The sequence below is a fragment of the Bufo gargarizans genome, chromosome 4, assembly GCF_014858855.1.
Source record: "Bufo gargarizans isolate SCDJY-AF-19 chromosome 4, ASM1485885v1, whole genome shotgun sequence".
NCBI lineage: Eukaryota > Metazoa > Chordata > Amphibia > Anura > Bufonidae > Bufo > Bufo gargarizans.
In genome coordinates, this window is record NC_058083.1 from 108,983,012 (window position 1) to 109,127,190 (window position 144,179).

At 43.5% G+C, this 144,179-nt stretch overlaps 1 protein-coding gene across 1 annotated transcript; it reads left to right on the top strand.

The window, feature by feature from the left end:
* Positions 1–2,910: 2,910 nt before the first annotated feature.
* On the top strand, positions 2,911–118,089 carry LOC122935258 (cadherin-9-like). Its single transcript, XM_044291019.1, has 9 exons — positions 2,911–3,051; positions 36,322–36,616; positions 53,930–54,049; positions 77,681–77,848; positions 115,875–115,970; positions 117,493–117,557; positions 117,645–117,706; positions 117,787–117,872; positions 117,986–118,089. The coding sequence occupies exons 1-9, from the start codon at positions 2,911–2,913 to the stop codon at positions 118,087–118,089; spliced, it is 1,137 nt and encodes a 378-aa protein (XP_044146954.1).
* Positions 118,090–144,179: the final 26,090 nt, after the last annotated feature.

Sequence of the window (144,179 nt, forward strand, 5' to 3'; positions counted from 1 at the left end):
AAAATAAAAAATTCTAGGAACTCGCCGTGCCCCTCACGGAATACCTTGGGGTGTCTTCTTTCCAAAATGGGGTCACTTGTGGCGTAGTCATACTGCCCTGGCAATTTAGGGGCCCAAATGTGTGAGAAGTACTTTGCAATCAAAATCTGTAAAAAATGGCCTGCGAAATCCGAAAGGTGCACTTTGGAATATGTGCCCCTTTGCCCACCTTGGCTGCAAAAAAGTGTCACACATGTGGTATCGCCGTACTCAGGAGAAGTTGGGGAATGTGTTTTGGGGTGTCATTTTACATATACCCATGCTGGGTGAGAGAAATATCTTGGTCAAATGCCAACTTTGTATAAAAAAATTGGAAAAGTTGTCTTTTGCCAGGATATTTCTCTCACCCAGCATGGGTGTATGTAAAATGACACCCCAAAATACATTCCCCAACTTCTCATGAGTACGGAGATACCAGATGTGTGACACTTTTTTGCAGCCTAGGTGGGCAAAGGGACCCACATTCCAAAGTGCACCTTTCGGATTTCACCGGTCATCAATAGAGATGAACTAATTTATTGAAAATTTGATTCGGCTGCTTCACCGAAAAAAATATATAAAATCGTCACACAGCGCACATTTTTGTAAGTACTCTAGTTTGTGCAATGACAGGGAACTGTGATAGCCCCGTCATTGTACCCCTCAGATACCACGTTCATACTTGATTGCAGCATATGAGTGTAAAATTAACAATAATTCAAACTTAATTTGGCTTCTAGGCAAATCAAATTTATCCTGAAATTCGGATCAAATTCCACTTTATGAGTTTCGATTCACTCAACTCTAGTCCTTAATGTAAAACTCCTGCACAACCCCTTTAATTAATACATTTGAGCAGAACATGCCAAAGGCTAGAATCCATTATAGTGGCTGTTTTATGAATTAAAGCCAGGAGTGGGTCCAAAATGAAGGATGAAGTATTAAGGAAAGACTGATAATTCTATTCTCTTTGGTATACATTCTTGCCATTAGCTTTAAATCAAAAAGTTCCTGGAAAATTGTTTATATGAATCCAGCCTAAGGGCTTATGCACATGACCGTATGTATTTTACTGTCCGCAAAAAGCGGATCCGCAAAAAATATGGATCACGCAGCATGCATATACAACTGTTTGTTCCAGTTCCTGACAATATTCTGCAACTTCGCACAGCTATTGAAGAGGAGGGGACCAACATTCCACAGGCCACAATCAACAACCTGATCAACTCTATACGATGGAGATCTGTTACACTGCGTGAGGCAAATGGTAGGCCACACCAGATACTGACTGATTTTCTGACCCTCGCCCAGTAAGGCAAAACTGTGCACATTTCAGAGTAGCCTTTTATTGTGGGCAGTCTAAGGCACACCTGTGCAATATTCATGCTGTCTAATCAGCATCTTGATATGCCACACCTGTGAGGTGGGATGGATTATCTCGGCAAAGGAGAAGTGCTCACTAACACAGATTTAGACAGATTTGTGAACAATATTTGAGAGTAACGGGTCTTTTGTGTATATAGAAAATGTTTCAGATCTTTGAGTTCAGCTCATGCAAAAAGTGTTACGTTTATATTTTTGTTCATTGTATTTAGCAACATATCATCGCTGGCCCATTGTGTGCTGACATGTTATACAGGGTTCAAGGAACAAATGAAATAAATGAGATAGCCTGTGGTACATGTTCCCCACAAATAGGAATCATGTTTCTCGGGGCACTCAGTGTTCCTACGTTGTGTTTTTAATGTGTCGTGTAGTTTATGATCATAGCCTTGAAGGAACTTAGATCTATTTTATTCTCAACAATATGTTATGTATTCTTTGTAGCTACAATGATTTATATATATATTGCAACCTTATTTCTGAGACATTTTCCATATTTTACTGTCTATTACTTTAAGTGTAACTGTTCTCTTAAGTTGTTTTAAGTTTGTGAAGGTGCATCCCTCTAGAAACAATTAACTAATGTGCCTACAGATTAACATGGCTGCACACCTTGCGTGGCATGATAATCGTGCGCATGTGCTGCTATAGCAATTATTGGCAAATGCACAAATGATATGACTAGTTAAATGAATTGGCAATTTGCTTACCCTAATATAAACAAAGAAAAAAGTAATAATAAAAATAATTTTGTTTGGATAAAACAATATGTTTTATGTTCAGGATTAATGAACATTTCCAAATTAATTTTAATATCTACACATTGTAGCATATTACAATTATAAATTTTAAAACTCTATACCATAATCTAAAAAAAAATATTTAAAGGGAACCTCTCACTATAAAAATGCAATGCAAGCTTCAGGCAGTATGTTATAGAGCAGGAGGAGCTGACCAGACTAATATGTAGTTTAATGGGAAAAGATTCAGAGTAACTTATATTATATTCATTTAAAGTCCTGTTTATTGAGGGCTTCGAAGTGAAGGAAGCTGTCCAATCAGTTCCTGACAGGCTTCTCTCTATGACTGTGTATACAGAGATAGCTGTCACTGATAGGACCACCTCCTTGACTTCAAAGCCTAGAATAAGCAGGACTTTAAACAAATATAATACAAGTTATACAGGATATTTTCCGATAAAACTATATATCAATCTGCTCAGCTTCTCCTGCTCTATAGCACGTTGCCTCCAGCTCATACACCATATTCAACATGACAGGTTCCCTTTAAAGTTTTTTTTTGTTTCTAATTCATGCACAAATTTACTTAATTTTGCTTTTTATTTTTTTTTATTTTTACAGAAGCCCAAGCCAATTCTTGAAGAATAATTTTAAGAAAGGATTTTAAAGTGTTTGCTGGCAAATCATGAAGGCCTGTTGCAATTTGTTTTTGATAATGTGTACAAATTTGATATTTATGGCACATACAACACCTGTGGATAAAACAACTATGGAATATACTCACCGAAACAGACTCAGTTCATCTCAAGATGGCATAAAAGTATTGCAACGTAGAAAGCGAGGATGGCTGTGGAATCAATTTTTTTTACTTGAAGAGTACACGGGTTCAGATACCCAGTATGTTGGTAAGGTAAGTTTTCCACGAAAATGCATATAGTGATAAATCTTCATATTATTATTATTATTATTACTATTACTTCTGAAGATTATTGGGGAAAACTCTCCGATATATAATAAGGGAAAATGGAGAGGAGAATTATTTTCATTTGCTATACAATATAGAATTTGGACAACAATATAAGAAGATTGTGGTTGTGCTCACCTGGTGGAGGTCTGAAAATGCCTATAGTGAAAATTGTCACCTGGTACAATTACTGAGGCTGTTTTCACACATAGGTATTTACTGGCATTTCTCTGCACTTCTCTAGTTTTTTGGGGCATTTTTGCACCTTTTGCAGATTTTTGCACTAAAACACCAGCTCCAGATGTTAGTTTAAGGTCTATGGTAAAAATTAAACGCAGGACCCTAAGGGCTCATGCACACAAACATTTTGCGGAAGCATTCACTTCTATGGGTCCGCAAAAACAAATGAAGGTAGTCTGTGTGCATTCCGTTTCCGTATTTCCATATTTACTTTCCGCAAAAAAGTAGTGCATGTCCTATTATTGTCTGCAAATCACGGTCCGAGGCCTTATTCAAGTCAATGGGTCTGCAAAATATACAGAACGCACACAGAACACATCCGTATGTCATCAGTATTCCATCCTTATTTTGCGGATCCATATTGTAGAAATGCTATGCCCAGCCCATATTGCTCATGTGTTTGGTGATTAATAAGTTACTGTTTCTGTTTCCGATCCACATAAAACGGATCGCATATGGAAACCATACGAATATATTTTGTGGTATAATGGAACGGAAGAGGACTTGAATCAGAGAAAAAAAACTCAGATACGGAACAACGGATCCGTGAAAAACAGACCGTAAGACAACAACGGTCTTGTGCATGAGCCCTAATGCCCTGATTTATCAAGACCAGTTTGTGCTAGATCAGTCTTGACAGCCCTGTGCTACCGTGGCATCTGTGGCTATGCAACCCTTTAGTTAGTAAGCAGTAATATACCATAGCTCATATCTAGCAACATGTTTTCACTTTTAACCTTCTGGTGCATTATACTTCAATATAGCGTCTAATCAGCTATCTGATAAAGTACTAAAGCATAGAGCTACTAAATAACTAGTATCTCTTGCTCATGAGCAATAAGAGATTCTTGCTGATCAGTAGGTAAAGCATTTAAACAAAAATGCTGAGATTTATCAAACTGGTGTACATTAGAGCTGGCTTAGTTGCCCATAGCAACCAATCAGATTCCACATTTTATTTCCCAATGGAGCTTTGAAAAATGAAAGGTGGAATCTGATTGGTTGCTATGGGTATCTAAGCCAGTTCTACTTTACACCATTTTGATAAATCTCCCCCTAAGTTTATTTCTCAGTACTATTGACACTGAGTATATGAATATTCAAGCAAATAGATTTTAAAGGTTTTTTTACCACCAGAAATACTGTTATGTAGCTGACTGACATTAGTGATGTGCCCATGTCAGCACTACATAACAGTATGTTTCTAACGTTAGTCCCTGCAGCCGTTTTTGTTACAAAAAGCACTTTTATTATATGCTAATGAGCCTCTAGGTGCTATGTGGGCGTAAAATCAGCACCTAGAGGCTCCGTCTACTCACCCTGTATTCAGCCCAGGTCCAGTGTTGTGCCCACCCAGCTCCTCTTGATTGATGCCACTGTTCCCTGCATCGTTGGTGAAATCCCTTGCCTGCGCCGTTAACTTCGGTCTTCGGCGCAGGCGCAGTGAGTGAATGATGCAATCCTGGTGCCGGCTTCCTCACTGCGCCTGCGCTGACTACGTCACAGTGAGGAAGCCGGCATCAGGAGAGCGGCCTTCACTCACTGCGCCTGCGCTGAAGACAGAAGTGAACTGCGGAGGCGCGGGATTTCGCCAACGATGCCGGGAACAGTGGCATCAATCAAGAGGAGCGGGGCAGGCACAAGACTGGACCTGGGCGGAATACAGGGTGAGTGGACGGAGCCTCTAGGTGCTGATTTTTTGCCCACATAGCACCTAGAGGCTCATTAGCATATAATAAAAGTGCTTTTTTTTAACAAAAACGGCTACAGGGACTAACGTTAGAAACATACTGTTATGTAGTGCTGACATGGGCGCATTGCTAATGTCAGTCAGCTACATAACAGTATTTCTGGTGGTAGAAACCCTTTAACTAGAAGGTGTAGCATTACAAAGGTTTGCATTCCCATGGTCCCAGAAGGTGGTACCTTTCAAGTGTAATGCAGGCATCTGGAAAGATCTGAAAGGTGCTCCATATAGTGAGTACATGCAGTGCAGGGAAGGGGAAGTGAGTGATTCCCAAAGTTTTACGAGACCTCCGTTAATAACTTTGGTATTTGATTTTTAAACTAAGGCCTCTTTCACACTTGCGTTGTCCGGATCCGGCGTGTATTCCACTTGCCGGAATTACACACCGGATCCGGAAAAACGCAAGTGTACTGAAAGCATTTGAAGACGGATCCGTCTTCAAAATGCGTTCAGTGTTACTATGGCAGCCAGGACGCTATTAAAGTCCTGGTTGCCATAGTAGGAGCAGGGAGCGGGGGAGCGGTATACTTACAGTCCGTGCGGCTCCCAGAGCGCCCCATGCGCATGGATGACGTGCCATGTGATCACGTGATCCATGCGCTTGGGGCGCCCTGACGTCACTCTGGAGCGCCCTGGGAGCCGCACGAACGCACGGAAGTATGCTGCTCCCCCGCTCCCCACTACACTTTACCATGGCTGCCAGGACTTTAGCGTCCCGGCAGCCATGGTAACCATTCAGAAAAAGCTAAACGTCGGATCCGGCAATGCGCCAAAACGACGTTTAGCTTAAGGCCGGATCCGGATTAATGCCTTTCAATGGGCATTAATTCCGGATCCGGCCTTGCGGCAAGTGTTCAGGATTTTTGGCCGGAGCAAAAAGCGCAGCATGCTGCGGTATTTTCTCCGGCCAAAAAATGTTCCGTTCCGGAACTGAAGACATCCTGATGCATCCTGAACAGATTTCTCTCCATTCAGAATGCATTAGGATAAAACTACAGGTTCGTATTCTGACCCGCTGGATTCATCAGATGAGGGTTCCCACTCCTCATCCGACTGGGTCAGAAGCCTGTAGGCCTCTTCAGAAGAATACCCCCTGTTAGACATGTGGGCAACTAAATTTAGGGGTATTCCCTGAGACTACCCAAGAAAAAAAAAGCAAGCCTGTCTTACAAAGGGGAGGCTAGCGAAGTACCGGAGGCCGCTGCAGTTGATAAAAAATATCAAAACTGATTTTTTTATCGCCGCAGTGCGTGTAAAGTGATTGTGCAGTGAAGCAATAAAAAAAAAATTTTTGTCACTGCGGTGGGGCGGGTGTGGGCGAACGCACGTGTGGGCGACCGATCAGGCCTGATCGGGCAAACACTGCGTTTTGGGTGGAGGGCGAACTAAAGTGACACTAGTACTATTATAGATCTGACCGTGATCAGCTTTGATCACTTCCAGATACTATAAAAGTACAAATGCTGATTAGCGATACGCTAATCAGCGAATAACGGACTGCGGTGCGGTGGGCTGGGCGCTAACTGATCGCTAACTACCTAACCAAGGGGCCTAAACTATACCTAAAACCTAACGGTCAATACCAGTGAAAAAAAAAAGTGACAGTTTACACTGATCACTTTTTTCCTTTCACTAGTGATTGACAAAGGGGTGATCAAAGGGTTAATTGGGGTTCAGGGGGGTGATCTGGGGCTAAAGTGTGCTGTTTGGTGTACTCACTGTGAAGCCTGCTCCTCTGCTGGATCCAACCGACGAAAAGAACCAGCAGAGGAGCAGGCAGCCATATATCAGATCATATTTACTAATATGATCTGATATCTGGCCTTTGATTGGTTTTTTTAAAAATCGCCAGCCTGCCAGCCGCGATCATTGGCTGACAGGCTGGTAACCCGACCCCCCTCTACGAAATGCCGGCGCGAACTGCGCATGCGCGCGCGCATATTCGCGTCATCTCGCGTCTCGCGAGATGACGCGTATATGCGTGACTGTGCGCAGCGCTGCCGCCTCCGGACCTCACTTCTGCGTTAGGCGGTCCGGAGGCGGTTAAGGTGTTTGATATACCTGTTTCCACTAAATATTGATTGAGGCCTGCGATATACCAGATTCCACAAAATACTGATTATGGGGTTTGATATACCTGCTTCCACAAAATACTGAATAAGGCCTGCGACATACCTGCTTCCACAAAATACTGATTAAGGGTTTTGATATACCTATTAGCAATACTGATGGATAACTGACCAAATGCTGACCGAGTGAAGGCAGATGCTCAACAAACAGGATCCGTTTTTGGGGGGTTATTGTTCTGATGGATAAGAGGAAGGGCAAAATAATCAGTGACGTCAACGCATACTTATTGCTGACACTCTCTCCACTCTGTCGGGGGGCTCTACTTTTGTGGCAGGTGCAGCACTATGAAGTGCCTTTTGCGCTGTGGCATTAGAAGAATTTTGATATCTCTAAGGCCCCTTTTACACGGGCGAGTTTTCCGTGCGGGTGCGATGCGTGCGGTGAACGCATTGCACCCGCACTGAATCCTGACCCATTCATTTCTATGAGACTGTGCACACGAGCGGTGATTTTCACGCATCACTTGTGCGTTGCGTGAAAATCGCAGCATGCTCCTCTTTGTGCGTTTTTCACGTAACGCAGGCCCTATAGAAATGAATGGGGTTGCGTGAAAATCGCATGCATCCGCAAGCAAGTGCGGATGCGGTGCGATTTTCACGCATGGGTTCTAGGTGACAGTCTATTCACTGTATTATTTTCCCTTATAACATGGTTATAAGGGAAAATAATAGCATTCTGAATACAGAATGCTTTGTATAATAGTGCTGGAGGGGTTAAAAATAATAAAAAAGTTAACTCACCTTCTCCTCTTGTTAGCGCAGATGCCGGTCTGTTCTTTATCTGTGGGCTAAAGGACCTTTGATGACGTCAGATCACATGCTCCATCACCATGGTGATGGACCATGTGATTGGAGCATGTGATCTGACGTCACCTCAGGTCATTCAGTCCACAGCTAAAGAACAGACCGGCATCTGCGCGAACAAGAGGAGAAGGTGAGTTAACTTTTTTATTATTTTTAACCCTTCCAGCACTATTATACAAAGCATTCTGTAGTCAGAATGCTATTATTTTCCCTTATAACCATGTTATAAGGGAAAATAATACAATCTTCAGAACATCAATCCCAAGCCCGAACTTCTGTGAAGAAGTTCGGGTCTGGGTACCAAACATGCGCGATTTTTCTCACGCAAGTGCAAAACGCATGACAATGTTTTGCACTCGCGCGGAAAAATCGCGCATTTTCCCGCAACGCACCCGCCTCTTATCCGGGCAAAAAACATGACGCCCGTGTGAAAGAGGCCTAACTTATTAGTCTAACCAGACTGTCTATTACTCTGTAATTCCTCTAGCAACGTTATATGGAAGCAGTAGGTTTAACCCCTTAAGGACACAGCCTTATTACACCTTAGGACCAGGCCATTTTTTGCAAATCTGACCAGTGTCACTTTAAGTGCTGATAACTTTAAAACGCTTTAACTTATCCAGGCCGTTCTGAGATTTTTTTTTCGGCACATATTGTACTTCATGACACTGGTAAAATGAAGTAAAAAATAAATATTTTTTTTGCACCAAAGAATACCTAATTTAACAAAAAGTTGGAAAAATTTACAAATTTCTAAGTTTCAGTTTCTCTACTTCTGTAATACATAGTAATACCCCGAAAAATTGTCTTTACATTCCCCATATGTCTACTTCATTTTTGAATTATTTTGGGAATGATATTTTATTTTTTGGGGATGTTATAAGGCTTAGAAGTTTAGAAGCAAATTTTGAAATTTTTCTGAAATTTACAAAAACTCAATTTTTAGGGACCAGTTCAGGTCTGAAGTCACTTTGCAAGGCTTACATAATAGAAACCACCCAAAAATGACCCCATCTAAAAAACTACACCCCTCAATGTATTCAAAACGGATTTTACATACGTTGTTAACTCTTTAGGTGTTGCACAAGAGTTATTGGCAAATGGGGATGAAATTTGAGAATTTCATTTTTTTGTCTAATATTTCATTTTAACCCATTTTTTCCACTAACAAATCAAGGGTTAACAGCCAAACAAGACTGTGTCTTTATTGCCCTGACTCTGCCGTTTACAGAAACACCCAATATGTGGCGGTAAACTACTGTACGGCCACACAGCGGGGCGTAGAGTGAAAGGTGCGCCGTTTGGTTTTTGGAAGGCTGATTTTTATGGACTGGTTTATTTACACCATGTCCCATTTGAAGCCCCCTGATGCACCCCTAGAGTAGAAACTCCCTAAAACTGACTCCATCTAAGAAACTACACCCCTCAAGGTATTCAAAACTGATTTTACATACGTCGTTTACCCTTTAGGTGTTGCACAACAATTATTGGCAAATGGGGATGAAATTTGAGAATTTCATTTTTTGGTATAATATTTCATTTAAACCCATTTTTTCCACTAACAAAGCAAGGGTTAACAGCCAAACAAGACTGTATCTTTATTGCCCTGACTCTGCCGTTTACAGAAACACCCAAGTAAACTACTGTACGGCCACACAGCGGGGCGTAGAGTGAAAGGTGCGCCGTTTGGTTTTTGGAGGGGTGATTTTTATGGACCGGTTTATTTATACCGTGTCCTGCTTCAACCCCCCTGATGCACCCCTGGAGTAGAAACTCCCTAAAAGTGACCCCATTTTGGAAACTACGGGATAAGGTGGCATTTTTTTTGGGACTATTTTTTGGGTAAATATGATTTTTGGTTGCTCTATATTACATTTTTGTGAGGCAAGGTTACCAAAAATTGAAATTCTGATATTTCATCTCCTTTTGCCATTAACTGTTGAGGAACAACCAAAGGGTTAATAAGGTTTGTATAATCAGTTTTGAATACCTTGAGGGGTGTAGTTTCTTAGATGGGGTCACTTTTAGGGAGTTTTTACTCTAGGGGGCATCAGGGGGGCTTCAAAAGGGATATGGTGTCAATAAAAAAGGCCATCAAAATTGGCCTTCCAGAAACCATGTCGGTCCTTTCCTTTTGCGGCCTCCCTTTTACTGATACAGCAGTTTACGACCACAAATGTGGCTTTTCTGTAAACTGCAGTATCAGGGTAATACATTTTAACTTTTGTAAAAACACAAAATGCAATCGCACACTGCAACCAGCACTCTGCCCTGCCTTTATGCTGGATGTTGAATAAGGCATTGGTGTACATTTTGGCCAAAGCGTAATAAGCCACTCACCACGTCAAGGTCGCCTTCATGAGTGGTCCCTAACACTAGTTCCTACCTTTTATGGGCCATGACAGCCACATAAAGTCCAGGGAGCGCAGGTACAGCATGCACGCCAAGCACACTTGGCTGTGCTTGGCGTGCATGCTGTACCTGTGCTCCCTGGACTTTATGTAGCTGTCATGGCCCATAAAAGGTAGGAACTAGTGTTAGGGACCACTCATGAAGGCGACCTTGACGTGGTGAGTGGCTTATTACGCTTTGGCCAAAATGTACACCAATGCCTTATTCAACTTCCAGCATAAAGGCAGGGCAGAGTGCTGGTTGCAGTGTGCGATTGCATTTTGTGTTTTTACATTTATATCTCTATTTTGCCATAGCAATCTGCACCTGCTAGGGGTAGTGCGGGCTGAATTTTCCACATTTTAACTTTTGTTTGGTTGTTAACTCTTGTTTTGTTACCGGAAAAAAAACTGATTGAAATGGAAAAGTGCCAAAAATAGCGGTTTTGGCACCGTTTCTTTTTTTATTTTTTTAACTGTGTTAATCTGGGGGGTTAGGTCATGGGATATTTTTATAGAGGAGATTCTTATGGATGCGGCAATACCTAATACCTAATTATTTAGATTTTTGACTATATTATCTTTTCTGATACAAACATTTTTTTGGGGTATCTCTAAAGTCTAAGTGTCATTTTTTTTTATCCAATTATCTTATGTGGGGGCTCATGTTTTGCAGGATGAGCGGACGGTTTTATTGGCACTATTTGGGGGGCTATATGACTTTTTGATCGCTTGCTATTAAACTTTTTGTTATGTAAGGTGACAAAAATAATCTTTTTTTGCACCTATTTTATTTTATTTTTTTGACCGTGTTAATCTGGGGGGTTGAGTCATGGGGTATTTTGATAGAGGATATTCTTACAGGACGCGGCAATACCTAAGTCTACTTTTTTAACAATTATTTAGGTTTTAGACTATATTATCCTTTTTGATACCACAATTTTTTTTTGGTATCTCTAAAGTCTAAGAGTCATTTTTATTTTTTGATTTTATCCGATTATCTTATGTGGGGGCTCATTTTTTGCGAGATGAGACAACGGTTTTATTGACACTATTTTGGGGGCTATATGACTTTTTGATCACTTGCTATTAAACTTTTTATTATGTAAGGTGACCAAAAACTTTTTTTGCACTTTTTTTTTTTTTCTGGACCGTGTTAATCTGGGGGGTTAGGTCATGGGGCATTTTTATAGAGGAGATTATTACCGACGTGGCGATACCTAATATGTCTACTTTTAATAAATAATTTTAGTTTTTTTGGGTGTCTCAAGTTTGAGAACCATTTTTTTTAATCCGATGTCAGTGCTAAACTGGGATATAAATTTAGTACTCCATGGAAGTGTAATACTTCCTGAAGCAACCGTCAATGCAGAGGCCCGAATGATCGGGGCATGTGTCGCACTGAGTAGTCGTGTCCTTCCGTATCCCCCTCCTGCGACACACTCTGCACTTTTTTGGGGTTCGTCCCTTCTTTCCACTATGGGGGACCACACTTGGAAAGTGTTGGCCAGGGACGATCCAGGCGCCTACAGTTCCCGAGGTACTCCGGCCTGCTCTTTCCCGGTCCGAAAAGATCAGGGCCTTGAGGACTGCCTCATAGAACTGGAGGAATGTCCCTGTGCTGCCAGCGCTTCGGGATAGTACAAAAGAGTTGTACATGGCAACCTGTACCAAGTAGACCGCAACTTTTTTGTACCATGCCTGGGTTTTGCGCAGTCGATGATACAATCGGGCTTGAGGACCGTTGCCGCAGTACCTCGCACAGGGACAGGGGTGATGCCGTTACCATGAATTGTGGACAGCATAAGGACATCCCTCTTGTCCTTATACCTAACCAGCAACAGGTTTCCAGTGGTAAGGGCACGGGTCTCACCCCTGGGGATAGGTACCCGGAGGGGGTGGGCAGGGAGGCCATTTTGATTTTTCCGCACGTTCCCACAAGCGGACGTGGATCTGGCGGCAAGGGACTGGAACAAGGGGATACTGGTATAAAAGTTAACCCTTATCCAGCAGTGGGTGCATAAGGCTCCACACAAGTTTCCCGGTAATACCCAGAGTGGGGGGACATTCTGGGGGTTGAATCCGGGAATCTCGACCCTCGTATACACGCAATTTGTAAGTGTACCCTGAGGTACTCTCACAAATTTTATATAGCTTCACGCCATACCTCGCCCGCTTGGAGGGCACATACTGGTGGAAAATGAGTCTCCCCTTGAACGCAATGATAGACTCATCAACCACGACCTCCCTTCCAGGTACATAGGCCTCCATGAATTTGGCCCCAAAGTGATCGATGACCGGCCGTATCTTATACAGACGGTCATGGGCAGGATCACCTCGGGGAGGACATGCTGCATTATCGGAATAATGCAGACATTTCCGGATGGCCTCAAACCGGGAGCGTGTCATGGCCGTACTGTAAAGTGGGGCCTGGTATAGGACGTCCCCACTCCAGTACAGCCTGGCACTGGGTTTCTTGACCAGGCCCATATGCAGCACGAGGCCCCAAAATGTCCTCATTTTGGCTGCACTGACCGGCGTCCAGCCACCGGGCCTGGCCATAAAGGAGCCTGGGTGCTGAGCAACGAACTGTTGGGCGTACAGATTTATCTGCTCCACCATCAGATTGTCACAACCAGACAGCTGAGAAGCTCTGACAGAAGCCTTTCAGAACCTCCTCTTGAGTTTTCTTTGTTTTGAATTTCAGTTCCTCATCTCGTTAGCCTCTCTCAGCTGTCATGTAGTTGGACTGATTGCATCCCTTTAAATTCCTCCCCATAATGCATTAGTGTGCGGCTTATACAACTTCCTGGAGTGTGTGTGCATGCTGATCCTATCTTCCAGCCTTCTACAAGATAAGTGCTGTACATTTATTTGTGATTTTCTGTTTGCTGGATCCCAGGTGACCCTGACTCCCTCCGTGTCTAATGTAGGGAGCCGGTGGTCGTGTCCCCTCACTATTGTAGGGTGTTCAGGTGGTATATAGTCGAGGTACGTGGATATGCGATCATCCACCATTGGGATTTTCGCATAGGCTGAGCAGACAGGGAGAGAGCCAGGTCTGATGCAGGGGTCTCCCTTTTGTTCCTTAGTTTTGGATCCACTGAGTCATATATTCATTTTGCATGGTCTTGTTATCTGTACACCTTCCGTGACACAGATTTACTAGTGGGTCACTGAAAAAATGACAAAAAAAGTCATATTCAGTGTAGCCCACTGTGGAAATCTGGATTCCTGATTGGCCTACAAAAACAGGAATCACAGGCTCATATCGCTCTGGGCTACACCAGACTAGTTCACCGGCAGGGTGCTCCGGTGGATTTAACTGGTGGGCCGGGAAACCAGTACGAGCCCCAGAGCTGCTCGTACTAGTGTGGGCCACTGGGTCCCTAACATGGCGGTCCCCTTGCTCCGCCTGGCGGTGTCTCCGCCGCCTTGGGGGCTCATCATCATCGCTAGATGAGGAGGAGGACGCGGATGACAACAGGAATGTGGGGTCATCCTCATCCTCACTGGGACTCTCGGAGTCGGAGGCAAGCTGGGTGTATGCCTCCTCGGCCGAGAAGGTCCGGCGGGCCATAGGGGAGTGTGTGTCTGTGTGTATATGTGCGTGTGTGTAACTCTTTATTTGGTGTGCGTGTGTGTTGGGGCACGGGTGTTCACGAACTCACCCTAAAACGAACAGAAAATAAATAAATAAACTAACTAAAAAAAGGGCAAAAAATGTGGGGGAAAAAATTCAAAACCGCTGATCAATCGTCCGAAGTTGATCAGCGGTGGGGTGTGCGATGCGCTAACAGTGGCCACAGTCAGCGTACACCAAAGAATAAATAAAAAATGCATCCCAAAAAAGGTGGGGGGGGGGCAGGGGGTGGGGGGGCAAGTGGCAGCACCCCTGGGTGGGTCTGGGGTCACTGTTTATTTCCAGGATGACAGCCGTTTTAACCCCTTCCATGCCGCAGTCCATAGGGACCACTGTATGAAAGTGGTTAACAGGGGGGGAGCTCCTTCCCTCTCCCATCGGGGGGCTGCTGTGCCTTTGCAGTCCCCAGACAGGATGGGGTCACAGAGGGAGGGAGCGCCCCTCCTTCCCCTTCCCCGTCTGCTCAGTTGTGGCAGACGGGGAAGGTTCCCATGGCAACAGGATGCCTTCTCAGGCATCCTGCTGTCCATGGTACTGAACAGATCTGTGCTAAAGGCAGAGATCTGTTCAAACAATGTGTAAGTAAAATACAGTACAGTACACTATATAGTGTAGTTTACTGTATTATACAGACATCAAACCCACTGGATCTTCAAGAACCAAGTGGGTCTGGATAAAAACTTTTTTTTTTTTTAAGTGAAAAAAGTTTAAATGAAATAAACACATTTATCCTTGATAAAAAAATAAAAAAAATAATAATAATTCCCTACACATGTTATATATCACCGCATCCATACCGACCTGATCCATAAAACGGGTATGTTACATTCCCCGCACGGTGAACGCCATAAAAAAATAAAAAATGATGAAATTGAAATTTTTCCCACCTTCCTAAAAAAGGTGATAAAGGTGATCAAAAAAGTTGTATCTACGCCAAAATAGTACCATTCAAACCGTCGCCTCATCCCACATTTGGTAAATGAGCCCCTACATGAGAACTGGCCCAAAAAATACAAAACTATGGCTCTTCAAAAATGCTTTTTTATGTTAAACATAAAAAAAAAAGAAGTAGACATATTAGGTATTGTCGCGTCCGGAATACCCTTCTCTATAAAAATACCACATGACCTAAACCTAAAAAAAAAAAAAAAAAAAAAAACGGTGTCAAAAAAGCAATTTTTTGTCACCTTACATCACAAGGTGTGGCCATACAGCAGTTTGCAACCACATATGGGGCGTTTCTGCAAACTACAGAATCAGGGCAATAAATATTGAGTTTTGTTTAGCTGTTAACCCTTGCTTTGTTACTGGAAAAAAAATATTTAAATGGAAAATCTTCCAAAAAAGTGCAATTCTGAAATTTTTTCTCCATTTTCCAATAAATCTTATGGAACACCTAAAGGGTTAATAAAGCTTGTAAAATCAGTTTTGAATAACTATAACTTGAGGGGTGTAGAGTTTCTTACATGGGGTCACTTTTTGGGAGTTTTTACTGTAGGGGTGCATCAGGGGGGCTTCAAATAGGACATGGTGTAAATAAACCAGTCCAGCAAAATCTGCCATCCAAAAACCACACGGCGCTCCTTTCCCTTTGACGTGGGGCCGTACAGTGGGGTACGACCACATATAGGGTGTTTGTGTAAACCGCAGAGTCAGAGCAATAAATATAGAGTTTTGTTTGGCTGTTAACCCTTGCTTTGTTAGTGGGAAAAAATTTATTAAAATGGAAAATTTGGCAAAAAATTGAAATTCTGAAATTTTATCTCCATTTGCCATCAACTCTTGTGGAACACCTAAAGGGTTAATGATGTGTGTAAAATCAGTTTTGAATACCTTGAGGGGTGTAGTTTCTAGTATTGGGTCACTTTTGGGTGGTTTTTATTATGTAAGCCTCACAAAGTGACTTCAGACCTGAACTGGTACCTAAAAAGTGGGTTTTTGAAAATTTCTGAAAATTTTCAAGATTTTGCATCTAAACTTCTAAGCCTTGTAACGTCCCCAAAAAATAAAATGGCATTACCAATATGATCCAAACATGAAGAAGACATATGGGGAATGTAAACTAATAACTATTTTAGAGGTATTACTATGTATTATACAAGTAGAGAAATTGAAACTTGGAAATTTGCTAATTTTTCCCAAATTTTTGTAAATTTGGTATTTTTTTATAAATAAAAATTATTTTTTGGACTCATTTTACCAGTGTTATAAAGTACAATATGTGACGAAAAAACAAGTAAAAGTGTTTTAAAATTATCACCACATAAATTAACACTGGTCAGATTTGCAAAAAATGGCCTGGTCCTTAACCACTCCAGGACCGCCGTACGCAGGATTGCGTCCTGCCGGCGGCCCTGCTCTTCTGGGTGGACGCATATACGCGTTCTCCCGCGAGAGCCGAGATTTCTTGTGAACGCGCGCACACAGGCGCACGCGCTCACAGGAACGGAAGGTAAGCGAGTGGATCTCCAGCATGCCAGCGGCGATCGCTCGCTGGCAGGCTGGAGATCCGAATTTTTTAACCCCTAACAGGTATATTAGACGCTGTTTTGATAACAGCGTCTAATATACCTCCTACCTGGTCCTCTGGTGGTCCCTTTTGTTAGGATCGACCACCAAAGGACACAGGTAGGTCAGTAAAGTCGCACCAAACACTACACTACACCCCCCCGTCACGTATTAACCCTTTATGAACCCATGATCACCCCATATAAACTCCCTGATCACCCCCCTGTCATTGATCACCCCCCTGTCATTGATCACCCCCCTGTCAGGCTCCGTTCAGACGTCCGTATGATTTTTGCGGATCCACGGATACATGGATCGGATCCGCAAAACACATGCGGACGTCTGAATGGAGCCTTACAGGGGGGTGATCAATGACAGGGGGGGATCAATGACAGGGGGTGATCAGGGAATCTATATGGGTGATCACCCGCCTGTCATTGATCACCCCCTGTCATTGATCACCCCCCTGTAAGGATCCATTCAGAAGTCCGCATGTGTTTTGCGGATCCGATCCATGGATCCGTAAAAATCATACGGACGTCTGAATGGAGCCTTACAGGGGGGGTGATCAGTGACAGGGGGGTGATCATCCTGATCACCCCCTGTCATTGATCACCCCCCTGTAAGGCTCCATTCAGACGTCCGCATGTGTTTTGCGGATCCGATCCATGTATCCATGGATCCGTAAAAATCATGCGGACGTCTGAATGGAGCCTTACAGGGGGTGATCAATGACAGAGGGGTGATCACCCATATACACTCCCTGATCACCCCCTGTCATTGATCACCCCCCTGTAAGGCTCCATTCAGACGTCCGCATGTGTTTTGAGGATCCGATCCATGGATCCGTAAAAATCATACGGACGTCTGAATGGAGCCTTACCAGGGGGGTGATCAATGACAGGGGGGTGATCAGGGAGTCTATATGGGTGATCACCCCCCTGTCATTGATCACCCCCCTGTCATTGATCACCCCCCCCCCTGTAAGGCTCCATTCAGACATTTTTTTGGCCCAAGTTAGCGGAAATTTTTTGTTTGTTTTTGTTTTAGTTTTTTCTTACAAAGTCTCATATTCCACTAACTTGTGTCAAAAAATAAAATCTCACATGAACTCACCATACCCCTCACGGAATCCAAATGCGTAAACATTTTTAGACATTTATATTCCAGACTTCTTCTCACGCTTTAGGGCCCCTAAAAAGCCAGAGCAGTATAAATACCCCACATGTGACCCCATTTCGGAAAGAAGACACCCCAAGGTATTCCGTGAGGGGCATATTGAGTCCATGAAAGATTGAAATTTTTGTCCTAAGTTAGCGGAAAGGGAGACTTTGTGAGAAAAAAAACAATTTCCGCTAACTTATGCAAAAAAAAAAAAATTCTAGGAACTCGCCAGGCCCCTCATTGAATACCTTGGGGAATTTGGGCACCTTTGCGCATCTAGGCTGCAAAAAAGTGTCACACATCTGGTATCGCCGTACTCAGGAGAAGTTGGAGAATGTGTTTTGGGGTGTCATTTTACATATACCCATGCTGGGTGAGATAAATATCTTGGTCAAATGCCAACTTTGTATAAAAAAATGGGAAAATTTATCTTTTGCCAAGATATTTCTCTCACCCAGCATGGTTATATGTGAAATGACACCCCAAAACACATTCCCCAACTTCTCCTGAGTACGGCGATACCAGATGTGTCACACTTTTTTGCAGCCAAGGTGGGCAAAGGGGCACATATTCCAAAGTGCACCTTTCGGATTTCGCAGGCCATTTTTTTACACATTTTGATTGCAAAGTACTTCTCACACATTTGGGCCCCTAAATTGCCAGGGCAGTATAACTACGCCACAAGTGACCCCATTTTGGAAAGAAGACACCCCAAGGTATTCCGTGAGGGGCACGGCGAGTTCCTAGAATTTTTTATTTTTTGTCACAAGTTAGCGGAAAATGATGATTTTTCTTTTTTTTTCTTTTTTCCTTACAAAGTCTCATATTCCACTAACTTGTGACAAAAAATAAAAAATTCTAGGAACTCGCCATGCCCCTTACGGAATACCTTGGGGTGTCTTCTTTCCAAAATGGGGTCACTTGTGGCGTAGTTATACTGCCCTGGCAATTTAGGGGCCCAAATGTGTGTGAAGTACTTTGCAATCAAAATGTGTAAAAAAATGGCCTGCGAAATCCGAAAGGTGCACTTTGGAATATGTGCCCCTTTGCCCACCTTGGCTGCAAAAAAGTGTGACACATCTGGTATCGCCGTACTCAGGAGAAGTTGGGGAATGTGTTTTGGGGTGTCATTTTACATATACCCATGCTGGGTGAGAAAAATATCTTGGTCAAATGCCAACTTTGTATATAAAAAAATTGGAAAAGTTGTCTTTTGCCAAGATATTTCTCTCACCCAGCATGGGTATATGTAAAATGACACCCCAAAACACATTCCCCAACTTCTCCTGAGTACGGCGATACCAGATGTGTCACACTTTTTTGCAGCCTAGGTGGGCAAAGGGGCACATATTCCAAAGTGCACCTTTCGGATTTCACCGGTCATTTTTTACACATTTTGATTGCAAAGTTCTTCTCACACATTTGGGCCCCTAAATTGCCAGGGCAGTATAACTACCCCACAAGTGACCCCATTTTGGAAAGAAGACACCCCAAGGTATACCGTGAGGGGCATGGCGAGTTCCTAGAATTTTTAATTTTTTGTCGCAAGTTAGTGGAATATGAGACTTTGTAAGAAAAAAATAAAAATAAAAAATCATCATCATTTTCGCTTCCGCTAACTTGTGACAAAAAATAAAAGTTCTATGAACTCACTATGCCCATCAGCGAATACCTTAGGGTGTCTACTTTCCGAAATGGGGTCATTTGTGGGGTGGGGTTTTTCTACTGTCTGGGCATTGTAGAACCTCAGGAATCATGACAGGTGCTCAGAAAGTCAGAGCTGCTTCAAAAAGCGGAAATTCACATTTTTGTACCATAGTTTGTAAACGCTATAACTTTTACCCAAACCATTTTTTTTTTTTTGCCCAAACATTTTTTTTTTATCAAAGACATGTAGAACTATAAATTTAGCGAAAAATTTATATATGGATGTCGTTTTTTTTGTAAAATTTTACAGCTGAAAGTGAAAAATGTCATTTTTTTGCAAAAAAATCGTTACATTTCGATTAATAACAAAAAAAGTAAAAATGTCAGCAGCAATAAAATACCACCCAATGAAAGCTCTATTAGTGAGAAGAAAAGGAGGTAAAATTCATTTGGGTGGTAAGTTGCATGACCGAGCGATAAACGGTGAAAGTAGTGTTGTGCAGAAGTGTAAAAAGTGCTCTGGTCATGAAGGGGGTTTCAGCTAGCGGGGCTGAAGTGGTTAAGGTGAAATAAGGCGGTGTCCTTAAGGGGTTAAAGTTGTTAATGGCAGTTAAAATTTTTATTGGCATTTTAAATTATAGAATTTTCAAGCAGATTTTATATTGATATCTTTTGACTGCTTTCCCATGGAGTCAGTTCAGGGTGGAGTTTGAGATTGAAAAGAAACTTACCAGTTCCAACTCCAAGTTTAACATAAAAATATTAAATGTCATACGCTATTGTATAATTAATTAATTAATTAATTATAAAATGCACAGCTTGTTGCATATAAACTTTCATAGGAATCTAGGAATGTTCAAAAATTTTAATCACCTTAATTTAGTTGATCCAAAGTTCCTATTAACCCCTTCAGTACGGAGGCTTGTTTTTTTGCGGAAATAATTCACCTGAGGGGTAGATAATGTGATTATTTTCATAGAGCAGGTTGTTGCAGATGCAGTAATACCTAAAATGTTTAGTTTTTTTTTTTCATTATGTTTTACAAAGTAAAAACATTTTTGAAAAGCCATAATTTTATTTTATTTTTTCTGTCGATCATCTTGTGTAGGGGGTCGTTTTTGCGGGATGAGGTGGCTTTTTAATTGGTACAATTTTGAGGTACATATGACTTTTTTGTCGCTTTGTATTACACATTATTTGAGGCAAGGTGACCCAAAAAGTTGCTGTTTTAGCACAGTTTTTATTTTATTTTGTTTTTGTGCTGATAATCTTTTTAAATTTTTCTGCCGATCATCTTGTGTAGGGACTCTTTTTTTGTGGGATGAGTGGACAGTTTGATTAGTGCAATTTTTGGGTAAATATGACTTTTTGATCAGTTGGTATTTCACTTTTTGTGAGGGAAGGTGGCGGATCTCCATACAGCATTAGGCCTCATGCACACGACCGTTGTGTGCACCCGTGGCCGTTGTTCAGTTTTCCATGATTTTCTGCAGACCCATTGACTTTCAATGGGTCCGTTGAAAACTCGGAAAATGCACCGTTTGTCATCCGCCTCCGTGATCCGTGTATCCTGTCTGTCAAAAAAATATGACCAGTCCTATTTTTGGGACGGACAACGGTTCACGGACCCATTCAAGTCAATGGGTCCGTGAAAAAACACGGATGCACACAAGATTGGCATCCATGTCCGTGATCCGTGGCCGTAGGTTACTTTCATACAGACGGATCCGAAGATCCGTCTGCATAAAAGCTTTTTCAGAGCTGTTTTCACTTCGTGAAAACTCAGATCCGACAGTATATTCTAACACAGAGGCGTTCCCATAATGATGGGGATGCTTCAAGTTAGAATATACTGCGAACTGCACCTGATCTCTTACAGGGGGCTGTGATCCACACAATTAACCTCCCAGGTGCCGCACCTGAAGGGGTTAATTGTGCGTATCATAGCCCCCTGTAATAGATCCGGGGCTGCCAGGCAGCAGGGGGCAAACCCCCCTCCCTCCCCAGTTTTAATTTCATTGGTGGCCAGTGCGGCCCCCCCGGCCCGCCCTCCCTCCCTTTATTGTATTATCATTAGTGGCCAGTGCGGCCCCCCCAGCCCCCCCTCCCTCTATTGTATTATCATTGGTGGCGAGTGTGTGCCCCCCCGGCCCCCCCTCCCTGCCTCTATTATATTATCATTGGTGGCCAGTGCGCCCCCCCGGCCCCCTCCCTCCCTCTATTGTATTATCATTGGTGGCGAGTGTGTGGCCCCCCCCTTCCTCCCTCTATTGTATTAATATCATTGGTGGCAAGTGTGCGGCCCCCCCGGCCCCCCCTCACTCCCTCTATTGTATTAATATAATTGGTGGCCAGTGTGCGGCCCCCTCCCTCCCTCTATTGTATTAATATCATTGGTGGCACAGTGTGCGGCCTCCCCTCTCCCCCCCCCCCCGATCATTGGTGGCAGTGAAGAGTTCCGTTCGGAGTCCCAGTTTAATCGCTGGGGCTCCGATCGGTAACCATGGCAACCAGGACGCTACTGCAGTCCTGGTTGCCATGGTTACTTAGCAATATTAGAAGCATCATACTTACCTGCTGCACTGTCTGTAACCGGCTGGGAGCTCCTCCTACTGGTAAGTGACAGATCATTAAGCAATGAGCCGCACAGACCTGTCACTTACCAGTAGGAGGAGCGCCCGGCCGGTCACAGACAGTGCAGCAGGTAAGTATGATGATTCTAATATTGCTAAGTAACCATGGCAACCATGACTGCAGTAGCGTCCTGGTTGCCATGGTTACCGATCGGATCCCAAGCGATTAAACTGGGACTCCGATCAGAACTCTTCACTGCCACCAATGATTGGGGGTGGGGAGAGGGGAGGCCGCACACTGTGCCACCAATGATATTAATACAATAGAGGGGGGGCCGGGGGGGGCACACACTGGCCACCAATGATAATACAATAGAGGTATGGGGGCTGGGGGAGGCGCACACTGGCCACCAATGATAATACAATAGAGGGAGGGAGGGGGGGCCAGGGGGGCCGCACACTGGCCACCAATGATAATACAGTAGAGGGAGGGAGGGGGGCCATGGGGGGCCGCACCCTGGCCACCTATGATAATACAATAGAGGGAGGGAGGGTGGGCGGGAGAGGCCGCACACTGGCCACCAATGATAATACAATAGAGGGAGGGGGGCCGCACACTGGCCACCAATGATAATACAATAGAGGGAGGGGGGGGCGGTGGCCAATGATATTCAAACTGGGGAGGGAGGGGGGTCTGGTTGGTGCCACTTAGCCTCAAGCCCAGCCCGGTGGTGTGCGATAATGGGCGAAATCTCATAGCACTTTGGGCCTAGCCGGTTTTATGCACATGCCTTGCCTGGCGCATGTGCTGACTTTGGTGGTGCAGGTGTTCCTGAAAAATTACCACGATATGTCAGATCTGCTGCAGAAAGTGCGGTCCATATGTGCGCACTTTTTGCGTTCTCACACTGCCGCTGATCGCCTATCTGCACTGCAGTATAACTTTGGCCTTCCCGCTTACCGCCTCATATGGGACATGCCCACAAGTTGGAACTCCACCTTGCACATGCTAGAGAGACCATGCGAGCAGCAGCAGACAATAGTGGAGTTTCAGCTGCAGAACACACAGGTGAGTTGCTCAGCGGAACAGCACCACTTCACCACCAAAGAGTGTGCCTCCATGCGGGACGTGTGCGCCGTGTTGCGCTGTTTCGAGTACTCCACCAACATGGCCAGTGCCGGTGACGCTGTCCTCAGTGTTACGATCCCACTTGTATGTCTATTTGAAAATAAACGCTTCGGGCGATTATAGAATACAATGTGCCAGAGGAGGAATAGGGATCATTTACACGGTTATCAGGTCAGTCATTCATAAGTGGCTCGGATGGTGGGTTCCTGCAACAGGGGAGGCCAGGTACACCATTGTAGCACAGTCCTGGACGATGAGGAGGAGGAGGATGATGAGAAGGAGAAACCGTGATCACAGCAGGGTGGCACACAAAGCAGCTCATGTGCATCACTGGAGCATGGCTGGGGGGATACAGAGGAAACAGACGATACACCTCCCGCAGAGGACAGCATGTCATTGCCTCTGGGCAGCCTGGCACACATGAGCGACTACATGCTGCAGTGCCTCCGCAACAACTGCCGAGTTGCCCACATTCTAACCAGTGCTGATTACTGGGTGACCACCCTGCTGGATCCCCGCTACAAGGACAACGTGCTGTCCTTAATTCCATCACTGGAGCATGATCGGAAAATGTGCGAGTACAAGCGCATGCTGGTAGACACGCTGCTGATGGCAATCCCACCTGACACCGGGGGTTCAGTGGAAGCACAAGGCGAAGACAGAGGAGGAAGCAGCTGGGGCACTGCCAGCACCTCAGAAGGGAGGGTTAGCATGGTCGAAATGTGGAAAAGCTTTGTCAGCACGCCACAACAACCAGCACCACCAGGTGATATGGAACATCTTAGCAGGAGGCAGCATTTCAGCAACATGGTGGAACAGTACATGTGCACACACCTACACGTACTGACTGATGGGTCTGTCCCATTCAACTTCTGGGTCTCCATATTGGGCATATTGCCTGAGCTTGCCCTTTACGCCTTGGAGGTGCTGGCCTACCCTGTGTCCAGTTTATTGTCTGATCGTGTTTTCAGCATGGCAGGGGGAGTGATCACAGAGAAGCACAGCCGCCAGTCCACAGAAATGTGAACAATCTCACGTTCATTAAAATGAACCAGGCATGGATCGCACAGGACATGTCCGTACCTTGTGCAAAATAGACAAGTATACCGCCGCACCCAGCCATTGTTATACTCCAGCTCACTTTATCTTTGCTTTTGTTTTTTTTTTATATTTCCCAATGTTTTGTGGTCTTCCCAAATAAAAAAATAAATTAAAAAAAATACAAATGTAATGTTGGCTACCTCCTCCTCCTCCACCACTGCTTCCACCTACGCCACCACATCCACTGCCTCCTCAACCTCCTATTCCACTTTGACCTCCACCTCCTAGTTCAAGATCATTATTTTTAACTTTTTTTTTATTCTATGTTATTTAAATTCATTTCCCTATCCACATTTGTTTGCAGGGCAATTGTCAGGCTAATAACCCTGTTTTGCTTCCTTTTGCAGCCCTCTAGCCCTTTCTATGACTTTTTTAGAGCCATTTTAGTACCCCAAAGTTTGGGTCCCCATTGACTTCAATAGGGTTCAGGGTCAAGTTCGGCCCCCGAACCCGAACGTTGTGGCGAAGTTCGGCCGAACCCTGCAAACCCGAACATACAGGTGTTCGCTCAACCCTAATTCAATATATAGAAGACGATTTAGGGTAAGAGTGTGGGATAAAGGTCATAAGAGCCGCCATTTTGTGTCAATACATGTGTGAGCTCATGTGAGCACATGTGAATACACCAAAAAAAGGGACCAAGACTGTGAGTATTATTATTTTTTTGATTTTATTATATATGTATTTTAAAACTTTATTAAATGCAATGATGTTACTGTGAGACAGATATATATATATATACAGTATATATATATTGTAACGGGGCAGCAGGTAAAGTGTTAAATGGCGTATATATTCCACCTAGGTTTCTCACCTATACATGGTGAGGGGCTCTGTTCCTAGCTCTGGAACAACTTACTCTGCAGCCACTTGAAAATGCAGCTGGGATGAGGCATACTTAAAAAGAGCCAGGCTGCATTATGTGGGAGAGAGACAAACAGGGTGGTTGCTCTGTGTGAGCAGAGGGTACAGGTGGCTGTTACTTTGTGTTATTTGGGACAGTCAGGTACTTTACTGTCTAGTTAGTTATTTTATTGTGAAGCAAAAAACAAATAGGACAAAATAACAGAAAAAGTCAATGTGTATAACTATTCTCCCCCTAAAGTCAATACTTTGTAGAGCCACCTTTTGCGGCAATCACAGCTCCAAGTCGCTTTGGATAAGTCTCTATGAGCTTGCCACATTTTACCACTGGGATTTTTGCCCATTCCTCCTTGCAAAATTGCTCCAGTTCCTTTAAGGTGGATGGTTTGCGCTTGTGAACATCAATCTTTAAGTCTGACCACAGATTTTCTATTGGTTTGAGATCTGGGCTTTGACTTGGCCATTTCAAAACATTTATATGTTTCCCCTTAAACCACTCAAGAGTTGTTTTAGCAGTGTGTTTGGGGTCATTGTCCTGCTGAAAGGTGAACCTCCGTCCTAGCCTCAAATCACACACAGAGTGTTACAGGTTTTACCCAAGAATATCCCTGTATTTAGCACCATCCATCTTTAACTCAACTCTGTCCAGTTTCCCAGTCCTGGCTGCTGAAAAAGATCCCCATAGTGCTGCCACCACTATGTTTCACTGTGGGGATGGTGTTCTTTGGGTGATGTGATGTGTTGGGTTTGCGCCACACCTAGCGTTTTCTTTGATGGCCGAAAAGTTCAATTTTAGTCTCATCAGACCAGATTATCTTTCTCCATACATTTTGGGAGTCTCCCACATGAATTTTTGCAAACTCACAACGTGCCTTATTGTTTTTAGCTGAAAGTAATGGCTTTCTTCTGGATACTCTGCTATAAAGCCCAACTCTATGGAGCGTACGGCTTATTGTCGTCCTATGTAAAGATACTCTAGTCCCTTCTGTGGAACTCTGCAGCTCCTCCAGGGTTACCTTAGGTCTCTGTGCTGCCTCTCTGATTAATGCCCTCCTTGCCCGGTCAGTGAGTTTTGGTGGGCGGCCGTCTCTTGGCAGGTTTGCTGTTGTGCCATGTTCTTCCCTTGGTTTTGATAGATTTGATGGTGCTCCTGGGGATCATAAAAGATTTAGATATTTTTTTATAACCTAACCCTGACTTATACGTCTCAACAACATTGTCCCTTACTTGTTTGGAGAGTTCCTTGGTCTTCATGGCAGTGTTTGGTTAGTGATGCCTCTTGCTTAGGTGTTGCAACCTCTGGGGCCTTTCAAAAAAGGTGTGTATATGTAATGACAGATCATGTGACACTTAGGCCCCTTTCACACGGGCGTCTTATTTTTGGCCCGGATAAAAGGCGGGTGCGTTGCGGGAAAATGCGCGAATTTTCCACGCGAGTGCAAAACATTGTAATGCGTTTTGCACTCGCGTGAGAAAAATCGCACATGTTTGGTACCCAAACCCAAACTTCTTCACAGAAGTTCGGGCTTGGGATTGATGTTCTGAAGATTGTATTATTTTCCCTTATAACATGGTTATAAGGGAAAATAATAGCATTCTGAATACAGAATGCATAGTATAATAGTGCTGGAGGGGTTAAAAAAAAATAAAAAAAATTAACTCACCTTCTCCTCTTGATCGCGTAGTTCCCGGTCTCTTTACTTCTTGAATGATGAGCTGTGGGCTAAATGATCTGTGGTGACGTCAGATCACATGCTCCAATCACATGGTCCATCACCGTGGTGATGGAGCATGTGATCTGACGTCACCACAGGTCCTTTAGCCCACAGCTCATCATTAAAGAAGTAAAGAGACCGGGAACTACGCGATCAAGAGGAGAAGGTGAGTTAACTTTTTACAATTTTTTTAACCCCTCCAGCACTATTAGACTAAGCATTCTGTATTCTGAATGCTATTATTTTCCCTTATGACCATGTTATAAGGGAAAATAATACAGTGAATAGACTGTCACCTAGAAACCGTGCGTGAAAATCTCACCGCATCTGCACTTGCTTGCGGATGCTATGCAATTTTCACGCACCCCATTCACTTCTATGAAGCCTGCGTCGCGTGAAAATCGCACAATATAGAGCATGCTGCGATTTTCACTCAACGCACATGTGATGCGTGAAAATCACCGCTCATGTGCACAGCCCCATAGTTTGGACACACCTTCTCATTCAAAGAGTTTTCTTTATTTTCATGACTCTGAAAATTGTAGATTCACACTGAAGGCATCAAAACTATGAATTAACCACTTCAGCCCCGCTAGCTAAAACCCCCTTAAAGGGGTTGTCCCACTTCATAAAATAGGTTTTATCTAATCTATTTACCCCCACACAACATATCTTCCTATCCATGTTATTATCCAAAAGCTACCTTTCATTCAAAAAATCATGTAAAGCGATTCCTTTGTTGTTTTCTGTATCCCATGGATACGGCCTCTTTCGTCCGGCCGCATCGCTGTGCCGCGCCTGCGCACAACAGCTGAACCAGTACTCGGGCCGCCTCTCCATTCTTACAAGTACGCGCACGCCCGCGCATGCGCAAATACAGCAGGCGGGTGCCGGAATCAAATAGCCGGCACCCGACCTCTATGACAGGGAGCGGGACCTTAGGGGTTAACTGCCGCTGATCGCAGCCCCCTATCATAGAGGTCGGGTGCCGGCTATTTCACTCCGGCACCCACCTCCTGCATTTGTATTAACATTGGTGGCGCAGTGCGCCCCCCCCCAGTATAATATACATTCAGTGCGGCCACCCCCCCCCAGTATAATATACATTCAGTGCGGCCACCCCCCCCCCCCAGTATAATATACATTCAGTGCGGCCACCCCCCCCCCCAGTATAATATACATTCAGTGCGGCCACCCCCCCCCCAGTATAATATACATTCAGTGCGCCCCCCCCCAGTATAATATACATTGGTGGCGCAGTGGGAAGTGCCAATGAGGGTTAAAAAAATAAATAAAAAATTAACTCACCTCCACCAATTGATCGCACAGCTGCCGGTCTCCTGTTCTATCTTCAGTACCTGTGGTGACGTCACTGAGCTAATCACATGGTCCATTACCATGGTGATGGATCATATGATGTACCATGTGATGACCACAGTGATGTCACCAAAGGTCCTTTCACAGGTCCTAAAGATAGAACAGGAGACCGGCAGCTGCGCAATCAATTGGAGGAGGTGAGTTAATTTTTTATTTATTTTTTTAACCCTCATTGGCACTTCCCACTGCGCCACCAATGTTTATTATACTGGGGGGGTCCGCACTGAATGTATATTATACTGGGGGGGGGGTGGCCGCACTGAATGTATATTATACTGGGGGGGGGGTGGCCGCACTGAATGTATATTATACTGGGGGGGGGGGTGGCCGCACTGAATGTATATTATACTGGGGGGGGGTGGCCGCACTGAATGTATATTATACTGGGGGGGGGGTGGCCGCACTGAATGTATATTATACTGGGGGGGGGTGGCCGCACTGAATGTATATTATACTGGGGGGGCGCACTAAATGTATATTATACTGGGGGGGGCCGCACTCAATGTTTATTATACTGGGGGGGGGCGGGACCTCACATACGGCTCCATGTGGATGACTCATACACATGAACGAGCACGCAGGGTGAGTCATGAGGAGGCGTGGCCTTCACTCAACTGCCTGAGAACCAGGAAGTTATCAGGACATCTACTGCTGATAAGATTAAAAAAGCAAAGTGGGACAACCCCTTTAATGACCAGGCCACTTTTTACACTTCTGCACTACACTACTTTCACCGTTTATCGCTCGGTCATGCAACTTACCACCCAAATGAATTTTACCTCCTTTTCTTCTCACTAATAGAGCTTTCATTTGGTGGTACCTTTATTGCTGCTGACATTTTTACTTTTTTTGTTATTAATCAAAATTTAACGATTTTTTTGGAAAAAAATGACATTTTTCACTTTCAGCTGTAAAATTTAGCAAAAAAAACGACATCCATATATAAATTTTTCACAAAATTTATTGTTCTACATGTCTTTGATAAAAGAAATATGTTTGGGCAAAAAAAAAATGGTTTGGGTAAAAGTTATAGCGTTTACAAACTATGGTACAAAAATGTGAATTTCCGCTTTTTGAAGCATCTCTGACTTTCTGAGCACCTGTCATGTTTCCTGAGGTTCTACAGTGCCCAGACAGTAGAAAAACCCCACAAATGACCCCATTTCGGAAAGTAGACACCCTAAGGTATTCGCTGATGGGCATAGTGAGTTCATAGAACTTTTTATTTTTTGTCACAAGTTAGCGGAAAATGATGATTTTATTTTAATTTATTTTTTTCTTACAAAGTCTCATATTCCACTAACTTGCGACAAAAAATAAAAAATTCTAGGAACTCGCCATGCCCCTCACGGAATACCTTGGGGTGTCTTCTTTCCAAAATGGGGTCACTTGTGGGGTAGTTATACTGCCCTGGCAATTTAGGGGCCCAAATGTGTGAGAAGTACTTTGCAATCAAAATGTGTAAAAAATGGCCTGCGAAATCCGAAAGGTGCACTTTGGAATATGTGCCCCTTTGCCCACCTTGGCTGCAAAAAAGTGTCACACATCTGGTATCGCCGTACTCAGGAGAAGTTGGGGAATGTGTTTTGGGGTGTCATTTTACATATACCCATGCTGGGTGAGATAAATATCTTGGTCAAATGCCAACTTTGTATAAAAAAATGGGAAAAGTTATCTTTTGCCAAGATATTTCTCTCACCCAGCATGGTTATATGTAAAATGACACCCCAAAACACATTCCCCAACTTCTCCTGAGTACGGCGATACCAGATGTGTGACACTTTTTTGCAGCCAAGGTGGGCAAAGGGGCACATATTCCAAAGTGCACCTTTCGGATTTCGCAGGCCATTTTTTACACATTTTGATTGCAAAGTACTTCTCACACATTTGGGCCCCTAAATTGCCAGGGCAGTATAACTACGCCACAAGTGACCCCATTTTGGAAAGGAGACACCCCAAGGTATTCCGTGAGAGGCATGGCGAGTTCCTAGAATTTTTTATTTTTTGTCGCAAGTTAGTGGAATATGAGACTTTGTAAGGTAAAAGAAAAAAAAAAGAAAAATCATCATTTTCCGCTAACTCGTGACAAAAAAGAAAAAATTCTAGGAACTCGCCGTGCCCCTCACGGAATACCTTGGGGTGTCTTCTTTCCAAAATGGGGTCACTTGTGGCGTAGTTATACTGCCCTGGCAATTTAGGGGCCCAAATGTGTGAGAAGTACCTTGCAATCAAAATCTGTAAAAAATGGCCTGTGAAATCCGAAACGTGCACTTTGGAATATGTGCCCCTTTGCCCACCTTGGCTGCAAAAAAGTGTCACACATCTGGTATCGCCGTACTCAGGAGAAGTTGGGGAATGTGTTTTGGGGTGTCATTTTACATATAACCATGCTGGGTGAGAGAAATATCTTGGCAAAAGATAACTTTTCCCATTTTTTTATACAAAGTTGGCATTTGACCAAGATATTTATCTCACCCAGCATGGGTATATGTAAAATGACACCCCAAAACACATTCCCCAACTTCTCCTGAGTACGGCGATACCAGATGTGTGACACTTTTTTGCAGCCTAGATGCGCAAAGGTGCCCAAATTCCTTTTAGGAGGGCATTTTTAGACATTTGGATCCCAGACTTCTTCTCACACTTTCGGGCCCCTAAAAAGCCAGGGCAGTATAAATACCCCACATGTGACCCCACTTTGGAAAGAAGACACCCCAAGGTATTCAATGAGGGGCATGGCGAGTTCATAGAATTTTTTTATTTTTTTTGCATAAGTTAGCGGAAATTGATTTTTTTAGTTTTTTTTCTCACAAAGTCTCACTTTCCACTAACTTAGGACAAAAATTTCAATCTTTCATGGACTCAATATGCCACTCACGGAATACCTTGGGGTGTCTGCTTTCCGAAATGGGGTCACATGTGGGGTATTTATACTGCCCTGGCTTTTTAGGGGCCCTAAAGCGTGAGAAGAAGTCTGGAATATAAATGTCTAAAAATGTTTACGCATTTGGATTCCGTGAGGGGTATGGTGAGTTCATGTGAGATTGTATTTTTGGACACAAGTTAGTGAAATATGAGACTTTGTAAGAAAAAACAAACAAAAAAATATATATATTTCCGCTAACTTGGGCCAAAAAAATGTCTGAATGGAGCCTTACAGGGGGTGATCAATGACAGGGGGGTGATCAATGACAGGAAGGTGATCACCCATATAGACTCCCTGATCACCCCCCCTGTCATTGATCACCCCCCTGGTAAGGCTCCATTCAGACGTCCGTATGATTTTTACGGATCCATGGATCGGATCCGCAAAACACATGCGGACGTCTGAATGGAGCCTTACAGGGGTGTGATCAATGACAGGGGGTGATCAGGGAGTGTATATGGGTGATAACCCCCCTGTCATTGATCACCCCCCTGTAAGGCTCCATTCAGACGTCCGTATGATTCTTACGGATCCATGGATACATGGATTGGATCCGCAAAACACATGCGGACGTCTGAATGGAGCCTTACAGGGGGGTGATCAATGACAGGGGGTGATCAGGGTGATCACCCCCCTGTCAATGATCACCCCCCCTGTAAGGCTCCATTCAGACGTCCGTATGATTTTTACGGATCCATGGATACATGGATCGGATCCGCAAAACACATGCGGACGTCTGAATGGATCCTTACAGGGGGGTGATCAATGACAGGGGGTTATCAGGGTGATCACCCCCCTGTCATTGATCACCCCCCCTGTAAGGCTCCATTCAGACGTCCGTATGATTTTTACGGATCCATGAATACATGGATCGGATCCGCGAAACACATGCGGACATCTGAATGTAGCCTTACAGGGGGGTGATCAGGGTGATCACCCCCCTGTCATTGATCACCCCCCCTGTAAGGCTCCATTCAGACGTCCGTATGATTTTTACGGATCCATGGATACATGGATCGGATCCGCAAAACACATGCGGACGTCTGAATGGAGCCTTACAGGGGGGTGATCAATGACAGGGGGTGATCAGGGAGTGTATATGGGTGATCACCCCCCTGTCATTGATCACCCCCCTGTAAGGCTCCATTCAGACGTCCGTATGATTTTTACGGATCCATGGATACATGGATCGGATCCGCAAAACACATGCGGACGTCTGAATGGAGCATTACAGGGGGGTGATCAATGACAGGGGGTGATCAATGACAGGGGGTGATCAGGGAGTGTATATGGGTGATCACCCGCCTGTCATTGATCACCCCCTTGTAAGGCTCCATTCAGACGTCCGCATGTGTTTTGCGGATCCGATCCATGTGTCCATGGATCCGTAAAAATCATACGGACGTCTGAATGGAGCCTTACAGGGGGGTGATCAATGACAGGGGGTGATCAGGGAGTGTATATGGGTGATCACCCCCCTGTCATTGATCACCCCCCTGTAAGGCTCCATTCAGACGTCCGTATGATTTTTACCGATACATGGATACATGGATCAGACCTGCAAAACACATGCGGACGTCTGAATGGAGCCTTACAGGGGGGTGATCAGGGAGTGTATATGGGTGATCACCCGCCTGTCATTGATCACCCCCCTGTAAGGCTCCATTCAGACGTCCGCATGTGTTTTGCGGATCTGATCCATGTATCCATGGATCCGTAAAAATCATACGGACGTCTGAACGGAGCCTGACAGGGGGGTGATCAATGACAGGGGGGTGATCAATGACAGGGGGGTGATCAGGGAGTTTATATGGGGTGATCATGGATGATCAGGAGTTAATAAGGGGTTAATAAGTGACGGGGGGGTGTAGTGTAGTGTGGTGTTTGGTGTGACTTTACTGACCTACCTGTGTCCTCTGGTGGTCGATCCTAACAAAAGGGACCACCAGAGGACCAGGTAGCAGGTATATTAGACGCTGTTATCAAAACAGCGTCTAATATACCTGTTAGGGGTTAAAAAAATCAGATCTCCAGCCTGCCAGCGAGCGATCGCCGCTGGCAGGCTGGAGATCCACTCGCTTACCTTCCGTTCCTGTGAGCGCGCGCGCCTGTGTGCGCGCGTTCACAGGAAATCCCCCCCCTCGCGAGATGACGCATATATGCGTGACTCTGCGCAGGGCCGCCGCCTCCGGACCGCACATCTGCGTTAGGCGGTCCGGAGGCGGTTAACACATGTGGAATTATATACATAACAAAAAAAGTGTAAAACAACTGAAAATATGTCATATTCTAGGTTCTTCAAAGTAGCCACCTTTTGCTTTGATTACTGCTTTGCAGCACTCTTGGCATTCTCTTGATGAGCTTCAAGAGGTAGTCACCTAAAATGGTCTTCCAACAGTCTTGAAGGAGTTCCGAGAGTTGCTTAGCACTTGTTGGCCCTTTTGCCTTCACTCTGCGGTCCAGCTCACCCCAAACCATCTCGATTGGGTTCAGGTCTGGTGACTGTGGAGGCTGGGTCATCTGGCGAAGCACCCCATCACTCTCCTTCATGGTCAAATAGCCCTTACACAGCCTGGAGGTGTGTTTAGGGTCATTGTCCTGTTGAAAAATAAATGATGGTCCAACTAAACGCAAACCGGATAAAATAGCATGCCGCTGCAAGATGCTGTGGTAGCCATGCTGGTTCAGTATGCCTTCACTTTTGAATAAATCCCCAACAGTGTCACCAGCAAAGTACCCCCACACCATCACACCTCCTCTTCCGTGCTTCAGGGTGGGAACCAGGCATGTAGAATCCATCCGTTCACCTTTTCTGCGTCGCACAAAGACGCGGTGGTTGGTTTTTGTGACTGCACTTGGGGACACTTTCAAAGTTTTCCCAATTTTTCGGTCTGACTGACCTTCATTTCTTAAAGTAATGATGGCCACTCGTTTTTCCTTACTTAGCTGCTTTTTTCTTGCCATAATACAAATTCTAACAGTCTATTCAGTAGGACTATCAGCTGTGTATCCACCTGACTTCTCCACAACGCAACTGATGATCTCAACCCCATTTATAAGGCAAGAAATCCCACTTATTAAACCTGACAGGGCACACCTGTGAAGTGAAAACCATTTCAGGTGACTACCTCTTGAAGTTCATCAAGAGAATGCCAAGAGTGTGCAAAGCAGTAATCAAAGCAAAAAGTGGCTACTTTGAAGAACCTAGAATATGACATATTTTCAGTTGTTTCACACTTTTTTGTTATGTATATAATTCCACATGTGTTAATTCATAGTTTTGATGTCTTCTGTGTTAATCTACAATTTTCATAGTCATGAAAATAAAGAAAACTCATTGAATGAGAAGGTGTGTCCAAACTTTTGGTCTGTACTGTATATATATATATATATATATATATATATATATATATATTTGAAAAAAGGTTTACCCCTTTAACCACTTCCCGACCGGCCATTTACTATAAATGTCCTTGGGCAGTCGTTTTATCTCTGAATGGACGTTCTGGAAAAATGACACCTAACAGCTTTTTTGTGACTTCACCTCCCAAAAATGAGATAAAAAGCAACCAGAAAGCCAAATGTACCCCAAAATGGTGCCAATAAAAACTTTAACTTGTTTGACACAAAATAAGTCCTCCCGCAGCTCATTCAACAAAAAATTAAAGAGTTATTGCTCTTAAAAACCATGACAGAAAATTCCATGTAAGAAAATCCATATGCCGATCCTTCCCTTCTGAGCCCTGGCGTATCCCCAAATAACAGTTTACTACCACAATTCCGGTGTTACTGTATTCAGGAGAAAGTGGGTATCAAATTGGCGGGGGGTATTCTATTGTTATCTTTTGTGAAAAAGAAAGTTCGGGTCTAAAGCACAATTTTGTAAAAGAATAAATACATTTATTTTTTATTTTCACACCCAAGTATTAAAAATTCTATAAAACACATGTTGAGTGAAGTGCTCGCTACACCCCTTAAAAATTCCTTGAGTTGTGTAGTTTACAAAATATGGTCACTTTTTGTTTGGTTACCTCAGGGCCTCTTGAAATGCAACATGATGCCCAAAGACCATTCCAGCAAAATCTGCCCTTCAAAAACTATATGGCAAGCCTTGCCTTCTGTGCCCTGTTGTGTGCCCAAACAGCAGTATACAACCACATATGGGGTGTTTCTGCAAACTGCAGAATCAAGGCAATACATATTGAGGTTTGTTTTTTTGTTAACCCATGATGTGTTCCAGGAAAAAAAAATATTAAAACGGAAAATCTACCCAAAAAGTGACATTTAGAAATTTCACCTCTATTTTGCTTTAATTCCTATGAAATACCTAAACATTTCTAAAACCAGTTTTGAATAGTTTGAGGGGTGTCATTTCTAAAATGGGGTCATTTATGGGTTGGTTCTTTTATGTAAGCCCCACAAAGTGAGTTCAGAACTGAACTGGTCCTTAAAAAGTGGGTTTTGAAAATGTTCTTAAAAATTTTAAGAATTGCTTCTAAAATTCTAAGCCTTCTAACATCCTAAAAAAAATGACATTTACAAAATGATGTCAACATAAAGTAGACATATGGGGAATGTTAATTAATAAATATTGTATGAGATATCACTTTATGTTTTGAAAGCAGAGAAATAAAAATTTAGAAAAATGTGAATTTTTCAAAATTTGGGTAAATTTGTGATTTTTTAATAAATAAAGGTGAATATATTGACTCAAATGTATGACTATCATGCAGTACAATATGTCATGAGAAAACAGTTTCAGAATGGCTTGGATAAGTAAAAGTGTTCCAAAGTTATTACCACGTAAAGTGACACATGTCAGATTTGCAAATTTAGGCCTGGTCAGGAAGGGGGTAAATGGCCCGGTCTGGAAGTGGTTAAGGAAAGAATGGCAAGACATTTTAAATTGTCTTTTTCAATGACCTTCCATTGTGTTTGTGATGATATCACACTGTGACATGGCATCACATTTCAAATTTAGAACTGTAGATTGTACTTAGCTCTTTAAAGTGAGCAAAATAAGTGTTGGTGAGAACCAAAGGGACCAAACACCCAGCACACAGAATGCAATCCTTTAATCTAGGAACTGGTGAGAATTTTTGTCAACTTGACACCACTGAAGAAGGCATTTTACATTTCTCATAAAGGTGTTTTCTTTAATGTTCCTTTCAGTATCTTAAAGCTATTTTTCAGCAGAGCAAAATGAGCTAATTATTAAATTACAGTCATTTTAATCATTTTTTTTCTATTTCCCTTCAGTTGTACACAGATCATGATAACGGAGAAGGAAATTTAAAGTATATTTTATCTGGAGATGGAGCTGGGAGTGTTTTTATCATAGATGAAAATACTGGGGACATCCAAGCTGCAAAGAGATTGGATAGAGAAGAAAAATCAACTTATGTTCTTCGAGCAAAAGCAATAGACAAAAGAACAGGAAGACAAGTTGAACCAGAATCTGAGTTTATAATTAAGATTCATGATATCAATGATAATGAACCAAAGTTTAACCAAGATGTTTATATTGCAACTGTTCCTGAAATGTCAGAAGTTGGTAAGTAAAATTAAGATTTTATTTATCCTATATTACACTTAATGGATAGGTTGAGAATAAATATTATCAGGCTGATAATTCAGAAATTTACATTAGCGGGATGTACAGCACGTAATAGCATCACATACTATGTAACTATATGCAACATTTTGATACATATGCTGCAAGTGAGTTGGGATGTGACAAAATCAAACATTTCTTGATCAAGAGGGCAAAGAAACAAGGTTTGGATTTATTTCCTTTTGACACCCTCCCTGTAATCGGACAAATACTGTACTTGAATCATTGTACACTGATAATACCTGCAACCTTGTATATTGTTTCTCTACCCATGCTTTCTTCCATTTCCTTTTCTACTGGCAACACATTTCATAAATACGAGCCATATGTGATTACCCTTAAACACTGCATTTAGTGAACTTTTGTATCCAACACAAGTGAACAAAGCCAGAGGCAAAATTTGGGTAAAATGTTGTTTGTTTAAGATGTTTAGCAAACATCAAATGATCACAGTTTTACCCATAGTGGATTGTGAATGAAATTGCCCAATATGCACTTTGCTTTAACAATGTATAGCCTAAATTCTTGGTTTATCAGTAAATGTCTTGTGAAAAGTGTAAGTTCCACAAGGCAGCCAGGGCAGCTGGTGAGGTTGTCCTTGGGAAAACAAAACAAGTTACCTACACATTATGCACCCATATGAGTGCTATTGGGATTTCCTGAGATAAAACATGTACTTGTAGGATGGATGAAAAAATTAGAGGTTCATACATGTTCATCCCCATACAGATTCATTGCTCGCCAGCAGCCCTTCTCTGTTTACACAGATTAATTTTGCCAGGGGATGTTGATTTTATGTGCCTCGTAAAAGATGCGATCAACTGATGAAAGAACCCTTGCTCATTTGTTGAGTGATAGTTAGTGGTGCTTGTTCCCAAAAATTGCCTGATCTTTGGCCCATGTAAAAGATCCTTAATGTAGAGGAGTTTACAGCATTAAACAAACAAAAAAAGCTAACTTTTTTCTATTTGGGTTGCTATGACAACATGGTGGACGACTTGATGTACAGATAGGCAAGGGCACTGAAGTGGTGGGTGTTGCAAATCCCTCTAAATTGCTTTACTGCTGTGAACAGACTGTACTGTTGTTGATGAGCACCCCTAAATACCTGGATTACTACACATATATGTGCAGTTGTTATTTCTTTCTACATGTGAATAAAGGATGTAAATTCTACAAGGAAAGTTAGTTCTTCTTAAAATATAAATGACCTGTAAGTGGGCTCACACAATGCTTTTCAGTCTTGCCATTCTACAACTCTATAAACACCACATTAAGTCATCTTAGTTTCCCAGGGTACTGGCATAGTCATTGTGTTATTGGTGCTCAACTTGCTTTGGCTGGTGTAATTGCAGATACTGCTCAGGAATGTATGTGCTGGAAACAGCCACACCACTTTAGACACCCCCTACTAAGCTAAATTAAATATCATCTAGCTAGGTTTTTGGTTGTGGAGAAGCAAAAATAAGGGGAAATCAGCTATGTGGGTTCTGCTTTCATGGGTGCAGCACTATAAAACAGTATAGATACCTGTACAAATAAACCTGGTGTCCACTGTCTCCGCTTTTCTGGTCTGAAGACTGTATGGTACTTTCACAAGTCAGAAATATAATTTTATGATAGATAGATAGATATCCAATTCAGTGAATTTTAAAAAATATCTGAATTAATTCTACGTGACCTGAAAATTGGTATGTGACACTCCTGGGACTTTTATTTTACATCTTTCTGTTATCTCTTTTTTATACTTATATCTTATTATTTTTTTTACTCTTTCTCTCCTCCCCTTTAAACTCAAGGAATGCATTGACAGCAATAGAAAATAATGTCACAGTGACACTGACATACATAGCTATGGGTAAACGCATGGTTGATGGTGTTAAAAAAATGTGTGTTTAAAAACACATTGCACCGTCACATGTGTTTTGCTTTTTCATATTAGAAATCTTCCAAATATTGTCACTTATTGGGGGAACACACACTGTGTTATAGGAGAAGAATGGCAGCAGTACAGTGTGATGTGCAGAGGGTTGGGTTATAGTGGCATGTGGTTGCAATAGTAGCGGCAGCAGTAGCAGCACAGCATGGAACATACAAGGCAGTAGATGTGTGTGTGGCTGTCTTTGGGTCATAGTAATAGTAGTGGCAGCAGTATAGAAGTAATTGTAGTGGCAGTAAAGATAATGGAAGTACCAGAAGCCAGGAGTAGTAGTAGCGGCAGCAGCAGCCATACTGCATGGAACATGATAGTAGACAGTAGTGTTGAGCGAATTGAAGTATCTAAAGTGTACTTCTATCCAAATTTTCTCATGCTTTATAGTAACAAACCATTGTCCCCAATAATGGCAGTAAAAAAAAAAATATAAATCAGTTTGAAGAGGCAGTTGCAACCATCTTGCTTGAAGATCCTGCATAAAGTATCTTGTGCTGTGACTTATGACATCACCACACTGGCCAACGTGATGACGTCTTCACTCACCACATGAGATTTTGAGCTGGATCTTCAGGCAGGATGGCCTCTACACACTAAAATGGATTAGGTAAGTATGAATTATATTTTTTTATATTATTATTACTATTGACCCCTGAAAAGCCTTGGCGGTGTAATTGGTCATGAAGCAAACATTTTTGTAAAAGTTAGTGAAACAGTCAAATCAAATTTTTAAGAGCTTCTCTCATCTCTATTAGACAGATAGATAGAGGCAGTGGCATGATCGGTCACCATCATGGCAAATCTATTTATTGGCCTCAGGCGGAGGTGTGTAGTAATCTTCACAGATCCATGCCTGATTCATTTTCATTTTGACAAAAAGGATGTTTTGTACACTGGAAGAGGAGGATAATTTTGCCCATATCTGTGTGACAACACCTGCTGTACAAGACAGTTGAAAGAAAACAAACTGGGCCAGTTCTGGCCACTGTTCTAATGCCTCCTGAGAAGTCCATGGGGTCAGGGAACAGGGTACGTGCTGGGGAAAGGCCATAGTCTTTTAGAAAATGAGACAATTTGAAGCATTTAAAATGAATACAATTTTGATGAAAGAGTGAAACTGTGCCACTCTGGATACCTGGCCAAAAGTCCAATAGGGTGGAATATGGAAAAAACTGCAAGTGACGACATTGGGGAGAATTTAGTTTTAGAAAGGATGTGCTGCCCATTGCCGTATTGCGGACCGCATTTGCAGATCTGCAAAACACGTGCACTGTTCAGTGGCCATTCCGCATCACGGATGCGGACCCATTCATTTCAGTGGGTCCACAAACCTGGAGAAGCAGAACGGTGTTGAACGGAACAACAAAACGGAACACTATGGAAGCACTACGGAGTGCTTTCTGGGGTTCCGTTCCGTGCTTCTGCACTGCAAAAATATAGAACTTGCTCTATCTTTTTGCGGAACAGAAGGATAGTGCACCTATTCAGGTGAATGGGTCTGCGATCCCCAAAGCATGGGCACGGGCTTCACCCATTTGTGTGAACAAGCCGTTAGATTGTCTAGCCTAGATTTATTCCACCTAAAAGTTGGCTCAGTTTTATATAAAAATGTTCAAAAATTTTGGTACAGGTTTGGAGCACGCACATGCACATTTAGGCCATGCGTTTTTTTTCCTGCTAAGCCATGCAGTTGCCTTGTGAGGTATAAAAAGTCTAGAAAAATACCTGAATGCAGTGTAAAGCGTTTTGGCACAAATTGCACAATTTTCAATAGTAAATCTGCCGCATTACCTCACAGCAAAAAATGGCAGCATGAAATTGACATATTTCCCACTTTAGCATCTTAGTTTTTTTTTTATGAATTATCGCTTTTTTGTTGTCATATGCAACTGTTTTATATGTGTAATATAATACATTGTAAAATGGTAGAATAAAAACAAAATAAATAAATGTAATGCATTTAATAAGGCAGTGCACTACAGTGTTGGCAAATGTTTAAACATTTACAATCATTGCTTACATTCTGCATGAATTCTTCTTACTTTGACAACTGCAGAAAGATTCATTTCACAACTGCCCCAAAACTAAATGAAGTATTACACAGTTCTGGCATCCATTGTCACATTGATCTATGTTGCATATCTTATTATGTCAATGCATTAAATTGTGCTGGGAAAAAAAAATGCCTAATGTAATTGCTTGAAGAAAATATGGCTCATAAATTAATACAGCAGAAATAAATTAAACAATTCAATTTAACTAGAGATAGTGTTTAAGCTGATAAACATGATATTTTGTTATATGTCATATGCACATTTTACTGCTTTCGTTAATGATTAACTTTCCTTCAACAGTCTTTGGTAAAGTAACAGTGACTATAAATTACTTTTGAAGTTTTTAGAATTGACAACAAGGCTGTAAAAGTACCTGTGAAATATGTGATAATATTCTTCTTTTTTTTTATTTTTTATTATAGCTATATTACCTATACAGACAATTATAAAACTGCCCACATTAAAGTAGTGGAAAAAAGTTTCATGAAAATATATTTCAAGTTGTAGTTTCTTTCCTTTATCATCAATAATACCAGTACCTTCATTCTTTGTAATAAGCTGGACACAAACACATTCATAAAAAGGTCACTACAATGTAAAAATTGCTGCCTAAGTCCACCTTTATATGGTTTTACAGATTTGGCTTGTATTTAGCATCATCATTTGTAAAAAAAAAAAAAAATTGGAATGGGCCAAAAACACAAAAATAAAAATAAATTTCCTTAAGGATCCTCCAAATTTTCACTTGCCAAAATAACCATATGTTGTTTTCTCTTTGGCCACATGATTTTTTCCCCATGTTTTTTGTGGCATGTTTTGGGTGGTTTGTTTTGTTTTTTCAAACAGTGTGTTTCCCCACTAATGTGTTTTTTTTATGATTCTTTTTTTCCATGTTTGAAGGTGTAAAAAAAAAAAAAAATCAAGAACTACAGCATGCTGCTTCTTTTTATAAAGAAAGACAAAAACACTACCTAATCAACAAAAACGTAATTAGCAAAAAAAGCATTTGTGTGATGTTTCACATTTTCCACAGACCTTCAGCTAACATGGAGCAGGCAGTTTTTTACAGCAAAAAAAATAAAAAATGTAAAAAGAAAAACTAAATGGAACAAAGCCCCCCAAAAAAGCTTTTCAGGACCCCTCTATTACCAAATATGTCTCTGATTTCACATGTAAGTATACTGAGGTATTTTTCCATGAAAAAGAGAAGTGCCCAGTTCCATTGGTCACCATTAGAGATGAGCAAATTTTTCAAAAATTCGATTTGCCGGTTCACCTAATTTTTCAGGAAAAATTTGGTTTGATCCAAATAAATTTTGGGCGAATTACATTATAAAACGGCTATTTCCTGGCTGCTGAGAGCCTTTATAGTGGTGTAAAACCCTGTGCTTTGTAGTAACGTGCATAGGGAGCCTGCTTTGGTAGTAAAATATTACAGTCAGTATGACATGGAGATGACAGGCGTTGCTTCACTTATTTTGGCGGTCACTGGGCCAAAACTGACCAAATAAATCAAGTATCAATTACAGGTAGATGTTAGAGTCAAGAAGAAGCGGACTCCTTTTACACCCTCATCAGCTGATTCCACATAGATGTCTACAGAACCTGTTCTATTAAATGCTTATACAAGAAGAGCCCCCAACAGAGTGGAGAGGGTGTCAGCAGTAAGTTAGTGTTGACTCGCTGATTAATTTTCCCCATTCTCTGATCCGTCAGAACATTTACCCATAAAAAATATATCCTGTCTGTGGAGCCTTCACTCGGTCAGCATTTGCTCAATAATCCATCAGTATTGATAAAGGCAAAAAACAAACAAAAACGGAGTGAATCTAAAACAGAGATGACACGTGAATGGAATATTTGCATGTCTTCCGTGTTTTCTACCCACTCCTGCTTTTGGCTACCAAATCATAAGCCAATTCTGATAGAACCATACAGGCCTTACAGCTGCTACACAGACAGTATCTGTTGTGTGTCTAATTTTTCCCTTCCTTCTGACAGATCAGTCATGAAGTGGGGAGGGTGGAAATAGCATGAGAAGTCCACAAAGTGGACCTATGATATAGTGGTGAGTTGAAAGCTGTTTTCGCTAATATTTTTCCCAATATCTGGGCCTGACACACAGACGCTATTGCGGCACAGATGTGACAATTCACTGCAGAGACCGTTTATAGGAAAATTATGGAAAAAATATATTTGTTGTCAGTAATATTTTTCCCAACATCTAGCCCTGACACACAGAAGCTATTACATCACAGATGTGACAATTCACTGCAGGAACCGTTTATAGGAAAAATGTGGATAAATGATGGAAACAAATAAAAAAATTTCACTAATATTTTTCCCAATATCTGGGCCTGACACAAACACACGCTATTGCAGCACAGATGTGACAATTCACTGCAGTGACCGTTTATAAGTAAAAATTATGGATAAATTATGGAAAAAATATATTTGTTGTCAGTAATATTTTTCCCAATATCTGGCCCTGATACACAGACGCTATTGCAGCACAGATGTGACAATTCACTGCAGAGACCGTTTATAGGAAAAATGTGAATAAATTATGGAAAATATAATTATTTTCAAAAAATATTCTTCCTATCTCTGCCCCTGACACACAGAATGTATTGCTGAACAGAAGTCACAAGTCACTGCAGACACTATAAAAAAAGAATCACAAAGTATGGAGAAAAAAAATTGAAGACTACTTTGCAAGATTAAATTGCTGCCACCACGCACAATAGTCCTTAAAAGGACTTTTGGGTCTTTAAAACATTTTAAAATTGAATAAATTGCGATAACAATCTCCCTACACTATCTGTACCTTCATAAGTTCTCCTTAATTCGCAATGACCGAACCTGCGTCATCGGGTGCTATAGAGTACCGCCATGTGCTGATCATAGAGATGCTCGAGCCGTACAGGTATTCGGCCAAGTATGCTTGCTCAACACTACTACTGGTGTGATATACCAGTTGCCCCCCAAAAAAGTGATTGAAGCAGGGGTGTTATATAGAGATGGCCTTGCGGTTCGCCCGGCAGTCGTTTCGCTGCAAACTTTGCGTGTTCGCGATTTGCTGAACATGCGAACATATGGAGAAATTTGCGCACACCATATTCTTTTACATTGTGAAGAACTTTGACCCATGACACATCCATCAGGTGGTACAGGACAGCCAATTGAGACATTTCAGAACATGGACATACCCCCTACCTTATAAATAAACCTAATCTGGCCGCCATTTTACATTCAGTGCTTTGGCAGTGTAGGGAGTGGTTGCTGTGTGGAGCAGGGACAGGCTGTTAGAGACACCAAACACTAGCTAATAGGGCCACAAAAGTAATTTTAAGCACTAGTATAGGTGTGCCATCGATATGTGTGATACACAGAGGGGTGCAATATACTTATAATATACTTTTATAATGAGTCAAAAACAGATAGACCTATATAGTGATTACCTGGAAGTCAGGGGCCTAGGGGCTAGGGGGTTACTAGGGCCATTTTTATATAGGGTAAGGTTTCGGGCGAGGTCGCTTTTATCAGGGCGGGTGGTCTGTGGTTAGGCTATCAGGGCCAGAATAGCACCCCCCTGTAGGGCAATATCAGGGACAGTTCTTTGCCCACCCTGTCCTTCAATACCACATCATCATCTAGCCCAGGGATGGATGTTTTTTTGCTTTTCCTCCTGGATTTATCGATGTGCACTGGAACCCCCCGGATTGTGGTAGGACATATGGTTTCTGATTTGGAGCCACCGAGCACTTGTTATTGCCTACCACATCTATGCTTTTTGGTTAACTTTAATAATTTAATATATTTTCATTTTGAGAAATATCTTTTCCATTCACACGTCAGCAAAATGGGTCCGCATCTGTTCCGCAATTTTGCGGAACGGGTGCAGACCCATTCATTTTCAATGGGGCCGGAATGTGCTGTCCGCATTTGCGGATCCACATCTGCATTTGTGGATCCACATCCGCATTTGCGGATCCACACTTCCGCATCTCTGCTTCTGTTTTCCGCCAAAATATAGAACATATCGTATTCTTGTCCGCAATTGCAGACAAGATTAGGCATTTTCCATTATAGTGCAGCGAACTTGCGGTTTGCAAGCATTTGATCGTGTGCGTGCGATCGCGGCAGATGTTCGTCCATCACTAGTGTTATATACAAATAATATACTTTCTAAATAGTGCATTTGGGTAGTGCAGCATTTGTTTGCGATTTTGCTGAGTTACCGCAGCTACACAAAGTGACAAACGCTATTGGAAAAGATCATTTCTATTGGTGTGATATACCAGTTGCCCCCCAAAAAAGTGATTGAAGCAGGGATGCTATATACCAATTATATACTTTCGATATAGTTCATTTAGGTAGTGCAGCATTTGTTTGCTGTATTGCTGCGCTATTTCAGCTACAGAGAGTGACAAGCGCTATTGGAACAAATAATTTCTACTGGTGTGATATACCAGTTGCCCCCCAAAAAAAGTGATTGAAGCAGGGGTGTGATATACCAATAATATACTTTTATATAGTTCATTTAGGTAGTAAAGCATTTTTTGCGGTTTTGCTGCGTTACTTCAGCTACAGAGAGTGACAAATGCTATTGGAGCAAATAATTTCTACTGGTGTGATATACCAGTTGCCTACCCAAAAAACTGATTGAGGCAGGGGTGTGATATACCTTCTTCCACAAATACTGCTCTTCTATAGGGACTTTTTTCACAGGTTCATTTTGAAAATGACAGGCAGAGGAAGAGGCAAGCTATTCCGCAGGGGTGGTAGGGGTCGGGCAGGTGCACCAGGCCGGAGCCTAAGTGGGAAGTTGCAGAAGGTGCGTGCAATTACGTCAAAGGACGCACCAGACTTGGTTGAGTGGCTTACTCAGCCTTCTGCTTCTGCACCCCAAAGACACCACCACACCATATCCCCTCCACTCGAGTCAGAGGAATTATTTTCCCATCCTTTCCAAGACTTAACCGATGCGCAGCCATTCTTGGCATTGGATCAGGAAGATGAGGTATCAACGGTCGCCATTCAGCAGTCTGACGACAATACCCAGAACAGCTCAAGGAGGGTGGTCCCCGCTATTGCTGATGTTGCTGCATTACGCTTTTGCGGCCGCTGGCAGAGGAATTTCCACTGACAGAGAAACAGTTGTGGGTACCAATTCTACAGCACATGCAAGTAGAAGGCGGTTTGAAGATGTGATGGTCACTTCAGATATGATATCATTCTTGCAGCCAACCCATCAACAGCCGCCCTCCGGATCCAGCCTCAGGGAACACCTAGACCGACAGGTGTCCGACTACATTGTGTTAACGTCCGATGTGGATGCTCTGAGAAGCAAGGAACCCCTGGACTACTGGGTGTGCAGGCTTTACCTGTGGCCAGAAATGCACAATTTGCTATGGAACTCTTGGCTTGCCCCTCGTCCAGTGTCCTGGCCGAAAAGACATTCAGCGCAGGAGGGGGGATCGTGACCGATAAGTGCACTCACCTAGCTCACGACAGTGTTGACTACCTCACATTTCTAAAAATGAATAAGGCATGGATCTTGGAGGAATTCAACACATGTGACTAGTCGACCACGTTTAATTGAATTTCCTCATGACAGCCAACAAATATCCACCACCACCCAGAACAAATAATGGTCCCTGTCTTAGGTAAATACAGAGGCATAAAAGGACTTTTCTGTCCGGTGCCTAATGTTTTGGGCCTCTGAGGAATTCAACACCTGTGGCGACCACGTGTTTCAACTGTTATCATTAGGGGGATTTTGTTTTTAATCCAATTTTATATTTTTAGTTCTTTTAACCATATGTATTTGACCTATATTTGTACTGGTCTTTAGTCAAATTGATATCCATTGACTGTCTAATTGACCTCCAGCCACATAATCACTTGATCTTTTCTGTACGGTGAAAGCATCATTTTTGGGGCCTGTTATACACTGGCCTACAGTAAAATTGATATCCAATGACCGTGAAATCTACCTCCAGCTGCATACTTACTTGTTATTTTATGTATGCGGAATGCATTTGGTTCTAAGAGACCCATCCTGACATGTCAGTTTGAAGATTCCCTGGATGAATCAGAACTTTGTGCTATTTTTACACCATTGGATAGTTATTTTATTGGATCCACTTTCTTCATACTCAATTGAGATATCAGGATCACCATGACCACGTGATACATCACATGACCAGCCAGTACTTCCTGCCGACACATCACGTGACAAGCCAGCATTCTCTACCTTCGTTTGGTGTGGCTTTTGTTTTGGCCCGAAACAGCAGGACGTACTGCTTACTTATTATGAGGACGGTATTTCAATCTGAAGACCTCGGGACAGGTAACAAGTGGTGCTGGACTTACACAGCTGTGGGACGCCTCGGCGTGTGGGTTATCAGTACCTCATCACATTTACCAAACTTTATTTGGATTTAACTATTGCTGTGGGTCCCTTTGACTGGCAGTTTTTTTCAGTATCTACAGTATCTGTGCATATTCATGGTGTTTCATATGCATCAGCCCGTTTGAAGTTGTATTAACTTTATTCATCGTTCCCAAGGCGTTTATTCTTTTAGGAAATACGCTCACAAGCACTTTATATAGAGTACATCCCCAACTGGAGTCTCGTTATCCGGGTTTTTATTTTTGTTTTCAGTTTTTTATTGAATTGCATTCTGATGTTTATTAAATGTTTTTTATTAATGATTTTGGTTTCATATGCCCGTATGCGAGTGCTCGGACTATACTATACTTTTTATACTTGCTCTTTTATGTACACTGAATGCATAATTTCTGGGGCCTGTAGCGCACTGGCCTGCTTTAAAATTGATATCCAATGACCGTGTAATCTACCTCTAGCCATATACTTACTTGTTCTTTTATGTATGTTGAATGCATCATTTTTGGGGCCTGTAGTCCACTGGCCTGCTGTAAAATTTATATTCAATGACCGTGTAATATAACTCCAGCCTCATACTTGCTTGTTCTTTTATGTATGCTGAATGCATAATTTTTGGGGCCTGTAGTCCACTGGCCTGCTGTAAAATTGACATCCAATGACCATGTAATCTACCTCCAGCCACGTACCTACTTGTTCTTTTCTGTACGGTAAATTAATAATTGTTGGGGCCTCGGAGGAATTCAACACCAGTGACGACCACATGTGATTGAATTTCAACTATTATCATTATTATTATTTTTTTTTTAAAGAGGGGGGTTTTCATTAGCCATGCTTTTAATCCAATTTGATATTTTTTGTTCTTTTAAACAGATGTATTTGACCTGTATGTGTACTGGCCTGCAATATAATTGATATCCATTGACCGTGTAATATACCTCCGGCCACATAATCACTTGATCTTTTCTGTCCGGTGAATGCCTAATGTTTGGGGCCTGTAGTCCAGTGACCAACAGTAAAATCTTTAGCCATTGACCGCATAATATACCAAGATCCACATAAAATAAATTCTGATTATGTCAAGTGAATGGCAAATTTTTAAGGCCAGTACTCATGTGGCCTAAACTTAAAAAAAATTAGGCTCCAACAGGGCACATTTCAGAGAATTTCCCTTTAAGATGCATAAAAATGTCCCCTGATTAAGAATTTTTGTCATTGATCCCCCTCTAGCATGTCACTGTCTATGTTGTGGGACTTTTTGTGCACTTCTACTAAGTATTTGGTGGCTGCAAATATGAGCTGAAGGTTTTTCAGGTTCTCCTGCCATTAAAGTGAATGGGGCCCGCCGCAAACTTGCGGTTCGCGAACATTTGATCGCGTTCACGAACCATCCCGGCCGATGTTCGTCTATCATTAATGCTGGAGGAGCACTGTGAATTGTCCCTGCAGTGGAGGCTGAGGACACGGTGGAGGATGAGGAAGCATAGGCGGACATTGTTGCTGGACCAATGGAGTGAGAATGTGGAGGCGGAAGCGGCGTCACCTGGCCAAGTTGCTGGTCTGGCTGGGCAGGAACCACATTTACCCAGTGGGCCGTAAAGGACATATATTGTCCTTGACCGTAGTTTCAGCTCCACATGTCGGCGCTGCCATGCACTTTGGCAGACATCAGCAGTCTCAAGGACTGACCCACTTTCTGTTCTACATATGTGTGCAGGGCTGGTACTGCCTGTTTGGCAAAGATATGACGGCCTGGGACTCTCCACCTCGGCTCGGTAAAAGCTATCAGTTCTCTGAAAGGTGCAGAGTCCACCACTTGGAAAGGGAGGGATTGCAGCACCAGCAACTTGGACAGGAGCATTTTCAGCTTCTGCGCCGTTGGAAAAGTGCACAGATACTGTTGTCTCTTGGAAATTGTTTTGGGGATCGATTTCTGACGGAATGACTGACGAGGAGTAGGAGGGCAAGGAGTAGGAGCATCAGGACCGGTAGGTGATGGGAAGTAAAGACAGCTCCCTTCGGCTAAGGTGGTGGAGCCTTGACTGCCTGAAATTGGGTGCATGCCACTGGGTGATGCAGCGCTTGATGTGGCAGGATGGACCACCACATTGGAGCCATTGTTCTTCCAGGCCATTTTATGGTCATGCTGCATATGTTGACACAGGGCTGTGGTGCCAACATTGGCACCCTAGCCACGCTTTACCTTCTGCCTTCAGATTCGGCAAATGGCCATGTTCCCCTTCTCAAGCAGCTTAGCAAAAAACTGGCACACCGCCGAGTAGGTGATTTTACCCACAACACTCCGCACTGACTGACTGCTACTGCCACTCTTTCTATGAACCCCTGCACCACTACTTTTCGTGCAAGTAGGCACATATGAAGTGGTCTACCCCAGGCACCTTTTGCTCCCGACCTCCCACTGTTGCCACCCTGCTGTTTCTCTGCCACTCTAGCAACTTGCTGGCTCCACCGCTGCCTCAGGCGCAACCTACCACCCTCTTCTCCGGATGATGATGAAGACTTTTTGTCACCCGGCTCCCTATTGCGATCGGCTAAATCATCATAGAGTACTGTCTGCACATCACTGATGTCCTCCTCAACAGTTTCTGAGCCAAGGGCCTGACCGCTCGCAACACCAGCTCCCACGCCCTTCTCCTCATCACTACTTGCCAGGCTACCGGTGGAAGTGGTGGATGTCTCCTCCAGATCTTTGCTGGGCAGTAGCTGCTGACTGTCCTCTAGCAGCTTGTCCTCTCTGTATAGTGGAGCTGAGCACACAGCATATAATACTTCTCTTGCTGAGGGAACAGAAAAGGACAGAGGCAGGTTGAGGACAGGTGAGGGCACAGGGCCTGCTCCCAGGCCATGCCAACTAAGGATTGTTTCTGATGAACTCACCAACTCTTGGCTGGGGGTGTCTGATGTCACTTGGGATGAAGTGGATGACCGAGTTAACCAATTAAGAACCGCTGAGTTGCTGGTCAAGACACGACTGCTAGCTGACACTGGGAGCTCAGGCCTCTGGAAGTCACCCCTGCTGCCATGCCCCCTTACTATGCTGCAACCTGTGCCTGCACTAGAAACATTTAGGCCTCTTCCCCTCCCATGTGCAGGGCCTCTCACTTCTCTGTCTGACATACTGTTAGATCAAATAAGTAAATAAAAAGGAAAATAATACACCCCAAAAAAGGACAACTGAAACATTTTTTTTTTACATTAATACATGACAAAAAAGGCGTTAGAACATATAAATGCACAACTAAACAGCAAATAATACCTTTTTGCCACTAATACACTCCAAAAAGGGCTATAATATATAATAATATAATAAGCACTTTTTTCCCCACGTGTATAGGCCAAAAAAAGGCTTTAGAACATAAAACTGAACAGCTGAACAGCAAAGAATACTTTTTTTGCCACTAATACACACCAAAAAAGGCTTTAGAATATATAACTGCATTGCTGAATGGTAAATAATATTTATTTATTTTTGCCACTAATACACGCCAAAAATGGCTGTAATTTTCTCACTTCACCACGTAACGGCAAATACATTTTTTTGGCCACTTTTACATGCCAAAAAAGCTTTAGAATAGAAAACTTCTCCACTGAACGGCAAATAATACTTTTTTTTGCCACTAATACACCCCAAAAAGGGCTGCAATTTTCTCACTTCACCACACAATGACTAATAAGCCCATTTTTTTCTCCCACTTATACATGCCAAAAAAGGCTTTAGAACAGATAACTGCATCACACAAGGGCTAATAAGACAGAAATATTTCCTAGTTAATGGCTGTATCACACAGCACTTGCACCCCAATGAAAAGAATGAAAATTAAAGTTTTAAATTCTTTCCTAGCACTGTCCATATCGCCTGCTTATGGCTCTCCCTGCACTAAGTAGTGATGAGCGTCAGAGGCTATATTCGAATTCACTATATTTTATTGGCAATGTAAAAATTGCGTAATGCAAATTTGTAACTGAGAAATACAGGAGTAGGTCACTTTGGCTACATTTTTCAAGCTGCTAGAAGTTTCATGAGTTTCTCCTGAGACTGGAGAAAATAGAGATAGATTCAAGTGCTCCAATATATTTGTGATAGCGCTAATCGGCAGTGATTAGAATATTTCTTCGCACTATGTGCAACTTCACATTTTGTCAGGTCTGACTACAGATTACTGATTGGTGCACTATTGTTGTGAACTTGACATTGCTTACTTCTCATTGGCCCACAAGCAAGAAGCAAAGAGTAATCATGTGTTCAGATGGAGAAAAAAAGCTGAATATTCAATATAACGAATATATACACTGCCTGTCCCAAAAAATAGTCACCACCTGGATTTACCTAAGCAAATAGTTATGAGCCCTGCATCGGTAATTATCTTTCAGCTGGCAATAAGTTATTTAACCCCAACTGATGCAATGAGTTGTTTCTCATTTCTTAAACAAACATGTTGAAAGACACATCTCGTGATCGTGGAAAATATGTTTTTAAGAAAGGGTCAAATCATTGGCATGCATCAAGCAGAGAAAATATCTAAGGAGATTTCAGAAACTCCTGAATTTGGGTTAAGAACTGTCCAACGCATTATTAAGAACTGGAAGGATAGTCGGGACCCATTGTATTCGAGGAATAAATGTGTCAGGAAAAAAATTCTGAATGATCGTGATTGGCGATCACTTAAACGTTTGGTGAAATCAACTCGAAGAAAAACAACAGTAGAACTCAGGACTATGTTCAATAGTGAAAATAAGAGCATTTCCACAAGCACAGTGCAAAGGGAACTCAAGGGATTGCGACTGAACAGTTGTGTAGCAGTAAGAAAACCACTGATCAGTGAGGTAAACCAGAAAAAAAGGCTTCAATTTGCTAGGGAGCATAAGGATTAGACTCTGGAGCAATGGAAGAAGGTCATGTGTTCTGATGATTCAAGATTTACCATGTTCCAGAGTGATGGGTGCATCAGGGTAAGAAGAGAGGCAGATGAAATGATGCACCTATCATGCCTAGTGCCTACTGTACAAGCCTGTGGGGGCAGTGCTATGATCTGGGGTTGCTGCAGTTGGTCAGGTCTAGGTTCAGCAACAGTATGTGCTCCAAGAATGAGGTCAGCTGACTACCTGAACATACTGAATGACCAGGTTATTCCATCAATGGATTTTTTCTTTCCTGATGGCACGGGCATATTCCAAGATGACAATGCCAGGATTCATCAGGCTCAAATTGTGAAAGAGTGGTTCAGGGAGCATGAGACATTATTTTGACACATGGATTGGCCACCATAGAGTCCAGACCTTAACCCCATTGATAATCTTTGGGATGTGCTGGAGAAGGCTTTTCACAGCAGTCAGACTCTACCATCATCAATGCAAGATCTTGGTGAAGAATCAATGCAACACTGGATGGAAATAAATCTTGTGACATTGCAGGAGCTTATCAAAACAATGCCACAGTGAATGCGTGCTGTAATCAAAGCTAAAGGCTTTTTTTGGTGGCGTCCTTTTTTTGGGGACAGGCAGTGTAGCACTATATTCTAAATATTTGCGAATTCTCGAAGTGGCAATATTTGCGATAAAAATACGCTATTTAAATATTCACACTCAACACTAGCACTAAGTACACTGGAAAATGGCTGAATCCAAGATGGCTGAGGCTATTTAAAGGACTGTGACACCACTGGGCTTGTTGGCTGCTGATTGTCTCTATGCATGGCATTGTGGGTGATCCCTCGTTCCCAGCCCTGCTCAAATGTGAAGTTGCACGTAGTTCGAAAAAAATATTCTAATCACTGCCCATTAGCACAATCGCGAATATATTGGAGCACTTGACTCTATCTGCATATAAAGCTATTGTATTGTAATGTTCTGCCGTGCCAACAATTTTCTCCAGTCTCAGGAGAAACTTATGAAACTTCAAGCAGCTTGAAAAATGTAGCCAAAGTGACCCACACCTGCACTTCGCATTATGTGATTTTTACATTGCCGATTTTTCTGATTCAATAAAATTATATTGAATTCTCAAATTTGCGAATATATGATGGATATTCTACAAAATATTTGTAAAATATTGTGAATTCGAATATAGCTTCTGCCGCTCATCACTAGTAGTCAGCATAGATCACCTACTAGGCTTATATTTTAATTTTTTTGAGAATCCAAGGTGGGGCAATGTAAAACATTTAAAAAAAAAAAATGTTTTTCTTTTCTGATTATAGATTTTCTTTATTCTTTTTCTGAACATGATTATTGGGGCAGCTATCTTGCCTGAACTGTTTTTAACATCAGTTAGAAAGCATTAAGAAAATTGTTTTACTGCAGCCACAGGGGTCATAGACACAATGTTCTGGAGGAACATCATTGACTTCTATGGGAGAGTTTTCTAGGCATGCTCTGTGACCTGTGTAAAGGGTATTGTACAAGGAAAGAATAGATAGGCTCTGACAGTCACCTATTGTGAATGGTGGATCCTGCCTTATCTATACACAAAGGTGATATCATTACAGACAGGATTATAATAACAGATAAGCAGATGAATGCAGTAAAGTGATCTGTACCGACCAAGAAGTGTTAAAAATAACATTATCAACATAAAAAAAAAAATATATATATATATATATATATATATATATTATGCATAATACATGTGCTTTAAACAAAAGGGCAATTTCTTATTACTAATTCCCTTTAAGTTATTTTGCTTTCCTGTATTCCATTTTTTATGGTATTTATTGAATTAAGCAGATTTTTGTTTCATCATATCCACAGTTAATGTGAGGTCATACGTTCCTTCTAATAGTTATTTAATGATACGTTTCCAAAACTTTATGATAATTCCATTATTCTTTTTGCAGGTACCTCAGTCCTTCAAGTAACTGCCTCAGATGCTGATGATCCTTCATATGGAAATAGTGCTAGGATTGTATACAGTATTCTTCAAGGACAGCCATACTTTTCAATTGATCCAGATACAGGTGAGCACTAAAATATTGAAATAAAAGGAGCTTATTTGTCTGTTACAAAGTATACACACTATGCATATTGTTTAACCCCTTCCCGACTTCTGAGAACTTATAAGTATTGACTACCTCAATGTCCATTCCCTGGATATCCACTGGTTTAGGAGGGTGCCTGTGCTTCCGGATGTCCACCATCATCTCCTAACTCTTCCCAGCAATGGTCCTAAGGTGTTTTTGCTAGCATCAATACACAAATCCCCAATCCACAAATTCTCTAGCATCAATCCACAAATTCCCTATTTACTCCATGTCATCCTCATCTGTGATGAAGTCCTAGTACTATTGCCGAGTCATCAGAGAACTTCTGTAAGTAGCAGCTAAAAAAGTTTTATCTGAAGTCTGCAATGTACAGTGTAAAGAGGAAAGAAGTGATAACTGTACACTCAGGTGTCCCTGTACTACAGACACTGTGTCTGACACACAGTCACAGGCTCTCACATACTGAGATTGGTTTGACAGGTAGTCTAGGATCCAAATTGAGAGGTAATGGTCCATTCCAACAAGATTCAGCTTGTCTCTTAGTAGCCCTGGCTGTATGGTGTTTAAAGCACAGGAAAAAATAAAGAACACTATTCCCACACTGGGAAACGTAGTGCAAAAAAATATTTTAATCATTGCTGATTAGCGCAATCGAGAATATATTGGAGCACTTGACCCTATCTGCATATAAAGCTATTGTAATGTTCTGCCATGCCAACCATTTACTCCAGGCTCAGGAGAAACTCATGAAACTTCTAGCATCTTGAAAAATGTAGCCAAAGTGACCCACGCCTTTATTTCGCGTTACAAATTTGCGTTATGCAATTTTTACATTGTCGACTTTTCACATTCAATAAAATAATCTTGAATTCTTGAATTTGCAAATTTATGACGAATATTCTACAAAATATTTGTGAAATATTGTGAATTCGAATATAGCCCCTGCCGCTCATCACTACTTATCAATTGTTTATGTTGTATTGTTCTCTTTCTCCCCTGATGAACCTTTATCAATCTACTCGGGGAAACGCGTCAGGATTCAACGTTTCATTTTTCATAGCTCCTTTGGAAAATGAAAGGTGGAATATGATTGGTTGCTATGGGCTTCAGAATAACTTCCTGGATCAACGGCCCATCTCCAGAATTCTAATTACTATAAGTTGTAATGGTATTACACTCAAGAAATGCATCCAGGCCCCATTTAAACACTTTTAGTGAGTTCAATAAACACAGCTTTCTTTGGCAGAGAATCCCATAGAATGCTATTACAGTAAAACAAATCCTCTTCTATGTTGATGTAGAAACCTTCTTTCCTCAAGACGTTGATGATGTCCCATTGTTATTGTCACAGTTGTCTGTCCTGTTTATAAATAGATCATGGGTGAGATATCCATATTGATCTTTCATATATTTATTCATGCATTCCTGTTAACCGCTAGTGTTGATGTGTGCTTCATATTATTGTTCCTGCAACTATTTGCCTGTTACAATTTGGCGCTACTGTAAGTCCTGGCGGTACACTGTTTGTACGCAGGAAAGTAGACTTATATTTGTGCCCTTTCTCATGTCTATATATTACATTCATATATACCCTGCACGTGTAGAGGCACTTTTATTGTATATACATTTAGTCATAGACTACTGGTTGCCTGCTCTTGACATGTGCATTTGTGTTATAATTTTTATTGGTTTAAAATTTAGCTTTTATTTGTTTATTATTAATAAATAATGAACTTTTTATCTAACCTACTAAATAAAACTATCTCTGGACATCAAGAGTGTACTTCGTTTTTTATTTCTTTTGACACTGTTAATGCAGCAGTAGTGATTTATTTGCAGTTACTGTTATATGGTTAGCCTTTATTTGTGTATACTGTTAGCTATTTGGATACTTTCTTTGTACCCTTAATCGTGTGAGGTATAGGCAGTTGTAACTGATGTTTGATTGCTCAAGCAGTTGGATACTTTGGAACCCGCCTGCTTGTTGCTGTGCTGCTGCTGTTCACACTGCTGTCTGCTAGTGGTACTATTGCTATAATCTAGCTGCCTAAGTGGCTGACTAGTCGTGACAGCCTTTCTACTATCTCTGCTATCTGTTATCCCGCTGTTGCCGGCTAGTAACTGTGGCCGTGTGTTGCAACATTCACTGCCTATGATTTGCCTATAGCTAATCCTATGGTGCTGCTGCTATTCACCTTGCTGCCTGCTGGTGGTGCTATTGCTATTATCAAGCTGCCTTAGTGACTGACTATTGGTGATAGCCTATCTACTTTCTCTACTATCGGTTATCCCGCTTTTTGCGGCTTGCTCTATTAGCTTATGATGCTAATGCCGGCGGAGTGCCTATCGAGGCTGTCACTATGTAAGTCAGGCGCTTTAGCATAAGCCTCTGGATGTCCTAGTGTCTAAAATCTAATTACTGCCCCCCGACATGTTTCGCCATGTCCATGGCGTCTTCAGGGGATCGGGCAGTCTGCACGCTTTCTCATGTCTATCATCCATCCAGCATATATATATATATATATATATATATATATATAGTGGATATAAAAAGTCTACACACCCCTGTTAAAATCATTTCAGAACTTTGTCCACCTTTAATGTGACCTATAAACTGTATCACTCAATTGAAAAACAAACTGAGATCTTTTTTATCAATTCTAGTCTATGTTTATTGGAAAAATACTGGCATCAGATAGGCTTAGGGGAGCATGATAAATGCCCCCTTAGTGTTCTTTTCTTTTTGGAAGAAAAACTAATTTTAATATATTTTCTATAAACCCAAATGCATGCAAATTAGATGTTCTTTATGAAAAAACACTGATTGTTTAGGATACTATCAGAGGAAATCTTATTATGAAAAAGTAGTTTGATTGACTGATCATTTTGAGACTTCCACCAGGAGAAAGGAAGAAAAATGGATGCTTACATGACCCTGGCAGGAAGTGTGTGGGGGGCTTTCCCTGATTAGCTCAGCCAATCAGGGGTAGCATCAGACAGGGAGATGTTTGTGCAAAATGAACAGATGTCATTCTGTATTGAGCTGTTAATGAGGGTGTATGGGTCTATGCAATGGCTGACAAAAAACTATTTTACACAAAAGCACAAGTATCTCTTTTAGTGTTACAGGGGTAGACAGTGTAGAGACAGAATAGAAATAAATTATAGTGTAGAATACTACGGGCTATTTAGCAAAAGCAGTTTCAGAGAGTGAGGGTCTAGGTGGGGCACAGTCAGTGCTTAATAATGAAGGCGCTGCAGAAGCTCATAGCAGTTTTGTGTTACAAAACCAGCCACCTGCATGATAAAGTATTCATTGTTTCTCATTTGAACACAATTTGTTTTCAACACTTCAAGCTTCTATACATTATTACTGCCAGCACAGTGCCCCAATAACATTCTGATGATGAACAACTGCACATTTTTATTTCAGTGCATTATATCTGTCTAGTTTTATTAAACATGTTGCGTTATAGCACAAGCATTTGAAGGCATTTAATTGTGTATTAGATGGCTCACTCCTCCTCTCACAGCAGGATGATGTGGAGGTCATTTCTAAGTCTGATACTGTGATCTGGAGTATGAAAGATAAAAGAGAGTTTGAGGGTTAATCGGATCTAGTGGAACTGAATCCAGAAGACCCGAAAGACTTGAGGCACCAGAGGATGGTGGGAGTAAGCGTGAAGGAGACAGACTAGTATAGAGGCTGCTCAGGGGTTTATCATGCAGACCCAATTGTCTGCATGTGTAGGACAAGTGGGATAGGAGGAGATACGAGGGTTAATGGGTGGTGAAATCCCACCCAAAACCACTTATTCCTGAAAACTCCAAATGAGCACCAATATCCTGTATATAGTTTATATATATATATATATATATATATATATATATATACATATATAAAAACTTGGATTTCTATTGAGTAGTCTATATAATGGTAGAAACACTTTGTGCAATAGATGTGGCGTGGGTAGGTGTCCAGGGAACCGTTTTTTTCAGGATAAGCATAATACACCTGTAAACCTTACACCCCACCAGCCTGGATCACTTCTAGGATATTACATGATGAAGGCAGCCAATCACAAAGGGGCTTCTGTTCAGTTGTCTTTATTGCAGTATAAAATCTGGCTCAACGCGTTTCGGGACAGGCACGTCCCTTCATCAGGAGCATATGGCATATAGTATACATGTATGGGGTATTTATACCCCGAGGGGAATGAGAAAAAGACTGCCAAAAATATGTGGGAGGATCCTTCTCTGCAGAGGTCCTGGCAGTCCGGAGGCAGAAGTGCTGGATTGTGGTGGTGCGCATGACCGGAAGGGTGCGCGATGATGCTCATGACCGGAACTGGTGCATGTCAGTCTGGAGCGCATCCATAGCTTGTGCACATGCCCAGGAAATTTGAGCATAGCGCTTCTTCCTGGAGTGACTTGGTGGCTTGTGCGCAGGTCTGGAAGTTGAGTTTCGTTGAGGGTGCGTTCCAAGCTGGAACGCATGTTAATTTTCTGGCCCATGTTGTTTCCTTAGTTGCTGGGTCTCTATATATCTTTACGAGGATACCAATGTCACAAATTTGTTGTTGGGGCATATAAAGGAGTCTCTTTAGTAAAAGAATGGTTGTGGTGGGGTTTTCTGGGAGTTTTTTTGAGGTGAGACGGAAGGGGGAGAAACATAAAAGATGAGTAGAATAAAGATAGATATTCTGATTGCCTCATTTTTTTCTCTCTTTTTTTTTCCATATTTTTATATATGGTCCCGATGTGTATATAATGTAGGTGTACAAGTACAATGATGGTCATGGGATCCATACAAGTCATGGGATCAATAAAATAAGGGTCTAAAATGGTGCAAAAGGGTTGGATCTAGGGACTAGGGATGTGGTTTGGGGTTCTTGAGTTCAAGCTATACCCTGACAATGTATGTTGCGATATTATGTATACTATACTAACTATTATATTGGGCCATGTATCCTTTCCCGCAAAGCTCAGCCCCTTCCGCAGTAAGTCCCATCCCATTTTGAGCTGGTAAGGTGAAAATTACTGAAAGCCTAGCTGCACTAAATGGCACCATAATTGTGCCAATTGTGCCACTTTTTTGCCAGAATGTAAGGCTCTATTACATTAGTGATGGACGAACATCTGCCGGGACGGTTCACGAAAGCGATCGTGCAAACACAATCAAATGTCCTCTAACCGCAAGTTTGCCACGGGTCCCATTCATTTTAATGACAGGCGAACCTGAAAAACCTTCAGCTCATATTTGCAGGCAAGAAATAATTACTAGAAGTGCACAAATAGTCCCACAACATGGACAGTGACATGCCAGATGTATTATTAGAATTTGCGATCTCCATTCATTATTTTTTTCAATGCAAAATATCGGCAATATAATTTTTGCATACGCGCATGCGCACACCAGTTATAATATTTGTTTCCAATACCGGTTGAGGGAACGCAGCAAAACAGCAAACAAATGCTGCAGTACCCAAATGCACTATATAGAAAGTATATTATTGGTATACACCCCGCTTCAATCAATTTTTGGGGGGCCAACTGGTAAATCACACCAATAGAAATTACTGATTCCAATAGCGTTTGTCACTCTGTAGAGCTGCAGTAACACAACAAAACTGCAAACAAATGCTGCACTACCCAAATGCACTATATAGAAAGTATATTATTGGTATATAACACCCCACTTCAATCAGTTTTTTTGGGGGGCGAATGGTATATCACACCAGTAATAATTATTTTTTCTAATAGCGTTTCTCACTGTGTAGCTGTAGTATTGCTGCAGAACTGCTCACCACTGCTGCACAATACAAATCCACTATAATATGCTTTCTATGTTAGTATATTATAAGTGTATTACACCCCTCTGTACTGCACACCTATCAATAGTACACCTATACCAGTCCTTAAAAAGACTTTTGTGGCCCTATTTGATAGCGTTTTTGTCCCTAACAGCCTGTTCCTGCTCCACACAGCAACCTCTCCCTACACTGACAAAAGACTGAATGTAAAATGGCAGCCAGATCAGGTTTATTTATAAGGTAGGGGGTATGTCCATGTGCTGAAACGTCTCAATTGGCTGTCCTGTACCACCTGATAAATGTGTCATGGGTCAAAATTCTTCACAATGTAAAAGAATATGGTGGGCGCGAATATCGCCATATGTTCGCATGTTCGGCGAATTGCGAATGAGCAAAGTTTGCCGTGAACCGACCTCCGGGTGAACCGCAAGGCCATCACATTACATTACATTAGTAAAAGTAGGCCAATATGTGTAATATACAACCTTTACAGGTGAGAAACCTTTGTATACACAAGCTCTGAAAGAATATGTGGGTCCTAAATGTATTTCACTATGTGTGCCAGCCTTTTTTTACTTTATTCTCTAGTACAAGAAATGCTCAGCTAATGATTTTAATTGCTTGCCATAGGCAAAAATGTCAGCTTTTTTCTTAGTGCTAATAATTCTTTAAGTTATTTTTGGACAGTAAGCCTTTTACTAATGTTTAAATGATATGTGGGAGTTAGTCTGCCAGGTTTTCTTCTCGTACAGGCCTACATGATTCATGTGTCCAACTGAAAATCTACTGTATATTCTAAATGTTTCTGACTATAAATATGCCAGCTATACTGTTTGGTGTCAATGCATTTTGGTTTGGCTCATAGATGAATATACAGTATATGACTGGGGGGCAGGGCCGGTGCAAGGAATTTTGCCAACACAAGCGAAGCTACATTTTGGCGCCCCCCCTCACAGCTCATCTGGCCCTGGTCCCGTCTGCAGCAGCTGGCTTCTCCTCTGTGTGGTCCTGGTATCTTCTCTCTGCTTCAGACATTATTATTCGCTGGTTTGAGGACCATATTTTTCGCCCTCTAAGACGCATCTAGGTTTTAGAGGAGGATAATAAGAAAAAAATATTTTCCATTACACCTCAGGTCAGACCAGCAATCAGACCCCCAATGTTAATCAGACCTTAGATCAGACATCAGCCCCCATCCATCAGACCCCCATGTCAGCCATCATGCTGCTATGTCAGCTATTAGCCTCCCATTTCAGCCATCAGCCCCCATTCATCAGCCCCCCCATGTAAGCCATCATGCCCCCATGTAAGCCATCATGCCCCTATGTCAGTCATCAGCCCCCCATGTCAGCCGTCATGCCCCCATGTAAGCATCATGCCCCCATGTCAGCCATCAGCCCCCATGTCACATTTCTCCCCCTCCATGTCAAATCACCCCCTATGTCACATCAGCCCTCCATGTCACATTTCTCCCCCTCCATGTCACATTTTTCTACCCTCCCCCAGGGTGCGCCCTAAGGCAGCCGCTTGGTCTGCCTTATGGTAGCACTGGCCCTGCTGGGGAGGGCAACAGAGGACAGCTCCCATAGCACCTGTAAGTATTCCAACCAGAAAGAAACATTAAGTGAGAATAAAAGAGGATAGAAACAGAATTGTACACAGTATATCAGTATATACATTTATTGATTTATTAAGGGAATTGTCCCATAAAAATAAATTTAGCACATGGATCTGAATACTTTTGCAATTACATGTAATTAAACATTTGGTATATCCATTGAGTTATTCAATGACATCTATATGTCTAGCACCACTTGCTGTTTGTTATTTTTCTTATTTCTCTGTCCACGTCTCGGAGATGGATGTGCGTGCTCAGTTCCACCAGCCCTATCTTCTGTTAGATGATGTGACAATTACAGGAGGATAGCTGCAGCAGAAAGGACAAGCCCCTGAAAAAGGATCCCCTCTAAGCTAACAGCTTAAACTAAACCCAACAGAACAATTGGAGCAATGAATGGGGAGATCTCTGGATCCATGTGAGGTACAGGGCTGGTTAGAAATAGATTATCATGTACTATGTGATGTCTTTAATGTAAAAAAAAAAAAATATATATATATATATATATATATCTTCAAAAAATATCTCAATACAAATACTTTTTATATCCAGTATGATTCAACTCAAAACTATGTTCTAACATATTTTACACTTCAAGAAAGTGTTTTACAAAAAAAGAAAAATCATGTATTTTTGAAAAAGTAGCGTCATGGGCAATTCACAAACGTCTTGTTTGATTTGTGGCAAATGACTGGACTGCAAATTGCAAGGCTATTTATAAATAATTATATTCAATATACACTTATTGACAAAAAATGACACATCAAAAAGAAGTTGTTGAAATCAAATGAAACTTTTTAAGTGTGAAATTAATGATGAAACATATAAGTGATTACAATATTAGATCAAAAGGATGTTTATTGAGAAACACTGTGCAACTCAAAGGAGGCTCCCTAGTACACTGTTAAGCCACCTCAAGCATGCATACAAGATCAGATATGTTTGGGCATGGAGGCATACATTTTCTTTCTATAAAGTATTCTGCCCAACATTTGCCCATAGATGTTGCAGCTGGGCCTGTAGAACCTTGAAAACTCATAGGTTGCTGAAGCTGGCATCCCAGATGGTCCCATAAATGTTTGATTAGTGTAAAATTCGGCTATTGGGCAGGCTAAGAAGATGTTTAAATCCGGCAGCTACATTCCTGGGAAAGCCTTGCTGTTTGTGGATGAGCAGTAAGCACTCTGGTGAAAAATGCCAATTGGAAGCCTTTCCATGAGAGGGTGAGGGATGGGAAACACATCTGGATATGTGTTTCCCATCCCTCAGGCACAGATTCCATTTATAAAGGTCCTTCTAGACCAAAACGTCTGTAAATGATGAGTGGCTTATATGACTAAGTTGGTTACACTGTATGGAAAGGATATGACTTTGATTAAAAGCATTTGATAAATACTCCTGGAGTGCCATAGAACTTTTGCACTTTATCGTTGATGCTTGTCCTCCATGTGTATCCAGATATAATTTAAAGGAGTGCAGATCCCATAAACCTATTGCCATGAGAGGCAGCACACGTGACCCCAAGATGTCCTGCACATACCACTAAACTGTTAGTGTCCCTCATATCACTACTTGGTGTGACCGATTGTTGTATGCAATGGCTAACCAGATCATCACCCCAGCAGTTGAGTCAGTACAAATGTAATGAGTCACCTTATAACAAAGGTAGGATTGAAGAGCTCACCACCAGGCCTCCATATTGGAACCAACTGTCATTAGATCCCAAAAATAACCTGGGGTGTGCAATGAAGATGCCACCCGTGTCTGGACGGTGGACAATAAAACTGTGGGAGCTGCTTGTGTAATTTCCCCCATTTTTCCCTTTTTCAAATCATGGAGTACAGCATCGCATGACAGCGACTCCTATTAAAGATATAAAAAGTCTATATTCACACAACAGTGATGAAAAAGTCCCTTAGAAAAGTTTAAGAACGTCTTTTCATGGATATCTGTCTGAAAAACAACTATTAAACATGGCCTCCTTGACTCTATGGGGGCTGTCGGAACATTAAAATGAACATAATAGGATAGCCCTCTCATCACTCCCGCTGTATGATGAGGTTGCAGCGCTATTGACGTCACATTCATTGTTCACATGGTCTATATGTGGATTATTTCCATTCAAGTGAATGGTACTGGGCTGCAATTCCAAGTACAGCTGCTATACACTTTAAAGAAGCACCTCCACAAAACATTTTATTCTCTGACCTGTTAGAAAGGTACACACTGTAAATTGTAGTGAATTTAATCTTCTCACCACTATCTGTATTTACGAGTTGCGGCCTCTTCAAACAGCTGATTGGTGGTGATCCTGAGTAGAAATGAGTGAAATTTCCAAAAATTTGCTTGGTTCCGAATTAATTTGTCACAAAGCGCATTAAATCAGCTATATCACAGCCTGCAGGCAGAGTGTATATCAGGGTACATTGCTGGGAATTGAAGCAACATGGATACCTAGTCCTCTCTGGTAGTGAAACAATTACTGTGACAGACAGGTGGACATCCCAATAACTCAATTACGAGAATAAAGGCATAATATAATTTTTGGTCTGTTAAACAAGGTGGACACCCCAATAACAGTAGAACAAGACAGGTTATTCACCCCAATTTGAGAATCAAGGCCTAATCTATTAACCACTTCAGCCCCGCTAGCTGAAACCCCCTTCATGACCAGGCCACTTTTTACACTTCGGCACTACACTACTTTCATCGTTTATCGCTCAGTCATGCAACTTACCACCCAAATGAATTTTACCTCCTTTTCTTCTCACTAATGGAGCTTTCATTTGGTGGTATTTTATTGCTGCTGACATTTTTACTTTTTTTGTTATTAATCAAAATGTAACGATTTTTTTGCAAAAAAATGACATTTTTCACTTTCAGCTGTAAAATTTTGCAAAAAAAACGACATCCATATATAAATTTTTCACCAAATTTATTGTTCTACATGTCTTTGATAAAAAAAAAATGTTTGGGCAAAAAAAAAATGGTTTGGGTAAAAGTAATAGCGTTTACAAACTATGGTACAAAAATGTGAATTTCCGCTTTTTGAAACAGCTCTGATTTTCTGAGCACCTGTCATGATTCCTGAGGTTCTGCAATGCCCAAACAGTAGAAAAACCCCACAAATGACCCCATTTCGGAAAGTAGACACCCTAAGGTATTCGCTGATGGGCATAGTGAGTTCATAGAACTTTTTATTTTTTGTCACAAGTTAGCGGAAAATGATGATGATTTTATTTTTTATTTTTTTTCTTACAAAGTCTCATATTCCACTAACTTGTGACAAAAAATAAAAAATTATAGGAACTCACCATGCCCCTCACAGAATACCTTGGGGTGTCTTCTTTCCAAAAAGGGGTCACTTGTGGCGTAGTTATACTGCCCTGGCAATTTAGGGGTCCAAATGTGTGAGAAGAACTTTGCAATCAAAATGTGTAAAAAATGACCGGTGAAATCCGAAAGGTGCACTTTGGAATATGTGCCCCTTTGCCCACCTTGGCATCAAAAAAGTGTCACACATGTGGTATCGCCGTACTCAGGAGAAGTTGGGGAATGTGTTTTAGGGTGTCATTTTACATATACCCATGCTGGGTGAGAGAAATATCTTGGCAAAAGACAACTTTTCCCATTTTTTTATACAAAGTTGGCATTTGACCAAGATATTTTTCTCACCCAGCATGGGTATATGTAAAATGACACCCCAAAACACATTCCCCAACTTCTCCTGAGTACGGCGATACCACATGTGTGACACTTTATTGCAGCCAAGGTGGGCAAAGGGGCACATATTCCAAAGTGCACCTTTCGGATTTTGCAGGCCATTTTTTACACATTTTGATTGCAAGGTACTTCTCACACATTTGGGCCCCTAAATTGCCAGGGCAGTATAACTACGCCACAAGTGACCCCATTTTGGAAAGAAGACACCCCAAGGTATTCCGTGAGGGGCACTGCGAGTTCCTAGAATTTATTTTTTTTTGTCACAAGTTAGCGGAAAATGATGATTTTTTTTTTCTCTTTTTTCCTTACAAAGTCTCATATTCCACTAACTTGCGACAAAAAATAAAAGATTCTAGGAACTCGTCATGCCCCTCACGGAATACCTTGGGGTGTCTTCTTTCCAAAATGGGGTCATTTGTGGGGTAGTTATACTGCCCTGGCAATTTAGGGGCCCATATGTGTGAGAAGTACTTTGCAATCAAAATGTGTAAAAAATGGCCTGCAAAATCTGAAAGGTGCACTTTGGAATATGCGCCCCTTTGCCCACCTTGGCATCAAAAAAGTGTCACACATCTGGTATCACCGTACTCAGGAGAAGTTGGGGAATGTGTTTTGGGGTGCCATTTTACATATACCCATGCTGGGTGAGAGAAATATCTTGGCAAAAGACAACTTTTCCAATTTTTTTATACAAAGTTGGCATTTGACCAAGATATTTATCTCACCCAGCATGGGTATATGTAAAATGACACCCCAAAACACATTCCCCAACTTCTCCTGAGTACAGCGATACCAGATGTGTCACACTTTTTTGCAGACTAGATGCGCAAAGGTGCCCAAATTCCTTTTAGGAGGGCATTTTTAGACATTTGGATCCCAGACTTCTATTGGGTCTTTAGGGCCCCTAAAAAGCCAGGGCAGTATAAATACCCCACATGTGACCCCACTTTGGAAAGAAGACACCCCAAGGTATCCAATGAGGGGCCTGGAAAGTTCATAGAAATTTATTTTTTTTCGCAAAAGTTAGCGGAAATTGATTTTTTTTTGTTTTTTCTCACAAAGTCTCACTTTCCGCTAACTTAGGACAAAAATTTCAATCTTTCATGGACTCAATATGCCCCTCAGCAAATACCTTGGGGTGTCTTCTTTCCAAAATGGGGTCAGTTGTGGGATGTTTGTACTGCCCTGGCATTTGAGGGTCTCCGCAATCATTACATGTATGGCCAGCATTAGGAGTTTCTGCTATTCTCCTTATATTGAGCATACAGGTAATGAGATTTTTTTTTCCGTTCAGCCTCTGGGCTGAAAGAAAAAAATGAACGGCACAGATTTCTTCATTCGCATCGATCAATGTGGATGAAAAAATCTCTGCCAAAAAAAAAAAATGGAGGGGAAAGGCGGCTGCCAGGACATAGGAGCTCCGCCCTACATCCATACCCACTTAGCTCGTATGCCCTGGCAAACCAGATTTCTCCATTCGCATCAATCGATGTGGATGAATAAATCATTGCCGGGATTTTTTTTTGTTTTTTTGTTTTTTTTATATATATATATACAAAGTGTTTGCCAAAGCATAGGAACGCCGCCTCCTCCTCAGCTCGTATGCCTTGGCAAACGTATCTGTCACTGCAGAGGAGAAAATCCCGTCTTGCAGCGCCGCATACACCGACTTGCGTGTAATCTGACAGCAGCGCAATGCTTCTGTCAGAATGCACATCGGTGCTGCAGCTAGTAGATCGGTTGGTCCACCTGGAAGGTAAAAAGACAAAAAAAAAAAAAAAGAAAAAACCAGGCCACAACGCAATAATTTTATTAACTTTGGAACAGAACATGTAACTTTAACTTTTTGAACTAAACATTAACGTGTTTGCTTACTGGTGTTTTTTTTTTTTTTTTTACCTTTATAGAACAAACCTCTCCTTCCCCATGGGTCAATGTGCAAAGCGCAAATCGCCCAAAGATGTGGCGAAGTGCGTTATGCACTTTGTCCCATGTGAAAGGAGACGTTTGCAGCAGCTGTGAGTGAATGGGCCCTAATAGCCCTGTGTGCCTATCCTGGTGAGATGATCCCTATGCTAGGTGTACCTGTGTGTGGTACTTTCAGAAACACTCCCCTAAGCATAGGGCAGGGTGGTCAGGACAGTCAGGACAGAAATAGCGGGTGTCACGCCTTATTCCACTCCTGCTACAGACACGACATCTTTTTCGGGGTGACGGGTGGGTTGAGGTACCAGCAACGACATTGGGGAAATGTCGCTCGTGTAGACGGCTAACTACACTGGTGGATGGGGCCACGTAACCTCCTGGATACAGGAGGTTCTCGATGATCTCTTCCTGAAATTTGAGGAATGATCCAGTTCTCCCAGCCTTACTGTAGAGAACAAAACTATTGTACAGAGCCAATTGAATTAAATATACAGACACCTTCTTATACCAGCGTCTGGTTCTGCGGGAAACTAAATACGGAGACAACATCTGGTCATTGAAGTCCACCCCTCCCATGTGGAGGTTATAGTCGTGGACTGAGAGGGGCTTTTCAATGACACGGGTTGCTCGCTCAATTTGTATTGTCGTGTCTGCGTGAATGGAGGAGAGCATGTAAACGTCACGCTTGTCTCTCCATTTCACCGCGAGCAGTTCTTCGTTACACAGTGCGGCCCTCTGCCCCCTTGCAAGACGGGTGCTAACGAGCCGTTGGGGGAAGCCCGCGCGACTAGTTCGCGCGGTACCACAGGCGCCAATCCGTTCTAGAAACAAATGCCTAAAGAGGGCCACACTTGTGTAAAAATTGTCCACATAAAGATGGTACCCCTTGCCGAATAAGGGTGACACCAAGTCCCAGACTATCTTCCCACTGCTCCCCAGGTAGTCAGGGCAACCGACCAGCTCCAGGGTCTGATCTTTTCCCTCATAGACACGAAATTTGTGTGTATAGCCTGTGGCCCTTTCACAGAGCTTATACAATTTGACCCCATACCGGGCGCGCTTGCTTGGGATGTATTGTTTGAAGCCAAGGCGCCCGGTAAAATGTATAAGGGACTCGTCCACGCAGATGTTTTGCTCAGGGGTATAAATATCTGCAAATTTCAGGTTGAAATGGTCTATGAGGGGCCGAATTTTGTGGAGCCGGTCAAAAGCAGGGTGGCCTCTGGGACGGGAGGTGCTGTCATCACTAAAGTGCAGGAAACGCAGGATGGTCTCAAATCGTGTCCTGGACATAGCAGCAGAGAACATGGGCATGTGATGAATCGGGTTCGTGGACCAATATGACCGCAATTCATGCTTTTTTGTCAGGCCCATGTTGAGGAGGAGGCCCAGAAAAGTTTTAATTTCGGAAACTTGGACTGGTTTCCACCGGAAAGGCTGGGCATAAAAGCTTCCCGGGTTAGCGGTTATAAATTGTGTGGCATACCGGTTTGTCTCTGCCACAACTAAGTCTAAGAGCTCCGCAGTCAAGAACAGCTCAAAAAATCCCAGGGCCGAACCGATCTGAGCTGTCTCAACCCGAACTCCAGACTGGGCGGTGAAAGGGGGAACTACAGGTGCGGCTGAAGTTGGGGACTGCCAATCAGGGTTTGCCAGCACCTCTGGGATTCTAGGGGCTCTACGGGCTCGTCTTTGCGGTGGCTGCGACGGGGTCACTACTGCACGTGCCACCGTACCAGCTTCAACTGCCCTTCTGGTGCTCGCTACTTCACCATGTTCTACGGCAGTGCTGGTACTAGGTCCAGGAAGGGCTGGGCTGCTGGTGTATGCCTCACCACGTAATACGACAGCACCAGCCCCACTCTGCTGCTCTTGAAGCGGATCCTGCGCAACCTGCGGTCTAGCGACACGGGGCCGGGTACGCCTGCTGCTATCAGGGACCTCAGCCTCCTCGTCCGAACTTTGGGTCAGAGAGCCACTGCTCTCTACAGGTTCGTATTCTGACCCGCTGGATTCATCAGATGAGGGTTCCCACTCCTCATCCGACTGGGTCAGAAGCCTGTAGGCCTCTTCAGAAGAATACCCCCTGTTAGACATGTGGGCAACTAAATTTAGGGGTATTCCCTGAGACTACCCAAGAAAAAAAAAGCAAGCCTGTCTTACAAATGGGAGACTAGCGAAGTACCGGAGGCCGCTGCGGTTGATAAAAAATATCAAAACTGATTTTTTTATCGCCGCAGTGCGTGTAAAGTGAATGTGCAGTGATCAAAAAAAAATATTTTTTTGTCACTGCGGTGGGGCGGGCGTGGGCGAACGCACGTGTGGGCGACCGATCAGGCCTGATCGGGCAAACACTGCGTTTTGGGTGGAGGGAGAACTAAATGACACTAGTACTATTATAGATCTGACCGTGATCAGTTTTGATCACTTCCAGATACTATAAAAGTACAAATGCTGATTAGCGATACGCTAATCAGCGAATAACGGACTGCGGTGCGGTGGGCTGGGCGCTAACCGATCCCTAAACTACCTAACCAAGGGGCCTAAACTATACTGAAACCTAACGGTCAATACCAGTGAAAAAAAAAAGTGACAGTTTGCACTGATCACTTTTTTCCTTTCACTAGTGATTGACAGGGGCAATCAAAGGGGTGATCAAAGGGTTAATTGGGGTGATCTGGGGCTAGTATGTGGTGTAGTGGGTACTCACAGTGATGTGTGCTCCTCTGCTGGAACCAACCGACCAAAAGAAGGAGCAGAGGAGCAAAGCAGCCATATAACCCCATCATATTTACTAATATGTGGGGTTAAATGGCTGCTGATTGGTTTTTTTTGAAAATCAGCAACCTGCCAGCCAATGATCGTGGCCGGCAGGCTGCTGACGAAATACTCTGCAGCGAAATGCCGGCCCGCGATGCGCATGCGCGGGCCGGCTGTGACGTAATCTCGCGTCTCGCGAGATGACGCACGGATGCGTCCAGGAGGAATAAATCAACCACCTCCCGGACGCATCCGTGCGTTATGCGGTCGGGAGGTGGTTAAAAATTGTGGACACCCCAATAACAGTAAAAATAGATAGCCTATTCAGCCCAATAACAGTTACATTATGCAGCTTATTCACCCCAACTTGAGAATCAAGGCCTAATGGAATTGCATATATAATAAACAAGGTGGACACCCCACTAACAGTAGAACAAGACAGGTTATTAGCCCCAATTTTAGAATGACTGTAAAATTATACAGGTTGTTCACCCTGATTTGAGAATTGAGGTTCAACCCATACAGTACCAGCGCCAAAACTGTACGGCGCTGCAGACTGTGTTTAAAATGCCAGCGCTCTACAGCTACAGCACACTGATCGGGTGGGCGCAGGAGCTGGGCCCGCCCGATCAGCTGCAGGGGTCTGGCAGTCACTGATAGCCGGACCCCTGCTGTATGCGCCGGCATCAGTGATAGCACAGATGCCGACGCATTAAACCTTGCAATGCAGCGGTCAGCACTGGGAAAACGATGGCTGGGAAGGTAACCTGATGCCTTTCTTAGACATTGTGGCTGCCTTCCCTGTAAGCCTGTGATATTCCAGTTCCCTAGATCTCACAGGCAAACAGGTTGAAGTGTTTTACAGTGTGTAAGGCTAGGTCTACACAACGACATTTGTCGAGCGACATTTTGTTGCACTAATGTCGCGCGACAATTTTTATAATGGCAGTCTATGGTGTTGCACTGTAACATGTGACATGCTGCGACTGCGATGCAACAGTCACAGAAAATCCATTTGAGATGGATTTTTTGGCGACACCATAGACTGCATTATAAAAATTGTTGCGCGACATTGGTGCAACAAAATGTTGCACTACAAATGTTGCAGTGCAGTTGTGCACTATCTGTCGCATGACTTATTGTCGCGCGACAAATTTCGTTGTGTAGACCTATCCCAACACACTTACAGCAAATGCATTACAACACAAATATATTGTAATGCATTGTAGAGGGGATCTAACCTCCAAAAGTTGAACTCCCACAGTGGGACAAAGAATAAAGTTAGAAAAAAAGTGAAAAAAAAAGTTTAACACAATAAAAATTAAAGTTTCAAGTAATTTTTTTTTTATAAAATGCCCTTTTCCCAAAATTAATTAAAAAAAAATTGTAAAAAAAAGGTAGAAATATTATGTATCACCACATAGGTGAATGCTGAAAAAAAAAAAAAGCTATGCCAAAACCTTGCCTAACAAAAAGTATAATACCAAGTGATTAAAAAGTCTTATGTACCCCAAAATGATACCAATAAAAATGTCACCTCATCCCGCAAAAAGTGAACCCCCGCATAAGACAATCATTCAAAAAAATAAAAAAATGGCACCCATAAACCAATCCATCATAATCTGTGCTTCAAAAGCCATCTGACGCTCCTTCCGTTCTGAGTCCTGCCATGTGCCCCCACAGCAGTTTACCACTACCTATTGGTTGTTGCCGTATTCAAGAGAAAATGGATAACAAATTATGGGGTACTTTTTCTCCTGTTACCCCTTGTGAAAATAAAAACTATTGTGCTAAAGTAACATTTTATTGGAAGAAATGAAAAATGTAGTTTTCATAGCCAAGTGTTTCCAAATTCCGTAAAACTCTTGGTGGTTTAAAAGTGGTGGTTAAAGTGCTCAGTACCTCCCTTAATATATTCTTTGCCCCTTTGCAGATGAGCATGTCCGGATTATGTCCGACTAAACCATTTAGTTTTGTTTGCGATTGCGTTCAGCATATAGAACATGCTGTGATTTTCACGCAACGCAAAAGTGACATGTGAAAACCACCACTCCTGTATATATCTGTAAAGAATAAATCAAGGCAACTGGACGTACTGTAGATTTCTTGAAAATGTTTCACTCGTTCTTCCAACGAGCTTTCTCAATTCTGAGTGATTGTACAAAAAATTCTGTACACAGACCAATTTAAATGAAAGGGTCCGGATGACGTGTGAGAGCAATGTGTTTGCATCACGCATTGCACCCATGCGGAATTCTCGCTCGTGTGAAAGGGGCCTTTAAGGGGTGTAGTTTCTAAAATTGGGGTCACATTTTGAGGGTTTCCACTGTAGGGGTACATCAGGGTGTGTTCAAATACAAAATGGTGCCTAAAATCCATTCTAGCAAAATCTGCCTCCAAAATCCATATGGCACTCCTTTCCTTCTGACCACTGCCACCTGCCCATAGAGCAGTTTACCACCACATACGGGGTATTTATGTAAATTGCAGAATCAGAGTAATGTATATTGAGGTTTATTTAGCTGTTAACCCTTGTTGTGTTGCAAGAAAAAATTGATAAACAAAAAAAAATTACCCCAAAAAAAATTTGCAAAATTTCACCTGCATTTTATTTTCATTTTTGTGGAACTCCTGAAGGGTTAGCAATGTTTGTAACATCAGTTTTGAATAAGTTGAAGGGTGTAGTTTCTAAATTGAGTTTATTTATGGGAGGTCTCTATTATGTAAGCCCCTAAAAATCACATTATAACTGAATTGGTGCTTAAAAAAAAATTATTCAAAAAAATGGCTGGCTAGCAGTAATTTGCATATAACTCTACTTATTCATGTATATAATACAACACACTAAAAACAATACATAACTATAAATAAAATTAAAAAAAACTGAATTCATACACCCTATTATATGATTACTGGCTGTTTAAATGCGGAGCTCTCACATGTATAATGCTCATATAAAAAATCAATATGTATAAAAAAATTCAAACACAGTTTCCTTGTTTTGTAATTCTTCAGTTTGGTGTGCAGTTAGTAGTGTCAATTGATATTTGCCAATTGTATCTCTCTTCAGTGTTAACTGAATTGCAAGGTTCTCTTAATTAGTAACAAACTTATAAAACATCCTAAGGCCTCATGCACACAAATGTATGTATTTTACAGTCCGCAAATAATGGATCTGCAAATAATACGGATGACGCCCGTGTGCATTCTGAATTTTGTGGTACGGAAAAGCTGGCCCCCAATAGAACAGTGCTATCCTTGTCCTTAATGTGGACAATAATAGGATATGGGAGATTTTGTATATATATAGGACGATTAGGACGGCACACTCCTCACTAGAGAAGGAAGTGGTGCTCCAATCTATTATTGATGCACCTTCAATAGTGTGTTTAGAAAAATAGTATATATATCTAGATGGGCACTCATCACGGGCGTAGGAAGCGGGGGGGGGGGGTGGATCCCCCCCAGGAAATAATGCGGGGGGACAGGTATGGTCAAATCCCCCCCAGCGGCAGTGGGGCAATGTGTGCGGTGACGGCAGGGCAGGCACTGAGATGAGTGCTTCCATTGTGGAAGCGAAGCACTCATCTCCATAGTGATCTGTTTGGATCGCCGTCCTCAGGACAGCGATACAAACAGATGGCTGTGTGGAGGAGCAGGGGAGGGAGGTGTGTCCCTTTCCTGTTCCTCTGATAGGCTGCCGGCACTACTAGGCTGGCAGCCTATCAGAGACCGGCGCAGGTGGCGCGATGACGTCATCACGCCGCCTGAGCCGTACAGCGCTGGAGTCGGGACACAGGCTGGAAGAGGCCTGCATCGCATCGCTCCAAAGAGCGAGAAACCGCCACCAGAAGTTTTGGAACCTACTGTTCCTTCCTCAGTAGTACAAGAATAATGATTACTGGGACCTAACACACATGTTTTAAACCTTCTTAGGTAGGTTCACATCTCTGGAGCAGATCATCAAAAGCAATTGCTTACACATTTATATTGGGTGTAACTGTTTCCAGAAGCTAATTAGCAATTGGTCTCCTGATGCCACCTCCACACTATACCCACCAATAATAGATAACTCACAAAGTGAGTATGCGTACTAGGCCTGTACACCAAGTATCAACACCAAACAAGGAGGAAAAGGCAAAGCACAACTAACAATATATATAAACTTTATTATGGTTCCCAAAGAGGGTTCTTGGGGAACCATAATAAAGTTTATATATATTGTTAGTCGTGCTTTGCCTTTTCCTCCTTTTTTGGTGTTGACACCTCCACACTATGTTACTTTGCCACTTTGTGTTCTCCTGATGCTGCTGCTACCTCAACAATATGTCACCTTGCCACACAATGGCCTCTTGATGCTGCTGTCACCTCCACACTGTCATTGTGCCACCCTGTGGACTCTTCCCGATGCTGCTGCTGCTGCCACCTTCACACTCTGTCATTATGTCATACTGTGGCCTCCTGATGCTGCTGCTGCCACCTCCACACTGTCATCGTGCCACCTTGTGGCCCCCTTCCTGATGCTGCTGCCGCCACCTCCACACTCTGTCATTGTGCCACTCTGTGACCTCCTGATGCTGCTGCTTCCACCTCCACACTGTTATTGTGCCACCCTGTGGCCTCCTCCTGATGCTGCTGCCCCACCTCCACACTCTGTGATTGTGCCACGCTGTGGCCTCCTGGTGCTGCTGCCACCTCCACAATGGCATTGTGCCACTCTTTGGCTTCCTCCTGATGCTGCTGCCACCTCCAGACTCTGTCATTGGGCCACTATGTGGTCTCCTTATGCTGCTTCCATCTCAACAATATGTCATAGGGCCACTCTGTGGAGTTCTCATGGTGTTCCCATCCTCCCACTTCATGACTGGGCCATTATTTTGCCTTTTGGCCTGGCTGACATCATCATTTATTTGACCCTTCTTATGATCTGTCAGAAGGAAGGAAAAATGAGAAGCACAACGGATCCTGTCTATGTAACAGCTGTAAGCCCTGCATGGCATGGTCCCTATTTTGCATCAGAATTGGCTTATGATTTAGTAGTCAAAAGCAGGAGTGGGTACAAAACACAGAAGACTCAATTCACATGTCATCTCTGTTTTGGATCCACACAGTTTTTTTGGGCTTTATCAATACTGATGGATTACTGACCAAATGCTGACCAAGTGAAGGTGGACGCTCCACAGACAAGATCCATTTTTTGGGGGTTATTGTTCTGACGGATCAGAGGAAGGGCAAAATAATCAGTGACTTCAACACAAAATTACTTCTGACACCCTCTACACTCTGTTGGGGGCTCTCTACTTGTACAAGCATTTAATAGAACAGGTTCTGTAGAAATCTATGTGGAATCAGTGAATTGGTGTAAAAGGAGTGCACTCTTTCACACTATAGTAGGATCTTGGGCCTCTGCACGGTTCTTTATACCTGGTGCTAACATTGACCTGTAAGGCTGAGTTCACACTTGAGTTATTTGCTCAGTTTTGGCCCCGTAACTGCCCAAATAAGTGAAATGTGCAGTGATTCTAAGAGTGACCCCTGTCATACTGACTCAGTATTTTTTCACTACCAAAGCAGACTCCCTATGTGTGTTACTGCAAGGCACAGTGTTCTACACCACTATAAAGGCTCTCTGCAGCCAGGAAATAGCCGTTTTTAACACGATTCGCCACAAATAAATTTGGATCTGACAATTTTTTTTCTGAAAATTCGGCTAACCGTCCGAATCAAATATTTTTGAAATTTGCTTATCTCTAAAACTGAGCTGTCTTCTATGGATCCCAATAACAGTAGAATTTGGGGAACTTTGACACTAGCGTTATTCTTTTCCGGCATAGCTTTCCATCAAAAGGGCTCTATGCCGAAAAAGAACTGATCAGGCATATCCCAATGCATTCTGAATAGATAGAAATCCATTCAGTTTGCATCAGTATGCCTTCCATTCAGTCACTGTGAGGCGTTTTGGCCGGACATAATACTGCAGCATGCTGCTGTATTATGTCTGTCCAAAATGCCTAATTAGTCGCCGGAATGCCGGATCCGGCATTAATTCCCATTGACTTGCATTAGTGCCGGATCCGGCAGTGCAAAACAACTGAAGGACGGATCCGTCCTTCCGGTCTGCGCATGTGAAAAAGACTGCAAGATGGATCCGTTCATCCGCATGACAAGCGGAGAGACAGATCCGTTCTTGCAATGCATTTGTAGACGGATCCGCACCTGGCTCCGTCTACAAATGCTGTCACACTGTTGTCACACTGATAGGCGGATCCGGCAGGCAGCTCCGACGACGGAACTGCCTGCCGGATCACACTAACGCTAGTGTGAAAGTACCCTTAGGTTTGGTTCACACGGGCGAGATTTCCACGCGGGTGCAATGCGTGAGGTGAACGCATTGCACCCGCACTGAATCCGGACCCATTCATTTCTATAGGGCAAAATTTTTATTTGTTGTGAATCTAATTTTTCCTAAACTTTGGAATGAATTCCACTTCATGTGTTTCCATTCACTCAACTGTAATCCTGAGGATAGGCCATCAATATTGTAATCCCAGAAAACTCCTTTAATAAAAAAAATATATAAAAAAAATAACTAAACTTTTACATTAACTTTTAGGGAGTATTCACACGACCGTATAAATGGATCTGCATCCATTCCGCAAATTTGCGTAACGCACACCGTGTGCTGTCCGCATCTGTTGTTCTGTTCCGTGGCCCTGCAAAAAAAAATAAAGCATGTTCTGTTCTTGTCCGCGGTTGTGGACAAGAATAGGCATTCTCTATATAGCGCCGGCCAGGTGCGGTTCGCAAAATGCGGAACGCACATGGTCGGTATCCATGTTTTGTGGATCCGCAATTTGTGGATCACAAAACACTTATGGTCCTGTGAATGCTCCCTTAATATGTTGTCCCTAACCCTCTAAAAAATATTTTTCTAATATACTTTATTAATTTTCTATTTTTACCGCACTTTTTCATCCCTAATACTCAGTTCTCCCTGACAGCTCAGCCGTATGAAGTACAGAGTTCTCATTTTATGAATGGTGCCGCAGTGGCGCAGGGAGTACAAGCAGGAACACTTATTGCTGCTCCTTCCTGTGCTCTCTGGACTTTCACTCCTGCTTCTGCCCGCTCCGCTCAGCTAATCCTGACATAGTAGATGGTTACAGGGTACCGTGTGCTATGCCAGCAGTTAGTAATAGCCCAGGGAGCACGGGCAGAAGCAGCAATATGCGCTCCTGCCCAAACTTCCTGCACTGCGGCCCCATTCATAAAACGAGTACTCCGTACTCCGTACAATGCTCACAACTCAGTGGTGTAGGAAGAAATGAGGTTTAGCGCACCAGTGAATTGTGCCCTTTAGGGATGAAAAAGTATTGTAAAAATAGAAAATTAATAAATAAAGTATATTAGAAAAAGATTTTTTAAAGGGTTAGGGACAACATATTAAAAGTTAGTATAAAAGTTTAGCTACTCTTTAAAGTTATGGTTCACAAAATGTACAGGAAATTATATACATGCATGCATAATTAATTACTTAATCTTCGTTTGTTAAAATTGCTAAAACATCATATTTTAAAAGGTTGGTATTCTCTTTAAAAATAATCCTTTTACCATTGTACTTGTACTTGTTTTTAACTTAACCTGAATGAGATGTACCCGTACAGTAATTAAATGTGAATTTGCTGACAATGCTGTCATATCTGTAATGCATTCCATGTGAAAATGTTTGAAATCTTTTTTTGTTTTTTTGTTTCCTTATTATTGCAGGCATAATCAAAACCGCTCTACCAGATATGAGCAGAGAGAACAGGGAACATTACCAAGTGGTTATTCAGGCCAAAGATATGGGTGGCCAGATGGGAGGATTATCTGGGACCACCACGGTGAACATCACACTGACTGATGTCAATGACAATCCGCCTAGATTCCCACAGAGTAAGATGCATTTAATACTTGTGCTGTGTTTAAAACCCTGTTTAAATTTGGTAATTTAACAGATACCATCTGTGATGCTCTTTCATAAATACTGTGCCACTGCAGTGCCTGCTTATAGCTTTATGCTAGATAAAGGAAAGCAGTAGCTGGTTTTAATAGGCATTTTTGTTCCCTTTATTACAGAATAGTAAAACAAAATTAAATCCATTTATTTTGTAATGAAAACCTCTACAATATTTTATTTAATGTTTGCAGGCTGAAAAAGGGGTTATTAGTATAATATTTTATTCATGAAGTTTCAAATTACTATTTAATCTGTAATATTATATATATATATATATATATATATATATATATATATAAAACAAAAAAGAAGATTCGGCGGCACCAGTACGCTGGCTCAGGTGCTATGTCCAAGGGAATGAGCTTCAACCTTCTTATATATGTAGAAAACGGGACAGCACTCCAAGGCTTGAAGAGGATAGATAACTTTATTCACCCATGTGAAAAATAATAGCAACGTTTCAGCTCACAACTGAGCCTTTCTCAGGCTTGAGAAAGGCTCAGTTGTGAGCTGAAACGTTGCTATTATTTTTCACATGGGTGAATAAAGTTATCTATCCTCTTCAAGCCTTGGAGTGCTGTCCCGTTTTATATATATATATATATATATATATATATGTATATATATATATATATATATATATATATATATATTTATATACACACACACACAGTGTATATATATACACTGAGCAAAAATATAAACGCAACACTTTCGGTTTGGCTTCTATTTTGCATGAGCTGAACTCAAAGATCTGAAACATTTTCTACATACATAAAAGACCCATTACTCTCAAATATTGTTCACAAATCTGCCTAAATCTGTGTTAGTGAGCAATTCTCCTCTGCCGAGATAATCCATCCCACCTCACTGGTGTGGCATATCAAGGTGCTGATTAGACAGCATGAATATTCCACAATAAAAGACCACTCTGAAATGTGCAGTCTGATCACACAGCAAAATGCCACGGATGTTGCAACGTTTGAGAGAGCGTGCAATTGGCATGCTGACTGCAGTAATGTCTACCAGAGCTGTTGCCCGTGCAATGAATGTTCAATTCTCTACCATAAGCCGTTTCCAAAGGAGTTTCAGATAATTTGGCAGTACATCCAACCGGCCTCACAACCGCAGACCACGTGTAACCACACCAGCCCAGGACCTCCACATCCAGCATGTTCACCTCCATGATCTTCTAAGACCAGCCACCCAGCACCCAGCTGCAGCAACAATCGGTTTGCATAACCCAAAAATTTCTGCACAAACTGTTAGAAACCGTCTGAGGGAAGCTCATCTGCATGCTCATCATCCTCATCGGGGTCTGGACCTGACTGCAGTTTGTCGTCGCAACCGACTTAAGTGGGCAAATGCTCACATTCGATGGCGTCTGGCATGTTGGAGAGGTGTTCTGTTCATGGGTGAGTTCCGTTTTTCACTGTTCAGGGCAGATGGCAGGCAACTTGTGTGGCGTTGTGTGCGTGAGCAGTTTTCTGACGTCAACGTTGTGGCTTGAGTGGCCCATGGTGGTGGTGGGGTTATGGTATGGGCAGGCATATGTTATGGACAACAAGCACAGGTGCATTTTATTGATGGCATTTTAAAATGCATACAAATACCATGACAAGATCCTGAAGCCCATTGTTGTGCCATTTATCCACAACAATCACCTCATGTTGCAGCATGATAATGTACAGCCCAATGTTGCAAATATCTGTACACAATTCCTGGAAGCTGAAAACATCCTAGTTCTTGCATGGCCAGCATACTCACTGGACATGTCACCCATTGAGCATGTTTGAGATGCTCTGGATCGGCATATATGACATTTCCTGCCAATATTCTGCAACTTCGCACAGCTTATGAAGAGGAGTGGACCAACATTCCACAGGCCACAATCAACAACCTGATCAACTCTATGTGACGGAGATGTGTTGCACTTTGTGAGGCAAATGGTGGAAACACCAGATACTGACCCCTCCCCAGCAAGGCAAAACTGTGCACATTTTAGAGTGTCCTTTTATTGTGAGCAGTCTAAGGCACACCTGTGCAATATTTATGCTGTCTAATCAGCACCTTGATATGCCACACGTGGGAGGTGGGATGGATTATCTCGGCAAAGGAGAAGTGCTCACTAATACAGATTTAGACAGATTTGTGAACAATATTTGAGAGTAATGGGTCTTTTGTGTATGTAGAAAATGCTTAAGATCTTTGAGTTCAGCTCATGCAAAATGGGAGCAAAACCGAAAGTGTTGCGCAACAATTTTGTAGAAAAACAAAGTCCACACCTTGGGAGAACAGATCTAGCCAAATTAGTAGATGAAAGTTTAAGCTGTGGAACTGTAGAAGGTTGTTACGCAGAGGGTTAACTAGCAGGCCTTGAGTTCAGTCACAAAGCACAGAAGCACAGGAACCCATATTGTAAAAGCGGCTGCTGTGCGCCACTGTGCCCCTGCTTACCACCGCGGTCCCGAGCGCCATGTTCAGCGGTGATCTGCTGCCAGTGTTTCCTTTCAGCCCTGGCCACAGCATGCTTTCTGCTTGTTTCATGCAGCATTTCCTTAAGGGCCACCACTTCCTGTGTTTTATGGGTTGGATCATCATGTAACCTTGCCAACCAATCCTAACCCTCCTGCACATATATCAGTGGCTCAGCCCCCTTCCCAGATGCCTCAGTGTCAAGGTCCTTATGTCCTGCTAAGGTTCCTGATAGCCACTTGTGTTTCTCTGTTCCTGACTCGTACTTGTGTTCCTGGAATCCGCATACCTTTTTGATCCCTGCCTGCTTACCTTGACTCTCCTGTTGCCGATCCGAATTGCCTGACCTGTACCTGTGCCACCTGCCATGACCTATTGCCTGTCTGACTTTGCCTCTGCCTCATCCTTCGGCGCTGCACTGTTGCTCCTGGTAACTACTCAGCCTGCTGACAACGCCTGTACCTCAGGTACCTCCTGGCCTGCCTGGACCAGCTGCCTTGTGTGCCTATCCTCCTCAAGAGGTAGCGACCTGGTGGTCCCCTCGGGAAAGTCTATCCCCACCATCAGAGGTACTGTGAAGATCAAGGATTTCACTTAAACAACGCCCTTAAAGGAGGCAGGACACGTGGCACAGTGGGTTCACACCCACTAGTTCGTGACACATATGTAATCACAGGCACTGCCCAAGTCTGGTTTAATTCCTTCACCCACAACTCTGATTGGAGCTGAGCTAGAGGCCTGAATGACTTGACATCCCAAGTCTCTGGCAGACCAGCCAAAACATAGATAGAGATAAAAAGATATTTAAAAAAAAGTTGATGATGCGAGTAGGTAAAGGGGTTTTGGACCCAAACTTGAACCCGAACTCGGACCCTAATAAAGTCAGTGGGGAATCGAACTTCACTTTATTATTTTCCGTTATAAGATGGTTATAATGGAAAATAATAGCATTCTTAAGACAGAATGCTAAATAAAATGGCCATTGAGGGGTTAAAAATAATAAAAAACTCACCTCATCCACTTTATAGCACATCCAACATCCTCTTCTTTCTGCAGAACCTGCGATGATGTCACGGAGCTCGCCATGTGGTGAGTGTAGTGACGTCACCACAGATACTTCTACAGTCCTGATCAAAAGTTTAAGACCACTTGAAAAATGGCAAAAAAAAAACATGTTTTACATTGTTGGATCTTAACAAGGTTCCAAGTAGAGCTTCAAAATGCAACAAGAAGAAGTGAGAGTGAGACAAAACATTTTTTGAGCATTCAATTAATAAAATATAACAATTAAACTGAAACAGGCTGTTTATCAGCTGAACCAAATTTTCGGACCACATGCCTTTAAAAGGCCAAATCTGTGCAAAGATGTGGATTCATTGTGATTTTCTGTCAGGTAGTCACACGTTGTGATGGCAAAGGCAAAAAAAAACCTCTCCCTTTTTGAACGTGGTCGGGTTGTTGAACTGTATAAGCAGGGTCTCTCACAGAGCGCCATCGCTGCTGAGGTGGGACACAGTAAGACAGTCACTTGGAATTGCTTAAATTTATCCTGAGGGCTATGGAACAAAAAATTCAAGTGGAAGACCCAAAAAAATTTCATCAGCACTGAGCCGGAGGATCTAATTGGCTGTCCGTCAAGACACTGGATGATCCTCGACCCAAATTAAGGCCCTTACTGGTGCTGACTGCAGCCCCATGACCATCAGATGGCATCTGAAACTGAAGGGCTTCAAAAACAAAAAAACGTCTTGAAAGACCTCGTCTCCTTGAACGCCTCAGAACTGCTCGTTTGGACTTTGCAAGAGAGCACCAAACATGGGACATTCAAAGGTGGAAGAAAGTTTCATTCTCTGATGAGAAAAAATGTAACCTTGATGGTCCTGATCAGTGATGGCCAGTTTGCAGTATTCGTCGACGAACACATGCGATCTGCCATCTTTATTCCCAAGCCCGGCCATGCAGAGGTAAGTTCTGATGAAGGCTGTTCTCTGAACTGCCTGCTCCCGGTGACTGCATGTGTTTCAGAGCAGCTTGCGGCGCAGGCACAGGTATGGTTTTACCTCTGCATCGCCGGGCTTGGGAATAAAGATGGCAGATAGTATGTGTTCGTCGACGAACACTGCAAACTGGCCATCACTGGCCCTTACGGTTTCCAACGTTACTGGCATGACAAGCAGATCCCACCTGAGAGTTTTCCTATGCGCCACAGTAGAGGGGGTGCCATAATGGTCTGGGGTGCTTTTTCCTTCAGTGGAACAATGGAGCTTCAGGAAGTGCAGGGGCGTCAAACAGCTGCTGGTTATGTCCATATGTTGCAGAGAGCATTCCTCATGACTGAGGGCCCTCGTCTGTGTGGTAACGACTGGGTTTTTCAACAGGACAACGCTACAGTACACAATGCCCGCAGGACAAGGGACTTCTTCCAGGAGAATAACATCACTCTTTTGGCCCATCCTGCGTGTTCCCCTGATATAAATCCAATTGAGAACCTTTGGGGATGGATGGCAAGGGAAGTTGACAAAAATGGACAACAGTTCCAGACAGTAGATGGCCTTCTTACGGCCGTCTTCACCACTTGGAGAAATGTTCCCACTCACCTCATGGAAACGCTTGCATCAAGTATGCCAAAACAAATTTTTGAAGTGATAAACAATAACAGCGGAGCTACTCATTACTGAGTTCATGTTTGTAAATTGGATTTCTGTTTTGAGGGGGTTTAGTTTTTTTTTGGAGGTGTGGTCCTAAACTTTTGATCAGCTGAAAAACAGCCTGTTTCAGTTTATTTGTTGTTTTCATTAAATTGAATGCTCAAAAAATGTTTTGTCTCACTCCCATTTCTTCTTGTTGCATGTTGAAGCTCTATTTGGAACCTTGTTAAGATCCAGCCATGCTGAATATGATTTTTTGCCATTTTTCAAGTGGTCTTAAACTTTTGATCAGGACTGTATCTTCATTCAGCAGAACCTGCGATGACGTCACTGTGCTCACCACATGGTGAGCGCGGTGACTTCATCGCAGGTCCTTTTGCAGGTCCTGCAGTAAGAAGAAAGAAGAGGATACCGGCTGCGCGATCAAGTGGATGAGGTGAGTTTTTTTGTTAGTTTTTTAAACCCTCAATAGCCATTTAATTTAGCATTCTAACATTATTTTCCGTTATAACCATGTTATAATGGAAAATAATTAAATCACCCGAACACCAAACCCGAACTTCAGTAAAAAGGTCTGGGTTTGGGTAACTGAACTCGCAAAGTTCAGTACAAACCCAAACTTTACAGTTTGGGTTCGTTCAACCCTAGCTAGTAGTGTGGTGGTGGTTCTCCTCGAGCTTTCCTGGGATTTCTATATGAGGACAGAAGTTTTTAATGCAGGAAATTGATTTGTAAAATATCATTAAAAACATGCTGATCAAAGTATTTGTATTTGAGAAACTGCAAAAATGATTATTAGAGGACAAAATATTTTATATGTACAGTGATTAAAGCCATGATGTTGTGATTGATGCAGAATGTGGTCTGGCATTATCTTGTTGAAAAATGCAGGGCCTTTCCTGAAAGAGATGACGTCTGGATGGGAGCATATGTTGTTCTAGAACCTGAATATATTTTTCTGCATTGATGGTGCCTTTCCAGACATGCAAGCTGCCCATGCCACACGCACTCATGCAACCCCATACCATCAGAGATGCAGGCTTCTGAACTGAGCGTTGATAACAACTTGGGTTGTCCTTGTCCTCTTTTGTCCGGATGACATGGCGTCCCAGATTTCCAAAAAGAACTTCGAATCGTGACTCGTCTGACCACAGAACAGTCTTCCATTTTGCCACACTCCATTTTAAATGATCCCTGGCCCAGTGAAAACGCCTGAGCTTGTGGATCTTGCTTAGAAATGGCTTCTTCTTTGCACTGTAGAGTTTCAGCTGGCAACGGCGGATGGCACGTTGGATTGTGTTCACTGACAATGGTTTCTGGAAGTATTCCTGAGACCATTCTGTGATTTCCTTTACAGTAGCATTCCTGTTTGTGGTGCAGTGTTGTTTAAGGGCCTGGAGATCACGGGCATCCAGTATGGTTTTACGGCCTTGACCCTTACGCACAGAGATTGTTCCAGATTCTCTGAATCTTCGGATGATGTTATGCACAGTTGATGATGATAGATGCAAAGTCTTTGCAATTTTTCGCTGGGTAACACCTTTCTGATATTGCTCCACTATCTTTCTGCGCAACATTGTGGGAATTGGTGATCCTCTACCCATCTTGGCTTCTGAGAGACACTGCCACTCTGAGAAGCTCTTTTTATACCCAATCATGTTGCCAATTGACCTAATTAGTGTTAATTGGTCTTCCAGCTCTTCGTTATGCTCAAAATTACTTTTTCCAGCCTCTTATTGCTACTTGTCCCAACTTTTTGGGGATTTGTTGACACCGTGAAAGTTTGAATCAACGTATTTTTACTTTAAAATGATACATTTACTCAGATTAAACGTTTGATCTGTCATCTACGTTCTATTACAAATAAAATATTGACATTTGCCATCTCCACATCATTGCAATCAGTTTTTATTCACAATTTGTTTAGTGTCCCAACTTTTTTGAAATCCGGTTTGTACTAGTTTGCATTGTAATGTACTCCAGAATGTAAAGCTGCCCATACACTAGTTCGGGCCAACTGCTATTTCTCTAGAATCCCCCATAGCTGAGCGTGCATGTGTTCTGAATGGGGCAAGGGGAGAAAGCTGCTGCCAGTCACCACTGATGACAGAAAGAAATAAGGGAATGGAAAGTAGTGTTAACCACTCCTGACACACCTGTTTTAATAGCTTCCTGCATTCCCCATGTAACAACAATTCTGGAGCATCTATTTTTATGGCTCTATGTTGTGCCATTCCTTTATTATTTCTACTCGAAGTTATGAATCAATTGATAGCAGTCTGCAGTAAGGGTACAGAGGGGAGGTAACCAGTTGGGGGGGTGTACCTGCACAGTTTCACTATATCCAATCAGTGCTGCCATTGTCAGACTGTGCAGTTACACCCCACAACTTGTTACCTCCCCTCTGTACCCTTACTGCAGACTGCTAGCAATTCATTCATAACTTCTAGTAGGAATAACACAGGAATGGCACAACATAGAGCCATAGGAATAGATGCTCCAGAATTGTTGTTACATGGGGAATGCAGGAAGCTATTAAAACAGGCCTGTCAGGAGTGGTGACAGGTCCTCTTTAATGCTAGTTCAGTCTACACAGGAGTTGTTTGTAATCTATTCACAGTTTCTATACAGGCACATAGGTCTTCATGGCAACTTCATTTTATAATTTTAAATGTATTGAAACAATCATAACATGAGCAATGTGAATTTTTTCTTGAAGTTTAAATTTTTTATATCTTTGTGTAAAATCCATTGTTTCTCCTACAGCCCCTCTCATGTGCTACTGAGTAGCGGTGTGCCCCCTGAGGCAGCACGTGGTGCCATACGCTTGAGTGTGGGCCGAGACACTTCAATAGAAGATGTGGATTTGATTGTTGAAGATCTCAAGCAAGCTGCACAGAGACTGGAAAATAAAGGCACTGAAGAAGGGGAACTAAAAAACTGACAGACATTACTGTTTAATTCCAGCATGACCAAGCGCTGTACATGTATGGTGCTTGGATCTGGGCTTTAATCCAGAACACGGCTATCGTCGGGTCTCCCGCTGTCAGTGACAGCTGTGCGCCCCAAGCAGAAGACATAAGTGTTTTATTACCACTTCTGCCTTTTCCTCTGCTCAGTGCATAGCACTAAATGACTACTATGCATTGAATAGAGGAAGCAGCCATGCCACTTACTTTATTGGACTTGTGCTCATGTGATTGCCAGGTGTCCCGAGAACAAGCAGAGCTGCAGGGTCTTAGCAGACCCTGAATAGCTCTGCCTTAGGCCTCCTGCACACGACCGTATGTCTTTTTCAGTGTTCTGCGGGCCGTTTTTCCCAGATGCGCTTTTTAATTTTATTTTTTTTTCTGTATTGGTTCCGTTCCGTTTTCCATATGGCATATACAGTAATTACATAGAAAAAATTGGGCTGGGCGTAAAATTTTCAATAGATGGTTCAGCAAAAACAGAATTTATACGGAATGCATGTGTTCCGTTTTTTTTTTTTGCGGACCCATTGACTTGAATGGAGCCACGGAACGTGATTGCGGGTAATAATAGGACATGTTCTATCTTTCGACAGAACGGAAAAACAAAAACTGAATGCATACGGAACACGTTCCGTTTTTTTTGCGGAACCATTGAAATGAATGGTTCCATATACGGAATGCAAAAACGGTCCATTTGTGTGCAAGAGGCCTTATACAGTGCACCCACAGGGGGCTGTTTTGCCCTGTAACTGGGTCTTGGTGTGAGTTTGCATATTTAAAGAATAAAAGCTATAGTTTGCAAAAAAAAAAAAATTTTTATAAATGTATAATTTTTTTTTTCTTAAAATAAACCTAAAAAATTAAAAAAATTATCTAAAACACTTTTATAAAAAGCCCTAGGTGTCATGTAAAAACCTAACCACAACACTTCTCCTATTGCTGTGTGCTGCAAGATGAGCCAGAAATGTAACTACCACACCCTTCCCTGTTCCAAAAACTCTGCCCACTACACCCTCCATCATACCCTTGCTGTCTCCTCTTAATGTCCCCCCCCCCCCGTCTCCTCTTAATGTCCACCCCCCCCCCATCCCAAACAACTATTTCTCATCTGTCATGTGATCGGGTGGCGAGCTGTAATCTGCAAAGTAGGGTAGAAAGCTTTTCCACTGTAATAGTGGAATAGCAGATTTTGGGGGTAGGGGATTAAATAGTTGTGCAGAGGTGCTGTGGGGACTGCAGGATGAAGCTCTCTCTGATGTTGTTAATCTTTTATTTGAAGTATGTGGGGAAGTCCTCAACTGTGATAAAAGGTTAGGGAGGGTGCATTGGGGGATGGAGAAAAGAGCTAAAAGTGTTAAAACTCGATTTTTCTACTTGCCGTAAAATCTGTTTCTCTTCTGTTTATTAGAGGACACAGGCATTGACCATGGGTATAGCTGTTGTCGCGAACACAAAGGACACAGTGTAAGCTCCTCCCTCTTCAGCTAGACCCTTCCTACAGGGACCAAGCTAAATCAGTTAGTGCAAAAGCAGAAAATCGCACAATGTACAAACCCAGAACCACACAGGCCCAAAAGGCCTTTAAACAAAAGAATGGGTGGGAGCTGTGTCCCCCGATGAACGGAAGAGAAACAGATTTTAAGTCCAAAAATCTTGTTTTCTCATCCGTCTCATTGGGGGACACAGGCTTTGACCATGGGAACGTTACAGAGCAGTCCCCAAGGGTGGGCATAACATGCAACCCTCCCGTCAATCGGAGAACTGCCGTCTGCTAGACTCTACGCCTCAGAGACGCGTCAGCAGACGCAAAGGTGTGCACTCTATAAAACTTGCAAAAAGTATGCAAAGATGACCAAGTAGCCGCCTTGCACACCGGAAGGGCCGAAGCCCCGTGATGCACCGCCCAAGAAGCCCCCACTGCCTGAGCCGAATGAGCAGTCACCCGGAAGGACGGGGCCCGGTCCTTAACGCGGTACGCTTCCACAATAGTCAAACAAATCCATCGGGAAATGGAAGTCTTTGATGCTGCCAGCCCTCGTCTCGGTCCCCTTTGAAATCGCGAACAGGGAATCCGTTCGCCGGAAAGATGCCGTCTGCAACAGATGGATCCGAAAGGCTCGTACCAAATCCAGGGTATGGAGCGACTGCTCCAGAGGATGAGACGGGTCCGGACAAAATGAAGGGAGAATAATCTCCTCACTTAGATGGAATGCCGACACCACCTTCGGCAGGAAGGACTGCACAGGGCGAAGGACCACATCAGAGAGAGCTTCATCCTGCAGTCCCCACAGCCCCTCTGCACAACTATTTAGTCCCCTCCCCCCAAAACCTGCTATCCCACTATTACAGTGGAAAAGCTTTCTACCCTACTTTTCAGATTACATCTTGCCACCCGATCGCATGACCCGATCCTATGCTACCTCATCCTAAGCTGACATCTTTAACCTATAAATAACCCCTGGTGTCTTCCTATCCTGTTTTAAACATGCTATCATCACACCCATCCTCAAAAAGCCTTCCCTTGACCAATCTTCTTTGTCTAGATATTGCCCCATATTATTACCCCCATATGCCTCCAAGCCCCTTAAACAACAGGTCCACCTTGAACTGTCTTCCTACCTCTCTTCCTGCTACACCACCTGCTCGTCTCATTCCCTCTCTGTTTTTGTCCTACAAGGATCTGTCCTAGGATTCCTGCTATTCTCATGCTACACCTTCGGCCTAGGACAGCTCATAAGAGTCCCATGCTATTCACTATCACTTTTATACTGATGACATGCAAATGTACCTCTCTGATTCAGATATCACCTCCTTACTATCCAGAATTTCGCAATTCTTGTATGCTATATCCTCCTCCCTCTCTTTCTAAAACTTAGAGGTGATCCAGAAAATCATAATGATGACCTATCTGATGTACAGTGATGTCTCATGGCCTATGAAGAAGCTGTGGCACTCCCGAAGCACCGGATTTCTCAGGTGATCTTCGAGGTTCCCTTGAGTTGGACCCCGTTGATCTGATATTAATGACTTATCCTGAGGATCGGTCATCAGTATTATTTCCAGGATAATCCCTTTAACATGGATTAAAAAGAATGTATCATTTTTCCCCCACTCAACCCCCCACAACAGACCTATCTATCACGGGTAATAGCTGCACACCCTCCCCAGTCAACAAAGTCTGCTGCCGTGGAGTAACCTTTCATTCTCACCTGTCCATCAAACCAGACATCTAAGCCCTTTCCACCTCCTGCCGCCTCCAACTTAAAAATATCTCTTGGATCCTCATTATCTCTCGGTTAGACTACTGTAACATCCTACTCTGTGGCCTTCCATCTTGCACCTCTCCAATCCATCCTCAACTCTGCTGCCCGACTAATCCTCCTCTCCCCAGGTTAGCATTCACTGGCTTCCCATCGCCCAGCAAAATCAGTTTAAAATACTAACAAATACATTTAAAGGGGTTGTCTGAGACTAAAAATTGCCCCCATATACCTGGGCCCCTCACACTGAATACCTTTACCTGACTCCCTGTTCCCTGCGGCGCTCCTGGTTCCCGCACAGCCGCTGCAGCTTCTATCCGTGAGCGGATTAAAACATCAGATGGGGGGGGGGGGGAGCAGCCAATGGCAGGCGCGGACAGGGACGAGCCTCCCTAGCATCGCAGGTGACTCTAGGATGTTTTTATCTGTGCACGGGGAGAAGCAGCAGGGGACCAGAAGCGGCGTGGGGTGCCGTGGGGAGCCAGATATTCAGTGGGAGGGGCCCAGCATATGGGGGAGCATTTTGTAGTCTTGGATAACCCCTTTAAGGCTGTCCACAACCTGTCCGCTCCATACATCTGTGACCTGATCTCCTGATGCACCCCCACACGTAATCTCCGGTCCTCACAAGACATAACATAGTAACATAACATAGTTTATAAAGCCGAAAAAAGACATCTGTCCATCCAGTTCGGCCTGTTATCTGGCAAGTTGATCCAGAGGAAGGCAAAAAAAAAACTTATGGGGAAAAAAAATTCCTTCCCGACTCCAATCAGGCAATCAAAATAACTCCCTGGATCAACGACCCCTCTCTAGTAGCTATAGCCTGTAATATTATTACACTCCAGAAATACATCCAGGCCCCTCTTGGACTCTTTTAGTGAACTCCCCATCACCACCTCCTCAGGCAGAGAGTTCCATAGTCTCACTGCTCTTACCGTAAAGAATCCCATTCTATGTTTGTGTAAAAACCTTCTTTCCTCCAGACGCAGAGGATGTCCCCTCTTCACAGTCACAGTCCTGGGGATAAATAGCTGATGGGATAGATCTCTGTACTGACCCCTGATATATTTATACAAAGTAATCAGATCTCCCCTCAGTCATCTTTTTTCTAAAGTGAATAACCCTAATTGTGATAATCTTTCAGGGTACTGTAGTCCCCCCATTTCAGTTATTACTTTAGTTGCCCTTCTCTGATCCCTCTCCAACTCTGCTATGTCTGCCTTGTTCAGAGGAGCCCAGAACTGTACACAGTACTCAATGTATGGTCTGACTAGTGATTTGTAAAGTGGCAGGGCTATGTTCTCTTCACGGGCATCTATGCCCCTTTTGATGCAACCCATTATCTTATTGGCCTTGGCAGCAGCTGCCTGACACTCGTTTCTTTAGCTTAGTTTGCTGTTCACTAAAATTCCTTTTCCATGTCAGTGTTACCTAGTTTTTTACCATTTAGTATGTACGGGTGACTTGCATTATTCCTTCCCATGTGCATAACCTGACATTTGTCAGTGTTAAACCTCATCTGCCACTTCTCTGCCCAAGCCTCCAATCTATCCAGATCGCTCTGTAGTAATATACTGTCCTCTTCCGTGTTAATTACTTTACACAGTTTAGTGTCATCTGCAAAAATTGATATTTTACTCTGCAAGCCTTCTACAAGATCATTAATAATATATATTGAAGAGAATAGGGCCCAATACTGACCCCTGTGGTACCCCACTAGTGACAGTGACCCAATCTGAGTGTGTACCGTTAATAACCACCCTCTGTTTTCTATCATTAAGCCAGTTACAGACGTTTTCTCCCAGTCCGAGCATGGATGTGGTACAGTGTCAAATGCTTTGGAGAAGTCCAGATATACCTCCTTCTCTCCTCTCCTCTCATCACCTCTTCCCATAATCGCCTCAAGGATTTCCCCTGTGCTACCCCTTTACTCTGGAACTCTGTACCCCAACATATCAGACTCTCACCTATAGTGAAAACCTTTAAAAGAAACCTAAAAAACCCTCCTTTTCAGACAAGCCTTTAACCTACAGTAATCCTGCTGCCCCTGTATGACCAGCTTTACCCTACTGCATCCTCCCCCCCATACCTTGTAGATTGTAAGCCCTTGCAGGCAGGGTCCTCTCTTCTTCCGTACCAGTTTGTAACTTGTCTTGTTCATGTTTATTGTAATTGTTTTGTATCATGTATGTATATCCTTTATCATATGTACAGCACTATGGAATTAACAGCGCTTTAATAATATGAGGCGTTGCTCAGTGAGTTCCACAAAACATAGAAAAGTTGTATGTGTTCCAGCAAAACCTAAGAGAATTAGTAAGGTCACAGGGAACTTCCTTCCCTGACTAAAAGGAAAAAGTCCCTTTTGTATTTTCATAACCCTGTAGAGCATGAAGCAGTGATATTTTGCTCCCTCCATGTCGTTTATGCAGCAAAGATGGCTCTTCATCATAAAGAATCCACTGAAGAGCATCTCCAATCTATGCATCTCAAATCTATGGGAGACTATGCAAAAGACACACAAACTTGAGGCGGCTGCCTGGTTTACTAAACTCATTTTAAAAACTATTTTAGGGAATTCTCCAGACCGGAACCTCAAGTATTAACCAGAGCAGAGAACACTTACAAAGAGCGTCTCTCCCCCAGGGAAAATCCTGGTTGTCCTTGCATTATACTCGCAGCCTACTGATTTCAATAAGAGACTGTGTAATTCTTTGATTTTTCTGTGGTGGCGCTGCAGGGGTATCAAACACTTGCTGCTAAATTCAATTAAACTTCTCCCATAGTAGCAGGTATGTAAGGGTACTTTCACATCTGCGTTTTCCCTTTCCGCTATTATGATCTGTCATAGGATCGCAATAGCGAGGGAAAACACTTCTGTTTTGTCCCCATTCATTGTCAATGTGTTTGCAGGAATTTTAAATGTGATATGTTTGATTATTCCTTATGTTACTACTGTCTTTCTGCTGTCAAAAAATTGGTTCATGAAATTAAAGTAAAGTCAGATGAAATTCATCACCAACCATGATTGATGGGGTTTTCTGTTTAAAGGAATTGTCAAACCAGTGTAATAAAAAAAAAAAAATGGAAAAAAAAAAGGCTAAGAATACTTTCATTCATATTTACTCATCTTCTGACGCCCCTCCTTTAGACTTTTCACTGGTCCTTTCTTGGTCTCTGTACCTCCTGGTTCCTCTCAATGCAGAAATGTGACAGTAGCCACTGCAGTGACTCACTACAGCCAGTGATTGGTTGAGCAGTAATATCTCTGTGTCAAGAGGGACCAAGCAGAGACTATCGGAGAATTAGTGAGATATTGCTTTAATTTTTATTTTATTTTTATTAATGGTAGGACAACCCCTTTAAGGTATTTCTATAAATTATCTAAGCTAGATGCTGTATAGGGCATAACGGAAACAGAACAACACGGTCATGGACAATTATGATCCTGACCCAAATTTTGGTTTTCACAAAGTTTGCTACTTTTTATCAGATTTTTTTTTAATGGTATAACGAAGTACATCTAAAATTCAAGAAGAGTGGAACCCATAAAAACACTGACTACGACAACTGCTACCCCTCTGGGTGAGCAGACTAGGACCTGTTGTGTCACTCTGCGTCCGCACCCTTCTTTGAGCAGGGAGAGCAGACTCTGCTTTACACATCACTCTAAATAGCTTGTGAGGAGGATGGGTCAATAATAGCAATAAACATGGAGGCTGCAAACTCCAAAAACAGAATTAGTCAGTACATCCTGCAGGGTAAAACAAATATGCATGATCATAAAATATCTGTGCCCATCCACCAACAAGGTGCCCTCAATACAGGTGGGTACCTAACTCTAAACCTGTCTCTATACCGTTCATGTGCTAAATTGCACGTTTTTCACATGCAGATATCTCTCTTGAGTCTCCCAAGACAAATTACAATAAAAATCAGGACAAATTACAAATTTGCCCATCTCCAGTATGAATATTCAGTGTTTTTTTAATAATAAGATCTTTCCCTGGTGGTAGCCTCAAAGTGTTCAGTTAGTGTTTTTCATAAGATTTCCCCTGGTGTGCTTAAGTAGCTACATAATGTTTCTCTGGACATGCAAGTTAGGCTACATTCACACAAGCGTATTTTGTTTCTGTGTCCATTACGTTTTTTTGCGGGTAGGATGCAGACCCATTCATTTCAATGGGTCCGCAAAAAATGCGGACAACACACCGTGTGCTATCTATCCTGTAGCCCCACAAAAAAAATAGAACATGTCCTATTCTTGTCCGTTTTGCGGACAAAGATAGGCATTGTTACACTGGATCCGCAAAAAAACGGATGCCAAACGGAACGCCATCTGTTTTTTTTTTTTGCGGACCTCAAAACACATACGGTCATGTGAATGTAGCCATGTAGTCTTCTTTTTAAAAAGGAAAGAAAAACAGAGTGTCTCATAGCAAAAATCCAGCTCTTTCGGGGTAACTACCATTTAACCGAGCTGAGTAGAGAATATTTGCTTGCTGAGAGTGCTTGGCTGGCGTACTATTTCTCCTTATGGAGGGCACTGAGCATGCATGAGGAGTAGTGTAAGTTATTCGATGTCCTCTGACATTTCATCAACACAGTAATCTACCCCTAAAACCAGGAAGCTTTTTTCGCACTGTTTTATTTGCCAAAAAGTTGCTGTCAGATGTTTGCTGTTAGTCTATAAGAACAGATCACTGTCTTTACACATAAATGTTTTTCGAGGTCATTTTTATTTATTTTTTTCAAAAGCAGAATGCTCTAGTTATGGTATTTTTATGGCATCTTTCCCCTTAAGCTGGGTTCACATCACGTTTTTCCTATCCGTTTAAGGGTACCTTCACACTTGCGTTTTTCTTTTCCGGCATAGAGATCCGTCACAGGGGCTCTATACCAGAAAAGAACTGATCAGTTTTTTCCCAATGCATTCTGAATGGAGAGTAATCCGTTCAGTTTGCATCAGGATGTCTTCAGTTCAGTCGTTTTGACTGATCAGGCAAAAAAGAAAACCGCAGCATGCTACGGTTTTATCTCCGGCGAAAAAAAACGGAAGACTTGCCTGAACGCCGGATCCGGCATTTTTTCCCATAGGGATGTATTAGTGCCGGATCCGGCGTTCAGGATACCGGAATGCCGGATGCGCATGCGCATGCGCAGACTGAAAAAAAGGTGAAAAAAATAAATGCCGGATCCGTTTTGCTAGATGACACCGGAACGACGGATCCGGCATTTCAATGCATTTTTTCGACTGATCAGGCATTTTTAAGACTGATCAGGATCCTGATCAGTCTTACTAATGCCATCAGTTAGCATACATTTTGCCTGATCCGGCAGGCAGTTCCGGCGACGGAACTGCTTGCCGGATCTCTCTGTCGCAAGTGTGAAAGTAGCCTAACTTGTACAAAAAATATATACAGACTCTTCAGACTGATGTCATACAGTGGCATCTGTTCACCAGGAGTAGTGTAAGAGATATATATGTGTATATATATATATTATTTTTTTTTTTTTTTTTTACTGGACTGTGCAGGATACAAGAACGTGGTGTGCTGCGTTTTTGTATCCTTTATTTTTTTTATTTTTTGTACTGTATGCGTCAAACAGAGGCATAAAACTTGATGTGAACCCACACTTCGACTTCAATATGTTTATGTAATAGGCTACAGAGGACTTATTACCCAGATATCATTATGGGGGGAATTTATTATAAGTGATTCACACCAGTTTTATGGTATAAGCAGAATAGTTGCCAATTTGGTGCACACCATATGAAAGTCATGTGCACCTCTTACAAAATGTGTCATGTTTCATTGTGAAGAGCTTGTTTAATACTAGCATAGGAAACCCTTTCTTAAATATAAAAAAAAAAATGCCCCTGTAGAGTTTTCATAAAAAAAATTGTTAGCCCCGACAAAAATAATTTTCTAAACATAAATTTCTGTTAAAATGCTTTTATAGTGCATGCGCACTTTATGTAAACTATCCAACTAACTGCAGGAGTCAGGCGAACTTCTTGTGAGCAGCTCTCATCATAACCAGCGCGCTATAATCCCCAGTGGCCTACGGTGGCTAAAAAAGAGCATGGTATATAGGAGTTATCTATGTGTGTATATTGTGTATACATCAATTACTGTTATATTAATGCTTTATGCATTTCTTTTTTTTTTATCACTTTCACTGTGTACCACCAGGGTTTGGGGCACCCTTGGCCTGATAGGAGCTGCTCCATAGGGAAAATGGCATTTGATAGGAAGCCTGTTATGGTGAGTAGTGTGTGGAAGGAGCCACTATATCAGACATTCCTGTTGGAGGCCATGGTTATTCCACCAAATATACTTTTTGTTTGCTAATGTGAAGACAAATATTCTTCTGTCTTCAAATGAGTGTTTTATTATAACTGCATTTATCATCATTTTGGTTAAAAGAAATTACATAAATAATCAGTAACCAATATATTGGACAATCGATGCAGTCAAGGCAGCAGATGAAAAAAACAGGGAGATCTGTATTTTATACATTAAATGGTAACTGGAGGCAGTTACTTGACCAGTCTTGTCTCCCGGGCAGCTGTGTATCTCACACTTGTGCGAGGTTGGTAATAAAGCTGTTTTACTGACTGGATGGCACAGTATTCGTCAAGTGAGCTCCATTAGCTAACAACAAGATACCATCTCGATGCATGGTGTAAATGATCCTGCAAACTAAAGACTTCTGCCGCTTTGTATTGATTCCCTAGAGCAAGAGTAGTCTGTCGCTGAGAGATACAGAGACCAGTCCGGCGTTTGTCAGCTCATTTACCTTTATTTCCTGCTGCCGGTGTAACACCGACATATTCCACAGCACTGTACAGAGATGGGTGGTCAAACCGTGAACGAACGATGGTCTGGTGAAGGATCATTTCGCGCATTCAGATATACACATTTTTTTTCCGTATTGGTCGTTACAATCATTCAAGTCTGGTAATACATGTTCAGTGACACCGGGCAAAGAACGAACAGTGTTTCTAGGAATGTTCCTTCATGTAGAAAGAGCTATTGTCCACAAACAAGTTTACTTTGAACAGATGATCTTTTGTCTAATTATTGTACAGAAATGTCAAACACAATCTTCTTTTCAGGTGATTGCGGTAGGTCTGAAGGAGAAATTTAAAATATAAGTATAATGCCATTTTTTTATACCAGATATTACATTCCCAAGTGCTGCACATATGTAGACATTCCAAAAGGTGGGGGTGACACTTACTTGGATGTGGGGCTATAAATTAGAATGAACAGGACAAAGATGGTTTGGTAAAGAATATCAGATGTTTGGGATATGTTTACTAAAGAAGACCAGTAGGTAATCATGCGCTGTTCATGCATTATTGTATTCAATGGGGCAGCATGGAGAGTTTAATTCATCCAATGAGGATTAGACATTTATGTATAGTTGAGAATGATCTTGTATACAAGTTAAGTGGGGCCCTTCCCCTTCGAGCATTTTCCTTTTGTGTCTTGAAAGTGTAAGGGGTTCTCCAGGAATTAAGAAAATGTAATTACTTAAATATTACTTTATTATAAATACACTACTCACAAAAAGTTTGGGATATTTGGCTTAAGGTTAAAATGTATGAAAAATTTAAAAAGTTCACGCTACAGTGATATTATCAAGAAGTATATTTAGAGAAGGCTCACCTCTTAAACAAGAATTGGAATGGGTGCACCTACAAGGAAGATTACACCTAATCTTCAGAAATAGTGTAACAGGTTAAAAAAGGTAGTAGGGCACACCTACATTCAGCTGCACATGGGAGATTTGTATAAACAATATGTTTTAGTCAAACCAAATCCGTATATTATAACGCATAAAATCGTTATTAAACATATAATTGCATGCTCTAAAATACTTTATAATACTAATAAAATCAATAAAACAGTAAAAATAAAATCACACATAAGATCCTAATGGAATTAAATCCTGGTAAATTCCTCAATTTAACTGTTGCTCCTTATAGCTCTGTATAACCGTATTATATTGTTCATACAGCGATTCTAATCACCAGGCTATTACTCACAGTCCGCGGTATTTCAGAGTTTAGAGGGAAAAAGTCATGTGCAAACTTCAGTATAATCAGATAGAATCTTTAGAGATAGTCACTTGTATTTCCTTTAATTGGATCGTTGGTGTCTCAAACCCCTCTGTCCGCATATATAGTAACTCGACACCAGACTTTACTCACGGTTCTGTAGAGTTATGCCGATTGTGTTGCGACTTTCGTGGCGTCCCACGTGAAGTACGCTTGGTTGCAGGCAGTGGTGTAACTTCCAGGAGGTAGATTTAGGGATCTTCGGCAATCACTTGCAGGCGTGCCGTCTTAGTGATGTGAAGTGGATCCTGCACAGGTGCTTAATAAAGCGGCAGGTCAAGTTTCACTTACGGCGATCAATTTTCGATTTTTCCTGTCAAATCTTCGATACGATCCCTCTCCTTATATTTAACTTGAAGCGCTTCAATGTCCCAATTGTATAGTGGATTTCATGGGATAATCCTTCACCATACCGTTTCGGAGTTAACTAAGATTCCTTCCTCAGTGGCTATTTTCCCCATGAAACTGGTTGAATTTATATGCACATATCCAGGTGTAATTAGATTTTATTTAATTGGACCATACTGAAGTTGTGACATGGAATCCTTGAGGACTCACAGAGCTATTATAGCTAACATCTTTATCCTCTCTGTATATATACATTTAAATCGTAGAGGAGCAATTTATAAATAGGATCCAAACTTCATGTTTGTTTCTATAAAACAATGTATCAAAAAGTACAATATAAAACCGGTTATATGAGCATATATCCACATGTGTTCTTATTATTATATCTTATTCGTTTTGATTGCATAGTGGATATATTCATCAATATTGTCTATCCCTCATTTTTCTTTAAAATAAAGACAGGTTTGCCCCTTGCGTTAATATTGCGTTTTTTCTATATAGGAGCGGTATTATTGTGGTTTTTGCCAATATTTTCCCATATGGTTTTAAATTGTTCAAATAAGACCTATATGTCATATTAACCCTCACGAACAGTCAAAGAATTTCTATATTTATCATGTTCATTTTATTTTATTTTATTTTATTTCATCAACCTGGTGTCCATAGGTAAAGTATGAAACCGTGATGAGATAGATAAGGCAGTACCTATGGACACCAGGTTGATAAAATGAAATAAAATGAACATGATAAATATAGAAATTTGACTGTTCGTGAGGGTTAATATGACATATAGGTCTTATTTGAACAATTTAAAACCATATGGGAAAATATTGGCAAAAACCACAATAATACCGCTCCTATATAGAAAAAACGCAATATTAACACAAGGGGCAAACCTGTCTTGATTTTGAAGAAAAATGAGGGATAGACAATATTGATGAATATATCCACTATGCAATCAAAACGAATGAGATATAATAATAACACATGTGGATATATGCTCATATAACCGGTTTTATATTTTATGTACTTTTTGATACATTGTTTTATAGAAACAAACATGAAGTTTGGATCCTATTTATAAATTGCTCCTCTACGATTTAAATGTATATATACAGAGAGGATAAAGATGTTAGCTATAATAGCTCTGTGAGTCCTCAAGGATTCCATGTCACAACTTCAGTATGGTCCAATTAAATAAAATCTAATTACACCTGGATATGTGCATATAAATTCAACCAGTTTCATGGGAAAAATAGCCACTGAGGAAGGAGTCTTAGTTATCTCTGAAACACGTATGGTAAAGGATTATCCCATGAACTCAACTATACAATTGGGACATTGAAGCGCTTCAAGTTAAATATAAGGAGAGGGATCGGTATCAAAAATTTGACAGAAAAAATTGAAAATTGATCACCTTAAGTGAAACTTGACCTGCCGCTTGATTAAGCACCTGTGCAGGATCCACTTCACATCACTAAGACGGCACGCCTGCAAGTGATTGCCGAGGATCCCTAAATCTACCTCCTGGAAGTTACACCACTGCCTGCAACCAAGCGTACTTCACGTGGGACGCCACGAAAGTCGCAACACAATCGGCATAACTCTACAGAACCGCGAGTAAAGTCTGGTGCCGAGTTACTATATATGCGGACAGAGGTGTTTGAGACACCAACGATCCAATTAAAGGAAATACAAGTGACTATCTCTAAAGATTCTATCTGATTATACTGAAGTTTGCACATGACTTTTCCCCTCTAAACTCTGAAACACCGCGGACTGTGAGTAATAGCCTGGTGATTAGAATCGCTGTATGAACAATATAATACGGTTATACAGAGCTATAAGGAGCAACAGTTAAATTGAGGAATTTACCAGGATTTAATTCCATTAGGATCTTATGTGTGATTTTATTTTTACTGTTTTATTGATTTTATTAGTATTATAAAGTATTTTAGAGCATGCAATTATATGTTTAATAACGATTTTATGCGTTATAATATACGAATTTGGTTTGACTAAAACATATAGTTTATGCAAATCTCCCATGTGCAGCTGAATGTAGGTGTGCCCTACTACCTTTTTTAACCTGTTACAGTGTTATTATATCATGAAAGTAGAGCATTTACAGTAAGTAGAAGCAACAATGGTGATTTCCTCATCTCAAACAATTTATTGAAACAAAATCAAACAACACTGATGGGTATACCCCCACAAAAATGTCAGTGTCGCAAAAACGTGTCATCATGTGGCATCAATTACAGCTTGACAATGACATCTCAGCCTCAGCAACCTCCGGCACTCCAAATGATCAACGATAACTCCCAAAACGCTCCATTCACTTCTATGGGAGTTGTGAGAACAGCTGAGCATGATCGCATGCTGGGAGTTGTAGTTTCGCAGAAGCTGGAGTGCCGAAGGTTGCTGATCCCTGTACTATAAGTCACATAGAAAAAACACAAGCAGAAAAAACAAGGAGGTTATCCAGAGGCTTCACAGGACTGTGTTGTCCTTGAAGAAATAGGATAAAGACAATGGCGTCAAAAGGACCGTGACATAAAAGAATTAGAAGAGATATAAGTGGTAACATAGAGGAGGCTGCTCTAGGTGTATGCGAGGCTAAACACCTTAGAAATGCGGCAGAGAATTAGCAACAAGGTGGATAACAAGGGGAAGGGATCCACCCCAAGTAAAATATTTTGAGAAGATGAGCGCCAATCTCAGGAATAACTAGTTAAATGTGAATGCAAGTTTACTATGAAATAATATCACCCACAAACACAGGGAGATAGTGTGTGGGGTAGTAGGTACATATGAGAGTGAGATAGAGTAATGTGCATTAAATAAAATGCTGGATAGAACATAAAATTTAAATAAATTATTTAAAATAAATTTGATCTTAGTGATCCACTCACTTCACTGGGGGGTCGCCACCAGGATAAACGCATGACACCTGGGGCATTTCACCCCTCCAGCCGGGATCGCTTGTAGAATGGTAGAGGTTGGTGTCAACGCACTGGATGTGCAGCTCAGATGTAATTCAGCACACGGATCCAAGAATACGTCATCAATCCTCTTTATTTTTAACTATATGGTCTAAACATGACTTTAAATACACGTGGAGGCGCTAAATTGAACGGTGGGCGGGATTCCCGGAAGTGACATCATATATTGGTTGAATTAAAACCTATCATAGAGTGGTGACTTCTTATAATTAGATGATAAAAAGTATATATTATGTATAGGCCAATGTATAAGGCCGAACACTCTTATAATTACATGTAGAACATAAATATAAAACATTACATTTTAAATGGTTGCGTAAAATGCGACCAGAAATGCCATCCTCGGGCCAATATATGATGTCACTTCCGGGAATCCCGCCCACCGTTCATTTGGCGCCAATTTAGCGCCTCCACATGTAGTTAAAGTCATGTTTTATGTTTGTTTTGCATTCTGCTCCTGAGGAAGGGGGTGTTGTGACCCCTGAAACGCGTTGAGCCGTATATTTAAAAATAAAGAGGATTGATGACGTATTCTTGGATCCGTGTGCTGAATTACATCTGAGCTGCACATCCAGTGCGTTGACACCAACCTCTACCATTCTACAAGCGATCCCGGCTGGAGGGGTGAAATGCCCCAGGTGTCATGCGTTTATCCTGGTGGCGACCCCCCAGTGAAGTGAGTGGATCACTAAGATCAAATTTATTTTAAATAATTTATTTAAATTTTATGTTCTATCCAGCATTTTATTTAATGCACATTACTCTATCTCACTCTCATATGTACCTACTACCCCACACACTATCTCCCTGTGTTTGTGGGTGATATTATTTCATAGTAAACTTGCATTCACATTTAACTAGTTATTCCTGAGATTGGCGCTCATCTTCTCAAAATATTTTACTTGGGGTGGATCCCTTCTCCTTGTTATCCACCTTGTTGCTGATTCTCTGTCGCCCTGTACTAGAAGATGGATGCCCATATCCAGCTGCAATGACTGTTATCAGAGAATCCTGGTCATTTAACTCCCCAGATGCCGCTATCAGTAGTGACCGTGGCATCCATGGAGTTAGACTGAGGGAATGGGCTCCCTCTGCCCACTGATCAAAGCCCCAGCAGCAAAATCCTAGAGCTCCGATCCATCACTTGCTGGCCTGGGGGCTTGTGAAGGCTTCCAGAGGTACCATAATGGGCTGTCTTCCAGAATTGTGCTGAAGGAAGCCAGTAAAAATCACATAGACTGCAATAACATGCTTTCGCAGTCTATGGTACAAGCGATCAGATGATCGCATGTTCAAGACCTTTTAGGGGACTAAAAATTACAGTGAAAAATATAATAGGTGTTGCTGCATCCCAAAATTTCCTGTTTAATGTGTAAAAATAGTTTTTTCGCAGTCAAAAAAGAAAATTCCCTATTTTTCTTCACCTTTTGTCTCTCAGGAAATTGTACAAAAGTGGTCAAAAAGTCATACGTACCCCATTAAAAACTATAGCTCATGCCACAAAAACAAGCCCTCACACAGTTCTGTAGATGGATATATATAAAAGAAAGTTATGGATGTCAGAATATGGCAAACTAAAATAAAAACTATAAATATGGTACAGTTTGAACTGTACAGTTTTTACCACACTCCAACTTGTAGACCACATGACTAAGCACATAATTGTGACATGCCACTAATTTTGAAGACCAGAAGAGTCTTGAAACACTTTGTTGTCGGGGATCAGAGTAAGGTACATTTAACCCCTTAAGGACACAGCCCTATTTCACCTTAAGGACCAGGCAATTTTTTGCAAATCTGACCACTGTCACTTTAAGTGCTGATAACTTTAAAACGCTTTGACTTACCCAGGCCGTTCTGAGATTGTTTTTTCGTCGCATATTGTACTTCATGACACTGCTAAAATTGGGTCAAAAAAGTTAATTTTTTTGCATAAAAAAATACCATATTTACCCAAAATTTTGAAAAATTTGAAAATTTCAAAGTTTCAGTTTCTCTACTTCTGTAATACATAGTAATACCCCCAAAAATTGTGATGACTTTACATTCCCCATATGTCTACTTCATGTTTGTAGCATTTTGGGAATGATATTTTATTTTTTGGGGATGTTACAAGGCTTAGGCCTCTTTCACACTTGCGTTGTCCGGATCCGGCGTGTACTCCACTTGCCGGAATTACACGCCGGATCCGGAAAAACGCAAGTGTACTGAAAGCATTTGAAGACGGATCCGTCTTCAAAATGCTTTCAGTGTTACTATGGCACCCAGGACGCTATTAAAGTCCTGGTTGCCATAGTAGTAGTGGGGAGCGGGGGAGCGGCATACTTACAGTCCGTGCGGCTCCCGGGGCGCTCCAGAATGACGTCAGAGCGCCCCATGCGCATGGATCATGTGATCCATGCGATCACGTCATCCATGCGCCTGGGGCGCCCTGACGTCACTCTGGAGCGCCCCGGGAGCCGCACGGATGGTAAGTATGCTGCTCCCCGCTCCCCACTACAGTTTACCATGGCTGCCAGGACTTTAGCGTCCCGGCAGCCATGGTAACCATTGAGAAAAAGCTAAACGTCGCATCCGGCAATGCGCCGAAACGACGTTTAGCTTAAGGCCGGATCCGGATCAATGCCTTTCAATGGGCATTCATTCCGGATCCGGCCTTGCGGCAAGTGTTCCGGATTTTTGGCCGGAGCAAAAAGCGCAGCATGCTGCGCTATTTGCTGCGGCCAAAAAACGTTCCGTTCCGGAATGGAAGACATCCTGATGCATCCTGAAGGACGGACTGTCCATTCAGAATGCATTAGGATAATCCTGATCAGTATTCTTCCGGCATAGAGCCCCGACGACGGAACTCTATGCCGGAAGACTATAACGCAGGTGTGAAAGGGCCCTTAGAAGTTTAGAAGCAAATTTAGAAATTTTCAGAAATCTTCAAAATCCCACTTTTTATGGACCAGTTCAGGTTTGAAGTCACTTTGTGAGGCTTACATAATAGAAACCACCCAAAAATGTTAACTTTGTTAACCCTTTAGGTCTTCCACAACACTTCATGGCAAATGGACATACATTTTTAGAATTTAGATTTTTTGGAAAATTTTCCAATATAATCAATTTTTCCAGGAAAAAAACAAGGGTTAACTGCCAAACAAAACTCAAAATGGGTTGCCCTGATTCTGTAGTTTGCAGAAACACCCCATATGTGGTCGTAAACTACTGTTTGGCCAAACGGGAGCACGTAGAAAGAGGGGAACGCCATATGGGTTTTGGAAGGCAGATTTTGCAGGACTGGTTTTGTTTATACCATGTCCCATTTGAAGCCCCCTGTTGCACCCCTAACGCACATGTGCGTTCCGGAGGTGGCAGGCTGGCGCACAGTCACGCATATACGCGTCATCTCGCGAGACGCGAGATGACGCGAGTATGCGCCCGCGCGTGCGCAGTTCGCGCCGGCATTTCATTCGAGAGGTATTTCGTCAGCAACCTGCCAGCCAATGATCGTGGCTGGCAGGTTGCTGATTTTTAAAAAATCCAATCAAAGTGCCAGATAGCAGATCATATTTGTAAATATGATCTGTTATATGGCTGCCTGCTCCTCTGCTGGTTCTTTTCGTCGGTTGGATCCAGCAGAGGAGCAGGCTTCACAGTGAGTACACCAAACACTACACTATAGCCCCTGATCACCCCCCTGAACCCCTATTAACCCTTTGATCACCTCTTTGATCACCCCTGTCAATCACAAGTGAAAAGAAAAAAGTGATCAGTGCAAACTGTCACTTTTTTTTTCACTGTTATTGACCGTTAGGTTTTAGGTATAGTTTAGGTCCCTTGGTTAGGTAGTTAGCGATCAGTTAGCGCCCAGCCCACCGCACCGCAGTCCGTTATTCGCTGATTAGCGTATCGCTAATCAGCATTTGTACTTTTATAGTATCTGGAAGTGATCAAAACTGATCACGGTCAGATCTATAATAGTACTAGTGTCACTTTAGTTCGCCCTCCACCCAAAACGCAGTGTTTGCCCGATCAGGCCTGATCGGTCGCCCACACGTGCGTTCGCCCACACCCGCCCCACCGCAGTGACAAAAAAAAAATTTTTTTTTGATCACTGCACATTCACTTTACACGCACTGCGGCGATAAAAAAATCAGTTTTGATATTTTTTATCAACCGCAGCGGCCTCCGGTACTTCGCTAGCCTCCCCTTTGTAAGACAGGCTTGCTTTTTTTTTCTTGGGTAGTCTCAGGGAATACCCCTAAATTTAGTTGCCCACATGTCTAACAGGGGGTATTCCTCTGAAGAGGCCTACAGGCTTCTGACCCAGTCGGATGAGGAGTGGGAACCCTCATCTGATGAATCCAGCGGGTCAGAATACGAACCTGTAGAAAGCAGTGGCTCTCTGACCCAAAGTTCGGACGAGGAGGCTGAGGTCCCTGATACCACCAGGCGTACCCGGCCCCGTGTCGCTAGACCGCAGGTTGCGCAGGATCCGCTTCAAGAGCAGCAGAGTGGGGCTGGTGCTGTCGGATTACGTGGTGAGGCATACACCAGCAGCCCAGCCCTCCCTGGACCTAGTACCAGCACTGCCGTACAACCTGGTGAAGTAGCGAGCACCAGAAGGGCAGTTGAAGCTGGTACGGTGGCACGTGCAGTAGTGACCCCGTCGCAGCCACCGCAAAGACGTGCCCGTAGAGCCCCTAGAATCCCAGAGGTGCTGGCAAACCCTGATTGGCAGTCCCCAACTTCAGCCGCACCTGTAGTTTTCCCTTTCACTGCCCAGTCTGGAGTTCGGGTTGAGACGGCTCAGATCGGTTCGGCCCTGGGATTTTTTGAGCTGTTCTTGACTGCGGAGCTTTTAGACATAGTTGTGGCCGAAACAAACAGGTATGCCACACAATTTATCACCGCTAACCCGGGAAGCTTTTATGCCCAGCCTTTCCGGTGGAAACCAGTCCAAGTTTCCGAACTTAAAACTTTTCTGGGCCTCCTCCTCAACATGGGCCTGACAAAAAAGCATGAATTGAGGTCATATTGGTCCACGAACCCGATTCATCACATGCCCATGTTCTCTGCTGCCATGTCCAGGGCACGTTTTGAGGCCATCCTGCGGTTCCTGCACTTTAGTGACAACACCGCCTCCCGTCCCAGGGGCCACCCTGCTTTTGACCGGCTCCACAAAATTCGGCCCCTCATAGACCATTTCAACCAGAAATTTGCAGATATTTATACCCCAGAGCAAAACATCTGCATAGACGAGTCCCTGATACATTTTACCGGGCGCCTTGGCTTCAAACAATACATCCCAAGCAAGCGCGCCCGGTATGGGGTCAAATTGTATAAGCTCTGTGAAAGGGCCACAGGCTATACCCACAAATTTCGGGTCTATGAGGGAAAAGATCAGACCCTGGAGCCGGTCGGTTGCCCTGACTACCTGGGGAGCAGTGGGAAGACAGTTTGGGACTTGGTGTCACCCTTATTCGGCAAGGGGTACCATCTTTATGTGGACAATTTTTACACAAGTGTGGCCCTCTTTAGGCATTTGTTTCTAGAACGGATTGGCGCCTGTGGTACCGCGCGAACTAGTCGCGCGGGCTTCCCCCAACGGCTCGTTACCACCCGTCTTGCAAGGGGGCAGAGGGCCGCACTGTGTAACGAAGAACTGCTCGCGGTGAAATGGAGAGACAAGCGTGACGTTTACATGCTCTCCTCCATTCACGCAGACACGACAATACAAATTGAGCGAGCAACCCGTGTCATTGAAAAGCCCCTCTCAGTCCACGACTATAACCTCCACATGGGAGGGGTCGACTTCAATGACCAGATGTTGTCTCCGTATTTAGTTTCCCGACGCACCAGACGCTGGTATAAGAAGGTGTCTGTATATTTAATTCAATTGGCTCTGTACAATAGTTTTGTTCTCTACAGTAAGGCTGGGAGAACTGGATCCTTCCTCAAATTTCAGGAAGAGATCATCGAGAACCTCCTGTATCCAGGAGGTTCCGTGGCCCCAACCACCAGTGTAGTTAGCCGTCTACACGAGCGACATTTCCCCAATGTCGTTCCTGGTACCTCAACCCAACCGTCACCCCGAAAAAGATGTCGTGTCTGTAGCAGGAGTGGAATAAGGCGTGACACCCGCTATTTCTGTCCTGACTGTCCGGACCACCCTGCCCTATGCTTTGGAGAGTGTTTCCGGAAGTACCACTCACAGGTACACTATTAGCATAGGGATCATCTCACCAGGACAGGCACACAGGGCTATTAGGGCCCATTCACTCACTGCTGCTGCAAACGTCTCCTTTCACATGGGACAAAGTGCATAACGCACTTCGCCACATCTTTGGGCGATTTGCGCTTTGCACATTGACCCATGGGGAAGGAGAGGTTTGTTCTATAAAGGTAAAAAAAAAAAAAAAAAAAAAACAGGTAAGCAAACAGGTTAATGTTTAGTTCCAAAAGTTAAAGTTACATGTTCTGTTCCAAAGTTAATAAAATTATTGCGTTGTGGCCTGTTTTTTTCTTTTTTTTTTTTTTTTATTTTTTACCTTCCAGGTGGACCAACCGATCTACTAGCTGCAGCACCGATGTGCATTCTGACAGAAGCATTGCGCTGCTGTCAGATTACACGCAAGTCGGTGTATGCGGCGCTGCAAGACGGGATTTTCTCCTCTGCAGTGACAGATACGTTTGCCAAGGCATACGAGCTGAGGAGGAGGCGGCGTTCCTATGCTTTGGCAAACACTTTGTATGTAGTAAAAAAATCAAAAAAAAAATCCCGGCAATGATTTATTCATCCACATCGATTGATGCGAATGGAGAAATCTGGTTTGCCAGGGCATACGAGCTAAGTGGGTATGGATGTAGGGCGGAGCTCCTATGTCCTGGCAGACGCCTTTCCCCTCCATTTTTTTTTTTTGGCAGAGATTTTTTCATCCACATTGATCGATGCGAATGAAGAAATCTGTGCCGTTCATTTTTTTCTTTCAGCCCAGAGACTGAACGGAAAAAAAAATCTCATTACCTGTATGCTCAATATAAGGAGAATAGCAGAAACTCCTAATGCTGGCCATACATGTAATGATTGCGGAGACCCTCAAATGCCAGGGCAGTACAAACACCCCACAACTGACCCCATTTTGGAAAGAAGACACCCCAAGGTATTTGCTGAGGGGCATATTGAGTCCATGAAAGATTGAAATTTTTGTCCTAAGTTAGCGGAAAGTGAGACTTTGTGAGAAAAAACAAAAAAAAAATCAATTTCCGCTAACTTATGCGAAAAAAAAAAAATTTCTTTGAACTTGCCAGGCCCCTCATTGGATACCTTGGGATGTCTTCTTTCCAAAGTGGGGTCACATGTGGGGTATTTATACTGCCCTGGCTTTTTAGGGGCCCTAAAGCGTGAGAAGAAGTCTGGGATCCAAATGTCTAAAAATGCCCTCCTAAAAGGAATTTGGGCCCCTTTGCGCATCTAGGCTGCAAAAAAGTGTGACACATCTGGTATCGCCGTACTCAGAAGAAGTTGGGGAATGTGTTTTGGGGTGTCATTTTACATATACCCATGCTGGGTGAGATAAATATCTTGGCAAACGACAACTTTTCCCATTTTTTTATACAAAGTTGGCATTTGACCAAGATATTTTTCTCACCCAGCATGGGTATATGTAAAATGACACCCCAAAACACATTCCCCAACTTCTCCTGAGTACGGCGATACCAGATGTGTGACACTTTTTTGATGCCAAGGTGGGCAAAGGGGCGCATATTCCAAAGTGCACCTTTCGGATTTCACCGGTCATTTTTTACAGATTTTGATTGCAAAGTACTTCTCACACATATGGGCCCCTAAATTGCCAGGGCAGTATAACTACGCCACAAGTGACCCCATTTTGGAAAGAAGACACCCCAAGGTATTCCGTGAGGGGCATGGCGAGTTCCTAGAATTTTTAATTTTTTGTCGCAAGTTAGTGGAATATGAGACTTTGTAAGGAAAAAAGAGAAAAAAAAAAAAATCATCATTTTCTGCTAACTTGTGACAAAAAATAAAAAATTCTAGGAACTCGCAGTGCCCCTCACGGAATACCTTAGGGTGTCTTCTTTCCAAAATGGGGTCACTTGTGGCGTAGTTATACTGCCCTGGCAATTTAGGGGCCCAAATGTGTGAGAAGTACCTTGCAATCAAAATGTGTAAAAAATGCCCTGCAAAATCCGAAAGGTGCACTTTGGAATATGTGCCCCTTTGCCCACCTTGGCAGCAAAAAAGTGTGACACATCTGGTATCGCCGTACTCAGGAGAAGTTGGGGAATGTGTTTTGGGGTGTCATTTTACATATACCCATGCTGGGTGAGAAAAATATCTTGGTCAAATGCCAACTTTGTATAAAAAAATGGGAAAAGTTGTCGTTTGCCAAGATATTTCTCTCACCCAGCATGGGTATATGTAAAATGACACCCCAAAACACATTCCCCAACTTCTCCTGAGTACGGCGATACCACATGTGTGACACTTTTTTGCTGCCAAGGTGGGCAAAGGGGCGCATATTCCAAAGTGCACCTTTCGGATTTCACCGGTCATTTCTTACACATTTTGATTGCAAAGTTCTTCTCACACATTTGGGCCCCTAAATTGCCAGGGCAGTATAACTACCCCACAAGTGACCCCATTTTGGAAAGAAGACACCCCAAGGTATTCTGTGAGGGGCATGGTGAGTTCCTAGAATTTTTTATTTTTTGTCGCAAGTTAGTGGAATATGAGACTTTGTAAGAAAAAAATAAAAATAAAAAATCATCATCATTTTCCGCTAACTTGTGACAAAAAATAAAAAGTTCTATGAACTCACTATGCCCATCAGCGAATACCTTATGGTGTCTACTTTCCGAAATGGGGTCATTTGTGGGGTAGTTATACTGTTTGGGCATTGTAGAACCTCAGGAAACATGACAGGTGCTCAGAAAATCAGAGCCGTTTCAAAAAGCGGAAATTCACATTTTTGTACCATAGTTTGTAAATGCTATAACTTTTACCCAAACCATTTTTTTTTTGCCCAAACATTTTTTTTTTATCAAAGACATGTAGAACTATAAATTTAGCGAAAAATTTATATATGGATGTCGTTTTTTTTGCAAAATTTCACAGCTGAAAGTGAAAAATGTCATTTTTTTGCAAAAAAATCGTTACATTTTGATTAATAACAAAAAAAGTAAAAATGTCAGCAGCAATAAAATACCACCAAATGAAAGCTCCATTAGTGAGAAGAAAAGGAGGTAAAATTCATTTGGGTGGTAAGTTGCATGACCGAGCGATAAACGGTGAAAGGAGTGTAGTGCCGAAGTGTAAAAAGTGGCCTGGTCATGAAGGGGGTTTCACCTAGCGGGGCTGAAGTGGCTAGAATAGAAATTTCAAAAAAGTGACTCCATCTAAGAAAGTACACCCCTCAAGGTATTCAAAACTGGGTTTACAAACTTTGTTAACCCTTTAGGTGTTCCACAAGAGTTATTGGCAGATGGAGAAACAATTTAGAAATTTCTATTTTTTGGAAAGTTTTCCAATATAATAAATTTTTTCCAGGAGTAAAACAAGGGTTAACTGCCAAACAAAACTCAAAATGGGTTGCCCTGATTCTGTAGTTTGCAAAAACACCCCATATGTGGTCGTAAACTACTGTTTGGCCGAACGGGAGGACATAGAAGGAGGGGAACACCATATGGGTTTTGGAAGGCAGATTTGGCAGGACTGGTTTTGTTTATACCATGTCCCATTTGAAGCCCCCTGTTGTACCCCTAGAATAAAAATTTCAAAAAAGTGACTCCATCTAAGAAAGTACACCCCTCAAGGTATTCAAAACTGGGTTTACAAACTTTGTTAACCCTTTAGGTGTTCCACAAGAGTTATTGGCAGATGGAGAAACAATTTAGAAATTTCTATTTTGTGGAAAATTTTCCAATATAATCAATTTTTTCCAGGAGTAAAACAAGGGTTAACTGCCAAACAAAACTCAAAATGGGTTGCCCTGATTCTGTAGTTTGCAAAAACACCCCATATGTGGTCGTAAACTACTGTTTGGCCGAACGGGAGGACATAGAAGGAGGGGAACACCATATGGGTTTTGGAAGGCAGATTTTGCAGGACTGGTTTTGTTTATACCATGTCCCATTTGAAGCCCCCTGTTGTACCCCTAGAATAAAAATTTCAAAAAAGTGACTCCATCTAAGAAAGTACACCCCTCAAGGTATTCAAAACTGGGTTTACAAACTTTGTTAACCCTTTAGGTGTTCCACAAGAGTTAATGGCAGATGGAGAAACAATTTAGAAATTTCTATTTTTTGGAAAATTTTCCATTTTAACCCTTACTTTATTACTGAAAAAAATGGGTTAACAGCCAAACAAAACTCAAAATGGGTTGCCCTGATTCTGTAGTTTGCAGAAACACCCCAAATGTGGTCGTAAACTACTATTTGGCTAAACGGCAGGACATAGAAGAAGGGGAACGCCATACGGTTTTTGGAAGGCAGATTTTGCTGGACTGGTTTATTTACACCATGTACCCTTTCAAGCCCCCTGATGCACCCCTAGAGTAGAAACTCCATAAAAGTGACCCCATCTAGGAAACTATGGGATAAGGTGGTTGTTGTTTTGGTACTATTTTAGGGGTAAATATGATTTTTGGTTGCTCTATATTACACTTTTTTGAGGCAAGGTAACAAAAAAATAAAATTCTAAAATTTTTCTACATTTGCTATTTAGTTTTGTGGAACACCTAAAGGGTTAACAAAGTTTATAAAGTAACTTTTGAATACCTTGAGGGGTGTAGTTTCTTAGATGGGGTCACTTTTTTGGAGTTTCTAGTCTAGGCTACATCAGGGGGGGCTTCTAATGGGACATGGTGTCAAAAAAAAAAAACTGTCCATCAAAATCTGCCTTCCAGAAACCATATGGAGTTCCCTTCGTTCTATGCCCTGCCGTGCGGCTATATAGCCATTTACGACCACATATGGGGTGTTTCTGCAAACTACAGAATCAGGGCCATAAATATTGAGTTTTTTTTGGCAGTTAAGCCTTGCTTTATTACTGGAAAAAAAGGATTCAAATGGAAATTTTGCCCAAAAATTGGTGTTTTGGCACCGTTTTTATTTTATATTTTTAACACCGTTCATCCGAGGGGTTTGGTCAAATGTTATTTTTATAGCGATGACTTTTACGCACGCGACGATGCCCAATATGTATGGCTCTCAGACTTTGGAGACACTAAGCAGGCATCCTAAAACTGCGGCCCTCCAGATGTTGTAAAACTACAATTCCCACCATGCCCTGCTGATGGCTGTAGGTTGTCTGGGCATGCTGGGAGTTATAGTTTTACAACATCTGGAGGGCCGCAGTTTGAGGATGCCTGCACTAAAACTAATATTTTTTTGGGGAAAAAAAATTGTTTCTGTGTCTCCAAAGTCTGAGAGACATAGTGTTTTATGTTCTCTAGGGGACTGTTGGAGATTATAAAAATTTAGTACTCCATGGAAGTGTGATACTCCCTGAAGCAATCGATAACGCAGAGGCCCGGATGATCGGGGCAAGTGTCACACTGAGTAGTGGTGTCCTTCCGTATCCCCCTCTTGTGACACACTCTGCATCTTTTTTGGGTTCGTCCCTTCTTTCCAGTATGGGGGACCACACCTGGAAAGTGTTGGCCAGGGACGATCCGGGCGCCTCCAGTTCCCGAGGTACTCCGGCCTGCTCTTTCCCGGTCCGAAAAGATCAGGTCTTTGAGGACTGCCTCATAGAATTGGAGGAATGTCCCTGTGCTGCCAGCGCTTCAGGATAGTACAAAAGAGTTGTACATGGCAACCTGCACCATGTAGACCGCAACTTTTTTGTACCATGCCCGGGTTTTGCGCATGGCATTATATGGCTTGAGGACTTGATCAGAGAGATCAACTCCTCCCATATACCGATTGTAGTCGACGATACAATCGGGCTTGAGGACCGTTGCCGTGGTACCTCGCACAGAGACTGGGGTGGTGCTGTTACCGTGGATTGTGGACAGCATAAGGACATCCCTCTTGTCCTTATACCTGACCAGCAACAGGCTTCCACTGGTAAGGGCACGGGTCTCACCCCTGGGGATAGGTACCTGGAGGGGGTGGGCAGGGAGGCCGCGTTGATTTTTCCGCACGGTCCCACAAGCGAACGTGGATCTGGCGGCAAGGGACCTGAACAAGGGAATGCTGGTATAAAAGTTGTCCACGTACAAGTGGTAACCCTTATCCAGCAGTGGGTACATAAGGTCCCACACGAGTTTCCCGGTAACACCCAGAGTGGGGGGACATTCTGGTGGTTGAATCCGGGAATCTCGCCCCTCGTACACACGAAATTTGTAAGTGTACCCTGAGGTACTCTCACAAATTTTGTATAGCTTCACGCCATACCTCGCCCGCTTTGTGGGAATGTATTGGCGGAAACTGAGTCTCCCCTTGAACGCAACGAGAGACTCATCAACCGCGACCTCCCTTCCAGGTACGTAGGCCTGCTGAAATGTGGCCCCAAAGTGATCGATGACCGGCCGTATCTTGTACAGCCGGTCATAGGCAGGATCACTTCGGGGGGGACATGCTGCATTATCGGAATAATGCAGACATTTCCGGATGGCCTCAAACCGGGAGCGTGTCATGGCCGTACTGTACAGTGGGGTCTGGTATAGGACGTCCCCACTCCAGTACAGCCTGACACTGGGTTTTTGCACTAGACCCATATGCAGCACGAGGCCCCAAAATGTCCTCATCTCGGCTGCACTGACCAGCGTCCAGCCACCGGGTCTAGCCAAAAATGAGCCCGGGTTTTGAGCGACGAACTGTTGGGCGTACAGATTCGTCTGCTCCACCATCAGATTCACCAGTGGGTTACTGAAAAAAAAACTAAAAAAGTCTATTTCAGTAAACCCCACTGTGGGAATCTGGATTCCAGGATTGCCAGCGAAATCCGGAATCTCAGGCTCAAAGTCCACTGGGGGACACCAGCTAAGTTCATCGGCAGGGGGCTCCGGTGAACTTATTTGGTGGGCCGGGAAACCAGTACGAACCCCAGGGCGGCTCGTACTAGGGTGGGCCACAGGATCCCTAGCATGTGTGGCCCCTGGCTCCGCCTGGCGGCGTCTCCGCTGCCTTGGTGGCTCATCGTCATCCGATGATGATGAGGAGGATGCGGATGACAAAAGGAACGTGGGGTCATCCTCATCCTCACTGGGGCTCTCAGAGTCGGAGGCAATCTGGGCATATGCCTCCTCGGCCGAGAACACCCGGCGGGCCATGGGTGTGTGTGTGTGCGTGTGTATGTGCGTGCGTGTAAACCTTTATTCTATGTGCGTGTGTGTGTGGGGGCACGGGTGTTCACGTACTAAAAAGTCCAGGCAAAAAAAATGGGCAAGTGTTAGAAAAAGAAAAAAAAAAAAGTTCAAACTTGCTGATCAGCGGTTCAACGCTGATCAGCGGTCGGTGGGGTGGTGGGGCGGGCGATGCGCTAACAGTGGACGGACGCTAAAAAGTGCCGGCCAGTCAGCGCACGCAGAAAAAAAAAAAGTGGTGGTGGGGGAAGGGTCTGGGGGGGGGGGGGGGGCGGGTGGTGGGGGGGATGCGGGGGGGGGGCAAGTGGCAGGGGGGGTCTGGGGTCTGGTAGCTGAAAAAAAAAAGTTTGGAATAAATGTGCTTTTTTTTTTTTTTTTTTCTAACTTTTCCCTTCTATCCCTGCCTAAAGGTGCCTCTCCCTCACTGACCCTAACCTACCTGGGTGGCGATGGGTGCAGGAGGGTGATGGATGCCGATTAGGGGGACACAGGAGCTGGTGCTGGACGATGCTGCACGGTCAGGGTGCTGGACAGGAAGAGGAGGGGAGAGAGGAGCGCAGGAAGTTTGAATCTCGCGCCTCTCTCCCCTGCACCAATCAGCACCCTGGACAGCGGTGTTCAGCACCAGGGCCAGCTCCGCCTCTGCAAATCCTCGGACTGCGATTGGTGGTGTAAAATTACGCCACCGATCGCAGTCTTTTTCCGGTTCATCGGGTCACAGGACACCCGAATGGACCGGAAACGCAGAAAACCGCAGGTCTGAATTGACCTGCGGTTTTCTGCGATCGTCGATGCGGGGGGGTCAAATGACCCCCCCCTGCATTGTTACAGGATGCCGGCTGAATGATTTCAGCCGGCATCCCGTTCCGATTAACCCCCGCGGCGCCGGCATCGCTATTTAAAGCCATGACGTACCGGTACGTCATGTGTCCTTAAGGACTCGGGAAACATGCCGTACCGGTACGTCATGTGTCCTTAAGGGGTTAAGGGTCAATCAAGGGACATTGGTACTTTCTAAGGGGATAATCGACAAAAAGTATTGCATGATGTTAAAAACATATATAAGGGAGAGGGTGAGCTTACAGAAGTGTCTGATCCTCCAGTGGAATCGGGCTTCTCTATTTCTGTAGCCAGAGCACAATAACATCCACAGCACCAACCCAGCAATTCCTACATTGTAGACTGATCTGTGGTGATGCTGAGGGTGGAGGGAAATGTAGGGTCTGTGTAGTTGAGGGACAGGACGTCATTCAGGATAGTCAATCCAACAAATGTCCTTTAGGGATAAAAGGTGAGGGGACAGTCTGAATTCTGCACCATGAGAGCTTGTCCTGCCTTTGGAAGCAGCAAAGATATGAATGGAGCCTCTTCTGATGCTGTGGACACCACCGCACCTCTAACCATGAAGGACTTTTGGGTATATTTTCCCTCACGTGCCCCTCAGTATCCAGTATAATATCTAGAAATACACCAACCGCTATAATGCTCAAAAGATAAAAACATCAGTGTATAATCAGAGAGACTCAAAAGCACCTGGTCAGCGAGGGGTTAAAAAGATGTTTTAATTAAAAGCCTGTGGTTTTAGATGAATTTCTTCATAGCACATAAATAGTGTAATAATATGTAGGCTATAACACTGATCAGATATTACGCCCCCTGGTGGAGATATGAGGAGTGATAGCAGCCGGTCCCCGCAGATTATCTCCACAACTTCATGATATCACACATACAGGACATGCACTGCTGTGAGATAACAGCGTCCTGTGCCTTTAAATTTCCTCTTCCAGATGTCACTGCTCAGCAGCCAATGGCATCGCTGGATTTGAATTTGAAAGGAAACCAACGGTCAGTGGTCCTCAGACCGTTACAGAACGACGAGAGGTGAAGATGGACGCCGGTGAGTTCTCACACCCCTCATGACAGAAGTGACGCTTATCTCATCTCCCATGATGCTTCACTCACAGGATTAGGGATCTGCTGAGGGCTTTATCCTTCATCCCACTAGGGGGAGCTAGCTGTATATGTGTACTGCCCCAATATTAGCTGTATACATATGGGTGTAGTGAGCTCCCCCTAGTGGCTGGTGCAGGAAACGGGATTTTTTTTTTCTGTTAATTTAATGTTATGAAAGGAAATTCTGTGCTAGGTGTGTCTATATAGGCACTCTGCTGCCAGTAATGTTTATTGAGGGCTCCATACTGATATTATTATTAATTGGGGTATGTTTATGGTGTTGTTGAGGCAATTTACCTCACATTTTGGAGTGTTGATTTATTTATGGGCTAGAAAACAATCTTTTATGTCATACATAAGGGAATCAACTCGGTAAAGGAGGAGAGCATATTTAAAAGAAGAAAAACTACCACAAGAGGACACAGTTTTAAATTAGAGGGGCAAAGGTTTAAAAGTAATATAAGGAAGTATTACTTTACTGAGAGAGTAGTGGATGCATGGAATAGCCTTCCTGCAGAAGTGGTAGCGGCAAATACAGTGAAGGAGTTTAAGCATGCATGGGATAGGCATAAGGCTATCCTTCATATAAGATAGGGCCAGGGACTATTCATAGGATTCAGATATATTGGGCAGACTAGATGGGCCAAATGGTTCTTATCTGCCGACACATCTTTATATGGCACCAGTACAATCCAGTCTGCATTATGGGGGAGATGTATCAGAACTGGTGCAAAGGAAAACTGTCTCAGTTGGCCATAGCAACCAATCAGATTCTACCTTTCATTTTTCAGAGCTGCTTTAGAAAATGAAAGGAACGATCTGATTGGTTGCTATGGGTAACTGAGCCAGTTTTCCTTCATATCAGTTGAGATAAATCTCCCCTCTGTGTTATGTGCGGTATTACGTATATGGGCCCTTCTGCTATAAGGGGCACTACAAATACCCAGTAAAGACGGCACTAATATATATATCAGATGTGATTATTATCCTCTTATATGTAACGTGAATGTCCGCCTTTTATCATAAGGACATTTTTTATGTTGATTAATTTCTAGATATATTTTTATAGTGATCAGAGCTCTGTTTTACTGATACAAAGCTCCAAATCCTCAGCACTGATATAAATGGTAACATTAGATCTGCCTGCAGACACCACTAGAGGGAGCTCAGGACTGATGACTGCCTGTACAGTGCGCTCCTCTGCTCCCCCTAGTGGTGGCTGCAGGAAGCTAAAATTTATCATTTTATTCTAAGGTTCTGCAGGGGATTTGGAGCTCTGTATAAAGAAAGCTGATCTCTGAATGACTGCTATAAAGATATATGAAGAAGTTATAAATGTTCCTCCAGGACTTCCATATTACCACCCCTAGGACCGGCCATCAGTGTGTGATCACGAGGGTCCTACACCTGGGAGAACATTCACTGCCTTTATCAGATCTGTGACTGTCTCTTTTATGGGTTAACAGATCGCGCTATGATTTCTTCAATTCTGGACGAGTATAGGATTGGAGCAGGCCACACTTCTCTGGAGGTAAGTGGCTTCATTGTATACTGGCCCTTTGTCCTATCACCCATGAGGAGTGGTAAGTGGTCACTCACTGTATTCTCTTCTCTTTAGGACATCTACTGCCTCCAGCACTGCATCTATGGCCTGACACCCTTCTTAAGTGAGTATTTTTGGTAATAAGACTCAGCTATGAAAACTTGAGGTTTAGACTGATCTGAAGTAAACTCATGATCTGGTTGTCTTCTCTCTGCAGCTTATCCCCGCACCGTGGAGGAGAGAGACCAACAACGTCTCATTTACTCCATGAGATTCCTCCCATCTCCAATCTTCAAGATGGAGGTGAGTGATCCTACTGCCTGTCATATTGTCTTCCAGATTCCTCCATGTTCTGTCTATAGATGTGAAGGATTTATAGGAACGTCTCATAGACCATTTACTGAATCTGTTCTTAGCGCCTCATGCCAACAAACCGCGAAGCTCAAAGGAAATACCTGCCTTTTCCACTGGAGGAAGAAGATCCAGAGCCGGCATTGATGATGGCAAGCCGCCTGTGTGAAGACCTGACGGTGGAGAAGGCCAAGGGAGAGCGAGAGGAGGCAGACACAACCCGGGCACAGCAGGATGAAACGACTGAGAAGACATCCGCCAAGGAGCAGAGGATGGTGAAACAGAAACTGGACGTGAAGAGCAAGAACCTGAGAAGAGTTCAGCATCAGCCTGGAAGAAGACAGAAGATCCGCCAGCCAACTACCTTCCAGTATGTGAACACCAACCTGAGAGGAAAGAAGAACATCCTCTGGACCATCCTCTTCAAACCATTCTGCCGGTGAAGGATGGTAAGGAGCTGTAAGACCACCAGCAGCAACCAAATCTAAAAAAACTAAAATTATAATTATTAAATATTAATATGTAGATATTGTAATGTCAAAGGGTAGTAATATAGTAATAAATCTATAAAAGTAGTAAAAATAAATAACATAAATATAATTAGTAAACTTAGAAATAAGATCAGGGTGTTTGATCCAGGGTTCTAGGACTAATCGCCTTTTCCCGGGGTCGAGAAGGAATTTTTCCCCTGTGACACGAATTGGCTGAATGTGTCCAGGGGTTTTCGCCTTCTTCTGGATCAACAGGTTTAGGGATAGGGACCTAATTTAGGGATAGGGATCAGGCTGTTTGATCCAGGGTTCTAGGACTGATCCCTTTTCCCGGGGGTCGAGAAGGAATTTTTCCCCTGTGACACGAATTGGCTGAATGTGTCCAGGGGTTTTCGCCTTCTTCTGGATCAACAGGTTTAGGGATAGGGACCTAATTTAGGGATAGGGATCAGGGGGCTTGATCCAGGGTTCTAGGACTGATCGCCTTTTCCCGGGGTCGAGAAGGAATTTTTCCTCTGTGACACGAATTGGCTGAATGTGTCCAGGGGTTTTCGCCTTCTTCTGGATCAACTACGTTAGGGATAGGGATCTAGATTATAGTTATAGGAAAATGACAATAGAAATATTAGTAATAATAAATGTCATATGTAGGTTAGTTAGCTATAGTAATAAATTAAAATAGAGATCAGGAGTTTTGATCCAGGGTTCTAGGACTGATCGCCTTTTCCCGGGGTCGAGAAGGAATTTTTCCCCTGTGACACGAATTGGCTGAATGTGTCCAGGGGTTTTCGCCTTCTTCTGGATCAACAGGTTTAGGGATAGGGACCTAATTTAGGTATAGGGATCAGGGGGCTTGATCCAGGGTTCTAGGACTGATCGCCTTTTCCCGGGGTCGAGAAGGAATTTTTCCGCTGTGACACGAATTGGCTGAATGTGTCCAGGGGTTTTCGCCTTCTTCTGGATCAACTACGTTAGGGATAGGGATCTAGTTTATAGTAAAATATCTATAGTAATATTAGGAACAAAAGTAATTGCAGTATTTTGATTAATTAAGTATAATAATAAATTATAACAGGATTTAGGCTGTTTGATCCAGGGTTCAACGACTGATCGCCTTTTCCCAGGGTCGAGAAGGAATTTTCCCCCTGTAACACGAATTGGCTGAATGTGTCCAGGGGTTTTTGCCTTCTTCTGGATCAACAGGTTTAGGGATAGGGACCTAATTTAGGGATAGGGATCAGGGGGCTTGATCCAGAGTTCTAGGACTGATCGTCTTTTCCAGGGGTCGAGAAGGAATTTTTCCCCTGTGACATGAATTGTCTGAATGTGTCCAGGGTTTTTTGCCTTCTTCTGGATCAACAGTTTTAGGGATAGGGATCTAGTTAAATACTATTAGAAATATCAGTAGTAATATAATAGAAATAAGTCAGGATAATACAGCAGGGATAGCAGTAGTATAATAAGGGGAATAATAGTAATAATTCTAATAGTATAAATAATAGGATAGTCATTAGTGTTAGTGTAGGAACCCACTTGAAGGAGGTCGCCTTGACGTGGCAAGTGGGCTTATACATTTTGATAACAATGTATACTAAGAACCTCCTGTCCATGGTTATACCAGCAGTAGATGGCGGTACGACATGTGGATGGGGACAGAAACAGAGGCCACTAAAAGCTTTCTTTAATAGAATGCTTTATATTTTGATTGGCCTGATGTGACTGAGCCCTGGACCTGCAGTGCCAGGCATCCCTACCCACCCCACCGAAAATCTGGGAAGATTTTTTATTTTTTTTGGGGGGGGGGGGGGAGCCCAGCCACTTACTACTAAATAATTGTTCTTTGGGCCCTATCAAATAGTCTGCATGAGTTAGACCTCCATTGACCTGTGGATTCGTGTGGCCATTAGCCACCACAGGTCAGCAGGGTGAGGCCACCATGGGAAAACCTTTGTCCATCACCTTTGTCCATAACCCATTAATAAGGTCTTCTGTGTCAGGGGCAAACATTTAATAAGAAACAGCGGTGATGATGACAAGATATGATTCTCATGCTCTTGTGGAGTAGAAGTCTTGATGAACAATTTTGGACCTGCCTGCCATGCATGGCTGGCGTTAGGGGGGGAGCAAACTGGGTAATTGCCCAGGGCCCCCATCCTCTAAGGGGCCCCCTGCTTCAGTGCTGCTGTGCCTGAAAAGCTGCACTTTTTCAAAGCAGTAGTGTAAGGCCCCCTCCCTGTACACATAACACTCTGCAAACTGACAGCTCCGGGCACCAGCAGTGCCCTCTACTGGAGCTGGAGAACCTGCCATGATGTCATCTGCAGGAGGCGGAGCTCAGCAGAGAAGAGGGGGACGAAGGATCTGCCATGACCTCACAATCATGTGACCAGAACAGGAGGTAGAGCTAAGCAGTGCAGTGAAGTAATGAAGAAGACCAGTGATGCATGGGAAGAAGTGAAGGATTCCATGTAAGTGCTCAGAAAGTGCTGGGAGTTGTAGTCCTCTCCTCTTATACCTCCTGTTATGTAATAGAGTCCATTACAAGATGAGGTATGAGGAGAGGACTACAACTACCAGCATGTCCAGCTTGTTATGTAATATCAGAGTATATTACAAGAGGTAAAACAGGAGATGACTACAACTCTCAGCATGTCCAGGCCATTATTATGTAATAACAGGGTACATTACAACACCCTGGATATGCTGGGAGTTGTAGTCCTCTCCTCTTATACTTCCTTTTATAATGTACTCTGATATTACATAATAACAGCTTGGACATGCTGGGAAATGTAGTCCCATCCCCCTATACGTCCCCCTGTAAAATGTGCTCTGATATTAACCTCTACAGGACCGCCGCACGCAGGGATGCGTCTTTGCGGCGGCCCTGTATTCCTCCTGGACGCGCCGGCGCGTCATCTCGTGAGACGCGAGATTTCGCACGGGTTCACAGGAACTGCAGGTAAGCAAATGGATCTACAGCCTGCCAGCGGCGATCGTTCGCTGGCAAGCTGTAGATGCGATTTTTTTTTAACCCCTAAAAGGTATATTAGACGCTGTTTTGATAACAGCATCTAATATACCTGCTACCTGGTCCTCTGGTGGTCCCTATTACTTGGATCAACCACCAGAGGACACAGGCAGCTCTGTAAAGTAGCACCAAACACCACTACACTACACCCCCCCGTCACTTATTAACCCCTTATTAACCCCCTGATCACCCCATATAGACTCCCTGATCACCCCCCTGTCATTGATCACCCCCCTGTCATTGATTAACCCCCTGGAAGGCTCCATTCAGATGTCCGTATGTGTTTTGCGGATCCGCGGTGTCCATGTTTTGCGGATCTATGGATCCGCAAAACACAGACACCGCGGATCCGCAAAACACGGACACCGGCAATGTGCTTTCCGCATTTTGCGGATCCGCACATTGCCAGAACTATATAGAAAATGCCTTTTCTTGTCCAAGAATAGGACATGTTCTATAGGCTCTACAAAAAGCGCAGTGTTCGCCCGATCAGGCCTGATCTTGTGCGCACACTTGCGTTGAGTCCGCCCCACCGCAGTGACAGAATTTTTTTTTTCTGATCACTGCAAAAACACCGTAAAATCGCTGCGGCGCTATAAAAAGATCACTTTTGAGGGGCATGGCGAGATCATAGAAGATTTTTTATTTTTTTGGCACAAGTTAGCGGAAATTGATTTAATTTTTTGTTGTTTTTTCTTACAAAGTCTTATTTTCCACTAACTTGGAATATAAAATAAAATCTCACGTGAACTCACCATACCCCTCACGGAATCCAAATGCGTAACATTTTTTAGACATTTATATTCCAGACTTCTTCTCACGCTTTAGGGCCCCTAAAATGCCAGGGCAGTATAAATACCCCACATGTAACCCCATTTCGGAAAGAAGACACCCCAAGGTATTCGCTGAGGGGCATATTGAGTCCATGAAAGATTGAACTTTTTGTCACAAGTTAGCGGAAAGGGAGACTTTATGAGAAAAAAATAATAATAATCTATTTCCGCTAACTTGTGCCAAAAAAAAACAACCTATGAACTCACCATGCCCCTCACGGAATACCTTGGGGTGTCTTCTTTCCAAAATGGGGTCACTTGTGGGGTATTTATACTGCCCTGGCATTTTAGGGGACCTAAAGCGTGAGAATAAGTCTGGAATCCAAATGTCTAAAAATGCCCTCTTAAAAGGAATTTAGGCACCCATGCTGGGTGAGAGAAATATCTCTCTATAATGACAACTTTGTATAAAAAAAATGGGAAAAGTTGTCTTTTAGAGAGAGATTTCTCTCACCCAGCATGGGTATATGTAAAAAGACACCCCAAAACACATTGCCCTACTTCTGAGTACGGCGATACCACATGTGTGACACTTTTTTGCAGCCTATGTGGGCAAAGGGGCCCAAATTCTAAAGAGCACCTTTAGGATTTCAAACTACTTCTCACGCATTAGGGCCCCTAAAATGCCAGGGCAGTATAACTACCCCACAAGTGACCCCATTTTGGAAAGAAGACACCCCAAGGTATTTTGTGAGGGGCATAGTGAATTCATGGAAGTTTTTATTTTTTGTCACAAGTTAGTTGAATATGAGACTTTGTAAGAAAAAAAAGAATCATCATTTTCCGCTAACTTGTGCCAAAAAAAAAGAAAATTCTAGGAACTCGCCATGCCCCTCACGGAATACCCTGGGGTGTCTTCTTTCCAAAATGGGGTCACTTGTGGGGTATTTATACTGCCCTGGCATTTTATGGGCCCTAATGCGTGAGCAGTAGTTTGAAATCCAAATGTGTTAAAAATGCCCTGTGAAATCCTAAAGGTGCTCTTTAGAATTTGGGCCCCTTTGCCCACCTAGGCTGCAAAAAAGTGTCACACATGTGGTATCGCCGTACTCAGGAGAAGTAGGGCTATGTGTTTTGGGGTGTCTTTTTACATATAACCATGCTGGGTGAGATAAATATCTCTGTCAAATGACAACTTTGTATAAAAAAAATGGGAAAAGTTGTCTTATAGAGAGATATTTCTCTCACCCAGCATGGGTATATGTAAAAAGACACCCCAAAACACATTGCCCAACTTCTCCTGAGTATGGCGATACCACATGTGTAACACTTTTTTGCAGCCTAGGTGGGCAAAGGGGCCCAAATTCTAAAGAGCACCTTTAGGATTTCACAGGACATTTTTTACACATTGGAATTTCAAACTACTTCTCACGCATTAGGGCCCCTAAAATGCCAGGGCATTATAACTACCCCACAAGTGACCCCATTTTGGAAAGAAGACACCCCAAGGTATTTCGTGATGGGCATAGTGAGTTCATGGAAGTTTTCATTTTTTGTCACAAGTTAGTGGAATAAGAGACTTTGTAAGAAAATATTTTTTTTTTTTAAATCATCATTTTCCACTAACTTGTGACAAAAAATAAAAAGTTCTATGAACTCACTATGCCCATCAGTGAATACCTTAGGGTGTCTACTTTCTGAAATGGGGTCATTTGTGGGGGTTTCCTACTGTCTGGCCATTGTAGAACCTCAGGAATCATGACAGGTGCTCAGAAAGTCAGAGCTGCTTAAAAATGCGGAAATTCACATTTTTGTACCATAGTTTGTAAACGCTATAACTTTTACCCAAACCATTTTTTTTTTTACCCAAACCATTTTTTTTATCAAAGACATGTAGAACAATGCATTTAGAGAAAAATTTATATAGAAATGTAGGGTTTTTAAAAAAAAAAAATTACAACTGAAAGTGAAAAATTTCATTTTTTGGCAAAAATTTCGGTAAATTTCGATTAATAACAGGAAAAGTAAAAATTTCAGCAGCAATGAAATATCACCAAATGAAAGCTCTATTAGTGAGAGGAGGTAAAATTCATTTGGGTGGTAAGTTGTATGACCGAGCAATAAACTGTGAAAATAGTGTAGTGCAAAATTGTAAAAAGTGGTCTGGTCATTTAGGGTGTTTAAGCTAGGGGGGCTGAGGTGGTTAAATAATAATGGCTTGGACATGCTGGGAGTTGTGCAGTACGCAGCACTGCAGGGTATTGCGATGGTGAGGTCACGGTTACTTAGGCAAACGAGGGTTGCTCTGGGTTACTCACAGTTCCTTGGAAGACCCTGGGCAGGCGTACAGCAGTGATGGAGAGGCTGGCACAGGATACCTCTGGGGCACTCTCTGTATATAGGGACCAGGCCAGATGGTAGATGAGGTGCCCTGGATGTTGCAGGTGTTTAATGTGCCGGGGCAAGGTCCCTTTAAGGTTCGTGACGCCAGTGCCTGTAACGGTGGCACACCAATTTGGATGCTAGGAATAATTGAGGAACACGTTGTTGTGGTGAACCAAAACTACCTTTACTGGAAACAGTTAATTTTGTACATTCTGGGTTCAGTTCCACATAGCAGTAGCAATAATAAGCAGGTTTTCATAAACGGCAGGCACAATGTTCTTGCAAGATACTCAGAGGGTAAAAACAACACTTACAGACCAGGCTGCACCTTTTCCTCAGAAATCCTGTCTGTCTTAATCCCAAGGCCCGTATGCCCTAATGCTGGCTTTATCCTTGGTAGAAAACTTCCTCAGGTATATATCCTTGCTTTTCCAAATAATCCTTCTGCCCTTCAGCTCTCTTGTCTGGCTGGGATACTGGCTCTCCTCTGCTTTGTTATGGGAACTTGGTTTCTCAGGAGGCAAACCCTTCTCCTGGTGGGGCAACTTCTGAGCTTGCTTTACTCAGGACCCTCAGGCTGGCTAGTCTGCACTCACTAGCCTCCTGGATTACACTGCCCTGCCTTTTCCTGTCTGGACCTCACTATATATATATTAGACCCCAGAGCTGTACTCCCTATTCTGCTGATTGTCATGAAAACAGGGAGTCATTCCTTTATCAGATGACTGTGCCTGGGATAATTATGACACCTCCCAGACTAAGTCAACAAAACTCTTTGCAGATACTGAACAAGCAGGGTAAGTTTTACCTGAAGTCTACAGAACCGTGAATATTTATTATTTTTACCTTCATTTCCTTCCTACCACATTCTAATGAGCAGTGCAGTCAGGAGGAGAATAAAAAAGACAAAGCCTAATACTGTGAGTGAAGCATCATGGGAGACGTTACGATGATAAAGTACATCTGTAAGGACATGCAGAACATTATGTACAGCTTGTATTCTGCAGACGGCAGTCAGGAATATGAAGATATTCCATAAAACTAGGAAGATCCAATGTTCTCAGTGTAGGATCTGTCATTAAAGGCCAAGCTCTATGAGATGCCTGGAGCTCGGATATGGGGTGTTGTTTGGTGGAGGCCTCACAGACTGTGTCTAGGGACCTTGTATCTGTCCATGACATGCAGAGAATGTTCTCCACAAAGTAGCGTCTCTATAGTCAAAAGAAGAAGTTTTCTCTTTCTGTAGATCTGCTCTTTTCATGGTCAGGAAAATGACCATCTTCTGTCCATTGTGTTCATGGTCTATGTGGCTGCTATAAAGCAAATCTCTAAATGCTGTTAACAGCAACTCAAGCAAGATCACCGACCCCATAATCAGTGATTTTCCTTCTTTCCCAGGAGTCCAGGAACTCTCTTCTTTTTCTGAGAGCTCCCTAATGTTCCTGCAGAGCTGTCAAGTACAGTATGTTCTAGATTTCCCACTTCTCACCAATAGAGATAACGTTAGCCAAAAGTGAAGCTTTATTTAAAAAAAAAAAAATGAAGAACTTTAAAAAAAAAAAAAAAAAAAAAAGGATGAACTTTATTTTTAAAGGATTATGGAATGTTTCATGACTTTTTTTTATTAATTAGGGTAAGGCAGACATGAGGGACATTAAAAGGAGACATTCCTTTGGTCGGTTGGGGACATTACTTCCGTGTCCTGGTGATCTGGTATGTATGTATACCCATCTGTTGAGAAGCAGGATTTCACACTGATAGAGATATTCTTCTGATCAGCTGGGTTCTGAACTATACACGTGACTTTCATGTCCTGGTTGTCTGGTGGTAGTGATATCTGGATGGAGCTTCCAGTACTATGTATATCCTTGTTCCCAGAGTCCTGGAGTCTGTATATCCAAGAATAGGAGAAATCTGATGTATTTGATTGGACAGAACAACGGAGAGTCACATTACATTGTTTTTTTGTGTTTGGCATCAGTTTAGTCCATATAGCCGGAGCGGGAACCGACTCTGAAATGAGAAAACCATGTTGGTTATGAAAACACCAGGTACTGACCACACGATCTATCACAATTTTTTTAGGGACTCTTCTTGATTGGCATAGCCAATAGTCAAACCACATTCTCCATCGACATATCTGCTGAGTTTTCAAGAACTGAAAACATTTTGGGATTGTCTATGCAGGAAAAATACTTAGAAAACAGCTCTTAAAGTTCTAAAATAACAAAAGAAGACACAAGTCCCCTTACGAATCCTCTAACGCTTTCTGGTCCCCATCTGGTCTTTTCTCCTGCTGGCTCTGAAATTCTCAAACTTTACCTTAGCAACTGTGGCATACTTACTTACAGGCAAGTAGGACTAGGGACCAGGGTTCTAGGGCTGTCAACTTCTATGCTTGCAGATTTTTGAGCTCTCCAGAGGTTGGCCGTAGGACTGAAGATTTGCTCTTCCTGTAGGCTTGCCACTCCACCTTCTACACAGGGCACAGTGACAAGTCAAGTGAGAAGTGGCTGGGCACACCTCCCTAGCAGCCCAGTCAGGGTTAGCATTGTGAGGGGGGGCTTGTGGGATCCCATGGCTTTGGGGCCTAGCTAGTCCACTGCTTAGCAACAAGGTTCTTTGGGTCAATTGATATTTGTTAAGTTGCTTTATTTTTCTTTACTCAGATTTTTGACTTCCGCACACTGGACATCTGATTACTGCCTTTCCTGATTTATTACTTTATTTCTATATAACAACCACTTCCCAGCCCTGACCTCCATTTTGTAAGACTACTCTTCTGCCTATAATTTCTGAGACCTGTCTTTGGTATTAATATCCACTTGCGAATAGCTGTTGCTATTGGAGTCCACTCGACGGAAAAGACATGAATTCCCTTTTATGAGAATGGACAATCCCTTAGACTCTAGCCTTGAGCAGCACTGTCCCTCCTCTCACTGAGAATGCAGCTTCCGAATGAATCTAAAATGGATGCTGTCCAGGGGGTGGGAGGGTCTGGGAGGAAGGGTCTGCTGCTGATTGACCCTGTACCTCACAGTCAGCAGACACATTCCAGCCAAAGTTTACTCAATCATGATGTATAGGGGGCGGACCGAACATCGCATATGTTCGCCCGCCGCGGTGAACGCGAACAAGCTATGTTCGCCGGGAACTGTTCGCTGGCGAATAGTTCGGGACATCACTAGTCTCAGGCTGTTCACAAGTAGACTTATTGTGTGCTGAGGCATGGCATCCCACTCTTCTTGAAGGACGGACCTCAGGTCATTTAAGGGATTCTGTCATGAGATTTTACCTCTATAACCTGAACATTTGCTCATGTCCGGAGTAATAAGAAGAATCCTAAGCTGGCCTTATTAAGTCTAACCCGTTTCCTGCCCCAGAGTAGATCATTAATAATTCTTTCAATCACCTTAAAATACCTATCAGGGATCCAAACTGGAGAATTCCTAAAGAGATAGAGTAACTGAGGGAGAATCACCATCTTAACTAAAGATATTCTATCAGCCCTTCATAGAGATAAACAAAGCCATTTTGTTATTTTTAACGTTAAGTTATTTTTTTATTTTTTTATAATTGTATGTTTATTATGGTATATAAAACATAAAACGTGAATACACTCTTATAATGTCATAGTGCACAGAAGTTCCAAGAAGAAGCAATACACAAAACACATCACATACATATTGGATGAGCATATGTAACATTTGATAATATTCAATGACAGAGCAATAAAGACCAGACAAAAATAAAGCGTTGAATTAATCCGACTGAGATTGTGTCCATCTCTAACTAGTCTAAGAAGCAGAAAAAGAAGAAAACAAAAACTGCTGTGCAAAATATCAGAAACAGAAAACCAACAAACAGGACAAGCGACATGAACAAAGACACAGAGGGAAGGGGGGGGGGAAGGGAACCCTTCATCCAGATTCCTCAAGGTTGCCTAGTAGCTCAATAAGTGTCCCATACAGCGTTGAAGAGTGCCATTTTGTCCTGATACATAGCAGTGGAATACTCCATAGTGCGGACCTCCATTACCCTGGCATACAAGTCAGAGACCCGTGGTGGGTCGGGGCTTTTCCACGATCGGGAGATTAGACAACGAGCTGCTGTTAGAATCAGTAGCAGCAGTTTAAGTGCGGGTTTTTTGACTTGTTTGGGGACCACATTAAGCAGGAAGGACAGAGGTTCCGGTCGGATTTCGGTTCCAAAAATGTCTGTCAGAAGAGCGCCAACCTCAGACCAGTAAGGGCCTATCTTGGGACAATCCCAGAAAATGTGAGGTAGTGTGCCTCTATGTAAGCCACATCTCTAACAATCACCCGGGACCACTGGATTCATTCTATGGAGGAGGTCAGGAGTGTGATACCAGTACATTAAGATCTTATACTGGTTCTCCTGATGGAGTACTGACATAGATGATTTCGCTGCCCTCCTCCATATAAGGTGCCAGAGCGAGTCCGGTAAGACCCTTCCCAGTACTCCTCCCACTTCACCATGTAGGAATGCCTTTGGGCCCGGTCAGGGAAGGGAGTCAGCAATATAGAGTAAATCTCAGAAATCAAACCTTTCGCTTGAACCCCTTCCCTACATATGCGCTCAAAGGAGGTCGGAAGGGAAACCGTAACCCCCGAAAAGATGGACTGGGCAAAGTGCCTAATCTGAACAGAGAAAAAGTTGGAGGAAGGTGGGAGATCATACTTGGCCTGCAAGGTAGTGAACGGTAAGAGGACCCTAGTGAAGGGGTCCACAATATCAGCATATCGAAACACCCCCTGTTGAAACCACGGTCTCGTTGTGGATGTGATAAGACTAGCAGGAAGCGTAGGGTGATATAGGAAGGAGGTCATGGCGGAATCAGTGGACTCTAGAGGGAATTTACTACTGCACTGCCGCCAGATACGTCTAGTACACGCCATGGGCCCTAGGAGATCCTTGTCTGGCTGAGTCCTGACAGGCCCAGCCCAAAGCATGGAGTTAGGGTGTACAGGAGCTAGCCAGAGTCTTTCTACCTGCATCCAGACAGAGTAAGGGTGCAAGGAAGCCCAGGCCGTAACGGGGCGTAGCTGGGCTGCCCAGTAATATTTAGTTAGGTCTGGAACCCCCAGACCGCCTTGAAGCTTACTAGATAGAAGAACCGACCTCAGGATTCTGTGCCGCCCTCCCGCCCATATGAATCTGAGGAGGTGGGATTGAATGGATCTCAGGTCCTTAAGAGGGACTTTAATCGGTAAGGTCTCAAAAAGGTACAAAAGCTTAGGTAGAATAGTCATCTTAGTCGCAGCAATACGCCCCAAAAAAGAGAGTGGGAGAGGGTGCCACCTATCTAAAAGACCCCTAATCTCCGTGTACATGCGTGGGAAATTAGCCTTGTAAAGCTCGCCATATCAGGGAGTGAGGTCAACCCCCAAATATCTCAGTGAATCTATCTTCCAATGGAAAGGAAAGTTCACTTTGAGAGAGCTCAGGGCCACCTGAGAAAGATTGAGAGGGAGGGCCTCAGTTTTATGAGTATTGACCTTATACCCCGAAAGGCGACCAAATTCCTGTAATATGGAGTGGAGATTCGGTAAGGAAATGTGAAGCCTGGTAAGAGTAAGGAGAATGTTGTCAGCATATAGCGATAGCTTAAACTCCCTATCCTTGACCATAACACCCCTAATATCCGGACAAGCCCTGATCTTGGCCGCCAGGGGTTCGATACACATAGCAAAAAGTAGAGGAGATGGGGGCAACCCTGCCTCGTCCCATTAGTAATGTTTATTGGTGAGGATTGAGCATGAGGAAGTCTGATCGTCGCTGTGAGGGAGGAGTACAGGCTATGGATGGCATTAACAAATGGGCCAGAAAGGCCGTATGTCTGGAGGGTAGCAAAGAGAAACGGCCAACCAAAACGGTCAAAAGCCTTTTCTGCATCCAAACTAAGAAGTAAAGCCTCCTCCCCCGAGCGAGATAAGACATCTATCAGGTCAATGTTTCTTCGTGTGTTGTCGGCCCCCTGACGGCCCGGGACAAATCCCACCTGATCCTTATGAATCAGGGAGGGGAGAAAGGCGTTTAGTCGGGTAGCCAGGATTTTGGTGAAAATCTTAAGGTCAGAGTTAAGTAGAGCAATGGGCCTATAGTTAGGACATTCGTGCGGATCCTTCCCAGGCTTCGGGATCATCGTGAGATAGGAGTGAGACATTGGGGCAGGGACAGCGTTGCCCCCTAAGAAATGATTAAATAGGGCAACTAAGTGAGGAGTTAGTTCAGCCTTAAAGGTCTTATAATATTTGTATGAAAAGCCGTCAGACCCTGGGGATTTACCCTCAGGTAGATGTTCCACTACCTCCTCAATCTCTTCCGATATGATCGGACTATTAAGGGCAGCAAGATCCGGAGCTAATAGGGTAGGAAGATGACAGGACGCCAAATAAGACCGGAGTATATTATCTCTCAGTCCTTCATCCGTGGGAAGGTCGGAGGGTAAATTATACAGGGAAGAATAATAGGCTGAAAACCTCTCCGCAATCACCCTGGGATCATAGTGGATTGTCCCATCAGACCCCCTAATAGCATTCGGCCCCACTTGGGAGCTGTGGTTCCTAAGTTGTCTGGCCAGCAGAGTGTGGGGTTTGTTTCCCCAGGCATAATAGCGCTGTTGAGTGTAAAATAGCAACTTACTGACACGACCTAAAGCTAGGGTTTTCAATTGGGTCCTAGTATCTACAATTTGTCTCAGTGTGCAGCGTGAGGGGTGAGCAGCCATCTTACCTTCTAGCGACTGAAGGCGGGACTTAAGGGTATTAACTAGGGTAGTCGAGTCTTTCTTTAATTTCGAGCTTATTGCGATGCAATGGCCCCTCATGACGCCTTATGCGCCTCCCACAAAGGGCAGATATCTCCCACCGATCCCTCATTAAGTTCAAAATACGTCTTCAGGTGTTCACGTAGTTCCTCCCTAGTAATAGGTTGTTTCAGGAGGGAGTCATTCAGTCTCCAGTGGCAATGGCGTACATGACCTGACCCATTACTAATGTCAACTAGTACAGGGGCATGATCTGACCAGGTGATTTGGCCCATGTCTGCTCCTTCTAACAATCTGAGGGTTGAAATGGTCCCAAACAGATAATCAATACGGGTGTGTGAACCATGCGGGGCCGAGTAATAGGAGAAGGACCTATCCGTGGGATAAGTGAGACGCCAGAGGTCATACAGGGAGTATTTCCGTACCAGTTTACGAAAATCTCTGGCTAAACGTTGCTGTGTCGATTGTATTGGTCTACCTGGGAGGGCCAGACGATCCATCGATTCAGAGAACACTGCGTTAAAATCCCCACCTAATAGGACCAAGGGCTCCAGGCAGTCCATACTTCCATCGAACACTTTGCGGAAAATTCCGCCAAGAAAGCGAATCTGGGACATGTTTGGTGCATAAACATTACACAAGGTAATAGGTCTATCCGCCAAACGGCCCCGTAATATAATGTAACGACCCTGTGGATCCAATATTGAAGATTCAATCTTGAGGGGACACTGTGCAGACACCAAGATGGCAACACCTGCCCTCTGACGGCTATGAGTGGCCGAGTAAACAGTAGGATAAAGGTGAGAAGCAAACCGGAAGGAGGAGCCGCCATCAAAGTGTGTTTCTTGTAAGAAATGCATCAGGATGTCTTCAGTTCCGGAACGGAACGTTTTTTGGCCGGAGAAAATACCGCAGCATGCTGCGCTATTTGCTCCAGCCCAAAATCCTGAAGACTTGCCGCAAGGCCGGATCCGGGAATAAATGCCCATTGAAAGGCATTAATCCGGATCCGGCTTTAAGCTAAACGTCGTTTCGGCGCATTGCCGGATACGTTTTTCTGAATGGTTACCATGGCTGCCGGGACGCTAAAGTCCTGGCAGCCATGGTAAAGTGTAGTGGGGAGCGGGGGAGCAGTATACTCACCGTCCGTGCAGCTCCCGGCGCGCTTCAGAGTGACGTCAGGGCGCCCCACGCGCATGGATGACGTGATCACATGGCACGTCATCCATGCGCATGGGGCGCTCTGATGTCATTCTGGAGTGCCCCGGGAGCCGCGCGGAATGTAAGTATACCGCTCCCCGCTCCTACTATGGCAACCAGAACTTTAATAGCGTCCTGGGTGCCATAGTAACACTGAAAGCATTTTGAAGACGGATCCGTCTTCAAATGCTTTCAGTACACTTGCGTTTTTCCGGATCCGGCGTGTAATTCCGGCAAGTGGAGTACACGCCGGATCCGGACAACGCAAGTGTGAAAGAGGCCTTAGTCCTCAATGATCAAGCAGATGGACGATGTCCTGACGACGGAGATCGTGGGGAAGAAGACACACTTGGACCAGGTCTTCTTTTCCTGGTTACAGGGGACCAAATGCGGGGCGGTGGAAGCGCCGGAGACTCAAACTCCCAGTCCGACATGTCAGGAATAGGTATTCTAATTGCCTCGCAGAAGGGTCGAAGATCCGAGTAGGAACGGAGAGTCTCTGTTCTTCCCTGATGACGGACCGTCAGAGCGAAAGGGAATCCCCAACGATATGCAATCTGGCGGTCCCTGAGTAACATGAGGAGAGGCTGGAGGTGTCTCCGCTTCTGAAGTGTGAACCAGGATAAGCCTGGAAACAATTAAACCGGAGCGCCATCAGAATAAAAGTTGCGTAGAACTCTCGCCTTCGCCATAATGGATTCTTTGAGGGCAAAATCATGGACACAACAAATAACGTCCCTAGGACGCGCCGCAGATCCCTTAGGCTTGAGTGCTCTGTGAGCTCTGTCCAGCTTGATCTTATGTGATGATGGTTGCCCTAGGATCATATTAAAGATGGCTTCCAGTGTAGCAAAGAGATCCTCGTCCCCAGTGGCCTCAGGAAGACCCCGAACACGGATATTATTCCGACTCCCTCGGTTATCTAAGTCCTCTAAATGGCGCCCCATACCCCTGAACACCGCCGTTTGAGCAGAAATGGATTTATGAAGCGTGGAAATATACTGCCTAGTATCATTGTGGGCATTTTCTAGGGAGTCAACCCGATCCACCACATGTTTATTATCGGTGCGAACAGCCGCAATTTCAGCTCTGCAGGCTTCCGTGACTTTAGAGATAAGAACCCGAAAGTCATCTTTTGTAGGGAAGCGATTAAAATAGCTCGCCCAAGGCTGCGGAGGTTCAGGCAGGGGCGGAGGGTCCACAGCGACAAGTGCTGGAGGGCTTGGAGATCTGGCCCAGATGTCAGAAGGGAGGGGAGAGCTGCTGTCCCCTTGGTCCAGCACTGGGGACGCTGGGGACTGCATGATTTTCCGGGGTTCGTATGGGGGGGGTCCCGGGAAGTACAGATGTAGAGTCCCCTGAGATACCATCCCGTCCCCTGGGGGTCACAGTACCTTTAATTGCAGTCATCCCCTGAAGGGCGGATCCCGAAGTCATCTTGGCGGAAATCCCTCTCCCAGCAGCGGCAGGCAAGAATTCCGGAGCGTCCGGCGAAAGCCCCAGGTCAGAGGATCCGCATGCAGACACTGTGGGCCACGGCCCAGATCCTGGAAGAGGTCCAGCAGGGGTGGGTAGCACTGGGTCTTTCTCCCTAATCTGCACCTTGTTGCTGCGAGGTGGGAGCGCCGGACTTGACCAATACTGGTCTAGAGTCCTAGCAGGCGAGAGGGATCGGGGAGGGATAGGGGTCTTCTTTGATGCCATCTTCTTCCCCATAGGATCACAAAACTGTATGTAGCTAGCCAGAAAGTTGCGGTGCAGGCTAGAGCAGCTCCTTCAAGCAGCCATCACCGTAGGCAACCGGACATGCTCCCCAACAAGGCTGCTCCTTCTAATGGGTAAACAGTGATCTTGTGCAACCCTCTTCCACTCAGGAAAGGGTACTATAAAAAAAATGAAGGCTGTGTCTTTAAGAAGATGCAGCAGTGCTGCTATGGTGCAATTCTCACAAGACCTGCTGTGGTCGTCAGACACTTGTATCCTTGCAGGTTATCAGCAGGCTGGAGGCTCTCCCTAGGGATCACTCACTCCCTATGGATCCGATGGTCTGCAGAGTCTCTACACACCCACAGGAGGATACTGAAGAGGGAGAGCGCCACCTCCAAGATGAAGCCCCTGCCGAGCCGACGACCGTCTTCTGAGCCGGTGAGTGAGGAGAAGCAAGGGGAGAAAGCTGACCTGATGAAGCCCGGTCTCCACTTATTTCCTTCCAGGTTCTGCAAGAGTCCGAGGGTGGATCCTAGGGCCTCCGGAACGGAGCGCCTGCACTCTGGCCGCACTGCAGCCGAAAATCAAGGCCGGGGATCCGCCTGGACAGCTAGGCCGCAGCTGTATCTCAGGCCTCCGAGATTGTAGGAGGTTCCCATCTGGATCAAACAGTGCCGGGAGGTGAGTGGGACACAGTAATGGGGAAACTGGGGCACTGTGGCGACGGGAAAGCGGTGGATTAGAAAGGATAAAGTCCCAACCGCAGGAGCTGTGGAAGATCACGTCCTCACTATCCAGCTGCAGGCCACGCCCCCCCTTAAGTTATTTATTAATGGCATCAAGTTAAGCGGAATGAAATCTTCCACCCTAGGGGAGACTGTAATGCCGAGATACTCAAAGGAGTCGGCAATTTTCAGAGTGTTCAGAGGACTATCCTTGGGAAATAATAATTTGTCTAAGGGCGTCATTGTGGACTATTTTATTGAGTCAGATAGTGTTCTCACCAAGTGGGGAAAAACAATCTCCCTGTATTTAAGATAGAACTCGTACGGGAGTCCATTCAATCCAGGGGCAGAGTTACCTGAACAGGCCTTCATTGCATCTTCTATCTCCTGGGGAGGCAAATCCATCTCCAAACATTCCTTTTGCCCATCTGTAAGAACCGAAAGGGAACTAGAGTCCAAGTACGAGTCAATCGCTGCCTCTGAGAGGACACAATTCACTGAAATATTTTATAAATACTTCTAATATTCCCTCCTGATCTTCCACAATAGTGCCATCAGGCATACATACAGACGTGGACAAAATTGTTGGTACCCTTTGGTCAATGAAAGAAAAAGTCACAATGGTCACAGAAATAACTTTAATCTGACAAAAGTAATAATAAATTAAAATTCTATAAATGTTAACCAATGAAAGTCAGACATTGTTTTTCAACCATGCTTCAACAGAATTATGTAAAAAAATAAACTCATGAAACAGGCATGGACAAAAATGATGGTACCCCTAACTTAATATTTTGTTGCGCAACCTTTTGAGGCAATCACTGCAATCAAACGCTTCCTGTAACTGTCAATGAGACATCTGCACCTCTCAGCAGGTATTTTGGCCCACTCCTCATGAGCAAACTGCTCCAGTTGTGTCCGGTTTGAAGGGTGCCTTTTCCAGACTGCATGTTTCAGCTCCTTCCAAAGATGCTCAATAGGATTGAGGTCAGGGCTCATAGAAGGCCACTTTAGAATAGTCCAATTTTTTCCTCTTAGCCATTCTTGGGTGTTTTTAGCGGTGTGTTTTGGGTCATTGTCCTGTTGCAAGACCCATGACCTGCGACTGAGACCAAGCTTTCTGACACTGGCTAGTACATTTCTCTCTAGAATTCCTTGATAGTCTTGAGATTTCATTGTACCCTGCACAGATTCAAGACACCCTGTGCCAGACGCAGCAAAGCAGCCCCAGAACATAACAGAGCCTCCTCCATGTTTCACAGTAGGGACAGTGTTCTTTTCTTGATATGCTTCATTTTTTCGTCTGTGAACATACAGCTGATGTGCCTTGGCAAAAACTTCGATTTTTGTCTCATCTGTCCACAGGACATTCTCCCAGAAGCTTTGTGGCTTGTCAACATGTAGTTTGGCATATTCCAGTCTTGCTTTTTTATGATTCGTTTTCAACAATGGTGTCCTCCTTGGTCGTCTCCCATGTAGTCCACTTTGGCTCAAACAACGACGGATGGTGCGATCTGACACTGATGTTCCTTGAGCATGAAGTTCACCTTGAATCTCTTTAGAAGTCTTTCTAGGCTCTTTTGTTACCATTCGGATTATCCGTCTCTTAGATTTGTCATCAATTTTCCTCCTGCGGCCACGTCCAGGGAGGTTGGCTACAGTCCCATGGATCTTAAACTTATGAATAATATGTGCAACTGTACTCACAGGAACATCTAGTTGCTTGGAGATGGTCTTATAGCCTTTACCTTTAACATGCTTGTCTATAATTTTCTTTCTGATCTCTTGAGACAGCTCTTTCCTTTGCTTCCTCTGGTCCATGTCGAGTGTGGTACACACCATATCACCAAACAACACAGTGATTACCTGGAGCCATATATATAGGCCCAATGGCTGATTACAAGGTTGTAGACACCTGTGATGCTAATTAGTGGACACACCTTGAATTAACATGTCCCTTTGGTCACATTATGTTCTGTGTTTTCTAGGGGTACCATCATTTTTGTCCATGCCTGTTTCATGAGTTTATTTTTTTACATAATTCTGTTGAAGCATGGTTGAAAAACAATGTCTGACTTTCATTGGTTAACATTTATAGAATTTTAATTTATTATTACTTTTGTCAGATTAAAGTTATTTCTGTGACCATTGTGACTTTTTCTTTCATTGACCAAAGGGTACCAACAATTTTGTCCACGTCTGTATACTACGGATCTCTTTCTTTGGCTCCTGGCTTGCTATTACTCTAGCCAGTATCTTCCCAGGACGACCTGCCTCTGAAAAATATTTTTGTCCTCTAAAGAACAGCTTCTGTTGTGCTTTATCCAGAAGGAAGTCAGAAAAAGCCTGGCTTGTCCTATGCATAATCTCTCTATCTTCGTCCGTTTTCACCTTAGCATACCTAGCCATTCCTGCAGCGGCTCCTTCAGTGAACACACTTCGTCCTCTAACGGACCTGTTGAAATCAAGTCGCATTCCCTTCAAGTGGTTCTTTCCCTTTGGTCTCACTTTCACCTATAAAGGCTGAAGATGCACAATCTGCACCCCAGGAGACTTACCTGCTTTATGGTCGCTTCTCCAGGCCAAACCGATGAAGACCCCCTCGTGGATGACCATCGCGGCCCTCCATATGCCTCTCCCAGATTTGCCTGACTCTGGCCGCTGGGACAAAGCGTCGCAGAAGAAGAAACCACACCATAAGACACTAGCCAACCAGTAGCTAAGTATCTCACCTTGTCCGTAAGTAATGAGCACCTCAAAAGTGAAGGTTCTTTCCACATTATGACCAGAGGTCACTATGTTTCAGGACACTTGTCGGTCTTAACGGTCCTTGACTCTACCAGGGACAGTTTTAGTTTCTGTTTACCGTTCAATGTCTGTCTCTGACAGTTAATTACTTTCTGGTTGAGTTGAATATATCTCTACTGTCCTAGGTATCAGTAATCTAACAAAGGAACTGAATAAGTTAAAGCGCTGCCCTTGTTACCATGCGTCAATTTCATAGTCACCTGCAGAGTCTGCCATTACATGTCAGGCCAATTGGTTCACCCAAACAATATCCCTCCCTATGAGATATGGGACTCACATCATTACCAATGGATGTGGTCATGTCTCATTCAGCTGACACCTATTTCCTCATTGTCAGCTCATTTCAATGTCGAGAGAGTGCTCAATTTCTTGTTCCTAATAGATGTAAGATCATAACTCTCTACAACATACCAAAATGGCATCAATCAGATGTGTAACGTTTAATGTTAGGGGCTTAACCGCCTCCGGACCATGTAACGCACGGATGCGTCCGGGAGGCGGTTGATTTATTCCTCCTGGACGCATCCGTGCGTCATCTCGCGAGAGGCGAGATTTCCTGTGAACGCGCGCACGCAGGCGCGCGCGTTCACAGGATCGGAAGGTAAGAGACAGGATCTCCAGCCTGCCAGCGGTGATCGTTCGCTGGCAGGCTGGAGATGCGATTTTTTTTAACCCCTAACAGGTATATTAGACGCTGTTTTGATAACAGCGTCTAATATACCTGCTACCTGGTCCTCTGGTGGTCCCTTTTGCTTGGATCAACCACCAGAGGACACAGGTAGCTCAGTAAAGTACCACAAAACACCACTACACTACACTACACCCCCCCCCGTCACTTATTAACCCCTTATGAACCCCTGATCACCCATGATCACCCCATATAGACTCCCTGATCACCCCCCTGTCATTGATCACCCCCCTGTAAGGCTCCATGGATCCACGGATACATGGATCGGATCCGCAAAACACATACGGACGTCTGAATGGAGCCTTACAGGGGGGTGATCAATAACAGGGGGCTGATCACCTCATATACTGTCATTGATCACCCCCCCTGTCATTGATCACCCCCCTGTCAGGCTCCATTCAGACATCCGTATGATTTTTACGGATACATGGATCGGATCCGCAAAACACATACGGACGTCTGAATGGAGCCTTACAGGGGGGTGATCAATGACAGGGGGGTGATCACCCATAGTGACTCCATGATCACCCCCCTGTCATTGATCACCCCCCTGTAAGGCTCCATTCAGACATCCGTATGATTTTTACGGATCCACGGATACATGGATCGGATCCGCAAAACACATACGGACGTCTTAATGGAGCCTTACAGGGGGGTGATCACCCATATAGACTCCCTGATCACCCCCCTGTCATTGATCACCCCCCTGTACGGCTCCATTCAGACGTCCGTATTATTTTTATGGATCCACGGATACATGGATCGGATCCGCAAAACACATACGGACGTCTGAATGGAGCCTTACAGGGGGGTGATCACCCATATAGACTCCCTGATCACCCCCCTGTCATTGATCACCCCCCTGTACGGCTCCATTCAGACGTCCGAATTATTTTTACGGATCCACGGATACATGGATCGGATCCGCAAAACACATACGGACGTCTGAATGGAGCCTTACAGGGGGGTGATCAATGACAGGGGGGTGATCACTCATATAGACTTCCTGATCACCCCCCGTCATTGATCACCCCCCTGTCATTGATCACCCCCCTGTAAGGCTCCATTCAGACATTTTTTTGGCCCAAGTTAGCGGAAATTTTATTTTTTATTTTTCTTACAAAGTCTCATATTCCACTAAATTGTGTCAAAAAATAAAATCTTACATGAACTCACCATACCCCTCACGGAATCCAAATGCGTAAAATTTTTTAGACATTTATATTCCAGACTTCTTCTCACGCTTTAGGGCCCCTAAAATGCCAGGGCAGTATAAATACCCCACATGTGACCCCATTTCGGAAAGAAGACACCCCAAGGTATTCCGTGAGGGGCATATTGAGTCCATGAAAGATTTAAATTTTTGTCCCAAGTTAGCGGAAAGGGAGACTTTGTGTCATGGTCTTACCTTCTTGCTGTTCTCCTTCGTTTGACATGTGCTGGCGGCCATCTTGGTTTCTGGGTTTCTTGTAGCCTCCCACCCTGCGGCTTCTCCTTCCCACTGGGAGGAGCTGGATGCCTAGCTCATATATATAGGAGGTCTGTGGCTTCAGTTCCTTGCTTGGTCCTCCTGTGTTCACATGCTTCTAAGACTGCTGCTGCTTCTGGTTCCTGATCCTGGCTTCGTCTGACTACCCTGCTGGTTCCTGATCCAGGCTTCGTCTGACTACCCTGCTGGTTCCTGATACAGGCTTCGTCTGACTACCCTTCTGGTTCCTGACCTCTGGCTTCGCAAGACCCTGCTTCGGTTTAGCCATCCGTTTGGACTTTTGCCTTACAGCTTGATTTTCAATAAAGCCTTCTTATTTCCACTTATCTCTTGTTGTACGTCTGGTTCATGGTTCCATGACATTAGGACGAAGCCATGAATTCTGACGGTACAGGGCCATCCTCGCTACCTACGCTGGTTGCCAGACTTGATCAGCAGGATCACCTGTTGGGTCGGTTCGCTGTGGCGTTGCAAACCCTGCTTGAACGCACGGCTCATTTAGCTTCCGTTGCCGATGGGTCGGTTGTCGCTCCTGGGCCCGCTCCTACTGCCGCTCCGGTTGTTGCGCCAGAGTCTACCCCGACACCTGTTGCTGCGCCTGCGGTGTTTCGGGGTATGACCGGTTCTGCCCCCCTTCCACAGCGCTTTGGGGGAGAGCCAACTCAGTGCCGAGGTTTCCTTAACCAGGTGGGCATTTATTTCGAGTTGCTGCCACATGCCTTTCCTACTGAGAGATCAAAGGTGGGCTTCTTGATCTCGCTGCTCTCGGACAAGGCCTTGGCCTGGGCCAGCCCTTTATGGGAGAACAACAATCCGGTGGTTGCCGAGTTTTCCGGTTTTGTTGCTTCTCTTCGGAAGGTATTCGATGTGCCGGCTCGTGCTGCCTCTGCTGCGAAGCTCCTTATGTCCATCAGACAGGGTTCACGATCCGTAGCTGAATACGCCATTGAGTTTCGTACCCTGGCAGCAGAGGTGGGCTGGAATAATGAGGCTCTGGTCGCTGCTTTCTCTCATGGTCTCTCGGATGCCTTGAAGGATGAGGTTGCAGCTAAGGACCTACCAGTGGAGCTCGAGTCTCTTATTTCTTTCCTGATTTTGATTGACACCAGACTCAGGGAGAGACCTTCCTTTAAGGAGAGCCTGCGGAGGTCTTCTAACAGATTGGCGCCTACGTTTGCTGTCCCACCCGTGCCTCCCTCTCCTCCCACGCCTCCTGGGGATGACTTGTCTGGGGGTGAACTCATGCAGCTGGGGTTTGCTCGCCTGTCCGAGGGGGAGAGGGTACTCCGGAGACGCGAGGGCCGATGCATGTACTGTGGTCTCGGTGGGCATTTTCGGTTGGCATGCCCGAACCGTCCGGGAAACGCTCGCACCTGAAATCCTGTCGGGGGCAGATCTTGGGTGGAGTCTCCTCGTCCCCTGTTTCCCGTGTTGACAAACCACTGATTACTGTTGTCCTCTCCTGGGTCGGGGGCTCGGTGACGACCCAGGCGTTGGTGGACTCTGGTGCTGGTGGTTTGTTCATTGATAGTGTGTTCGCTGCCGCCAATTCCATTCCTCTGCAGCCTCGAGGTTCCCCACTGGCTCTTGAGGCGATAGACGGCAGACCCCTTCTGCCGCCACACGTGACTCAGGAGACCCTTCCAGTGGGGATGGCCATTGGTGCCGTTCACAGAGAGTCGGTCTGTCTCCAGGTTATTTCGTCTCCACACTACTCGGTGGTCTTGGGGTACCCCTGGCTCCAGGAGCATAATCCGACTTTCGATTGGAGATCGGCCGAGATCCTCTTGTGGTCACCGCAGTGTGGGGCTAGTTGCATCCATGGGCCTGTCAAGTTGCTGTGTACTTCCTCGGACTCTCTGTTGCCTCCTGAATACGAGGAGTACCGGGATGTATTCGATAAGGTGCGTGCGGTTGCCCTACCTCCGCACCGCCCATACGATTGTGCCATAGAGTTACAATCTGGTGCCGTTCCTCCTCGTGGCAAAGTCTATCCACTGTCGGTAGCGGAGAATGAGGCCATGGAGGAGTACGTGAGGGAGGCGCTTTCACGCGGACACATTCGCAAATCCTCGTCCCCGGCAGGGGCTGGATTTTTCTTTGTGAAAAAGAAGGGCGGTGAGTTGAGGCCTTGCATCGATTACAGGGGTCTCAATCGCATCACGATCAAGAACGCTTACCCGATACCCTTGATTTCCGAGCTGTTCGATCGCCTCAAAGGGGCCACGGTCTTTACCAAACTCGACCTGAGGGCGGCATATAACCTGGTAAGGATCAAGGCGGGCGATGAGTGGAAGACCGCGTTTAACACCAGGACCGGTCATTATGAATCCTTGGTTATGCCCTTTGGGTTGTGCAATGCGCCCGCAGTCTTCCAGGAATTCATCAACGATGTTTTCCGTGACCTGTTGCAGCAGTGTGTGGTGGTCTATTTGGATGACATCTTGGTATATTCTGAATCCATGGAGGCCCACATTCTGGATGTCAGACGAGTGTTGCAACGGTTACGAGAGAACAAGCTGTTCGGTAAGCTTGAGAAATGCGAATTTCACCGATCCCAGGTAACCTTCTTAGGTTACATAATTTCCGCTGAGGGGTTCTCCATGGATCCTGAGAAGGTTTCGGCTGTCTTACAGTGGCCCCAGCCCAGTGGTCTTCGTGCCCTGCAGCGCTTTTTGGGCTTCGCCAATTATTCTCGGAAGTTCATCAGGGACTTTTCCATGCTAGCCAAGCCTCTCACGGATCTGACCAGGAAGTGCAGTAATACCCAGGTCTGGCCGCTCGAGGCCATCCGAGCTTTTGAGGCTCTAAAGTCCGCCTTTGTGTCGGCTCCGATTCTGTCGCATCCCAACCCTGGGTTGCCTTTTGTCCTCGAGGTGGACGCGTCTGAGACGGGAGTAGGCGCCCTTCTGTCTCAGCGTAGAACACCAGAGGGTCCTCTGCTTCCTTGTGGGTTTTACTCCCGGAAACTGTCTTCCGCGGAGTGCAACTATCAGATTGGTGACAGGGAGCTATTGGCCATCGTGCAGGCCCTTAAAGAATGGAGGCACTTGCTCGAGGGCTCGGTGGTTCCGGTTCTCATCCTGACGGACCACAAGAATCTGACCTACCTCTCTGAGGCCAAGAGATTGACACCACGTCAGGCCAGATGGGCTCTGTTCTTGTCACGTTTTAATTACGTGGTCTCCTACCTACCCGGTTCCAAGAACATCAGAGCGGATGCCTTATCACGGCAGTACTCCGAGCTGTCCGGGGAGGAGTCGATTCCGACTTCGGTCATACCTCCGAATCAGATCCTGGCCGCCATTCGCACCAGCCTGACCTCTCCCCTGGGTGAGCAGATTTTGGCGGCTCAATCTGGTGCTCCCTCTGGGAGACCCAACGGCAGATGTTTTGTGCCTGAGGAGTTGCGCACTCGGTTGTTGCGAACCTACCATAACTCCAAGGCCGCGGGGCATCCTGGAAAGAATCAGCTGTCCTGGGCTGTTTCACGTCTGTTCTGGTGGCCTTCTCTACGTTCCGACATCACCGCATATGTAGCGGCATGCTCCATTTGTGCCCAGAGTAAGTCCCCTCGGCACCTTCCGTTGGGCCTTTTGCAACCCATAGCCACCGGGGAGCGTCCATGGTCACACCTGGGGATGGATTTCATTGTGGACCTCCCTGCATCCCGAGGCCATACGGTCATTCTCATGATTGTGGATCGGTTTTCCAAAATGTGCCACTGTGTTCCTCTCAAGAAGTTACCCTCTGCACAAGAGTTGGCCTCGATTTTTGCCAGGGAGGTCTTCCGGTTGCACGGTTTGCCCAAGGAGATTGTGTCGGATCGGGGGAGTCAGTTTGTGTCCAGGTTCTGGCGCGCCTTTTGCTCCCAGTTGGGGATTCATCTCTCTTTCTCCTCGGCCTACCACCCTCAGTCCAATGGGGCCGCAGAACGATCCAATCAGGCCTTGGAGCAATTCCTTCGTTGCTATGTCTCCGATCACCAAGACAATTGGGTTGACCTCCTGCCTTGGGCTGAGTTTGCCAGGAACACGGCGGTGAACTCTTCCTCTGGGACGTCTCCCTTCATGGCCAATTATGGGTTCCAACCTGCCGTGTTACCGGAGGTATTCTCTCCCCAGGATATTCCGGCTGTGGAGGATCACCTTTCCGTCCTACGTGCTTCTTGGGTA

Bases quoted from the DNA above. Each gene is read 5' to 3' on its own strand.
- LOC122935258 (XM_044291019.1), top strand. From the start codon at position 2,911: ATGGAATATACTCACCGAAACAGACTCAGTTCATCTCAAGATGGCATA. The intron at 117,707-117,786 runs GTAATAAGACTC...TTCTCTCTGCAG, and splicing joins TTCTTAAGTGAGTATTTTTG to CTTATCCCCGCACCGTGGAG. The intron at 117,873-117,985 runs GTGAGTGATCCT...ATCTGTTCTTAG, and splicing joins CTCCAATCTTCAAGATGGAG to CGCCTCATGCCAACAAACCG.